General features: G+C 45.6%; 1 protein-coding gene across 2 annotated transcripts; it reads left to right on the forward strand.

Moving 5' to 3' along the window:
* The first annotated feature begins 21081 nt into the window (after nt 1-21081).
* Nucleotides 21082-120932, forward strand: RASA1 (RAS p21 protein activator 1). 2 transcript variants are annotated; one of them, XM_069751348.1, is made up of 25 exons: nt 21082-21529; nt 38359-38511; nt 42442-42577; nt 43790-43860; nt 44524-44641; nt 45449-45480; nt 47488-47540; nt 57508-57658; nt 58155-58233; nt 73083-73203; nt 75859-76015; nt 77906-77993; nt 84070-84147; nt 84637-84794; nt 86265-86341; nt 86431-86603; nt 88697-88856; nt 89042-89184; nt 89305-89420; nt 91209-91295; nt 91545-91612; nt 105757-105845; nt 109801-109878; nt 119551-119685; nt 120142-120932. In XM_069751348.1, exons 1-25 carry the CDS (start codon nt 21294-21296, stop codon nt 120223-120225), a joined length of 2841 nt encoding a protein of 946 aa, XP_069607449.1. In that variant the 5' UTR covers nt 21082-21293; the 3' UTR covers nt 120226-120932. The 2 variants fall into 2 exon arrangements, with proteins under 2 accessions (XP_069607449.1, XP_069607440.1); XM_069751339.1 differs by having other exon boundaries at nt 21154-21529; nt 42442-42581; nt 43794-43860; nt 120142-120369.
* Nucleotides 120933-126938: the final 6006 nt, after the last annotated feature.

Genomic DNA, 126938 nt, shown 5'->3' on the forward strand with positions numbered 1-126938 from the left:
ATGAGCATCCCCCTAATGCGTCTGCTGATGCAAAGTTTGACGCACATAAAGGAGCAGGCGTCTGCAGCAGAGGAAGAGGAAAGCCTTGATGACAGTCCGCCATTGTCTGGTCAGGGCAGTGTACAGGACGAGGTAGCGGGCGAACAGGAGGAGGAGGAGGACGAGGAGGATGATGGGGATGAGTATTTTTTTAATGAGGAAGCTTCTCCGGGGCCAATAGCAACTGGTGGTGTTGCAAGGCCGGGTTCAGGTTTTTGTTAGGGAGACAAGTGACGTAGATTTGCCTGAAACTGCCCCTCAACCCAGCACGACCGCAGATTTGACAACTGGAACTTTGGCCCACATGGCGGATTATGCCTTACGTATCCTCAAAAGGGACCCACGCATTATTAAAATGATGACTGATGACGATTACTGGTTGGCCTGCCTCCTTGATCCTCGCTATAAAGGCAAATTGCAAAATATTATGCCACATGAGAAACTGGAACAAATATTAGCAACCAAACAATCAACTCTTGTTGACCGTTTGATTCAGGCATTCCCAGCACACAGCGACGGTGAGCGTTATCACACGAGCTGCAGGGGGCAGCAGGCCAGAGGTGTTAGAGGTGCACAAATCAGAAGTGGAGTTGGACAGAGGGGTTTTCTGACCAGGTTGTGGAGTGATTTTGCTATGACCGCAGACAGGACAGGTACTGCAGCATCAATTCAAAGTGACAGGAGACAACATTTGTCCAGTATGGTTACTAACTATTTTTCATCCCTTATCGACGTTCTCCCTCAACCGTCATTCCCATTTGATTACTGGGAATCCAAATTAGACACCTGGCCAGAATTGGCAGAATATGCATTGCAGGAGCTTGCTTGCCCAGCAGCTAGTGTCCTATCAGAAAGAGTATTCAGTGCTGCAGGTTCAATATTAACCGAAAAAAGGACTCATCTGGCTACCCAAAATGTTGATGATCTAACCTTCATTAAAATGAACCACAACTGGATTTCTAATTCTTTTGCCCCACCTTTCCCGGCTGGCACCTAGCTTTCCTATGAAAAGGTCTTGCTTGTGGACTGCTCTGACTGACTTTTCCAATCTCGTAATTTGCAGCAGCTGTTTGTCCAGCATTTGACATGTTTACACCTCCCAAAATGGCCAAACTCCCCCCACGGGGCCGTGGTCTCGCCACTTGGCGCAAGCACCCGTGAGAGTGCCGTTTGTCTGAAGAGGTGGGTGTGCATGCTTTTGGTCGACGGCACTGCCACTGGGTCCCTCATAGTACAATAAAGTGTCTCTGGCGGTTGTGGTGCGCACCCAACGTCAGACACACCATTGTAACATGAGGGGCCCTGGGCCTGTACCGCCGGCCACAAGAGAGTTCCCCCCCAGCTCAAACAGTGCTCTACCAGTTGCAAAATTCTCTCTCACAGCTCCACCAATGTTTAGTCTATGCGCTGACATCCTTCAATGCCTGGCACTGACAATACCAATGTGTTGACATGTATGATGCTACTTAAAATAGTCAGGGGCAGTAACCTATATTTACACCAGTAAATACTTTGCGCCAAATTACTAGGTCTGAAACTCAGCAGAGGAGCCCACCCCTGTACCTAAGTATGCCACCCTTTTGTCTTTTGGTTTTGTTGTATTGCGAGACATTAACATCTATTTATTTTTGGTGAGTACTAACTGTCAGACACTCATTACAATCGGCCTCTGCTGACAACACCAATGCTGCCTGTCTACCCCTGCAAGATAATTCCAAGTGTCTATAGTCTACTTTTGTTATGTTAGGCAAACTAAGCCTGTCTGCGGTCCCTCCTTCCACTAGTCCTCCAATGACCACACCACTGCTGCCCGTGTACCCCTGGAAGCTATTTTAAAGTGCCTACAGCCTACTTTTGTTATGTTAGGCCTACTAAGCCTGTCTGCGGTCGATTATAGAAATTGTCCTTCACTGACCACACCACTGCTGCCCGTGTACCCCTGGAAGCTATTTTAAAGTGCCTACAGCCCACTCTTGTTATGTTAGGCCTACTAAGCCTGTCTGCGGTCCCTCCTTCCACTAGTTCTCCACTGACCAGACCACTGCTGCCCGTGTACCCCTGGAACCTTTTTTAAAGTGCCTACAGCCTACTTTTGTTATGTTAGGCCTACTAAGCCTGTCTGCGGTCCCTCCTTCCACTAGTCCTCCACTGACCAGACCACTGCTGCCCGTGTACCCCTGGAACCTTTTTTAAAGTGCCTACAGCCTACTTTTGTTATGTTAGGCCTACTAAGCCTGTCTGCGGTCCCTCCTTCCACTAGTCCTCCACTGACCAGACCACTGCTGCCCGTGTACCCCTGGAACCTTTTTTAAAGTGCCTACAGCCTACTTTTGTTATGTTAGGCCTACTAAGCCTGTCTGCGGTCCCTCCTTCCACTAGTCCTCCACTGACCTGTTGTGAATTCTGTGGCAGAGCTCCCTCCTGTGGTCACAAGTTGTACTTCGGCTGATTCTCTCTGTGAGCTTCTGTTGGTGGAGGGAAGTGGTACTGCGGCTTCTGAGTTTCCTCCCTCAGGTGATCTGGTGAGGTCGTTAGGTGCTTCTCTACTTAACTCCACCTAATGCTTTGATCCTGGCTTCCTGTCAATGTTCCAGTGTTGGACTTGCTTTTCCCTGGATCATTCCTGTGGCCTGCTGCTCTGCATAGCTAAGTTCTTCTTTGCTATTTGTTTGCTATTTTTTCTGTCCAGCTTGTCTAATTTGTTGCTGGAAGCTCTGGGACGCAAAGGGTGTACCTCCGTGCCGTTAGTTCGGTACGGAGGGTCTTTTTGCCCTCTTTGCGTGGTTTTCTTTAGGGTTTTGTGTAGACCGCAAAGTTACCTTTTCTATCCTCGATCTGTTAAGAAAGTCGGGCCTCACTTTGCTGAATCTATTTCATCCCTACGTTTGTCTTTTCATCTTAACTCACAGTCATTATATGTGGGGGGCTGCCTTTTCCTTTGGGGTATTTCTCTGAGGCAAGGTAGGCTTATTTGCTATCTTCAGGCTAGTTAGTTTCTCAGGCTGTGCCGAGTTGCATAGGCAGAGTTAGGCGCAATCCACGGCTGCCTCTAGTGTTGTTTGGAGAGGATTAGGGATTGCGGTCTGCAGAGTTCCCACGTCTCAGAGCTCGTTCTATGATTTTGGGTTATTGTCAGATCACTGTATGTGCCCTGACCGCTATGTCCATTGTAGTACTGAATTGCCTTTCATAACAGTACAGGAAGCCAAAAGTACTAATGATTCTCAATAGAGGGAAAAAAGAAGTTCTGAGACCATTTTTTTTTCTTTGCACTGAGTTTTGCCTTTTTTTTCCCCTTGACATTTGGGTGGTTCAGTACACAGGTGTAGCGATGGACATTAGAAGTCTGTCTTCATTTGTGGATCAGCTCTCGGCAAGAGTACAAAAGATTCTAGACACTATTGATCAGAAAGCTATGTTGGAACCAAGAATTCCTATTCCTGATTTGTTTTTTGGAGATAGAACTAAGTTTCTGAGTTTCAAAAATAATTGTAAATTATTTCTGGCCTTGAAACCTCGCTCCTCTGGTGATCCAGTTCAACAGGTTTTGATTGTTATTTCTTTTTTGCGCGGCGACCCTCAGGACTGGGCATTTTCTCTTGCGCCAGGAGATCCTGCATTGAGTAATATTGATGCGTTTTTCCTGGCGCTCGGATTGCTGTACGACGAACCTAATTCAGTGGATCAGGCAGAGAAAAATTTGCTGGCTCTTTGTCAGGGTCAGGATGAGATAGAGGTATATTGTCAGAAATTTAGAAAGTGGTCCGTGCTCACTCAATGGAATGAATCTGCGCTGGCAGCTATGTTCAGAAAGGGTCTCTCTGAAGCCCTTAAGGATGTCATGGTGGGATTTCCTATGCCTGCTGGTTTGAATGAGTCTATGTCTTTGGCCATTCAGATCAGTCGACACTTGCGTGAGCGTAAATCTGTGCACCATTTGGCGGTATTACCTGAGCTTAAACCTGAGCCTATGCAGTGCGATAGGACTTTGACCAGAGTTAAACGGCAAGAACACAGACGTCTGAATGGGCTGTGTTTCTACTGTGGTGATTCCACTCATGCTATCTCTGATTGTCCTAAGCGCACTAAGCGGTTCGCTAGGTCTGCCACCATTGGTACGGTACAATCAAAATTTCTTCTGTCCGTTACCTTGATCTGCTCTTTGTCATCGTATTCTGTCATGGCATTTGTGGATTCAGGCGCTGCCCTGAATTTGATGGACTTGGAGTATGCTAAGCGTTGTGGGTTTCTCTTAGAGCCCTTGTAGTGTCCTATTCCATTGAGAGGAATTGATGCCACGCCTTTGGCCAAGAATAAGCCTCAATACTGGACCCAGCTGACCATGTGCATGGCTCCTGCACATCAGGAGGTTATTCGCTTTCTGGTGTTGCATAATCTGCATGATGTGGTCGTGTTGGGGTTGCCATGGCTACAAGCCCATAATCCAGTATTAGATTGGAAATCCATGTCGGTGTCCAGCTGGGGTTGTCAGGGGGTACATGGTGATGTTCCATTTCTGTCAATTTCATCATCCACCCCTTCTGAGGTTCCAGAGTTCTTGTCTGATTACAGGGATGTATTTGATGAGCCTAAGTCCGATGCCCTACCTCCGCATAGGGATTGTGATTGTGCTATCAATTTGATTCCTGGTAGTAAATTCCCAAAAGGTCGACTGTTTAATTTATCCATGCCTGAGCACGCCGCTATGCGCAGTTATGTGAAGGAATCCCTGGAGAAGGGGCATATTCGCCAGTCATCGTCACCATTAGGAGCAGGGTTCTTTTTTGTAGCCAAGAAGGATGGTTCGCTGAGACCTTGTATAGATTACCGCCTTCTAAATAAGATCACGGTTAAATTTCAGTACCCCTTGCCATTGTTATTTGATTTGTTTGCTCAGATTAAGGGGGCTAATTGGTTCACCAAGATAGATCTTCGTGGTGCGTATAATCTGGTGCGAATCAGGCGAGGAGATGAATGGAAAACTGCATTTAATACGCCCGAGGGTCATTTTGAGTATCTAGTGATGCCATTCGGACTTGCCAATGCTCCATCAGTGTTTCAGTCCTTTATGCATGACATCTTCCGAGAGTACCTGGATAAATTCCTGATTGTGTACTTGGATGACATTTTGATCTTCTCGGATGATTGGGAGTCTCATGTGAAGCAGGTCAGAACAGTTTTTCAGGTCCTGCGTGCTAATTCTTTGTTTGTGAAGGGATCAAAGTGTCTCTTTGGTGTGCAGAAGGTTTCATTTTTGGGGTTCATCTTTTCCCCTTCTACTATCGAGATGGATCCTGTTAAGGTCCAAGCCATCCATGATTGGACTCAGCCGACATCTCTGAAAAGTCTGCAAAAGTTCCTGGGCTTTGCTAATTTTTATCGTCGCTTCATCTGCAATTTTTCTAGTATTGCCAAACCATTGACCGATTTGACCAAGAAGGGTGCTGATTTGGTCAATTGGTCTTCTGCTGCTGTGGAAGCTTTTCAAGACTTGAAGCGTCGTTTTTCTTCTGCCCCTGTGTTGTGTCAACCAGATGTTTCTCTTCCGTTCCAGGTCGAGGTTGATGCTTCTGAGATTGGAGCAGGGGCTGTTTTGTCGCAGAGAGGTTCTGATTGCTCAGTGATGAAGCCATGCGCTTTTTTTTCCAGGAAGTTTTCGCCTGCTGAGCGAAATTATGATGTGGGCAACCGAGAGTTGCTGGCCATGAAGTGGGCACTCGAGGAGTGGCGTCATTGGCTTGAAGGAGCTAAGCATCGCGTGGTGGTATTGACTGATCATAAGAACTTGACTTATCTTGAGTCTGCTAAGCGGTTGAATCCTAGACAGGCTCGTTGGTCGCTGTTTTTTGCCCGTTTTGACTTTGTGATTTCGTACCTTCCGGGCTCTAAAAATGTGAAGGCGGATGCTCTGTCTAGGAGTTTTGTGCCCGACTCTCCGGGTTTGTCTGAGCCGGCGGGTATCCTCAAGGAAGGAGTAATTGTGTCTGCCATCTCCCCTGATTTGCGGCGGGTGCTGCAAAAATTTCAGGCTAATAAACCTGATCGTTGTCCAGCGGAGAGACTGTTTGTCCCTGATAGGTGGACCAATAAAGTTATCTCTGAGGTTCATTGTTCGGTGTTGGCTGGTCATCCTGGAATCTTTGGTACCAGAGGGTTGGTGGCTAGATCCTTTTGGTGGCCGTCTCTGTCGCGGGATGTGCGTGTTTTTGTGCAGTCCTGTGGGATTTGTGCCCGGGCTAAGCCCTGCTGTTCTCGTGCCAGTGGGTTGCTTTTGCCCTTGCCGGTCCCGAAGAGGCCTTGGACACATATCTCTATGGATTTTATTTCTGATCCTCCCGTTTCTCAAAAGATGTCAGTCATTTGGGTGGTCTGTGATCGCTTTTCTAAGATGGTCCATCTGGTACCCTTGTCTAAATTGCCTTCCTCCTCTGATTTGGTGCCATTGTTCTTCCAGCATGTGGTTCGTTTACATGGCATTCCAGAGAATATCGTTTCTGACAGAGGTTAGCAGTTTGTTTCAAGGTTTTGGCGAGCCTTTTGTGGTAGGATGGGCATTGACTTGTCTTTTTCCTCGGCTTTCCATCCTCAGACTAATGGCCAGACCGAACGAACCAATCAGACCTTGGAAACATATCTGAGATGCTTTGTTTCTGCCGATAAGGATGACTGGGGGTCCTTTTTGCCTTTGGCTGGGTTCGCCCTTAATAATCGGGCCAGCTCGGCTACCTTGGTTTCGCCATTTTTCTGAAATTCTGGGTTCCATCCTCGTTTCTCTTCAGGACAGGTTGAGTCTTCGGACTGTCCTGGTGTGGATACTGTGGTGGACAGGTTGCAGCAGATTTGGACTCATGTAGTGGACAATTTGACCTTGTCCCAGGAGAAGGCTCAACGTTTCGCTAATCGCAGACGCCGTGTGGGTCCCCGACTTCGTGTTGGGGATCTGGTTTGGTTATCTTCTCGTCATATTCCTATGAAGGTTTCCTCTCCTAAGTTTAAACCTCGTTTCATTGGTCCGTATAGGATTTCTGAGGTTCTTAATCCTGTGTCTTTTCGTCTGACCCTTCCAGATTCTTTTTCCATACATAACGTATTCCATAGGTCATTGTTGTGGAGATACGTGGCACCTATGGTTCCATCTGTTGATCCTCCTGCCCCGATTTTGGTGGAGGGGGAATTGGAGTATATTGTGGAGAAGATTTTGGATTCTCGTGTTTCTAGACGGAAACTCCAGTATCTGGTTAAATGGAAGGGTTATGATCAGGAAGATAATTCCTGGGTTTTTGCCTCTGATGTCCATGCTCCCGATCTTGTTTGTGCCTTTCATGTGGCTCATCCTGGTCGGCCTGGGGGCTCTGGTGAGGGTTCGGTGACCCCTCCTCAAGGGGGGGGTACTGTTGTGAATTCTGTGGCAGAGCTCCCTCCTGTGGTCACAAGTGGTACTTCGGCTGATTCTCTCTGTGAGCTTCTGTTGGTGGAGGGAAGTGGTACTGCGGCTTCTGAGTTTCCTCCCTCAGGTGATCTGGTGAGGTCGTTAGGTGCTTCTCTACTTAACTCCACCTAATGCTTTGATCCTGGCTTCCTGTCAATGTTCCATTGTTGGACTTGCTTTTCCCTGGATCATTCCTGTGGCCTGCTGCTCTGCATAGCTAAGTTCTTCTTTGCTATTTGTTTGCTATTTTTTCTGTCCAGCTTGTCTAATTTGTTGCTGGAAGCTCTGGGACGCAAAGGGTGTACCTCCGTGCCGTTAGTTCGGTACGGAGGGTCTTTTTGCCCCCTTTGCGTGGTTTTCTTTAGGGTTTTGTGTAGACCGCAAAGTTACCTTTTCTATCCTCGATCTGTTAAGAAAGTCGGGCCTCACTTTGCTGAATCTATTTCATCTCTACGTTTGTCTTTTCATCTTAACTCACAGTCATTATATGTGGGGGGCTGCCTTTTCCTTTGGGGTATTTCTCTGAGGCAAGGTAGGCTTATTTTCTATCTTCAGGCTAGTTAGTTTCTCAGGCTGTGCCGAGTTGCATAGGCAGAGTTAGGCGCAATCCACGGCTGCCTCTAGTGTTGTTTGGAGAGGATTAGGGATTGCGGTCTGCAGAGTTCCCACGTCTCAGAGCTCGTTCTATGATTTTGGGTTATTGTCAGATCACTGTATGTGCCCTGACCGCTATGTCCATTGTAGTACTGAATTGCCTTTCATAACACTGACCAGACCACTGCTGCCCGTGTACCCCTGGAACCTTTTTTTAAAGTGCCTACAGCCTACTTTTGTTATGTTAGGCCTACTAAGCCTGTCTGCGGTCGATTATAGAAATTGTCCTTCACTGACCACACCACTGCTGCCCGTGTACCCCTGGAAGCTATTTTAAAGTGCCTACAGCCCACTTTTGTTATGTTAGGCCTACTAAGCCTGTCTGCGGTCCCTCCTTCCACTAGTCCTCCACTGACCACACCACTGCTGCCCTTGTACCCCTGGAACCTATTTTAAATTGCATAGAGCATCCTTTTTTTTATTGTAGGCGTACTAAGTCTGTCTGCGGTCGATAATTGAAATTGTCATCCACTGACCAGAGCAATGCTGCCTGTGTACCCCTGTAACCTTTTTTAAACTGCATTGAGCCAAATTTTTGGTTTAAGGCCTACTACCTGTGTCTGTCTGCACCACTCAATACAGCTGTCCTCCTCTGAAAAAAGCCGAGCGTCAATAGTCTGGTTTTCAGCCTATAGGAATTTGAAAACTGCATTGGGGCTACTACTTCGGTAGGGGCCTACTAAAGGTGTCTGCCGCTCCAAGGTGTTCTCCAGGTTGCCTTTCCATAGCTTCAATCTTCATGCTCGTGTTAAGTAGTTGTTGAAACCACACTACTTTAGGCCTACAAGTTGGGTCTGGGTCGTAGAGATGGTGTCTGCCGCTCCAAGGTGTTCTCCAGGTTGCCTCTCCATAGCTTCGATCTTCTAGCTCTCGTTTAGTAGTTGTTGAAACAACACTGCATTAGGCCTACAAGTTGGGTCTGGGTTGTAGAGACGTTGTGTCTTCCAATCCAAGGTCTTCTCCAGGTTGCCTCTCCATAGCTTCGATCTTCTAGCTCTCGTTTAGTAGTTGTTGAAACACTGCATTAGGCCTACAAGTTGGGTCTGGGTCGTAGAGATGGTGTCTGTTATGACCTGGTGGTGAGGACAATAATGGACCTGGTGGTTAAAAGCACACGGAATGACCTGATAGTTACTAATAATACAGGACAAGCTCTGAGACGTGGGAACTCTGCTGACCGCAATCCCTAATCCTATCACACACACTAGAAATAGCCGTGGATTGCTCCTAACGCTCCCTATGCAACTCGTCACAGCCTAAGGAACTAGCTAGCCCTAAAGATAGAAAAATAAAGCCTACCTTGCCTCAGAGAAATTCCCCAAAGGAACAGGCAGCCCCCCACATATAATGACTGTGAGTTAAGAAGAAAATTACAAACACAGAGATGAAATAGATTTAGCAAAGTGAGGCCCGACTTACTGAACAGACAGAGGATAGGAAAGGTAACTTTGCGGTCAGCACAAAAACTACAAAAAGACCACGCCGAGGGCGCAAAAAGACCCTCCGCACCGACTCACGGTGCGGAGGCGCTCCCTCTGCGTCCTAGAGCTTCCAGCAAGCAAGGCAAAAATCAAAATAGCAAGCTGGACAGAAAAAATAGCAAACAGAGAAAAACAAGCAGGAACTTAGCTTCTGCTGGGAAGACAGGTCACAAGAACGATCCAGGAGCGAACTAGACCAATACTGGAACATTGACAGGTGGCATGGAGCAATGACCTAGGTGGAGTTAAATAGAGCAGCCAGCTAATGAATTAACCTCGTCACCTGTGGAAGGAACCTCAGAAGCCGCAGCCCCACTCACAACCACCAGAGGAAGCCCATGGACAGAACCAGCCGAAGTACCATTCATGACCACAGGAGGGAGCTTAACAACAGAATTCACAACAGGTGTCTGCCGCTCCAAGGTGTTTTCCAGGTTGCCTCTCCATAGCTTCGATCTTCTAGCTCTCGTTTAGTAGTTGTTGAAACAACACTGCATTAGGCCTACAAGTTGGGTCTGGGTTGTAGAGACGGTGTCTTCCACTCCAAGGTGTTCTCCAGGTTGCCTCTCCATTGCTTCAATTTTCATGCTCTTGTTAAGTAGTTGTTGAAACAACACTGCATTAGGCCTACAAGTTGGGTCTGGGTTGTAGAGACGGTGTCTTCCACTCCAAGGTGTTCTCCAGGTTGCCTCTCCATAGCTTCGATCTTCTAGCTCTCGTTTAGTAGTTGTTGAAACAACACTGCATTAGGCCTACAAGTTGGATCTGGGTTGTAGAGACGGTGTCTGCCTCTCCAAGGTGTTCTCCAGGTTGCCTCTCCATAGATTCGATCTTTTAGCTCTCGTTTAGTAGTTGTTGAAAACAACACTGCATTAGGCCTACAAGTTGGGTCTGGGTTGTAGAGACGATGTCTTCCGCTCCAAGGTGTTCTCCAGGTTGCCTCTCCATTGCTTCAATCTTCATGCTCGTGTTAAGTAGTTGTTGAAACAACACTACATTAGGCCTACAAGTTGGGTCTGGGTCGTAGAGATGGTGTCTGCCGCTCCAAGGTGTTCTCCAGGTTGCCTCTCCATAGCTTTGATCTTCTAGCTCTCGTTTAGTAGTTGTTGAAAACAACACTGCATTAGGCCTACAAGTTGGGTCTGGGTTGTAGAGACGGTGTCTTCCGCTCCAAGGTGTTCTCCAGGTTGCCTCTCGATTGCTTCAATCTTCATGCTCGTGTTAAGTAGTTGTTGAAACAACACTACATTAGGCCTACAAGTTGGGTCTGGGTCGTAGAGACGGTGTCTGCCGCTCCAAGGTGTTCTCCAGGTTACCTCTCCATAGCTTCGATATTCTAGCTCTCGTTTAGTAGTTGTTGAAACAACACTGCATTAGGCCTACAAGTTGGGTCTGGGTTGTAGAGACGGTGTCTTCCGCTCCAAGGTGTTCTCCAGGTTGCCTCTCCATAGCTTCGATCTTCTAGCTCTCGTTTAGTAGTTGTTGAAACAACACTGCATTAGGCCTACAAGTTGGGTCTGGGATGTAGAGACGGTGTCTTCCACTCCAAGGTGTTCTCCAGGTTGCCTCTCCATAGCTTCGATCTTCTAGCTCTCGTTTAGTAGTTGTTGAAACAACACTGCATTAGGCCTACAAGTTGGGTCTGGGTTGTAGAGATGGTGTCTTCCGCTCCAAGGTGTTCTCCAGGTTGCCTCTCCATAGCTTCGATCTTCTAGCTCTCGTTTAGTAGTTGTTGAAACAACACTGCATTAGGCCTACAAGTTGGGTCTGGGTTGTAGAGACGGTGTCTGCCGCTCCAAGGTGTTCTCCAGGTTGCCTCTCCATTGCTTTAATCTTCATGCTCGTGTTAAGTAGTTGTTGAAACAACACTACATTAGGCCTACAAGTTGGGTCTGGGTCGTAGAGACGGTGTCTGCCGCTCCAAGGTGTTCTCCAGGTTACCTCTCCATAGCTTCGATCTTCTAGCTCTCGTTTAGTAGTTGTTGAAACAACACTGCATTAGGCCTACAAGTTGGGTCTGGGTTGTAGAGACGGTGTCTTCCGCTCCAAGGTGTTCTCCAGGTTGCCTCTCCATAGCTTCGATCTTCTAGCTCTCGTTTAGTAGTTGTTGAAACAACACTGCATTAGGCCTACAAGTTGGGTCTGGGATGTAGAGACGGTGTCTTCCACTCCAAGGTGTTCTCCAGGTTGCCTCTCCATAGCTTCGATCTTCTAGCTCTCGTTTAGTAGTTGTTGAAACAACACTGCATTAGGCCTACAAGTTGGGTCTGGGTTGTAGAGATGGTGTCTTCCGCTCCAAGGTGTTCTCCAGGTTGCCTCTCCATAGCTTCGATCTTCTAGCTCTCGTTTAGTAGTTGTTGAAACAACACTGCATTAGGCCTACAAGTTGGGTCTGGGTTGTAGAGACGGTGTCTGCCGCTCCAAGGTGTTCTCCAGGTTGCCTCTCCATTGCTTTAATCTTCATGCTCGTGTTAAGTAGTTGTTGAAACAACACTACATTAGGCCTACAAGTTGGGTCTGGGTCGTAGAGACGGTGTCTGCCGCTCCAAGGTGTTCTCCAGGTTGCCACATAATCGAAGCTGAATAGAGCCTATTTTGTTATTTTACGCCTACTAAGTCTTTCTGCGGTCCCTCCTTCCAATTGTCCTCCACTGAGTACACCAATGCAGACCGTGTACCCATGTAACTTTTTTTAAACCTGCGTCGAGCCAACTTTGTGGTGTAAGGCCTACTTGTAGTGTCTGGCTGCGCCACTCAATACAGCTGTCCTCTTTACAAAAAATGACCTACAATTATCTGGTTTTCAGCCTATCGGAATTGTAAAACTGCAGTGGGCCTACTAGTTGGGTTGGGGCCTTCTATCGGTGTCTGCCGCTCCTTGCTGTTATCCTCTAGTGAACAAAGCTGTGCCGCCTGTTTACTACTGTTGCCAATTTTGAACTGCATTTAGACTACTTACTGATTTGGGCCTACTCTCTGTGGCAGCCTCTCATTCCAGTTGTCCTCCACTGAACAAAGCAATGCCCCCTGGTTAGTCCTGTTACCAATTTTGAACTGCATTTAGCCCACTTTATTCTTTGGGCCCATATCTGTTTCCCCCTCATCCTGCCCATTGCCCAGCCAGTGATAGATGAGTCTGCTGGTACATTGACCCATAACGCAACATTCCCCGTGCACGCTACACTGCAAGATTGTGACCCTGCTGAAAGTCAGGTTCCCCTTCTCGCATACCATACCACCTTACACGGGGACAAAGAGGGAGGTGCAGATGAAGGTGCAGGTTCCTTCATCAGGTGGGGGGAGGAATACTCGTTGGCGACGTCACTGGCACAGGGCCCCTCATAGTACGCAAAAGTGTCGCTGCCGGTGGGAGGCGCCCCCGCCGTGCAAACACACCGCCGTACTTTGAGGGGCCCTGTGCCAGTGCCAATGCCAACGAGTGGGCCCCCCCTGCTTGCTCAGGATCACAGCACTTGCAAAGTTGAAATACTTACCTCTCCCTGCTCCACTGCCGTGACGTGGTCCAGATTTCCTGGGCCCACTAATTACTTGAACCAGCCCTACCCCCCACAACTTTAGCCAAATGACCCCCAATTTCCAATGCCTTACTATTATTATAAGGTAAATTTAGATTGACAAGCTTCAGTAACAAGAATGTATGTTTTTTGCCATTAAAATGGGCAGTGTAGGTGTTTTCCTGGCCTCCACTCACTGCCGACTATGCTCCCCCATTGACTTGCATTGGGTTTCGTGTTTCGGTCGATCCCCGACTTTTCGCAATAATCGGCCGATTCCACTCGACTCGACTTTTGAGATAGTCGGGTTTCGCGAAACCCGTCTCGACTCTAAAAAAGTCAAGGTCGCTCAACCCTAGTGAGGACCCTGCCCGCGAAGTCTCACAATCTACAAGGGATGGGTGAGGATACAGTAGGTGAGGATAGAGCTGGTCATGCAGCGGTTTGGTCGATCGGTGGTTACTGCAGGTTGTAGGCTTGTCGGAAGAGGTGGGTCTTCAGGTTCATTTTGAAGGTTTCGATGGTAGGCGAGAGTCTGATGTGTTGTGGTAGAGGGTTCCAGAGTAGGGGTGATGCGCGAGAGAAATCTTGTATGCGATTGTGGGAAGAGGAGATAAGAGGGGAGTAGAGAAGGAGATCTTGTGAGGATCGGAGGTTGCGTGTAGGTAAGTACCGGGAGACGAGGTCACAGATGTATGGAGGGGACAGGTTGTGGATGGCTTTGTATGTCATGATTAGGCTTTTGTACTGGAGTCTCTGGGTAATGGGGAGCCAGTGAAGGGATTGACAGAGGGGAGAGGCCGGGGAATAGCGGGGGGACAGGTGGATTAGTCGGGCAGCAGAGTTTAGAATAGATTGGAGGGGTGCGAGAGTGTTAGAGGGGAGGCCACAGGGCAGGAGGTTACAGTAGTCAAGGCGGGAGATGATGAGGGCATGGACTAGGGTTTTTGCAGATTCTTGGTTGAGGAATGAACGGATTCGTGAAATATTTTTGAGTTGAAGTTGGCAGGAAGTGGAAAGGGCTTGGATATGTGGTTTGAAGGAGAGATCAGCGTCAAGGAGTACCCCGAGGCAGCGAGCATGTGGGACTGGGGAGAGTGGGCAGCCATTTACTGTAATGGATAGGTTCATTGGGAGGGTCGCGTGATATGGGGGAAAGATGATGAATTCTGTTTTGGCCATGTTAAGTTTCAGAAATCTAGCAGAAAACAAGGATGAAATAGTGGACAGACATTGAGGGATTCTGGTTAGTAGGGAGGTGATATCTGGTCCAGAGATGTAGATCTGTGTGTCATCAGCATAGAGTTGATACTGAAAGCCATGAGATTCTATGAGCTGTCCCAGGCCAAAGGTGTAAATGGAGAAGAGCAGGGGCCCAAGGACTGAACCTTGTGGGACTCCGACAGATAGGGGGCGCGGTGAGGAGGTGGTGTGTGAGTGGGAGACGCTGAATGTCCGGTCTGTTAGGTATGATGAGATCCAGGATAGGGCCAAGTCTGTGATGCCAAGGGATGAGAGGGTCTGTAATAATAGGGAATGGCCCACTGTGTCAAAGGCAGCCGACAGGTCGAGGAGGAGGAGGACTGAGTAGTGTTGCTTGCTCTTGGCGGTTAAGAGGTCATTGGTGACCTATAAGTTAGGGCAGTTTCAGTGGAATGGTGTGACCGGAAGCCAGATTGTAAGCGGTCAAAGAGGGAACAAGAAGAGAGATGGGAGGACAGTTCAAGGTAAACGTGTTGTTCCAGTAGTTTGGAGGCATGAGGGAGAAGTGATATAGGGCGATAGCTAGATACAGAGCATGGGTCAAGAGAGGGCTTTTTGAGGATAGGTGTGATGGAGGCATGTTTAAAGCTTGAGGGGAAAACACCAGTTGTTAGTGATAGGTTGAAGAGATGGGTTAGGGTTGGGATGAAGACTGTGGTGAGGTTTGGGATGAGGTGGGATGGGAGCAGGTCAAGTGCACAGGTGGTGAGATGCGATCTTGAGTGTAGAGTGGAGAGTTGATCTTCTGTAATGGTGGAGAAGTTGGTTTTGGAGGTGGAGGGCTGGGATGTCGGGAGGAAGGGCTCTGGGGGTTGTTGACCAAAACTGTCTCTGATGTTATCAATCTTCTGCTTGAAAAAATGAGGCAAAGTCTTCAGCGGAGATAAGTGGGGAGGGAGGAGGTGCTGGGGGACGGAGGAGAAAATTGAAGGTGTTGAATAACTGTTTAGGGTTGTGAGACAGGGAGGATATGAGAGATGAGAAGTAGGTTTGTTTAGCTGTGGCGAGTGTGGTCTTGAAAGTAGTGAGGGACTGAATGCGATGAAGTGCTCGTTGGAGTGGGATCTTTTCCATCTGCACTCAGCAACCTTGGAAGCTCGCCTCAGTTCTTTGGTCAGGCTGGTGTACGAGGGCTGTCTGTTTATTTTGCGAGCTTTGATATGTGTAAGTGGGGCAGCAGATTCCAAATCTACAGCTATTGTGGTGTTATATAGAGCGGCAGCGTCATCTGCATTGTGTATGGAACTTATGTCTGTGAGAGGGAGGAGGGATTCAGAGAATGAATGTAGGTCAAGATGTTTAAGATTTCTGCGAGGGTGTGCAAGTTTGTGGGGTGGGGATTGTAGACATGGAGTGGAGAGTGATGAAAATGTGAGAAGGCTGTGGTCAGAGAGTGGAAGAGGTGAGTTAGAGAGGTTAGATAGGGAGGTTAGATAGGTGAAGATGAGGTCCAGTGTGTGACCATCTTTGTGAGTGGCTGCAGAAGACCATTGAGTGAGGCCGAAGCATTACACAAAATGGAGGTCTGTGGTGCACATTATAGTATATGGAGGATTATTGGGTGTGAATTTTACAATATGGAGGACTGTGGTGCACATTATAGTAAATGGAGGACTATGGGGTGTATTATACTAAACAAACAAAATGCAGCCTATTCATCGAGGGATTGTTTATGCGGGAACAGAAATCATTGTTCTCAGCAGCACATCGCCGATGTAAACTGTGCTGCTGATAACATGACACAGTATGGGGACAGATTGATTTAATTGTGATTGTTCTGTTCCAATCATTATTCCTCAGCCGGTGGAAAGAGGTCGGGAAACAGGCGTCGAACTACTTCAATATTGTCGATCAAACTCGTTTAGCGGCCTGAAGTGCAAGTAAATACAACCAAAATGCTTCTGTGTGGTGTGCAATATGTTAGCATTTGGGGCCCCATTTTAAACTTTTGCCTTGGGACCCACTTTGCCTAAAACCGGCCCTGATTAGCGCTGTGACCCTTTTATTCTCAGGATCGGTGAGGATCCTAAAGTTCAGTGCCCTGCCAATCATAAAGTAATGACATGGCCTTGTCATCTGCCATTAGTTTATGAAATAGAAAGAATTCTTCAAAGGGAAGTGAACATATGCAAGCCGTTAAGAATCAGCTGGAATGTCTGTGTACAGGGGCAATAACACTACATCAGGCAAGTCTAAGACTTCTATGAGCAGATGAGCAGATTTAGGAAGTTGTATATCAGATTGTCAGGTTTTCTTTTTTTTCATTTATGGAGTGGTCCGAGACTATTTGCTTTTATGTCTCCCATACTGTGCACAAAATAGAGGAGCTTCGGCCCCTTCAACTGTCTCTACCACACTCTGAAGTTGCAACGCCATGCAATAATAATAATATTATTTATATAGCGCCAACATATTCCGCAGCGCTTTACAAATTAATACATTATCTAACAGTGAGGCCTCAGGCCGGCGTCACACTTGCGAGTTTTACGGACGTAAGAGCGCAGAAACCACGTCCGTAAAACTCGCAAAAAATACGGCACAATTATTCTCTATGCCCCTGCTCCTATCTGCCGTATTAAACTGATCAGTATTATACGGCTTTCTACGGCCGTAGAAAATCGCAGCATGCTGCGTTTGTCACCATATTGCGCAAATAAAACGTCAATGAAAGTCTATGGAAGCCCCAAAAATACGGATTACACACGGACCAGCAGTGTGACTTGCAAGGAATACGCAGCGGTGTTAGAGAGAAAAGCCGGTAATTCAATTACCGGCTTTTGCTTTCTCCTTCCTAAACCCGACATGATATGAGACCTGGTTTACATACAGTAAACCATCTCATATCACCATTTTTTTGCATATTCCACACTACTAATGTTAGTAGTGTGTATGTGCAAAATTTGGCCGTTCTAGCTAGTAAAATAAGGGGTTAAATGGCGGAAAAAATTGGCGTGGGCTCCCGCACAATTTTCTCCGCCAGAGTAGTAAAGCCAGTGACTGAGGGCAGATATTGATAGCCCTCAGTCCATGGTTATTGCCCCCCCTCCCCTGGCTAAAAACATCTGCCCCCAGCCACCCCAGAAAAGACACATCTGGAAGATGCGCCTATTCTGGCACTTGGCCACTCTCTTCCCATTCCCGTGTAGCGGTGGGATATGGGGTAATGAAGGGTTAATGCCACCTTGCTATTGTAAGGTGACATTAAGCCTAATTAATAATGAAGAGGCGTCAATTATGACACCTGTCCATTATTAATCCAATACTAGTAAAGGGTTAAAAAAAACACACACACATTATTAAAAATTAATTTATTGAAAAAATCACAAAGGCTGTTGTATTAATTTATTCTACTCTCAATCCACTCACTGAAGACCCTCGATCTGTAAATTAAAAAAAAATAATAAACCAACAATATACATACCTTCCGAGGATTTTGCAGACACCAGCTCCGCTAATGCAGCTGCTTATTTCTGCAAAACCCCGGCGAATGAAGCTAAATATAGGTCAATGACCTATATTTAGCTTCATTTGCGGTGAGGCGCCCTCTGCTGGCTGTTCCTAGATCGTGGGAACTTTCCTAGAAAGCTCCCTGGCTCGAGTTCATATGAGGACAACCAGCAGAGGGCGCCTCACCGCAAATGAAGCTAAATATAGGTCATTGACCTATATTTAGCTTCATTCGCCGGGGTTTTGCAGAAATGAGCAGCTGCATTAGCGGAGCTCGTGTCTGCAAAATATTTTAACCCCTTCAGATGGATCTACATCGTTGGAGCTTACAGATCCTCGGAAGGTATGTATATTGTTGGTTTATTATTTTTTTTTAATTTACAGATCGAGGGTCTTCAGTGAGTGGATTGAGAGTAGAATAAATTAATACAACAGCCTTTGTGATTTTTTCAATAAATAAATTTTTAATAATGTGTGTGTGTTTTTTTTAACCCTTTACTAGTATTGGATTAATAATGGATAGGTGTCATAATTGACACCTCTCCATTATTAATTTGGCTTAATGTCACCTTTCAATAGCAAGGTGGCATTAACCCTTCATTACCCCATATCCCACCGCTACACGGGAATGGGAAGAGAGTGGCCAAGTGCCAGAATAGGCGCATCTTCCAGATGTGCCTTTTCTGGGGTGGTTGGATGCAGATGTTTTTAGCCAGGGGGGGGGGGCAATAACCATGGACCCTCTCCAGGCTATTAATATCTGCCCTCAGTCACTGGCTTTACTACTCTGGCAGAGAAAATTGCGCGGGAGCCCATGCCAATTTTTTCCGCCATTTAACCCTTTAATTTACTAGCTAGAACAGCCAAATTTTGCATATACACACTACTGACATTAGTAGTGTGGAATATGCAAAAAAATGGGGATATGAGATGGTTTACTGTATGTAAACCAGGTCTCATATCATGTCGGGTTTAGGAAGGAGAAAGCAAAAGCCGGCAATTGAATTAACGGCTTTCTGCTATCTCGTGCTGTATGAAGTAATAATATATATACATATATGTGTCTTCCTGACATATATAGAGAGAGAGAGAGAGAGAGAGAGACAGTATATATGTTTTTTTTTTTAACACATGGATCCCTTGTATAGCCGTATGTCGGTTTTGCAAGCCTGCGATAAAAACACGCATTACGGCTGCCATACGGATTACATACGGAGGATGCCATGCGCAAAATACGGTGACACACCCTGCCTACGGAGACCACTATTTTCGGGACTTTTCAGCGTATTACGGCCGTAATATACGTATTTTCATACGCTGTGTGTGACGCCAGCCTCATTCAGATGTCAGTTTTTCTGGTATGAGTGTCATCCATGTTTTCCAATGATAGAACTCATACCTATAATAATCTATAGGGCTGTTCATGTATTATTTGTTTCCTCGGAACAAGTGATCCCTGCAAAATCACAGAGACATATCAAAATCGGCACTGCAACTTTATGGGTTTGTGAAAAAAATTGGATGGCACTCGGATACCGTCTTTGTGTTGTCCATTTTTAATGGACTTACAGTAGAAGCTGGAAAAACTTTTTTCCTCATCAGAGAAAATATGATGAAATGATCAAATTCTGATGAAAATCTGATGGACCAGAGATGACACTGATGAAAATCACTGATGAAAATCGGACTGTTTTTCTTGTACTTGAAAAAAACTGACATCTGAATGAGGCCTAATGAGCAACAACAAGAAAGGAGAACACTAAGGCTTCTTTCACACTTCAGTTGTTTGGCGTCAGTCAGTTCCGACATAGTGACGGATTCGTCACAATTGTTGAGAACAGTTCTAACGGATCCGTTTTTTTGACGGATCCGTTACTTGGGGGTTGGCTGGGAAAAGTATCTACTTTTTGGAGCATGCACAATTGAAAAAACGGATTGGGGCGACGGATCCGTCGCCCATAGGCGGCCATTCTATGGAATGGCGGACGCGACGGATCCGTCGCGATCCGCCATTTCGGCGTTGACAAAAAAACGTTTCAATGTCCGTCTATGTCCAGAAAATGTCAGCCAAATTTCGACGGATCTGTCGCATGGCGGATGGAACGGACAACCATCCGTCACAATCCGTCGCTAATACAAGTCTATGGGAAAATAACGGATCCGTCAAAAAAAAATGACGGATCCGTTATTTGAGGAAAATGGCGGTTTTAGACTGACGCCAAACAACTGAAGTGTGAAAGCGGCCTAACTAGAAACAGCAGCAAGATCGCTCTGTCTTCACCTGCTCCTTCCTCTTCTCCTCTCCATAGACTTCTGAGCTACCAAGTGATATACATACAGTGCCTTGCAAAAGAATTCGGCCCCCCGGAACTTTTCAACCTTTTCCCACATATCATGCTTCAAACATAAAGATACCAAATGTAAATTTTTGGTGAAGAATCAACAACAAGTGGAACACAATTGTGAAGTTGAACGAAATTTATTGGTTATTTTAAATTTTTGTGAAAAATCAAAAACTGAAAAGTGGGGCGTGCAATATTATTCGGTCCCTTTAGGCTATGTGCACACATTGCGGATTAGCCTTAGGAATTTCTGATGCGGATTCTGCATGTCTTGGCAGAAAACGCAGCTGCGGATTTGTCGCCTTTTTGTGCGGATTCGCAGCATTTATTGTGCGGTTTTGCTGCGGATTTTCAGTGTTTTTTACCCCTGCGAATTTCTATAATGGAATGGGTACAAAAACGCTGCAGATCCGCAAAAAAGAAGTGACGCTACTTTTTTTTAATCCGCAGCGTTTCGGCACCGTGTGCACAGTGGTTTATATTTGCTCATTGATTTACATTGTACTGTAAATCAATTGCGGATCTGCAGCGTTTCTGTACCGCAAAAAACGCTGAGTATCTGCAGAGAATCCGCAACGTGTGCACATAGCCTTTCATTGCAGCAAACTCACTCCAGAGGTTCACTGTGGATCTCTGAATGATCCAATGTTGTCCTAAATGCCTAATGATGATAAATATAACTGTGACTGATGTGTGACAGCAGCAGCCTCGCCCACGGGCCAGTGTGCAGGACTAGTGGCGAGTATGGCGTGCCTGACCACGGGACCTGTACACTGGGAGCGCGCACCAGCCGCACAGGTCACACTCCCGAGTCCCGACTGCTCGGCCTGGGTACTGTCATTATCTAGCTTTAAATAAAGTTCTTGTTGAAAAAAGCTCTGGTTGTCTGCGACTGCGCGCTTCTGACATGTGGGGAGCGTCCCTGTGCTGGGGGCGGAGCTACAGAGGCGCCCCCTCCTCCACGGTCAGTGTGGTTTGTGGCGCCCCCTCTGTCGCCGACGGTCGGACAGTGACAGGGAGGCGCCGGAGTGCAGACGCAGGGTGTGCGGCCACCGGGCTGACAGGCCGCGGCTCCCTCCCGTAGGAGGCGGACAGGGGCACACCTGCTACACTGGTGCTCGGGATGGCAGCCACTTACGGCTCGCTGGGGCTGCTGACAGCAGGCGGGGAAGCGGCGACGCTGCCCACAAGTGCCCCGCTGCTGGCACAGCCCCAGGAGAGCTTCCCCCCGCTGCCGCCGCTGCCATTAGCCTTCGAGGGCCTGGGGCTGGGCCCTGTGGAAGAAGCGGACTCGCTGGACGGCCCGGAGTATGAGGAGGAGGAGGTGGAGATTCCCCTGAGTGCGCCCCCTACCAACCAGTAAGTGCCCGCCACAGTGCTGCCAGCCTGCGGGCTGTTTGTGTGTCTGCTCCAGGCACTGCCTCCTCCACACCCTGCCTGTGCTCCAGTCCAGCCTGTGCATTCCTGAGTGTGGGGAGGGAATGCTGGGGCTTGTAGTCTTCCACCACTGCAGATCAGCTACAGTGCCATTGTCTGCGGGCACGCTGTGTGTGACGGAGGGCATCGTCTGCGGGCACGCTGCGTGTGACGGAGGGCATCGTCTGCGGGCACGCTGCGTGTGACGGATGGCATCGTCTGCGGGTGCGCTGCGTGTGACAGAGGGCATCGTCTGCGGGGCGCCCTGCGTGTGACGGATGGCATCGTCTGCGGGCGCGCTGCGTGTGACGGAGGGCATCGTCTGCGGGGCGCCCTGCGCGTGACGGAAGGGCATCGTCTGCGGGGCGCCCTGCGCGTGACGGAAGGGCATCGTCTGCGGGGCGCCCTGCGCGTGACGGAAGGGCATCGTCTGCGGGCGTGACGGAGGGCACGTCTGGATAAGAAGCTGCACATCATAGATGTTTTTTTTTTTTTAGCGGGATGCTCATCCAGACATGTCTATTAGAGATACATGATCAGAGGGGATCTGATTGATTACTGGAACAAAGCCTCCACCTTTGTCCAATTAAGGACAGCTTTAGGCTATGTGCACACGTTGCGGATTCCATTGCGGATTTTTTCACGCGGATTCTGCAGAATCTGCAGGTAAGATGACCTGCGTTTTACCTGCAGATTTTATGCATTTTTTTGTGCGGATTTCACCTGCGTTTTTACACCTGCAGACTCCTATTATGTAGCAGGTGTAAAAACGCTGCGGATTCCACACAAAGAATTGGCATGCTGCGGAAAATAAACTGCTGCGTTTCTGTGTGGAATTTTCCGCAGCATGTGCACTGCGGACTTGGTTTTCCATAGGTTTACATGGTACTGTACACCGCATGGAAAACTACTGCGGATCCACAGCCAAATCCGCAACGTGTGCACATACCCTTAGATACTCATTAAAGGGGTTGTCTGAGTTGTTTTTTTTTTTTTAAAACTGGCTGTATGTAGAAAATGTTTTTAATAATAAAATTGCTGTTACTTTCCACTACAGCGGTCCCTGCCTGTCCTGCAGGGATTTGTTATGTCCATTATTAGCATGACCTCAGCATTCACTGCTCTGCAAGAAAATGATGCAGTGATAACGTGACATCATCGCTGCGGGTTCTCCTGGGGCCGCTGGAGCGGGGAGTATCGAAGAGGGGAGTAATGAGTATGATTTAAAACCTTTCCTGCTCTTAGTAGATTTTTCAAAATTCCGCAGAACCCAAAGAGCCACATACAGTAGTGACAGTCTGACTTCATTGGTCTATGTGCCGGCTGTGTTGTATTCGAGGATTGTACATTTTTATATATCTGCTCTCACTTTCTAGCCACTGCGCAGAGTATAGCGAGCCAGCTGTCAATCAGTGAGAATGAGGGGACCTTGCCCACCGACCTCAAGAACAGGACTCTGTTCCCCTCTGAAGTAGAGCTGTGGTTGAGCATGCATGCTGTGGCTCTGCTCATTGTCTATTGTACTCGCCCCATAGTCTCATAGATAATGAATGTTCCTTCCTGTTCCCCGGCTGCAGTTTAAAAGAAAAAAACAAACATTTTTGCCTTACTCATTCTGCCTGGGTCCATCACTGAACCTCCGCTGCTGCCCTTGTCTTTTACTGTCTGCAGCGCTACCTTCACATCAACCTAGCTGCAAGGAATAACTGAGCTCACTGACTGGCTGCAGTGCTGTTTATAATGGGGAATACTTTACGCCGGACCCAAGGAGAATGAGTAAATTACCGCAGTCTCCAGCTGTTTTCTGAATATGGAAAACCCCATAAGGGTAAGTACACACTAGGTACGTCTTCAGGTTTTTTTTCTGCAGCAAAATCTGCAGTGCGTTTTACCTGCGGATTTTTCAAAAACGGAGTGGAAAAATCCGCACAGAAATCTGCAACGTGGGCATATAGCCCTATTCAATCCACTATATTGTTCCAGAGATGAGGACTTTTTTATTTAGTGCCAGTGTTTATGGTTTTTTGGCCAATGGGCGAGTCTTAAGGTACCGTCACATTAAGCGACGCTGCAGCGATATAGACAACGATGCCGATCGCTGCAGCGTTGCTGTTAAGTCGTTGTGTGGTCGCTGGAGAGCTGTCACACAGACGGCTCTCCAGCGACCAACGATGCCGAAGTCCCCAGGTAACCATCGGGTTACTAAGCGCAGGGCCGCGCTTAGTAACCCGATGTTTACCCTGGTTACCATTGTAAATGTAAAAAAAAAAAAACTACATAATTACATTCCGGTGTCTGTCGCGTCCCCCGGCGACAGCTTCCCTGCACTGTGTAAGCGCCGACCGTAAAGCAGAGCGGTGACGTCACCGCTGTGCTCTGCTTTACGGCCAGCGCTGACACAGTGCAGGGAAGCTGACGCCGGGGGACGCGACAGACACCAGAATGTAATTATGTAGTGGTTTTTTTTTTTTTTTACATTTACAATGGTAACCAGGGTAAACATCGGGTTACTAAGCGCGGCCCTGCGCTTAGTAACCCGATGTTTACCCTGGTTACAAGTGAAGACATCGCTGGATCGGTGTCACACACGCCGATTCAGCGATGTCAGCGGGTGATCCAGCGACGAAATAAAGTGCTGGCCTTCTAGCTCCGACCAGCGATGTCACAGCAGGATCCTGATCGCTTCTGCCTGTCAAACTGAACGATATCGCTATCCAGGACGCTGCAACGTCACGGATCGCTATCGTTATCATTCTAAAGTTGCTCAGTGTGAAGGTACCTTTAGTGTTTTCTGGGGGTGAGTCTTAAGACTGCTCTGTATTATTACTCTGTGAGCCCCACCCAATTGTTAAAGGCTGATAATTCTGGGACTGTATGGTGTATGGCTAATACTCAGGAGATCAGCGGGAATAAAATGAGATCAGTCTCTGGCCTCTTAGTGTGCGGCAATGTCGGAGAGAGGTAGGTGAGCAGGCTGAGCAGTCACAACATCCCTCCAGTACAGGCTAGGAGCACTCTGGGGACGGCCACGCTTATCTCCCAGCATATAGATAGGCGGGCGGACCATCCCCACAGACCCCCTATCGGACATCTATGATGTTTTTTTAAAATTAGGTCACTTTAGAACCTCGTTCTTGGCATTGGTGGGGTCCTCCGCACATGGCGACTTATTGCCTTTTTTATTGGAGCTTTGCGTTACGCCGGTCCTCTGGTATTATTGACAGCTGGGCATTACCTGTTGGAGGTGTACCCCCCCATAGAGCCTGATTCTGCCCAATTAATGATGACCTTATCAGACTGTAGGGAGACGCATCTCTCTGACAGGTGGAATGCGAACTCCCAGTTGTCAGGAAGAATAGCACAACTGCTAGAAAACATGTTCCCTATGTGCCCACGTTCCAGATTTTTAGCGTTTTTGCGGCGGTTTTCCGCTTAAAAAACGCTTACATTAAGCATCCCATTATTTTAATGCATTCCACAATTTTTGTGCCCATGCTGCGTTTTTTTCCGCCAAAAAAAAAAAACGCATTGCGGAAAAAACGCAGCATGTTCATTAATTTTGCCGCTATATTATTGTATTCGGACGCGCCGGAAAAAACGCAAGTGGATTTTCTGCGAAGGGAGTCCGGATTTCTTTTGGAAAATTCTGCATACTTTCAGCTACGTGGGCACATAGCCCGACTGTTATTTTATGGGGAGCACCATCCGTTGCCAAACCAGACATGTCAGAAGTGACTGGTCCAATGTCATTTAAAGGGCATATTTCTCAATACTCTTTCATTCTTGGTGCAGACTTTCACTAGACAGTTTCACCATGCGCCAGATTTATCACACTGGTTAATACTGCTGGTTAAATCCTCTGTAGGATGATACTCCCTGTAGACGGCCACCAGCTTCTCATACGCTTCTCTCTTCATGTAGCGGTTGCTATAATCTTTAGATTTTATCTTCCACTAACAGGGCAGGGAGCGGTACATCTCTATGAGTGCCCGAACACAGTCCTGCTCATTTGTAGACATCTGTAAAAAAGAAAAAAATAAAAGTTAAGAAACAGCAAAAATAAAAAGTTTGATGGGCCGTATGCCGTTCCTATTGTTATCAGTCATTTATTGTATGGGATGGTCCGTGGGACTATTTCCACCATTTAGGGGATGGGATGGGGGCCGTTTGTGTGTTTCCCCATAGCCACCATTTGGGGATGGGATGGGGGCCATGTGCTTTACCCTATTATTTTCATCCATTTTGAGCGTTAAAAAATTTGTAAATTCTATTGGTTGCTTTTTTGTCAATGGCCAATTTCATGTTGGTGAAACACACCATACTACAAAATCGTTAGAATTACCACTAAAAGGGAAATACTACAGCGCTAAAGGGTATTTGGTTATAAACTTGAAAGCTTTTAAAAAATCACTGCTGAGATGTAGTACACATCTATTTTCTATAAACATAAATTAGTATTGCTGCATGGCAAATGAATACAGCACAAGAATATACTCACCGTAGATGTACTAATTGAGAACGCTGCAGAGTTGAAGATCTACAAACAGGTCGCTCAAAAGTTACAGCCAAGACGCCCACGAGATGGAGAAGGAACACGATGGATTTCGAACCAGGACGCACACGAGATGCTCGTGGATGGCAGAGTACGCACAAGTGATTGAAAAGTTGTAAAGTCGCGGTTTATATTTCGGAACACAGGTACAGATGACCCCGATGTGACCAATCAGCGTTCTCAGAGAGACGTAACAGAGCCATTTGAAATCTATAACGTTATGGCGTCACCTTTTGTAATGTAATAATGATTTAAAGGGGTCTTCTTTTGTAATAGTGATGCATTGTAAATACACCCTTATGTAAAGCTCACACCTACCTCCTTGGCTGTCGTGACAGTTGGCGTCACCTTTTGTAATGTAATGTAAAGGGGTGCCTTTTTTAATGTAATGTAGGCGTCACCTTTTGTCTTTGGAATGCATTAGGGAGTATGGTGATAATTACATTACTATAATAATGTTCACACCACCTTCCAGGCTATTATGACAGATGGCATCTCCTTTTCTAATAGAATGTAATATAATGGGGTCTCCGAAATGTAACATAATTGCGTATCTATCTACGAGCGACATTGCTAAATTTAAAGGCGTCTCCTTTTGTAATGTATAACGCCTACCTGGCCACAACAAGACGCTGCGACGGCCCCTTTCCTCGTTGCTGGCGTCGTTGCTTTTCATGTCAAACACAACGATTCAGGCTGATCTAACGACCAAATAAAGTTCTGAACTTTCACCAACGACCAGCGATGTCACAGCAGGATCCAGATCGCTGCTGCGTGTCAAACACAACGAGATCGCTAACCAGGACGCTACAACGTCACAGATCGTTGTCGTTCTCGTTGCAATATCGCTCAGTGTGAAGGTACCTTTAGACTGTCTTGGCTAAGTTTCCACCATCTTAATTGACTTTGTGCCAGAAATTTGCTCCCACAAATTTAGTACAAAGTGTGACATATTAGTCAACTGCACAATTGTGGTCATAAGTGAAATTCTTTTTTTCGGTTTCAGCTCTGCCTTTCATGACTGGGGTTTGTGAGGCTCGAGTCGCACCTGCATTTTTTTTAAAGCCAAAGACAGAAGTGGTCAAAGGGATCGAGATGTATAAAGATCGGCTTCTGGATTTGACTGTTAAAAGTTCCCCTGTGACACCAGCCCCATAGTCATAGGAGCGAGTATTAGTATTTAATATTCTAAATAATTGTATGACCAAGATGCTGAGGTTTGCCCGGTGTGTAGGGCTCATGGTGTGCTCTATTTGATGCATGTTTTGGCAAGATATTTCCTTCTGCGGCATACTCCTTGCTGGGCCAGGATAAGACCCTGAAGCCACAAGGGCAGTAATTTTGTTTGTGCTCCATATTCTGCTGTAAATTTCACTTATTTTATTTTCTGGGCATATTCACGTTTGTTTTTTTTTTTTTTTTGTTTTTTTTGCATGGATTTTTGTGTGTGCAGAAATGTTAAAGTTTGACCTGACTTCTAATGTTTCCAGGGTTCTTTTAAAGGGGTCATATTGATGATCTATCTTAGGCTAGGTCGTCCATATCAGATTGGTGGTGGATCTGGCACTTCCACCGATCATATGATATCCGCTGCATCGGTGGCTGTAGGTAACGGCACAGCTCCTGAGTAGTGGCCGTTTCTGTATACTGTAGCTCAGCTCATATTCACTTCCATAAAGGGTGAATTGTCTTACCTGAGAGCTGCCACTACAGTGTACGGCGCTGTGCTGTTCCAGCTCCTTACACTGGTTACCACAGGCCTCGTCTGCCGATGATTCATGATAGTGGGAGTGCTGGGTGTCTGATCACCACCAATCTGATGGTAATGACTAAAGCATCAATATCACAGTCCTGGACAACACAATTAATATTAGATTTGTTTTTTCAGCACCAAGGGTAGTAGAAATGCTTGGCGGTAATTAGACCATGGGTTTTGGCCTGAGGTGTCTGACACTGACATGTTGTGGTATTTAGGCAGTGTGTTCCTCGCAACAAGCCTGTAATGGTGTGAACAGCAATAAGGCAGAAGTTAATCCACATAATTCCCCAGCATTGCCTCTTTGGTGTCCATTAGGTTTATAGAGGCCTATGAACGTCTTCATTGTATATAATTCAGAACTTTCAATAATGGATATGCAGCGTTTCCATCAAATCACTCAGACACATACTCACCTTCCAAAAGGATTCAATAACCACAAGTGGAGATTCTTGGCACAGACAATGTACTGCAAAAAATGTAATTATACAGAGAATATCCATTTCTTTATTTTGGTGTCACACTCTCTTCTATTAGGTCAGTGAATTTGATCACGTCTCGGTACGCCAGGTCGCAGTGTAGCACCATCTGGTCCTAGACTCCTGTGCAGTAGGGGATGTTTGCCATTCTGGAGTTTTCTGATAGTTGGCATTCCCTGTTCAATGAGGGTAACAGCGATATGGCATAGTGTGGCTGCTCGCTCTATGATTATGTACAGCAAGTTTTTTTTGTTTCCACCCTCTCAAAGTTTGTACAGGCACTCGACATGGTGGGCCAAACAGTCCAGTTCACCTTCCCATCTGCTTGGTTTCCCTCAATCTTCACCCTCCCCTCTTCTTTGATTGACAGCTCTGGCTTCTTGGAGCTAGAGAAGAGCGGAGACAGATTGGAAGGTGCACTTAAATGTGTGGCCATAGCTTTATGATTGTGCTTGGTTTGACCAGTCATTTGGGACTGACGGTCCCTTTTAAAAGGGTGTCAGTCAGCATAAAATGATTGATCGAACCAAGCACAGGAGGAGCTTGGTGCACCAATGGCATGGCGGACGTTCAGAGCATCCTCCTACCTACTTGTTTTCCATCCATCTCCCCTTTCCTTTTCCTTTGACAGCTCGGAACCAGAGGGCAGCAGAGATAAGTGGAACGCTGCACTGTGCTTTATGCAGCAGGCGCCTGTGCTTGGTTTGTACAGTCATAAAATTAAACTGATGTGTAGATAACCTAAACAGAGCCAATAAGTCACCTAACCAACATTAGGCCACATACCATTATAGCTCGGCAACACTGAGATGAACTAAAGAAAAGAGAGAGCTTGTTTTTTAAGGGGTTAACCCATAAATAATTGCTTGTAGCCTCTGAAAGCCACTTATGTTGGAGATATGTGCAGACATGATGCGGTTTTCTACAGTTATAACTGAGACACTGCACAAAAATGTATTGCATGAAATTCCACCATTGGAAGATGTGGTCACATGTTTTGTAGAGGGATTCATCTTAAAAAGCATCGTGTTGTGTGCATTGCACGGTCTGCCGCGTGTTGGCGCTCAGAATCGTCACTTTTTATGCTGTTGGTGCTCCTGCAGGAAATGTGGCTTCTATATTGCTGCCAGCAGGATGTGGTTTCTACCTCAAATTACCATCAGAAGTTGTCTTATGCGCTCGTCTCTTGGCTTCCTAGCCCACAGCGACATGCTCCTGCTCCCCTGGAGCCATTCTAGCTTCACGGGAAAATATAAGCTTCCTAGCTAGTAGGGAATGGGAAGTTGTTACTCCCCATATACACTCCCTGACAGAAGTTATGTGGCTTATCCATGTTATGTAAATAAAAGCTTATAACCGGACGTTAAATTCATCCATTGGTTGTATAAATTATTCTTTTGAAAGCTGAACCCCTCTGAAATGTGGTTTAGGTTAAGAAAATAAATTGGCATCAATGCAGAAATATTGATCAGTTAATGGACACAGAATGGTCAGATTTTGGCAAGACAAAAGTTTTGTCGCCCACAGAAAGTAATGTGATATTCAAGGAATTAACTTAAAATACAAATATATGTTGCATAAAATTGGTGAATGAAGTTGTGGTGCTGTTAGTCATATTTAATATTTTGTGTGACTTCCATGAGCTTGAAGGACTGCATCCATGCTGTTCAACAATGATTCATACAATGTATTAATGAAGTAATCAGGAATAGCAAATAATACTCTTACATGCCTCCCAGTGTTCATCTAGATTCTTTGGTTTTGTCTTCCAAGCTTCCTCTTTCATCCTACCCCAAACATGCTCAATGATGTTCAGGTCTGGTGACTGGGCTGGCCAGTCCTTGAGCACCTTGATCTTTTTTTGTCTGGAGGAACTTTGTTGTAGAGATGGATAGATGAGATGGAGCACCATCCTGCTGCAGAATTTTACCCCTTTTATGATTTGGAATATAAGAGGTAGCTAATGCTTCTTGATATTTTAGGCTATTGATATTGCCTTCCACCTTGCAAACGTTTTGCACACCCCCATACTGAATGTAAGCCCAGACCCTGATCTTTCCACCACCAAATGTAACTGTTTTCTGGTTGAATTTTGGATCCATACGGGCTCCAGTAGGTCTCCTGCAGTATTTGCGGCAGCTGTGGAGTAATTCTACTGAAGATTCATCAGAGAAATCCACCTTCTGCCACTTTTCCAGCTACATTGTTATATGTGTGTAATGAACAAAGGAAAAAAGTGATATTATAGGGTGGATGACTGTGGCAAAACACCCATTATACACTATCTGTTATGATTCAACGCACATATTTATGGTCGGTTGGGACATAGGTATTACATACTATAGGCCAGTGTACGGCCTGCGGTACATATAAAATTGGGCGTGCCTTATACAGACAGCACGAGCGTAGTTGGATGAATCACGGCCAAAAGATACTCGTCATGGCAAAGTGATCCAATAGTACTGTCAGTTATTTGTTTTAAATACCCCTCTTTTTTTCTTCCCTATTCTGTGTTTGTCAGGGTTCACTAAAGCACTAGGGTCTATCCTTCCCCAGGTCCTTTTTGCATGTTATGTCATTTTTTGTAATATTTTTTTACATATATACCTAATAAAGGTTGTTTTATCCAATAGCTATTTACTTCTCTTGGATTGGTTACCCAGCTGATACACACTTTTCCAGCTTCCAGAAGAACTTAAAGGGGTTTTCCCCACTAACAAAGTTGATTTTAATCAATACATCCTGGAATAATTATTTCCACAATTGGATGTGTTTAAAAAAAAAATATATCCCTGTGCTGAGATAATCTTATAAATGTGCCCCCATCTATGTGCTGTGTAATGTCTGTGTCTGACCATGCTGGAACATGTTCTGATCATACCACAGCTCCTGGGCAGGGGAGGAAGAAAGAGTATACAGACATTAAAGCATGGGAGCACTGATGATTCTTTTTGTGAGGTAATGCGCTTTTTTTTTTTTTTTTTTTTTTTTTTTTTAAATGTTTAACCTCAAAGAATTATTTGTGATCATGTGCTGTAATTTCTGCTTACTTGTTTGCGTCCTCCCCTGCCCAGGAGCTGTGGTCTGATCACACCATGTTCCTGCACGGTCAGACACGGCCATTACACAGTACACAGCAGGGCACATTTATAAGATTATCTCAGCACAGGAACATTTTTTTTTTTAATCACATCCAATTATGGAACTGATTATTATTCCAAGATCTATTGATTAAAATTAACTTTGTGTGTACACACACATTTTGCCACTTCCTCTGGGAACATTATCCACCACTGGTAATGCGAAGTGCGGGCGATCTGGGCTGTAGAGCCTCAGAGATGTGGCATTATAGCCTCAGTATAGGAGGGCATTTTCTGTGCACACTTCTTTGTATGATGATACGACTTAGAAACATGGAGCGGCCAATCTCACTTTTTAACATTTCTACTTCTACGTATATCCTGTTTTTTATGTGTACAGTGAGGGGTTTCCTGAGGATATTGAGTTCATGCTTTTCTTTCTCCTAATTGCTGAATCCTGCCCAAATGAACTACCATCCCTGAAATTAATCTGGCTAAACCTCATTGTTCCAGATCCGTGTTTTCTTTTAGGCTATGTGCACACGTTGCGGATTCCATTGCGGAATTTTCCGCAGCGGATTTGCAAAATCCGCCGTGAAAAACCGCTGCGGTTTTTACAGCGGATTTACCGCGATTTTTAATGTGGATTCTGCTGCGGTTTTCCATCTGCAGTTTTCTATTGGATATATATAGATCTCAAGGCAGGGATATTATTTCTTATTTTTAGTGACTCTATAGCGACAGGGTCTGTTCCGCAGGACTGGCGCATAGCAAATGTGGTGCCAATATTCAAAAAGGGCTCTAAAAGTGAACCTGGAAATTATAGGCCAGTAAGTCTAACCTCTATTGTTGGTAAAATATTTGAAGGGTTTCTGAGGGATGTTATTCTGGATTATCTCAATGAGAATAACTGTTTAACTCCATATCAGCATGGGTTTATGAGAAATCGCTCCTGTCAAACCAATCTAATCAGTTTTTATGAAGAGGTAAGCTATAGACTGGACCACGGTGAGTCATTGGACGTGGTATATCTCGATTTTTCCAAAGCGTTTGATACCGTGCCGCACAAGAGGTTGGTACACAAAATGAGAATGCTTGGTCTGGGGGAAAATGTGTGTAAATGGGTTAGTAACTGGCTTAGTGATAGAAAGCAGAGGGTGGTTATAAATGGTATAGTCTCTAACTGGGTCGCTGTGACCAGTGGGGTACCGCAGGGGTCGGTATTGGGACCTGTTCTCTTCAACATATTCATTAATGATCTGGTAGAAGGTTTACACAGTAAAATATCGATATTTGCAGATGATACAAAACTATGTAAAGCAGTTAATACAAGAGAAGATAGTATTCTGCTACAGATGGATCTGGATAAGTTGGAAACTTGGGCTGAAAGGTGGCAGATGAGGTTTAACAATGATAAATGTAAGGTTATACACATGGGAAGAGGGAATCAATATCACCATTACACACTGAACGGGAAACCACTGGGTAAATCTGACAGGGAGAAGGACTTGGGGATCCTAGTTAATGATAAACTTACCTGGAGCAGCCAGTGCCAGGCAGCAGCTGCCAAGGCAAACAGGATCATGGGGTGCATTAAAAGAGGTCTGGATACACATGATGAGAGCATTATACTGCCTCTGTACAAATCCCTAGTTAGACCGCACATGGAGTACTGTGTCCAGTTTTGGGCACCGGTGCTCAGGAAAGATATAATGGAACTAGAGAGAGTACAAAGGAGGGCAACAAAATTAATAAAGGGGATGGGAGAACTACAATACCCAGATAGATTAGCGAAATTAGGATTATTTAGTCTAGAAAAAAGACGACTGAGGGGCGATCTAATAACCATCTATAAGTATATAAGGGGACAATACAAATATCTCGCTGAGGATCTGTTTATACCAAGGAAGGTGACGGGCACAAGGGGGCATTCTTTGCGTCTGGAAGAGAGAAGGTTTTTCCACCAACATAGAAGAGGATTCTTTACTGTTAGGGCAGTGAGAATCTGGAATTGCTTGCCTGAGGAGGTGGTGATGGCGAACTCAGTCGAGGGGTTCAAGAGAGGCTTGGATGTCTTCCTGGAGCAGAACAATATTGTATCATACAATTATTAGGTTCTGTAGAAGGACGTAGATCTGGGTATTTATTATGATGGAATATAGGCTGAACTGGATGGACAAATGTCTTTTTTCGGCCTTACTAACTATGTTACTATGTTACTATGATATACAATGCAAAAATAGAATAAAATATACAATTGTATGCACTACATGATTGTGCCTAACCTATATCCCATATGGACAAAATATTATGGACAATTCGGAAATATAAATACACGAAAAAACAAAGAAAACAAACCGAACTCAAGCCCAAATTAATAGATAAATATTTATTAAAGGGGTGGAATACACCATGTAGTAGGAGGAAAGAAACCAAAAAGGAGGCACTAAAACCAGGAGACGAAAATATTAAACAAAATCTGTACACTAATGGCTGCACAAAATAATAAAAACCAAAAAATTGTCAATTATGTGTGAATAAGTAATTGAAATATTATTACGTATATATTAATAAATAAATAAATATATAAATGTACACAATACAAGAATTATATATACAAAAAATGACATAAGTGAAAATATATGATTCGGTATACCAAATAATGTTCCCTAAATGCATGAATAGTACATTCACCCGAGCCACAAATACCTGTATGAGTAAGAAGTTGTCTCCTGGATGTGCCAGTCCCCGACGCGCGTTTCGGCGTCAGCCTTCCCCCTGACGAAGGCTGACGCCGAAACGCGAATCATATATTTTAGCGCATCTACCTGTATTTGACCATCTCCTTACCTCCAGTGGCTGCTCATTTGCACTCTTTTTGCCACCATATTCATAAACACATATGTCAACATGCAAGTACTATATGCACTTTAGTGTCTAGGTGGTTTCTCAATATATAATATATACTATTAATATATACTATTTTTTGCACATGCACTTTCACTTATGTCATTTTTTGTATATATAATTCTTGTATTGTGTACATTTATATATTTATTTATTAATATATACGTAATAATATTTCAATTACTTATTCACACATAATTGACAATTTTTTGGTTTTTATTATTTTGTGCAGCCATTAGCGTACAGATTTTGTTTAATATTTTCGTCTCCTGGTTTTAGTGCCTCCTTTTTGGTTTCTTTCCCCCTACTACATGGTGTATTCCACCCCTTTAATAAATATTTATCTATTAATTTGGGCTTGAGTTCGGTTTGTTTTCTTTGTTTTTTTTCGAGTTTTCTATTGGAGCAGATGGAAAACCGCTGCAGAATCCGCACAAAGAATTGACATGCTGCGGAATATAAACCACTGCGTTTCCGCGCGTTTTTTTTCTGCAGCATGTGCACAGTGGTTTTTGTTTTCCATAGGTTAGCATGGTACTGTACACCACATGGAAAACTGCTGCAGTAAAAACCGCAACATGTGCACATAGCCTCATACTAACGATTGGTCCCTTGCATTCTACAGGCCCAGTGGTATGGTGCCCAAGCCAAGGTGGTGCATACTTTGGCTAAAAGTCCATTTTGTGAAAGGTTCCTGGTTATCTTAGTTTCGGGTCATATTATTTCTGTCCTCAAAACTCATTTTGACGGCTGAAAGGGATTTTTCTGTGACCTGCATGTGTTGTAGGCAGGGTGCAGGTGAATGTGCTAAAAGGCTAGCACGCGACCAATGTAAGTGAATGGTACAGCTTGGTGAAGATGGGTCAAGGGTTTGTGTCGAAAAATAAAAATTGCAGCAATCATCAGCACAAGTCCGGTCAGTCGCCAGCGCCGCTCCGGATAGGAATTCAGACTGCGGATCACACTGCACTCTGTGTGATCCCCAAGTCTGTTCCTGTAGAAGCCTTCCCCATTATAGGCTTACATGGTGAGGGCTCACTCACACCACCGCATATGTATAACCTGGACCCGTCAGATAGCACAATGGCCCATGTTATTCAATGAGAGGGCAGAATCTGTCTGTCAAATCGCAGCATGTTGCAATTTGACTTGGAAATTGGACGAGTGTTGCCCTTTCAAGTCTATGGGTGCGGGAAAAATCGGATGCCACAGTATAGCATCAGATTTTTATGGATACTTTGAATTTGTGTTAGAAAACTGTAAATGCTCCTGATTAATAGCTGGCCAGAAAAAAAAGTCCCAATTTTCTGGATGAGAATGGCACCGATTCTTTTTTTTTTTTTTTTTTTTTTCTTCTTCTTTCTCAATATTGTGCGATTGTAGCCTAAAAAAAGACTTCCGCCTCCCCCACCGACTGCAGTGTGATCCAGAGAGCCACCATTGCCATCAGATGACGATCGGTGAGTAAGAATGAGCGGGAGCAACCCGCAGACTCCGCAGCAGCAAATTGGTAGAAAATGGTCATCACAGACTATTCAGAAAGATGCTGAACTTTACATTTAGGAAGTAAATGAATAAAATAAATCTTGGCAAAGGCTTTAATTATTTGCAGCCTCTTCGTGATGAAGGAGCGGTCCCCAGCGGCTGCAGTCTGTCCTGATGTTACTGGAGACCTCCCTGCAGCCGACGTGCAGGACACTGTGCCTCTCCTCGCACAGGCCAGTGTGTAGGCGTGCTGGGAAGGATTATTGTCAGGCTCTGAAAGGGCCTTGTTTGTTTTCTAGGCACAATCATGTGATTCTCATTAATGGGGGAAGATGGCACAGAAACCTCCATAAACACTGTAGTGATGCCCTCCTAGACCTGTTCACAACAGTTCTGCTATAAGTCACATGGACACTGAGTTGGGCTAAATGATTACATCCTGTCATCAGAAATACTGGATCAGAGTGTCTGAAAAGGAAAAAAATGCCCTGTTTTTTTTCTACGTTTAGTTGTGGGATTACATTTTTAGAAATGTCTTAATGTTTTTTTCTGTTTCCTGTTCAGAGCTGCGAACAGATGATGCTGCTGTAGTGCAGGAGTGAACATGCTTTACATAAAAAAAATATATATATATATATATAGATATATATAATATTTATATATATATACATATAGATATATATAGATATATATATACACACACACACACACACACACACACACACACACACACACACACGCGCTCTCACTCTCTCACGCTCTCTCACGCTCTCTCTCACTCTCTCTCACTCTCTCTCTCTCACTCTCTCTCACTCTCTCTCACTCTCTCTCACTCTCTCTCACTCTCTCTCACTCTCTCACACTCTCTCACACTCTCTCACACTCTCTCACACTCTCTCACACTCTCTCACACTCTCTCACACTCTCTCACACACTCACACACACACTCACACACACTCACACACACACACACAAAAACACACACACATACACACATACACACATATATGATGATGAGGAATTGCACTGTAAGCAGTTGTGCGTCAGTCCTGCCCATTCCCAGTGTTTGCTTTCTGGCTGTGGTCATGGTCTGACTGTGACTGTGACTTTTGGATCTGGCAGATGTGGTCAGCACGGCCTGTCACTTCCTGTCACATTCCTAGTAGTCACTGACATGGGGCTGCAGACAGCAGCTGGCATCGCATGTTGCATCTGTTCTTTACCCCATCGTACTGTGGGGGGATAATGGCTGCAAATATCAGAAACACTAATTAATGCCCCCAATCGCATTTCTCCGCAGTGTCTTCCTAGTAATGATGGATGAGGTGTAAGGATCAGTGTCTAAGCTCTGTGGAGGATACAGAGTCAGGGCGGCATACCGGGCAGTCAGAGCCAGGCTTGGTCTTGGCTTAGGTGTGCCCAGTGGCATTACCACATTAGTTTCTACACTGGCGCGCCATCTGTTGGAGGGTCCTGGGCATTGCATGAGAGAGCTTTATAAACACTTGTTTCTATGGTCTGTGCATACTGCTTATTCTGGTGGTCAGTAAGCGGCCCCCATACCGCTGTGCGTTTTGGAAGCCCTGTAGCAGATTTCCTCTCTGGGAGGCTTCGGTTTCGATCACGTTATTGATCTTTGTTGACTTGTTCATCAGGAAAGGCTCCCGACATGTACAGAGGTCCATATAACGAGCTCTATAGAGCCCCATTCTATGGAATACAATACTCACCCACGCCTAGGTATAAGCGGACCCTTATATAAGGACGCCATGAACACATTATAATAATGAATTCAAAGTGGAGAAATGCTTAAAGCCCGTGGCTACATTAGCGCTGTATGAAGAACAGGAATTGCCGTATTAGCGTGTAGGGCTCCGTTCACATGTCCAGCTGTCATCCATTTGTAACAGATGCAGCATTAAAAAAAATAAAATAAACATGGATTTGTTGCCAACGGACCAAAGCTGATGGAAAATGGAAATCAAATTTTCCATTTTTTTTTTTTTTTTTTAAAGACTGCACCATTGTTCCCCATTCATAACATGGATATTCAAATAATTTTTGCCTGTGTGATACATGAGCCTAATTTTTATGTAATTTTCATATCTTTTTTTTTTCTCTGCTGGTATGAGGTGGGTGGGGAGAGGGATGAGAATGTTTCCAGATTTCCTCCTAGCTGCAGTAATGCACTTTCCTACTAGACAAGCTCATAGTAGATTAATCTGAGATGGCGCTGGCCGGTTGCCTTTTGACCTCCGATGCTGACCTCCATGCGCACACACACACAATCTTTAAACATTGCGCAGTGGCTTTGTTACTCTTTCGTGGGCTTTATAGTATCTTTATAGTTTGGGCCGTCTACCCTGATGCTAATAACATCACAATCGTTAATGAGGGTGCTTGATAAAAAAAATTGCTATGAGCTGCTACATTGCATTGGGCAGCTGATCACTATTACGAACCAGTCGACGTGGAATTGATGCATTTTTACCCTGTTCACTGTGTCTTTTCAGGTGGTATCATGGCAAGCTGGACCGGACGATTGCAGAGGAGCGCCTTTACCAGGCTGGGCGGACTGGAAGCTACCTTATCAGGGAGAGTGATCGACGGCCGGGGTCCTTTGTGCTGTCTTTTCTCAGCAAAACAAATGTTGTCACCCATTTCAGGTAGGCAGGGAGACCCCATTATAACTAATAAATTAGGCTTTATGTTAGGGGTGTTTGCTTCTTTTTTTAATAATGTTGGGAAGTGCTTTCATGATTTTGATTTTTGTGTGAAAAAGGAAGGGAAATTAGAGACAACTTGGAAATCTCTGTTCACAATGGCTGTATGGCTTTCAGTTGTAGCTTAAGGGGGATCTGCAGCCAGATCTCTCTCTATATTCTGCATACAGGATTAAAAGGGGTTTCCAGATTCAGAAAATAAAGAAACTGAGCGTTACGTTACTCACTCTCCCCAGGTACAGCAGCGAGTCTCCCCTTCTGCTCCTGGTATTGGTTGTCTGCAGCTCTGATGTGACGTTGACAGCGCTGTCGCCAATCGGTGAAACTTGGCAGCTCTAAGCAGCTTGTGCCATCTAATTGATCCTAGCCACTGAGAACAGTTTTTGTCTGCAGTGCTGTCAGTGTGTCATCGGCTTTGCAGACGACAAACAACTGGAGTATTGGCTGAGACTCGGCGCTGGATCACAGGAGGGGTGAATAAAGCTCAGTTAAATATACCGTGTATATATATTTTTTTACTAAGTCTGTGGATATGTTTTTGGAAACTGGGAAACCCTTTCATATGAATCTTTTAGACCTGATGAGACTGGTATATTAATTTTATAAAATCCATATCGAAGGCTGTTCTAAATCCTCAAACTAAAATGAGCTTTATGAGCTCAGCTAGAGCTAGTCGTAAAATACTCCTTTTCGAAAATGGTTATACAATTGGTTTCAAAAATATATACACCAGCTTCATCAAGTCTATAAGATGTATGTAGTTTGTATTGTGAAATGTGGTGACAGATCTACCATATTTTTCGGACTATAAGACGCACTGGAACATAAGACACACCTAGGTTGCCGAGGAGGAACTTAAAGGGGAATCTTGTCATCTCATTTTTCGCATATAAGCTGCGGCCACCGCCATTAGGGGCTTATGTACAACATTCTGTAATGCTGTAGATAAGCCCCCGTGTAACCTGAAAGATAAGAAAAACAAGTTAGATTATACTCACCCAGGGGTAGTCCGGGACCGATGGGCGTCGCAGGTCCAGGTCCGGCGCCTCCATGCTTCATACAATGTCGTCATCCTCCTTGCTTTGTGTCGCGGCTCCTGCGCAGGTGTACGGATATGCCCTGTTAAGGGCAGAGTAAAATACTGCAGTACGCAGACGTTGGGCCTCTCTGAGCTTTCCCAGCGCCTGTGCACTGCAGTACTTCGATCTGCCCTCAACAGGGCAGACAAAGTACACCTGCGCAGGAGCCGCGACAGAAGCAAGGATGAGGACGTCATCGCATGAAGATAGGAGGCGCCGGACCTGCGACGCCCATCGGACCTGGACCGCTCCTGGGTGAGTATAATCTATCTTGTTTTTCTTATCTTTCAGGTTACATCGGGGGGAGGGATTATCTACAGCATTACAGAATGCTGTAGATAAGCCCCTACAGGCGGTGGCCGCAGCTTATATGTGAAAAATGCGGTGAAAGATTCCCTTAAAAAAAAAAAAAATACAGTAAAAAATATGATCAATTCTGTACTAATAGGGGATCCTGGTATACATGGTCGCCTCTTCCCATCTCTGTTATGGTATCCGTGGGCCCCATCCCCATCCTGGTATGAATGGACCCCACATCCTTATCCTGGTATGTATGACCCTCATTACATCCTGGTATACATGGCCCTCATCAGAATAAACATTAAAAAACATAAATCATTCTACCTACCTTCCCTGCGCTCCCTCGCAGCGTCCTGTTCTGATGCCAGCAAATAGTTTTTGCCTATAAGCAGCACAGGGCAGTGAGGTCATGCACTGCCTACAAGCAGAGGACAGCTGCTGGAATACTCACTGCACCCCATGTCGGGACTATTGGCGTGTGGAGCAGTGAATATTAGTTGATCTTTAATAGCGTGCACAGTGTTCGCTGCAGCTGCAGGCTTCCTGCATCTGCCAGTCGTTCATGTGTGCCTGAGACTAAAGGGAATGAATATTTCATTGGAGTGGAGAGCAGTGAATATTCATTCTCTTTAATAGCGGGCACACGAGATCGGCTAGCAGCTGCGCGACACCTGTGGCTGCTGTGATCAGTGAATATTCACTGCTCTCCACGCGTATGGGAGTGGAGAGCAGTAAATATTCCCCTAACCCCTTCATGAGCCCAGCTTTTTTCGGTTTTGCGTTTTCGTTTTTCGCTCCCCTCCTTCCCAGAGCCATAACTTTTTTTTTTTTTCCGTCACTATGGCCATGTGAGGTCTTATTTTTTGTGGGACAAGTTGTAATTTTGAACGACATCATTGGTTAGCATATTGTGTACTCGAAAATGGGAAAAAAATTCCAAGTGTGGTGAAATTGCAAAAATAAGTGCAATTCCACACTCGTTTCTTGTTTGGCTTTTTTGCTAGGTTCACTAAATGCTAAAACTGACCTTCTCAAGGTCATTACGAGTTCATAGACGCCAAACATCTCTAAGTTATTTTTTATCTAAGTGGTAAAAAAAAATTCCAAAGTTTTCAAATAAAATTGCGCAATTTTCCTATACCCGTAGCGTCTTCATTTTTTGGGATCTGGGGTTGGGTTAGGGCTTTTTCTTGCGTACCGAGCTGACATTTTTAATGATACCTTTTTGGTGCAGATGCCCATTAATGCATTTTAATACAATGTCGCGGCAACCAAAAAAAACATAACTCTGGCATTTTTAATTTTTTTAGCGCTACGCCGTTTAGCGAACAGGTTGATCCTTTTTTTTTTTTTCTTTAGATTGATCGGGCGATTCTGAACACGGCGATTCCAAATATGTATAGGTTTGATTTTTTTTTTTTTTTTTTTATTTTGAATCGGGCGAAAGGGGGGTGACTTTAACTTTTATTTATTTTTTCATATTTTTTAATACCTTTTTATTTTTACTTTTGCTATGCTTCAATAGCCTCCATTGGAGGCTTGAAGCTGCCATAGCCTGATCGGCTCTGCTACATAGAAGCGATGCTCAGATTGCTCCTATGTAGTAGATTTACTGCATTGTTATGAGCGCCGGCCACAGGGTGGCGCTCACAGCAATCCGGCACCAACAATCATAGAGGTCTTCAATAGACCTCTGGTTGTTATGCTGACGTATCGCTGACCCCCGATCACGTGACGGGGTTAGCGATGTGCTCAGTTCCGGTCCAATGGCCGGAAGCGCTAGATAAATGCCGCTGTCAGCGTTTGACAGTGGCATTTAACTAGTTAATAGCGTTGGGCGGATCGCGATTCCACCCGCTGCTATTGCGGGCACATGTCAGCTCTTCAAAACAGCTGACATGTCCTGGCTTTGATGCGGGCTCACCGCCGGAGCCCACATCAAGCTGGGGGTCTGACCTCAGACTATCCCATCCGAGCTCAGAAAGGGGTTAAGTAGCGGTCACACTTGAACACCCGACACTGGCTGGAAGTCGATGGCTGCGGCTAACAGCGTGTCTGCTATTAAAGAGAGAAGAATATTCAGCGCTCTCCGCACCCATGGACTTGGAGAGCAGTGAATATTCATTACTCTTCTGCCTCCTGTGACCCGCTGCTTCGCCGCTACCGCTCCTTCACCTCCCCATCCACAGCAGGTACATCCGGAATATAAGATGCACCCCTCATTTTCCTCCACATTTTTGGAGGTAAAAAGTGCGTCTTGTATTCCGAAAAATACTGTACTTCTTTAGCCATGACTTGTTGGCTATTGAACCCTGATTTTGTATTACTGGGGTCCATTGGGGTTTTCCAAGGTTTCTTTCGATGCTTGTTTTACTATTGGCGCTGTCAGACGATACCGCACCCTTCACAGGTTCTCCTAATGCCGATGTGGACATAACCAAAATATTTCTGCTGTCATTTATAATTCCGTCTTCATTTTTTCCTTTTCTTACAGGATTATAGCCATGTGTGGTGACTTCTATATCGGAGGGAGACGGTTTTCTTCACTTTCTGATCTCATAGGATACTACAGTCATGTCTCTTGCTTACTGAAAGAAGAAAAACTGCTTTTTCCTGTGGCTCCGCCAGAGGCAAGTCCATTATAATTTCTCCAAACCCAGCAGCCAAAATAGACTCTCGGGGGAATCACTGCTGTCAAGTGAAGCGTTGATTATTTACATGCTGCATTCATTCTTCAAAAAATGCTGCAAGAACTCCGCCAAAGCCAGGCCACACTGATATAAAGAACAGGGATCATGAGGACCCCATTGCAATAAAGGGATAGTTTGGTTTGGGAATGACAGGTGGCGGAGCAGCAGTGTGCACGCCCGACCACCACTCTTTTCAAGTGAGGGACTTGCCATTCCCTTTAATCAGAGAGGGTCCCAGCGATCAGCGGCCTGCCACATGTCCTGTGGATAGCTTTTATATTGAAGTCACACATTTTCTGAATTTTATATGTTAAATCTTCCATTGCAACTATTTGTGATGTCAAAAGTAAGACTGTAATTGATTTCCCCTTATCAAGGTTTGGCAATCAGGTGGGCTCTGTACACTTCTGCATTCTGGATGCTATTCTTCCCAAACTACGGCTCCGTGATGCTGTTCTAGTATATTCCACCCAAAAATGGATCCTGCCATGTCAAAAAAAGGAAACTTGTTTATACAAAGGGTATGAAAGCAGATGTAAAAATAAGGAAACTAATTCTTGACTTGAATTCACTGCAAGCACATTGTGACATTAAGACGATGCTGTGATTTCTCATCAAATGATCCAAAATAGTGTTTCCACACTCTCCAATCTGCTGGATCATGGATATAATGGTATCTCTTATATACCCTGAACACCACTGGAAATATATACTGACTCCTCTCACTTTCTTGAAATATTTGGGCTGTAAACTTTCCCAATAGATGTTAGAAAAATATTCCGTACCTCTGACACTTGTAGTCCAGGGCACCATTGCAGCGGCACTGAGGTCCATACGTTGTCACTATCGGTGGAGTGAATGGGACTCCCATACACTGCACATCGTCCCCTGTACACTCTGTTCCTGTCGTATAGACCTGACTGCTGCTGCCAGTCATTGGCTTTAGCGGTCATATGCCTGTCCTGACTAGACGTGGAACCGTTGCCATTCTTTCAGGTCAAGTCCTTTAGGTTGAGGATAGATAAGGTTTCCCCTCCCCCCACACACACCTTCTTGGAAATATGAGAGCAACCAAGTTGAGAGATTGCTTAAAAAGATTTTTGATGGTAAAAATGATCATCAGTCGTCCTAACATTCTTTATTCTCTTTTAGCCAGTGGAAGACAGGAGAAGAGTACGGGCCATCCTTCCTTACACTAAAGTCCCAGAGACTGATGAAATCAGGTGGGTAGATAGGAACACTTCATTTTTACATATAATATTATCAAGCTTTTCATTTCCAATGTTAAGTCTATTACCGGTAATAATTTTACCATTTGTGTGAGATATGAAAGGGGTCCCTTGTTTGCTTTATAATGGAGCAGAACCCCCTCTGGGGCAGGGGGAGTCGCACAACATTATGATAGTAATTGTGGCGCATAGCGGGGTGACCGTGGTGGAGATGTATCCTTGCCATATCGTATAACAAATGTGCAAACTGTACGGAGTGTTTTTTTATTAGTACCAGTTCTGTCTCGGGTTTAAGACCATCTTTTCTCTGTCATTTGCGAGTAAAGTTTATGTGTTGGTAGTCATTGTTCTGTACTGTACAGAATAAGGAAAATAAAGAGGTTTCATTATAGAAAGGATGTTGACACAAATGCCGCTTTTTGGCAGTTATCAGTGGTCCGGGGGTTCCTCACCCCTTTATAAGGCAGAGCAAAGAGAAGCTTTCCATCCCGAGGACTCTCCATCTGATTATATCAGTGGTTAGCGCATTGTGTCATTGGAACATACTGCGTTTCTTCCTATGTGACAGTCCTAAGTCTACCTCTTTTTCATGAATTGGTTGGCATATCTGCAGGTCTGCATTGACCATAACTTTCCCTGTGGTTTTTTTTTCTTCAGTTTTCTGAAAGGAGATATGTTTATAGTCCATAATGAGTTAGAAGATGGATGGATGTGGGTGACCAATCTTCGCACTAATGAACAAGGACTTATAGTTGTAGATTTGGTGAATGAAGTGGTAAGTATTTTGGTTTTTCCTCCTTTTTACAAGTCGTAAAGAAGAATTGTAGACTCATAACTACTCAGGAGGGATACAGGCTCTCTGAGTATTTCAGCCCTTATTTCTGGGTATGAAGAGACCCGGTTTAGTACGAAAAATTATTTTCAACGCAGTGCTCCAAGTTGGGAAATAAATTGCAGACTCTGGGTTTGGTATAAGCTTTGCAGACTCATAACTACAAATTGAGTTTTTTTGGGCTGAAGCATATTAAAGGGTTTGTACCATCTGGGACGTTTGTAGATGGGATAAGGACCATCTGCGTCTTATAGATGTGGTACCCAACAAGCGCGTTCCCAGAAGAATGGAGAATGGGGTGTATGCGCCTCTTCATGCCAGGGCCCATGTCTTGTGATAGATGCCTGACTCATACAGGGTCTTGCATCTTCTGGACATCTGACACATCCTATCAGTATGACATATAGATCTGAGATGGGATGAAATTGATGGGAAAACCATTCTTGTAGCTGTGAAGGACAATGCTGTGTTTGGTAGATATTGGAGTTGAGCAAAAGATTCACAGGACCCTGGCCTGACATCCATGTCAATACTCGGGCAGCCGAATTAGGGCAGTGCGAAATTCCTCCTTTGGCACTCAAGTCCTAACTTCCGTGTTGTGCACCACTTGTGATCACTAGGCCCCCACAATGTTATGTATTTTCTCAACTACGATATTATATTCATTATCACTATGTATGTAGATAAATTCTACCTATGGTTCTGTGTGCACAATTTCTACCTTTTTTTCTTTTTTCCTTTTTTTGTTAGGGCAGAGAAGAGGATCCACATGAAGGCAAGATGTAAGCATTATTACATGTTGTGTAGATTACAAGCCCTGAATTGTGTGCGATTTGCTGTATGTAGCCTGTGTTAAATTGGTACAGTGCCTTGCGAAAGTATTCGTCTCCCTCGAACTTTTCAACTTTTTCCCACATATAATGCTTCAAACATAAAGATACCAAATATTAATTTTTAGTGAAGAATCAACAACAAGTGGAACACAATTGTGAAGTTGAACGAAATTTATTGGTTATTTTAAATTTTTGTGGAAAATCAAAAACTGAAAACTGGGGCGTGCAATATTATTCGGCCCTTTTACTTTCAGTGCAGCAAACGCACTCCAGAAGTTTTGTGGATCTCTGAATGATCCAATGTTGTCCTAAATGCCTAATGATGATAAATATAATTCACCTGTGTGTAATTAGTTCTCCGTATAAATGCACCTGCTCTGTGATAGTCTCAGGGTTCTGTTTGAAGCACAGAGAGCATCATGAAGACCAAGGAACACAACAGGCAGGTCCGTGATACTGTTGTGGAGAAGTTTAAAGCCGGATTTGGATACAAAGTGATTTCCAAAACTTTAAACATCCCAAGGAGCACAGTGCAAACGATCATATTGAAATGGAAGGAGTATCATACCACTACAAATCTATGAAGACCCGGCCGTCCCTCTAAACTTTCATCTCAAACAAGGAGAAGACTGATCAGAGATGCAGCCAAGAGGTCCATGATCACTCTGGATGAACTGCAGAGATCTACAGCTGAGGTGGGACAGTCTGTCCATAGGACAACAATCAGTCGTACACTGCACAAATCTGGCCTTTATGGAAGAGTGGCAAGAAGAAAGCCATTTCTCAAAGATATCCATAAAAAGTGTCAGTTAAGGTTTGCAACAAGCCACCTGGGAAACACACCAAACATGTGGAAGAAGGTGCTCTGGTCAGATGAAACCAAAATCGAACTTTTTGGCAACAATGCCAAACGATATGTTTGGCATAAAGGCAACACAGCTCATAACCCTGAGCACACCATCCCCACTGTCAAACATGGTGGTGGCAGCATCATGGTTTGGGCCTGCTTTTCTTCAGCAGGGACAGGGAAAATTGATGGGAAGATGGATGGAGCCAAATACAGGACCATTCTTGAAGAAAACCTGTTGCAGTCTGCAAAAGACCTGAGACTGGGACGGAGATTTGTCTTCCAACAAGACAATGATCCCAAACATAAAGCAAATTCTACAATGGAATGGTTCACAAATAAACGTATCCAGGTGTTAGAATGGCCAAGTCAAAGTCCAGACCTCAATCCAATCGAGAATCTGTGGAAAGAGCTGACAACTGCTGTTCACAAACGATTTCCATCAAACCTCACTGAGCTCGAGCTGTTTGCCCAGGAAGAATGGGCAAGAATTTCAGTCGTTCGATGTGCAAAACTGATAGAGACATACCCCAAGTGACTTGTAGCTGTAATCGCAGCAAAAGGTGGTGCAACAAAGTATTAAGTTAAAGGGGACGAATAATATTGCACGCCCCACTTTTCAGTTTTTGATTTTCCACAAAAATTAAAAATAACCAATAAATTTTGTTCAACTTCACAATTGTGTTCCACTGTTGTTGATTCTTCACCAAACATTTATATTTGGTATCTTTGAAGCATGATATGTGGGAAAAGGTTGAAAAGTTCCAGGGGGCCGAATACTTTTGCAATGCACTGTACATTAATCGTAGAATATAACAGAGGAGTAATACTCGCCTTACTGATCTTCTGCCGATAAGTCATTGGTCCCATTGTCAGAATAGTAAATGAAATACCACTATTTTTACCATCAATAATGCCAAGACCTCTATGTAAATCAGGTTAAACCGGATCTGTTCAGAATTCGGCATAGCAGTCGTGCCCATCATGAGCAGATTCCGTGACTCCAATGTGAAGGGGGCCGTATTGATCAATGAATGCATTATTAATCAGCCGGCAGCCAATGGTTGGGTTCTGCACATATTTACTTCTCTTATTCTTCTTTTCTGTAGATGGTTCCATGGGAAAATCAACAAGCAGGAAGCCTATAATCTACTTATGACAGGTAAATGCTGATGTGAAGTTTACAGTCTCAAATTGGCCAGATAATGCCATGTGCATGTAAAGGCGTATGAAACCCTAAAACATCTAATTGCTTACCCAAAAATGCTTATTGAAGGCCCCCCATTGGCCATGAGTACCATATATAAACAAACTGACGCCCCTCTCCCCATAGCTAACCGACTGCCAGAGGTCGTATAATTTGTCCAGCATGCTGTATTGGCACACATGCAGGCAGCACCATCTCCTGTGTTTGCACCTAAACGCTTTGGGTCTGCACCGTAAAGGACGCAACTATGGACATAGTGGTCTGTCACATACCGTACCCATGGCCAGCCAGGCGGACAACTAGGTACAGATTGCTGTATGCATTATGGCTTTATTTTTTTTTAGCAATTTATATCTCAGCAAGTGACATTTTCCAGGAATTTTAGCAGGAATTTAACTCCTTTTCCAACTTTTACTGATTTATCCAGGGCCGTCATTTGATAGAATGGATGCTGATATAATTTCTTATCAACGTGTCCCTTTGGCCATACTGTTTTGCCAGGTTTAGAGGGACTCCACTGCCCTTTGGCTAGTATATTTTCCAAAGTAGCTTCCCTGCCTGATGAGTATCATGCACCAGTCCTGATAAGCCGAAGAGGACCTCTATGTAATATTTGCTGGGCTCCCTCATGGTTACTCCAACAACTATACCGCCTAGCTTCCAGTTGCGTCTCGCCACACCTAATGATGGCATGGAAGGATGAGTTAAATTGAAGGGACGCTTTAATTATTTCAATATTTACATTTTAGTTCTAAACAAGTTTTGTCTGTGTTCACATCCCCATTCTCTCCTACTTGGTTTCTTCTTCCTTTAACTCCTTTGTGTGCCACTTTTGTTTGGTGAGGGTATTTTATGATTATTTTTTATTTATCCCTGTCAGTCTTTCCTTGTTTGGTTATTGTTGTCCTATACACTTCGGCTTCCCACCTCCCTTGGTGGGGGTAGAGGACAGATTAGGGTTGATATAGGAGCATAGCAAGGCACATGAAACCGGCATCTCCACCTTCAGAAGTAATCTAAGGGACAGGGATAGACTAGGGCACTCCTAGTTGTAGGGACCTTCTAAGTGCCCACAGTCCCCAGGCATTACATGACAGACACCTTGCAACATAAAAGGTTTTTATACAATGTTGCAAATGCTCACACTTTTATATTTGTGAGATTGTTAGGCAAAATTATATACCATATTATCCCAACAAGACTACGATATTGCTATTTAGCACTTATAATTGCGATTGCTAGACACAGATCGTGTTACAATAGAAGATAATTAGCTGTATTACTCTGTATAATTAAGAGTCCACCCTAATTAAAATGATGCTCTCCTGTCACTGCGCTTGTCGAACATTGATTGTGGGAATCCCTCCCTGTACTTGGTCAGGACTACGTCCCAGCGCGCGTTTTGCCAGCTAGTCTGGCTTCTTTTAGGGATGGAGCCCGTGAGACATGCGATCCTTTACGCAGGTCAAATATTGATTGACAGGTCTCACAGCCAATCTGCATTATATCAAATGAACTAGACAATTAAATATATTGCTCTCTAATCAAATGAAAGATACATTGAATACAACTCCTATTTACACTATTGGCTAGAACATCATGGGAAGGAAATATGAAAGTTACAGGTTTTTGTTTTTATTCGAGTATTTCATGATGATTCATATATACTAATAATGGACATAGATTAATTATTATATACAGTTTGTTAGCGATTATAGTTCTCAATTTATTGAATTAATCTATAGATCAAGATGAATTATATATTTAGTCATTAACTATTTAAACATTGTTAGATCTCTGTCATACTTTAGTCCCATTAATAGAAATGTATGTGTGGCAAATGTGATGTTCTCTCCTATATTGATCCCACATTTAAATTTGTCTGTGGATAAAATGATTAGTATGAGCAGTCTTCCAATAATTATTCCTCCCGTGCATGGTCCAGGTGGTATGGTTACAGCATTCTTGCACTGTTTTGTCCCTAAATCCCAAAAGTATTAAAATATTATGAAGCACTTATCATATATTTTGTTGACAACTTGAAATAATTGAGGCTGCCTCATACAGACTCGTGGGTTCCCATGTTCAGACATCCTTGAGGTATAAGATATCATATAAAAATCATTTATAATAACCCAACGGTCCAGATTATCCAATAGAGAGATTTCCAATTCCCATAGCTTGAACTCTGATCATGGCGGCTGCCATGCCTGGAAAGATAATGATGTCGTGCTACAAAAATCCTCCAAAGTTCTAGTTCTCGTTTAGTCCCAGTGGGCTCACTCATTCTCGTGTTCCAATAAAAGTCAGGTGGTCTCCAAGTATTTGTTAGTGCTCGGAGATTTAGTTTTCGTCCCTCAGCTGCATGATTTACGGCTGCTGGACAGCCTGAATAAATGTGTGAATTCCCTAACAAACAAGCATTTCTCACATGTATTCAGGCTGTCTAGCAGCCGTAAATGATGCAGCTGTGGCAACGAAAGCTAAATCTCCGAGCAATGACTATACTCGCTCATCACTAATGAGGAACGTCTTGCCTTATGGCCATATCTCAGCCTGGCTCACGGCTACAGCACCTCAGCTTTAAAAATGAGACCGGTAAATGAAGGAATGAATGAAAGCAGCACTCACCCGTAATCTTCAATGATATAATAGTCCTTTATTGACCATGGCCCAACATTCCCAGCTAGGAAAAAGACAGGTTACGACATAAGGAGGGAGCGGTGAGGGAGGGTGCAGAGACGAGACAGACGACGGCCGTTTCACTGGACCCGTTGAAGCGATTGTTTGCGAAACGGCCGTCGTCTATCGCTTCAACGGGTCCAGTGAAACGGCCGTCGTCTGTCCTCCTTTGTAGAGGATGAAGATGGCACACCTAAGAATGAAGCAATACCAGCAAGCAAAAAAGAAAAGGGCACACAGCAACAAGTGACAGCAAAAAGTACAGCCAAGAAGCAACGAAGAGTGGTGGTGGTGGGAGACTCACTACTGAGAGGCACCGAAGCAGCCATCTGCAGACCGGACATAACTGCAAGAGAAGTATGCTGCCTTCCAGGTGCGATGATCAAGGATGTGACCGATAGGATACCAAAGCTCTTCAGCTCCAAGGACGTCCACCCATTTCTTCTGATACATGTTGGCACCAATGACACGGCAAGGAAGGACCTACCGACAATCTGCAAGGACTTTGAAGAGTTGGGGAAGAAAGTAAAGGAACTGGATGCACAGGTAGTTTTTTCTTCTATCCTTCCAGTAGACGGGCATGGCACCAGGAGATGGAACAGGATCCTTGATGCAAACAACTGGCTAAGACGATGGTGCAGACAACAAGGATTTGGATTCCTGGACCACGGTGTGAATTACTGGTATGATGGACTCCTCGCCAGAGACGGACTACACCTCAACAAACCTGGGAAACACACATTCGCCAGAAGACTCGCTACACTCATCAGGAGGGCGTTAAACTAGAAGAAGAGGGGACGGGAAGAAAAACATTAGACTCGAACAAAGACGACCCAGGAAAACATACTCAGAAGGGAGGTAAGAACATTTCTAAAACAATCCACAGTGAGGAGATTGGAACAAAACAAAATCCTCTAAACTGCATGCTCGCAAACGCCAGAAGCCTGACAAACAAGATGGAAGAACTAGAAGCAGAAATATCTACAGGTAACTTTGACATAGTGGGAATAACCGAGACATGGTTAGATGAAAGCTATGACTGGGCAGTTAACTTACAGGGTTACAGTCTGTTTAGAAAGGATCGTAAAAATCGGAGAGGAGGAGGGGTTTGTCTCTATGTAAAGTCTTGTCTAAAGTCCACTTTGAGGGAGGATATTAGCGAAGGGAATGAGGATGTCGAGTCCATATGGGTTGAAATTCATGGAGGGAAAAATGGTAACAAAATTCTCATTGGGGTCTGTTACAAACCCCCAAATATAACAGAAACCATGGAAAGTCTACTTCTAAAGCAGATAGATGAAGCTGCAACCCATAATGAGGTCCTGGTTATGGGGGACTTTAACTACCCGGATATTAACTGGGAAACAGAAACCTGTGAAACCCATAAAGGCAACAGGTTTCTGCTAATAACCAAGAAAAATTATCTTTCACAATTGGTGCAGAATCCAACCAGAGGAGCAGCACTTTTAGACCTAATACTATCTAATAGACCTGACAGAATAACAAATCTGCAGGTGGTTGGGCATTTAGGAAATAGCGACCACAATATTGTGCAGTTTCACCTGTCTTTCACTAGGGGGACTTGTCAGGGAGTCACAAAAACATTGAACTTTAGGAAGGCAAAGTTTGAACAGCTTAGAGATGCCCTTAATCTGGTAGACTGGGACAATATCCTCAGAAATGAGAATACAGATAATAAATGGGAAATGTTTAAGAACATCCTAAATAGGCAGTGTAAGCGGTTTATACCTTGTGGGAATAAAAGGACTAGAAATAGGAAAAACCCAATGTGGCTAAACAAAGAAGTAAGACAGGCAATTAACAGTAAAAAGAAAGCATTTGCACTACTAAAGCAGGATGGCACCATTGAAGCTCTAAAAAACTATAGGGAGAAAAATACTTTATCTAAAAAACTAATTAAAGCTGCCAAAAAGGAAACAGAGAAGCACATTGCTAAGGAGAGTAAAACTAATCCCAAACTGTTCTTCAACTATATCAATAGTAAAAGAATAAAAACTGAAAATGTAGGCCCCTTAAAAAATAGTGAGGAAAGAATGGTTGTAGATGACGAGGAAAAAGCTAACATATTAAACACCTTCTTCTCCACGGTATTCACGGTGGAAAATGAAATGCTAGGTGAAATCCCAAGAAACAATGAAAACCCTATATTAAGGGTCACCAATCTAACCCAAGAAGAGGTGCGAAACCGGCTAAATAAGATTAAAATAGATAAATCTCCGGGTCCGGATGGCATACACCCACGAGTACTAAGAGAACTAAGTAATGTAATAGATAAACCATTATTTCTTATTTTTAGTGACTCTATAGCAACAGGGTCTGTTCCGCAGGACTGGCGCATAGCAAATGTGGTGCCAATATTCAAAAAGGGCTCTAAAAGTGAACCTGGAAATTATAGGCCAGTAAGTCTAACCTCTATTGTTGGTAAAATATTTGAAGGGTTTCTGAGGGATGTTATTCTGGATTATCTCAATGAGAATAACTGTTTAACTCCATATCAGCATGGGTTTATGAGAAATCGCTCCTGTCAAACCAATCTAATCAGTTTTTATGAAGAGGTAAGCTATAGACTGGACCACGGTGAGTCATTGGACGTGGTATATCTCGATTTTTCCAAAGCGTTTGATACCGTGCCGCACAAGAGGTTGGTACACAAAATGAGAATGCTTGGTCTGGGGGAAAATGTGTGTAAATGGGTTAGTAACTGGCTTAGTGATAGAAAGCAGAGGGTGGTTATAAATGGTATAGTCTCTAACTGGGTCGAAGTGACCAGTGGGGTACCGCAGGGGTCAGTATTGGGACCTGTTCTCTTCAACATATTCATTAATGATCTGGTAGAAGGTTTACACAGTAAAATATCGATATTTGCAGATGATACAAAACTATGTAAAGCAGTTAATACAAGAGAAGATAGTATTCTGCTACAGATGGATCTGGATAAGTTGGAAACTTGGGCTGAAAGGTGGCAGATGAGGTTTAACAATGATAAATGTAAGGTTATACACATGGGAAGAGGGAATCAATATCACCATTACACACTGAACGGGAAACCACTGGGTAAATCTGACAGGGAGAAGGACTTGGGGATCCTAGTTAATGATAAACTTACCTGGAGCAGCCAGTGCCAGGCAGCAGCTGCCAAGGCAAACAGGATCATGGGGTGCATTAAAAGAGGTCTGGATACACATGATGAGAGCATTATACTGCCTCTGTACAAATCCCTAGTTAGACCGCACATGGAGTACTGTGTCCAGTTTTGGGCACCGGTGCTCAGGAAGGATATAATGGAACTAGAGAGAGTACAAAGGAGGGCAACAAAATTAATAAAGGGGATGAGAGAACTACAATACCCAGATAGATTAGCGAAATTAGGATTATTTAGTCTAGAAAAAAGACGACTGAGGGGCGATCTAATAACCATGTATAAGTATATAAGGGGACAATACAAATATCTCGCTGAGGATCTGTTTATACCAAGGAAGGTGACGGGCACAAGGGGGCATTCTTTGCGTCTGGAGGAGAGAAGGTTTTTCCACCAACATAGAAGAGGATTCTTTACTGTTAGGGCAGTGAGAATCTGGAATTGCTTGCCTGAGGAGGTGGTGATGGCGAACTCAGTCGAGGGGTTCAAGAGAGGCCTGGATGTCTTCCTGGAGCAGAACAATATTGTATCATACAATTATTAGGTTCTGTAGAAGGACGTAGATCTGGGTATTTATTATGATGGAATATAGGCTGAACTGGATGGACAAATGTCTTTTTTCGGCCTTACTAACTATGTTACTATGTTACTATGTCTCTGCACCCTCCCTCACCGCTCCCTCCTTATGTCGTAGCCGGTCTTGTTCCTAGCTGGAAATGTTGAGCCATGGTCAATAAAGGACTATTATATCATTGAAGATTACCGGTGAGTGCTGCTTTCATTCATTCCTTCATTTACCGGTGATTCAGCTGCTCCTAGTGCATGCACCTCCCCGTCTTCAGAAGAAGCTTGTTCCGTCTGGTCTCCAAGGAGAATATCGTCGGGGTCTAAGTTAGGGAGAGCTCGTTCAGTGCCGGTCGACTGACCTCTTGTGACTGTGTTAAAAATGAGACCGACTACAGAGTTGCTATCCTACAGGGACATATGAGAAGGGAAGGGTTAAACATTTTAATTTGAGCAGGTTAAGAAATGAAAGAAGAATAGGTTAGTTTGTCTAGATCAGTGTTTCCCAAACCCGTCCTCGGGGCCCCCAACTTGTCATGTTTTCAGGATTTCCTTAGTATTGCCCAGGTGGGAGAACCTGAGGCAACTTCTGATGCCTTAATAATTCCATCACCTGCACAATGATAAGGAAATCCTGAAAACATGATGTATTGGGGGGCAGTGAGGATGGGTTTGGGAAGCACTGGTCTAGACAAATATCACCTGTGGTTAGCTGGTAAAACCAGTAACAATACACAGGACTAACAGAGCGATTGTGGCTCAGCAATGCTCCGATATAAAAGTGTGAACACCAAGCATTCTCATACATTGGTTCTTGGCTTTATAAGTGTCTGAATGCTATGCGGCATCAGAATGTGAAATATTCATGTAGAGAGACTGTGATATGTGCCCATTAGATTTTAAAGGGTTAGAGAGTGCTGGTGAAAAAAAAGTTTGCAGCCTTCTTTGAGCTATTGACCCGTTTCTTTTGTAACACATTATCTAGGAGACCGACCACCACTGGACGAATATGTGCAGTGCTTACAAGTTCTTTTCTCTTGGGTTTGATTGTCCCGTTGGCTCCTATTCTGGTCAGATTGCACGCAGTGTTCATAAGTTAGGCCTCTTTCACACTTCCGTCTGCTGTCGAACGTCGTAATGCGTTGTTGTGATGTATCGACGGACGTCGTGAAAAACATGGGCAACACATCCATTATTTTGACTGATGCTTTGTTTGTGTTGTTGCCTGAATTTCAATGTAGAAATTTCGAGAGAGAGAGAAATATATCCTTCCGGGCTTGCTCAGAGTGAAAAAACGGGATGCGTCGCTGGATTCCAGTGTTTTACGGTCAGCGACGGATCCTGCGTCCATAGGCCTCCATTGTAGCCAGCGCAGGACCCGTCGCTGAGCGATTTTCCGACGTGCAGAGAAAATGTTCCTCTGAACGTTTCCTCTGCCAGACGGACCGATATTTTCCGACGGATCCGGATCCAGTGCATGACGGATGAAACAGATGGCCATCCGTCGCTAATACAAGTCCAAGGGAAAAAACAGGATCCTGCAAAAAAATTTGCAGGATCCTGTTTTTTCAAAACTCAACGGATTTTAACGGGAGGAAAAAGACGGAAGTGTGAAAGAGGCCTTAGGGTATGTTCACACGTTCAGGATTTCCATCCTTTTTTTTTCAGGACAGTTTTTTTAAAAAACTGCAGCTCTTGGCAGAAAACGCAGGTCCTTTTTTTGGTCCTTTTTTTGTCCTTTTTTGATGCGTTTTTTGATGCGTTTTTTTTATCCTTTTTTTTATGCAGTTTTCTATGCAGAGACTGTGTGTTTCCTAGGAAGCTTTTTAGGGCTAAAATGGCTGAAAATACCCTAACCCTACCCCTAACCCTACCCCTAACCCTGCCCCTAACCCTGCCCCTAACCCTACCCCTAACCCTACCCCTAACCCTACCCCTAACCCTACCCCTAACCCTACCCCTAACCCTACCCCTAACCCTACCCCTAACCCTACCCCTAACCCTACCCCTAACCCTACCCCTAACCCTAACCCTACCCCTAACCCTACCCCTACCCCTATTCTAACCTTAGTGAAAAAAAAAAAAAAAATTCTTAATTTTTTTTATTGTCCCTACCAATGGGGGTGACAAAGTGGGGGGGGGGTGTCATTTACTATTTTTTTTATTTTGATCACTGAGATAGGTTATATCTCAGTGATCAAAATGCACTTTGGAGCGAATCTGCCGGCCGGCAGATTCGGCGGGCGCACTGCGCATGCGCCCGCCATTTTGCAAGATGGCGGCGCCCAGGGAGAAGACGGCTGGACGGACACCGGGACGCCGGGTAAGTATAAGGGGGGGAGATTAGGGCACGGGGGGGGCATCGGAGCACTGGGGGGGGGGGGCATCGGAGCAGGGGGGGGGCATCGGAGCACGGGGGGGCGGGATCGGAGCACGGGGGGGCAGCCACACTCCGCCCACGCACTTCCGCCCGCTCCCCCGCACTTCCTGCTGCAGCGGTTCTGCACATCAAATCGCAGTAAAACCCGCAGATATATTTTTGATCTGCGGGTTTTACTGCGATTTTGACCTCACAATGGAGGTCTATGGGTGCAGAACCGCTGCGGTTCAGGAAAAAGAAGTGACATGCTCCTTCTTTTTTGCCGCAGCTATTCTGCGCGGCTTTTTAAACGAAATTACGGATCATGTGCACAGCAGTGACTGTTTTCCATAGGGTTACATTGTTATGTACCCTGCATGGAAAACAGCTGCGGAACCGCAGCGGCAAAACCGCTGCGGTTCCGCAGTAAAAAACGCACTGTGTGAACATGGCCTTAGACTGCAGCATTGGTCGGTCTCCTAGACAACAATCTGTAAACAAGTGTTACCATTTCAATAAAAGCTGGACTATATTATTTTTTTTTATTGTGGGCCTAAGCACGAACTGGAAAGTAGTTGCTAACTGCCTTGCCTGTTCTGCTCAGCACCAATCTCTGCCGGCACAGAGCCGTCACTGACCGCTCCTGCCAGCGATTCTGCGGCAGCTCTTCTGCTCTGCTCCGCTGACGGGGTGTGACTGCCGATGTCATTCTGATTGATTCATAACTGTGGGAAGACAGCTGTCAAGCAGCATGCCCAATCTGTTGAAAGTCGCTGCCAAGCAGTGTGTTTTTTTTTCTCCTCAGACTTCTATGGGGAGGGTGAAGTAACACTTGTAAAATAAAAAAGTCTGCTTTGAGGGTCAGAATTCCAATGTTTCTTCGCTAAAAATGCATAAAAAACCTCTTCAGGTCTGCACCAAAAATGCATCAGAAAAGGAGTACGGTAATCACAAAGCGAAAGCATCAAACGCGCAATGATTGGAGTAGACGACTGCTATTCTGCATTTATGTGCAGACTCCTGCAGAAAAAGCAGCTGAACGAGGGAACACGGCATACTAGAGATTTTCTGCTTATTATGTGAACGTTTGCTGTAATGTTTTACTGGCTTTTTCATTTATTCTGAACCTGAACTAATTGCACTTTTTGATATTTCAGTCGGACAAATCAGCAGCTTCTTGGTGAGGCCATCGGACAATACTCCTGGAGATTATTCGTTATATTTCCGCACAAATGAAAATATCCAGCGATTTAAGATCTGCCCAACACCGAACAATCAGTTTATGATGGGAGGTCGGTACTATTACAGGTAACAGATTTTCATGTTGGTTTTTGAGGTGCAAACTTTGTAATGTAATCGAAACAAACGGATTTACACGGTAAGCGGTTGTAATACGTGGCCAAACATCTTTGGGTTACATAGTATCATGGGTGTTCGACAAAGGAAGAAAAAAAGAGAAGCTGAATGGTGTGTGATGCACGCAGTGTCGGCCATCCACAAAATCCAAATCGCAGCTTTTATTGGCGCACACTGTAAACAGATTTGGTTACAAATTCCTGAAAATATGTAAGCATGACCATGCGACGGATCACGATGGTCCCTGCTGTGTCCTTTCATCTTGACGCATGATCTCACCAATCGCATGACAAGCTCTTCTTGGGCGTATGGGTGCTGTAAACGCACTGTGATGGTCGGCCCGTGTGTTATATGGCATGTATGGCTTGCCCAGGATGGGTAATTGCTGGAGAAAATGTTTAATTATGGACATTGGATACTTATGTTTGGCTTTTCTTGTTTTAAACAGAATTGATGATATCCTAGAACACTACAGGAATGAGCAGATTGTGGAAGGCTATTTTCTTAAAGATCCCGTTCCTGTGCAGGTAAAGAGTACCAAATATACATTTCACGCGTGACTAATTGGCAAACCACGCTCTAACATGAATGCACGCATTTTGAAGCCTGGCCATTATATTATACTATTGTACAGGTGGCAGCATCTAGAATATATGGTGGAGAATAGGATTCGCTTACAGTGCCTTGCGAAAATATTCGGCTCCCTGGAACTTTTCAACCTTTTCCCACATATCATGCTTCAAACATAAAGATACCAAATGTACATTTTTGGTGAAGACTCAACAACAAGTGGAACACAATTGTGAAGTTGAGCGAAATTTATTGGTTATTTTAAATTTTTGTGGAAATTCAAAAACTGAAAAGTGGGGTGTGCAATATTATTCGGTCCCTTTAACTTAATACTTTGTTGCGCCACCTTTTTCTGCGATTACAGCTGCAAGTCGCTTGGAGTACGTCTCTATCCGTTTTGTACATCGAGAGACTGAAATTCTTTCCCATTCTTCCTTGCAAACAGCTCGAGCTCAGTGAGGTTTGATGGAGATCGTTTGTGAACAGCAGTTTTCAACTCTTTCCACAGATTCTCGATTGGATTGAGGTCTGGACTTTGACTTGGCCATTCTAACACCTGGATACGTTTATTTGTGAACCATTCCATTGTAGATTTTGCTTTATGTTTGGGATCATTGTCTTGTTGGAAGACAAATCTCCGTCCCAGTCTCAGGTCTTTTGCAGACTGCAACAGGTTTTCTTCAAGAATGGTCCTGTAATTTGGCTCCATCCATCTTCCCATCAATTTTAACATGCTGAATAAAATCAGGCCCAAAAAATGATGCTGCCACCACCATGTTTGACAGTGGGGATGGTGTGTTCAGGGTGATGAGCTGTGTTGCCTTTACCCCAAACATATCGCTTGGCATTGTTGCCAAAAGGTTTGATTTTGGTTTCATCTGACCAGAGCACCTTCTTCCACATATTTGGTGTGTCTCCCAGGTGGCTTGTTGCAAACTTTAAATGACACTTTTTATGGATATCTTTCAGAAATGGCTTTCTTCTTGCCACTCTTCCATAAAGGCCAGATTTGTGCAGTGTATGACGGATTGTTGTCCTATGGACAGACTGTCCCACCTCAGCTGTAGATCTCTGCAGTTCATCCAGAGTGATCATGGACCTCTTGGCTGCATCTCTGATCAGTCCTCTCCTTGTTTGAGATGAAAGTTTAGAGGGACGGCCGGATCTTGGTGGATTTGCAGAGGTATGATACTCCTTCCATTTCAATGTGATCGCTTGCACAGTGCTCTTTGGGATGTTTAAAGTTTTGGAAATCATTTTGAATCCAAATCCGGCTTTAAACTTCTCCACAACAGTATCACGGACCTGTCTGTTGTGTTCCTTGGTCTTCATGATGCTCTCTGTGCTTCAAACAGAACCCTGAGACTATCACAGAGCAGGTGCATTTATATGGAGACTTGATTACACACAGGTGGATTATATTTATAATCATTAGGCATTTAGGACAACATTGGATCATTCAGAGATCCACAATGAACTTCTGGAGTGAGGTTGCTGCACTGAAAGTAAAGGGGCCGAATAATATTGCACGCCCCACTTTTCAGTTTTTGAATTTCCACAAAAATTTTAAATAACCAATAAATTTTGCTCAACCTCACAATTGTGTTCCACTTGTTGTTGATTCTTCACCAAAAATTTACATTTGGTATCTTTGTTTGAAGCATGATATGTGGGAAAAGGTTGAAAAGTTCCAGGGGGCCGAATACTTTCCACTATACAACCCTTATTGAGCAGAAACAAGCAATTTATAAGTTTATAGACCACTTTAAATAAATAGAATGCAGGAGAAGTTTAATATAGTTTGTAGTTTGTCTTTATTCACTTAAAGGGAACCTGTCAGCAGATTTCTTTCTCGCTTCATTGGGGGACACAGGTAACCATGGATGTATGCTGCTGTCGCTAGGAGGCTGACACTATGCAAATAAAGAAGTAGTAGCTCCTCCCCGGCAGTATACACCTCCCGACAGGCACCAGGCAACTCAGTTTTTGCTTAGTGTCTGTAGGAGGCGGACCTGGATCTAACCCCAGATCCACTCTGGTTTTTTCTTTCAGGGTTTGTGTGTGTATTAATCCTTTCCCTTTTTTATTTCAGATGCTTCTCTTGGGGTTACAGGGTGCAGTTCTCTCACCCTGATTCCCCACAGTAAGCGACCGAGAGAGCAGTGTGGTTTCACCCACATCGCACCCTCTCGGATCCGCTGGGCAGGACTTCGACTCATGTCACCCTGGGGTGTTCATGTCTCACTATCAGTGGCCAGTGCTTGCCCTTTTCCCCCCCTCATCCCTCTCCTCGGAGTGGGCTGAGAGGAAGATGGGGGTCTCTTCCAGTGACCTTCCCCCTCCTGTTTAGGGGTTGACGCCTTCTTCTGTGCCGGAGTTCATGGCGCGGGAAGGAGGACTTCATTCATAGGTAGGGGATCTTCAATCAACACGTGCAGAGCCCAGTCCCCCCCTCCCCATCGATCTCTCAGGAGGGCTCTCCTCTGCTTGCTATGTCTTTTAGTGGGCAGCTCAGATGGCGACACCTGTTAAACTTGCGCTGCTCCAGTCAGAGCCGATCTTGTCCTTTCGGCCACTAGCGCGGCAGGCATCTTTCGTTACCCCCCTCTTTCAAAATTCGCGCCCATTTTTCGGGCGCGCACGCGCCATTTTCTTTCTCCGGCACCTTTTTCGGCTCCTGGCTGGCCACACCCACCTGCGGCCTTGTCCTACCCTGCGTCCCCGCGGGCACGCCTTTGCCGGAGTCCAGCGCTCTCGGGGCGTCTTTTTTTTCTCTTGGGAGTCCCTCCCTCCCTTCTGCGCTTGGACACACCCACTTCCGGCGCGTTGTCCCGCGCTTACACAGGCCGACTTCTCCTCCTTCTGCGTCTCCATCGCATCGCGTGGGGCACGAGGATCCCTGGGGACACAGACTCCCGCGGCTGCCGCTGTTTTCGGTAGGCTTGCGCTATTGCTCTCTCGGGCTCTACTCCTCCCTGCAGTATCGTCTCTGCGCCTGCTGCACAAGGTAATACCTCTACCTATGTCCAACTACGCACCAGGCTATACCATTACTGTCATCCACTACGCCTGCGCTCACTGTAAGAAAAAGTGGGCTTCAGGTCAGCCTTCTCCTTTCTGCCCGTCCTGCGTTCTTCCCATCATGTCCGTCTCTCAGGAAGCTCCTAGGTCTCGGGATGAGTGCACCCCCCCCATCCCCCGGAGTGGGCTGTTGCAACGTATGTCAGTGTCGGACCTGACTAAGGTGTCTATCCCTGGTCCAGGCACTTGAACGTATCCCGCTTCTGTCTAATGCCACCAGTGCCACGAACACCTCACACGGCGATTCGCTTGCACCCATCCAAGTCCCTCACAGAGGCACCACACCTGGATACCCCTATCTGCCCGTTCCCCCTCCTCGCAGGCGGACGTCGGGTCTGGCGTAACCTCAGTCGGAATCTGACTCGGAGGCAGATCAAACTTCTTGACCACTGGATATGGTCGATAGCCTTATTTCGGCTATTATTCAGACGCTTGAACTTAAGGAGGATGAGGCAAGCTCTCAGGACGTCTCCGTTGCGTTTAAACGGATTAAACGTCCCTCTAGAGTTTTTCCCAATCACAGGGAGTTCGACAACACTACGTCTACACACTGGGAAAACCCTGGTAAACGTTTCCCTGGCAGGAAACGGATGGACAATTTATACCCTTTTCACTCCGACCTTGTCAGCAAATTGTCCGAGTCTCCTAAGGTATGATCCGCCTGTGTCTAGATTATCCTCACAGACGCTTTCTTTATCGCCTCTCATTGGGGGACACAGGAACCATGGGTGTATGCTGCTGCCACTAGGAGGCTGACACTATGCAAATAAAAAAGTTAGCTCCTCCTCTGCAGTGTACACCCCACCGACTGGCATTATACTCTTCAGTTTTAGCTTGGTGTCAGTAGGAGGTGGACACGGGTCTTTCATTAGACCCTTATCTACCTCAATGTGCGTCGTTTCCTTTTCAGGTTTCCCGGAGGGATACAGGGTGAGCAGTCACACCTGTAGTCCCACAAGGTGGACTATGAGTACGGCGTGTACTGCCACCCCGTATCTTCATAGATCCCTCACCAGGACCAAGATCCTAGCACACAAGCGTGCTTAGAAGTCCGGTCCTGGCTCCGTCACTCGCCCACCAGAGCCTGTCGGTTGAGGAGACGAGGACGTCCATCACCGCTCCCTGGACGTCTCATACCCTTCTTTTCAGGTTAGTATCGGCGTGGGATGTTTTAGGTGAGTATTTCCCCATCCCATCCCAGATCTTTGATAGGGAAGGGGGCTTCTTGTTAGGGGCTCCGATACGGTGACCCTCTCTTACCGGTCATCGCCTGTAGCGGTGGCCGGTATTGTATCGGTACATCCACAGGCGCGCTTTTACTTTCCCCCTTTTCTGAAAGGGCCCTCTGCTTCCTTTTCGGCGCGGGGCCCTTTTCTGGCTGCCGCACCGCGCTTTTATCCCCTGTGGCACCTTCTTACAAGACAGCTCTATGGCTGCCGTACGCTTCTTTCTGCGGCGCACTACCCGGTGCTGCAGTTTTTCATAGGGCACCATCCTCAGCGCGGCAGCCCTGCAGTTTTTCGCGCCGCTTCTCCCTGCGGCGCACTGCCCTGGCGCCGCAGGAGGGTGTTTTCTGCGGCGCCCTTCAGCGGCGCAGCCTACGGCGCCTGCGCCGCCAGCCTTCCTCACGCCGCATTGTTCCGGCGCTCTATTTCGGCGCCGCGGCTCTTTTTCTCGGCCGCCGGTTCCTAATTTAGGCCCCGGCTTCGGCCGGGGCCTACTTCCAGTTTTCGGCTCCCCCACTTCCGCTTCTGCGGGCGGGCTTTTTCCCACCCGACATACTGTGTCCTGCCCACCGGCGCCTCTGCGTCTGGCTCCGCCCCCTTCCTCGTGGGACTCTCGGCTGGTGTGCGCCGCTTCACACAGCAGCAGCAGCCCTCGCAGTGCCTCACGCAGCGCGCCACGCTCCTCGCATCTTCGGTGGGCTCAGCATTGAGGAATACAGCACCTCAGGGAAGTTCTGCACCGACAGTGGGACATCTTCCAGGACCTGGTCCGTGAGTAGCTGCACTGCAGACTGACAACCTCCTCTGCCCCACTGTCCCCTAACCAACTGGCATCTTCAGGGATCTCTCAAAATGTCTTCTAAAGGGGGCCGCTCTCGCCCCCTACCTCTTCATCTTCTGCCTTTAGTCACGTACTTTGCATGTTCGTCCTGTAACAGCAAACTTCCCTCAGGTCAGTCCTCCCCGCTGTGTCAGTCCTGTAGCAACCCGATTGTTCCCACCGCCCAGGATCCCCCGGCTGCTCCGCCTGAGTGTGATACCCCCATCCCAGGCTGGGCCTCCTCTCTGTCACAATCGGTGGCCGATTTAACACGGGTGTCTCAAACCCTGGTGTCCGCGCTGGATCGGTTACCCCTGCAGATCCCTGCCGTGGCCAGCGGGTCGCAGGAACCGCCGCCCGAGCCCTCCTTGATAAGCCACAAAAGGTCCAGACAGGAACGTCGGTCTGAGTCCTCTTTTCGTTCCATCTCGCCGCACGGCCCTCCCCCGCGGTTGGTGTCCCACCGATCCTCCTCCCCTGAGTCAGGCGAGGCATTATCTGATGCGCCCTCTGAGGATATTTCGGAGCTGGATCCTAAGACGGGCCAAACCACCTTCTAAATTTTTCGCTCCTCATCCTGAATTCGAGGAAATCTTGTCCAGAGAGAGAGAATCCGACCAGACGTTTTCAGAGGGGATAACGCCTGGGGGTGTTATATCCTTTTTCACCAGCACTTAACGCCAATTGGACGGTCTCTCCCTCGGTGGATCCCCCTGTTTCCAGGCTGTCCACCAACACGGTGCTTCCACTGTCCGGCGGAGCATCTCTGAAGGATTCTAACGATAGTTATAGAATCCTTCGCGAAATCTGCTTTTGAAGCGGCTTCAGCGGCTCTATGTCAAGCTTTTGCTTCCACTTGGGCCTCAAAATCCATCTCAAAATGGGCCAAGGATCTACGGCGAGGTATCCTGGACGGGGCGCCTCCCGCGCAATTAGCGGAACTTGCCAACCAGATTTCCCACGCTGGCGATTACCTGGTCTCCTCCTCCCTGGATGTCGAGTCTTGTGCGGCTCAGGCTTCCAGCAATGCCATTGCCATCCACCGGTCCGTTTTGCTCAAGGCCTGGCAGGCGGACTTGTCTTCCAAAAAGTCCCTCACTAGTCTGCCCTTCCAGGGCTCTCGTCTCTTTGGTTCCCAGTTGGACCAAATCATTAAGGACGCCACCGGGGGTACAAGTTCTCTTCTCCCCCAGGCTAAACCTCGTCGCCCTTCTCCTAGACGGCAGTTTCGCTCCTTTCGGCCTTTTCGTCGCTTCGCTGCATCAAACTCCTTTTCCCAGCAGCAACAGAGGCCACAGGCACGTCAAGAGAAGAAGGCGGTGTCCTTTAGGCCCACTCCGTCCTGGCGTCCTCACTACTCCCAGGGCAGATCCTCCAGGCCCAGGACTGGAAGATCCACCTCCGCATGACTCTCGGCAGGATTCCAGCCCAACTCCCAGATTGGGCGGCCGTCTTCTCCTTTTCAGGGACGTCTGGATTTCTGCAGTAGAGGACGCTTGGGTCAGGGAAGTTGTATCCTCGGGATATAAGATAGAGTTCGCTTCCCGACCCCGGGATCGTTTATTCCAATCCCGTCCTCCAAGAGATCCCGCTCTAGTTCCGGGCTTCTTCGCAGCCATCGCTTCTCTGCTCAAATCCGGGGTAATCGTTCCCGTCCCAGAAAAGGAACGGTTCACAGGTTTCTACTCGAATCTTTTTGTGGTAACGAAAAAAGACGACAAGGTTCAACCCATTCTGGACCTCAAATTGCTGAACCGGAGAGTTCGCCTGAGACACTTCAGGATGGAATCCCTTCGTTCAGTAATTGCTTCCATGGAGGCTCCGGAATTTCTATGCTCAATAGATATCCAGGACGCCTACCTCCATGTCCCGATATTTCCCGGACATCACCGTTTCCTGCGCTTTGCAGTGCAACGAGATCATTTTCAGTTCGTCACCCTGCCGTTCGGTCTCGCAACCGCGCCAAAGGTGTTCACGAAGATCATGGCGGCGCTGATGGCCATCTTGAGAGTCAGAGGCTTGGTCCTATTTTCATACCTCGACGACATCCTCATCAAGGCTCCGTCCTTTGCTCAGGCTCACGAAAGCCTGTCCATTGTTCTCGACACCTTAGCCCGTTTCGGGTGGCTGGTCAACCGGAAGAAGTCCTGCCTTATTCCTTCTCAGCGCATCATTTTTCTGGGCATGCTATTCGACACCCGTCAGACTAGAGTCTTCCTTCCCAAAGACAAGATATCCACTCTTTGTCGGGACATACGCTTGCTCCAAGGTCCTCGGCCTCCCTCCCTCCGATCGGCCATGAAGGTTCTGGGGAGGATGGTAGCTACATTGGAAGCGATTCCCTTTGCCCAATTCCATTCGCGACCCCTTCAGCAAGCCATTCTGTCTCAGTGGGACAGGTCTGTCTTCTCCCTGGATCAGCCGATCAGACTCTCTTCTCGTGTCAAGCGGTCCCTCAACTGGCGGCTGACGTCACCTCTCATCTCCCAGGGCAGGTCCTTCCTTCCAGTTCACTGGCAGGTAGTGACAACGGACGCCAGCCTGATCGGCTGGGGTGTGGTTTTTCGCCACTTGACGGTTCGGGGCTGTTGGTCGTCGCAGGAGTCATCTCTGCCAATCAATGTCCTCGATATTCGGGCCATCTTTCTGTCCCTCCGCCACTGGGAAAGGATCCTCAGGGGCCTTCCAGTCCGGATCCAGACGGACAACGCCACGGCTGTGGCATATGTCAACCATCAGGGGGGGACCCGGAGCTCCTTGGCCCTTGCCGAGGTATCCAAGATCCTCCTCTGGGCAGAGGCAACGGTTCCGGTGATATCCGCGGTGCATATCCCCGGCGTGGACAACTGGGCCGCCGACTTCCTTATCTGCGAGGGCCTCGCGGCAGGGGAATGGTCCCTGCATCCGGAGGTCTTCCATCAGATTTGTCTTCGATGGGGGACTCCGGATGTGGATCTCACGGCGTCTCGAATCAACAGGAAGGTTCCGCAGTTCGTCTCCAGGTCCCGCGATCCTCTCGCAGTTGGCGTCGATGCTCTGGCCATTCCTTGGTCACAGTTCGAGCTGCCCTACCTGTTCCCACCCCTTCCATTACTTCCCAAACTGTTGAAGAAGATCAAAGCGGAAGGGGTGCCGGTCATCCTGATCGCCCCGGATTGGCCCAGGAGAGCTTGGTTCGCGGAGCTCGTCAACCTTCTCGCGGACGCTCCCTGGCACCTTCCAGACAGGCCTGATCTGCTGTCCCAGGGTCCGATCTGCCACCCGAATTCTCGGTCGCTCAGTTTAACAGCGTGGCTGTTGAGACCGCGGTTCTAAGAGCGTCCGACCTTTCGGACCGGGTGATTCACACCGTGATTCAGGCTCGGAAGCCATCGTCTTCCAGGATCTACTACCGTACCTGGAAGGCTTACTTCCGTTGGTGCGAATCCAACAGAGTTCCGCGTATGGTTTTTTCCCTGCCTTCTCTTTTGGCCTTCCTTCAGGCAGGACTGGATTCAAGCCTGGCTCTTAGCTCCCTAAAGGGCCAGGTTTCTGCGCTTGCCATCCTCTTTCAGAAGAACTTGGCCTCTCGGCCACAGGTTAAGACCTTCTTTCAAGGAGTAGCCCACGCTGTCCCGCCGTACAGGGCCCCTGTGGACGCATGGGACTTAAACCTGGTACTGGACGTTCTGAGGGTTTCCCCCTTTGAACCTCTTAGGGAGATTCCTCTATCAGTTTTATCTTGGAAGGTGACCTTTCTTGTGGCCATCACGTCTATTCGCCGCGTTTCCGAGTTGGCGGCCCTGTCTTGCCGTCCTCCGTTTTTGGTCATTCACTAGGACAAGGTGGTCTTCCGGCCTCCACCTTCTTTTCTTCCTAAGGTGGTTTCCACCTTCCACCTCAACGAGGACATCGTTCTACCTTCCTTTTGTCCAGCTCCGACTCCTCCTCTGGAGCGATCGTTGAACAAGCTGGACCTCGTCAGGGCAGTGAAGATCTATCTGGACAGAACGTCCACTTTCCGGAAGACGGATTCGTCATTCCTGATGGCACGCGCAGAGGCCAACCGGCTTCTAAAGCGACTATTGCTCGCTGGATCAGAATGGCAATTTTGGAGGCTTACCGGGTCAAGAACAGAGTGCCCCCTCCTGGGATTAAGGCTCACTCTACCCGGGCAGTCGGCGCCTCCTGGGTGGTGCACCACAGGGCTTCCGCCCTACAGCTTTGCAAAGCGGCAACTTGGTCTTCCATCCACACGTTCGCCAAATTTTACAAGGTCCATACCTACGCTTCGGCGGACGCCGGCCTAGGCAGAAGGATCCTGCAGGCGGCAGTGGTGAGTCCTCTGACCTGATGGAAGTCTGTTTTTCCCGCCCTAGGGACTGCTTTGAGACGTCCCATGGTTCCTGTGTCCCCCAATGAGAGGCGATAAAGAAAACAGGATTTTTGGTTGCTTACCGTAAAATCTGTTTCTTGAAGCCTCCATTGGGGGACACAGCTCCCTCCCAATGTTTCTGTTGTTATCTGTTCTATGACTGTTCTCACGTTTACAGTTCTCAAGTTTGTGGTTATGGTTTTTCAACCTTGTTCTTTTCTCCTACTGCTTTCTCACTAACTGAAGAGTATTATGCCAGTCGGTGGGGTGTACACTACAGAGGAGGAGCTAACTTTTTTATTTGCATAGTGTCAGCCTCCTAGTGGCAGCAGCATACACCCATGGTTCCTGTGTCCCCCAATGGAGGCTTCAAGAAACAGATTTTACGGTAAGCAACCAAAAATCCTGTTTTTGTCTATTCCGGACGCAGCATCTCTTAAGGATCCCATGGACAGTAAATCGAGGCGTTATCCAAATCGGCGTTTGAGGCTTCTGGAGCCTCGCTCTGTCCTAGTTTCGCCTCTTCATGGGCAGCGAAAGCTGTGTCAGCCTGGGCCAAGACCCTGTGCAGAGGCATTTTGGCCTCTGCTCCTGCTGAGGTACTGTCTGATTTAGCGGATCAGATTTCTCTTGCAGGTAAATACCTCATGAATGCCTCCCTGGATGCGGCTGCTTGCTCGGCGAGGGCTAACAGTAACATTGTGGCCATTCACCGAATTCTTTGGCTTAAAGCGTGGAACGCAGATCCTGCTTCTAAAAAATCCCTCACTGGTCTGCCCTTCCAGGGCTCTAGACTCTTCGGCACACAGCTGGATCAAATGATCTCGGACGCTACGGGTGGTAAGAGTACCACTTTACCTCAGTCCAAGCCTAGGCGTTCCTTCAGCAAGAGGGGCCCCCAGTCCATTCGTCCCTTTCGGTCCTTTACCTCCTCAGGAAACTCCACTCAGGACCGCGCTTCCTCACAAGGAGACCGGAGGAAGCCTTCCTTCAGGCCTCCCCCGCGCTGGAGAGCTAAAAGCCACCCCTCAAAACCGTCTGGACCTTGTGGCCACAGATTTTCTAATAAATGACAGGTCTCCCCTACCTGGAAATCCTTCCAGCGTGGGAGGCCGGCTTCATCTGTTCTCAGAAGTTTGGCTATCTGTAGTCAACGATGCCTGGGTCAGGGACATCGTCACCTCAGGCTACAATACAGAATTTTTTTCGCCCCCAGGAAGATGTTTCCTTCTCTCTCGTCCTCCCAAACAGTCCTCCCATCTCCCAGGTCTTCTCCAGGCCGTCGATTCGCTCCTCGCCTCAGGAGTCGTAGTTCCGGTTCCTTATCGCGAGCGGTTTTCGGGTTTTTACTCAAACCTGTTCGTGGTTCCAAAGAAGGACGGCTCTCTCCGTCCAATTTTGGATCTCAAGCGGTTAAACCGCCATCTCTGGATTCGACACTTCAGAATGGAATCACAACGCTCGGTGGTCGCGTCCATGGAACTGAAAGAGTTTCTGTGTCCCGTGGACATTCGGGATGTGTACCTACACATCCCGATTTGCGTACAACATCAGAGGTTTCCCCGGTTCGCGATCCAAGAACATCATTACCAGTTCACAGCTCTCCCTTTCCGTCTGGCGTCTGCTCCCAGGGTCTTTACGAAGGTCATGGCCATTCTGCGTTCAAATGGGATTCTGGTAATCCCATACCTCGATGACCTCTTGATCAAGGGTTCGTCTCGTCGGGATTGCAGCCAGAGCCTCCAGCTTACTCTGGACACTCTTATTTGCCTCGGCTGGATAATCAACTATCAGAAGTCCTCCTTGATTCCAACCCAACGGCTGGGCATGGAATTCGACACCTCTCAGGCTCAGGTCGTCCTCCCCAAGGAGAAGTTCCTTTCTTTTCGTCGGGGTGTCAGAGCACTAAAGGGCCCGAACACTCTGCCTCGCCATGAGCGTTCTGGGGAAGATGGTCGCTTCCATGGAAGCGGTCCCCTACGCTCAGTTACACTCTCGTCCCCTCCAGCTGGCCCTTCCGTCTGCCTCGGACAGGAACCCACTTTCCCTGGACCGTCTGCTTTGCCTCTCTTCCAAGGTGAAGCAGTCTCTCTTGGTGGATGCTATCCACCTCCATTCTGCGTGGGAGGTCATTTCCCCCCCCTCTCCCCCCCCCTGCTGGCAGGTCATCACCGACACCAGCCTCCAGGGTTGGGGAGCGGTCTTTCTCCACCTCACGGCCCAGGGCCGCTGGACTGTTCAAGAGGCACGCCTTCCTATCAACCTTTTGGAAGTCAGAGCCATCTTCCTAGCCCTCATCCACTGGCAGTCCCTCCTCTCGGGAAAACCGGTCCGCATTGAGTCGGACAACGCCACGGCCGTGGCATAAATAAACCATCAGGGAGGGACTCTCAGCAGACAGGTCATGACGGAAGTGGCAAAAATTCTGCGTTGGGCGGAGAGCCACGTTCCCTCTATATCAGCTGTCCACATCCCAGGGGTGGACAATTGGGAAGCTGACTTTCTAAGCCGCCAAGGCCTCATGGTGGGCGAGTGGTCTCTCCTCCCCTTAATCTTCAGCCAGATTTGTCAGCGGTGGGGCGTTCCAGACGTCGACTTAATGGCCTCCCGGGCAAACCACAAGGTTCCCCAGTACGTTTCCAGATCTCGGGATCCGATGGCCGTCGGATGCGACGTTCTCGTGATCTCGTGGGCCCAGTTCCAGATTCCTTATCTGTTCCCACCCCTTCCCTTGATCCCAAGGGTCGTGAAAGAGATCAAGAAGACAGAAGGGGTCCCTGTACTCTTGGTAGCTCCAGATTGGCCTCGCAGGGCCTGGTATGCGGAACTAGTGAACATGCTATCGAACGTTTCATGGAGTCTTCCGGATCGTCCGGATCTTCTTTCGCAGGGGCCCCTCTTCCACCCGAATTCTCGGTCTCTGAATTTAATGGTATGGCCGTTGAGGCCGCGGTCCTGAAGGACACGGGTTTTTCTCACAGCGTCATCCAGACTATGATAAAAGCGAGAAAACCGGCTTCCTCACACATTTACCATAGATGTTGGAAGGCCTTTTTCCGATGGTGTGAGGACAACAGTCTTTTTCCTATGGTTTTTTTCCCTTCCATCTCTTCTCGGTTTCCTTCAAGCGGGTCTTGATTCGGGACTTTCCCTGAGCACCTTGAAGGGTCAGATTTCCGCTCTGTCCATCCTTTTTCAAAGAGACCTGGCCTCCCTTCCACAGGTGAGGATCTTTATTCAAGGGGTTGCTCATATAGCTCCCCCTTATCATCCTCCTATCGAGCCTTGGGATCTCTACCTCATGTTAGACGCCCTCCAGCGTGCGCCTTTTGAACCGATTCGGGACATTTCCTTCTCACTTCTATCTTGGAACATGGCCGCCTTGGTCACCATCACCTCAATTAGGAGAGTGTTGGAGCTGGCGGCATTGTCCTGTCGTTCTCCCTTTCTAATCCTGCACCAGGACAAGGTGGTTCTTCGACCGGTTCCTTCTTTCCTACCAAAGGTAGTTTCGGCCTTTCACACCAATGAGGACATCGTCCTCCCTTCCTTGTGCCCTTCCCCGGTTCATCCCTTGGAGAAATCTCTTCACAAGTTGGATGTGGTCAGGGCTATCCGGATTTATCTTTCCAGAACTGCTTCCTTTCGTCAGGCCGATCCTCTGTTCATCGTCTTGGAAGGGCGTCGAAAGAGGCTCCCTGCCTCCAAGTCGACAATTGCTCGTTGGATCCGTTCGGCGGTTCTGGAGGCATACCGTGTCCAAGACAAACTGCCTCCTTCGGGGGTGAAGGCTCACTCTACCCGGGCTGTGGGAGCTTCCTGGGCAGTTCGTCACCAAGCTTCGGCCTCGCAGGTTTGCAAGGCCGCAACGTGGTCATCCATTTACACCTTTGTAAAATTCTACAAGGTGCATACTCAGGCTTCTGCGGACTGCTTTTGGACGTCCCATGGTTACCTGTGTCCCCCAATGAAGCGAGAAAGAAAGAGGGATTTTTGGTTCTTACCGTAAAATCTCTTTCTTGGAGCCTTCATTGGGGGACACAGCACCCTCCCTTGAAGCTGTACCATGTTGGCCAACGTGCCGTTATTGTGGGTTGGTACATAGGTTGAGTTTAATTTTACTTGTTCCTACTACTGCTTTTGCACCAACTGCGTTGCCTGGTGCCTGTCGGGGGGTGTATACTGCCAGGGAGGAGCAACTTCTTTATTTGCATAGTGTCAGCCTCCTAGCGACAGCAGCATACACCCATGGTTACCTTTGTCCCCCAATGAAGGCTCCAAGAAAGATTTTACAGTGAAGAAAAATTAGTTTTGTTGTACTCGCCTGGGGGCGGATGGTCAGGTTCGATGGGTGTTGTAGGTCCGGCGCCTCCCATCTTCTTGCGATGCCGCTCTCCTGCTTCTTCATCGCTCCCCAGCATCGGTGCTCAGTTGCAGGCGTACTTCTCTGCCCTGTTGAGTGCAGAGTAGAGTACTGCAGTGCGCAGGTGCCGCGCCTCTCTGACCGTTCACGGCGCCTGCGCACTACAGCACTTTAACTCTTCCCTCATCAGGGTAGAGAAGTACACCTGCGCAGGAACGCAATGTCGGGGAGTGATGAAGAAGCAAGAGGACGTCGTCGCAAGAAGATGGAAGGACCCGGACCTGCGACACCCATCGGACCGGTCCGTCCACGCCCCACCGGGTGAGTATAATAAGTTATTTTTCTTCACTTGCAGGTCAGACAGGGGGCTTATCTACAGTATTATAGAATACTGTAGATAAGTCCTGAAAGGCAGTGGCGGCATCTTAATAGCGGCAAAATCTGCTGACAGGTTCCCTTTTTAATATTTTGTTTCCTTCTTGAGAAGCTGCAGGATAGTAGCGGATAATCACACTAGAAGTGAATAATTTCATCAAATTTTCCTTTATTGCCTTCAGAGTGAGAAAAGGATTATTCTTAGAATCCAAAGTTCTCGCCTAACCACAGGATAGAGAAAAACTACTGATCTCTGGGGGTCCAACCTCCTGAACTCTCACCGATCCCAATAATAGGGCCAGGGATCCTAGTAAGAGGCCTCTGCAGAGCCCTGTCTTGGAGCGAGCGCTCAACTTCTTGCTCTTTCCATTACCTGTGAGTGTGAGTAAGGGTGAAGCACTCTACTTGTGTGGGGGAGGTTCTTTGGTCTCATGGACGTTTATTGTGCGCTCCTCTGCTCCTTCAAGACTGTTTTTTGGGGACATTGTGTTGTCCATTAACCCATGGATTATTCCAAGAATAAAGAATTAGCCTTATTGCTAATATGAAGAGTTCCAGTTGATTTATTTTTTATGCTTCTTTCTCAGCATCAGGAGCAAGTGCTAAATGACCTTGTGGACGGGAAGGAAATCTACAACACAATCAGGCGAAAAACCAAGGATGCCTTTTACAAAAACATTGTGAAGAGAGGCCATCTGCTCAAGAAGAGTGAGTGTATTGGGCAGAATGGGTTTTTACAGTGCTGCTGCATGTGGCCAAAACCCTACCCTAATGTGGGGGCCAGCTCCTTACAGGCTATGCAATTTGTGTGACATTGCGGACTGTACCCGGTGCCGTGCATGGATTTTCTGCTATGGGGAGATCACAGACACTATGTAGTGGCATGCAGCTCCTAGCGCAGGGGTATACATACCGCTGTACATGGGCCATGTATACGGGTTTGCTGTGTGCTTTTGGGCAGCAGTCAGTCGGCCGCACAATTGTGATTTAAAGCCATTGTTTGCTTTCCCTGGTCTTAGACACTTTTATACTTGCTGCTGTTCTGGTTGGTACAGATGAGAACATGCTATGAGGAGCAAGCCTTGCACGGCCAGGCAATTAATGTGCTGCCGGTTCTGTCTTGCTGTAATTGCAGTAATCTAGTAGAATGGGTTTTAGATGTTTTTACATTGATCTCTTCTTACTACACTTTTTTTTAATACAAAACTAGTGTAGACATGAACTAGAAACCAGTCTCATTTCAACTTTTAGATTTTCTCAGCCGCTCTGAAATGAAAGCGTTAATCATGTTATTAGCTCTGTAATCTCCAATACCGCTGGATCCTCTGACAACAAAAGTCAGTGACACATTCAACTGCTGCTGTGTCAGTAAAGGTACCGTCACATTTAGCGACGCTCCAGCGATATAGACAACGATCCGACCTAAACTAGATCGCTGGAGCGTCGCTGTAGAGATGTCAAACACAGCAACTCCAGAACGATGCAGGAGCGATCCAGTGACGTACTTTATCGTTCTCCAGGTTGTTAGCTCCGTGAAAAAACATTGCAGGCATCGTTGCTTTTGCTGTCAAACATGACGAATCCCGCCGACCTGTCGACCAAATAAAGTTCTGGACTTTCAGCTCCGACCAGCGATGTCACAGCAGGATCCTGATCGCTGCTGCGCGTCAAACACAACGAGATCGCTATCCAGGACGCTGCAATGTCACGGATCGTTGTCGTTCTCGTTGTAAAGTTGCTCAGTGTGAAGGTACCTTAAGGTGTCAATTACGGATCGGATATTATCCCTTATCAGGATCTGTGGGGGTCCTTGGCAATTAGCAAGTCATCCTTTATCCTGTAGCTCAGTCAGCAGATACTCTATAGAGACAATGAAAGTCTCCTGGCTCCTCCACAAATAGGCAGATAGGAAGGACACCTCTATAGGTACCGTCACACTCAGCAACTTTGCAACGAGAACGACAACGATCCGTGACGTTGCAGCGTCCTGGATAGCGATCTCGTTGTGTTTGACACGCAGCAGCGATCTGGATCCCGTTGTGCCATCGCTGGTCGGAGCTAGAAGTCCATAACTTTATTTCGTCGTCAGGTCGGCGTGTATCGTCATGTTTGACATCAAAAGCAATGATGCCAGCAACATTTTACATGGAGCTAACAACCAGCGAGAACGATAAGCGAGTCGCCGTTACGTCACTGGATCGCTCCTGCATCGTTCTAGAGTTGCTGTGTTTGACGTCTCTACAGCGACCTAAACAGCGACGCTCCAGCGATCGGCTCGTTGTCTATATCGCTGCAGCGTCGCTGAGTGTGACGGTACCTTATGCCGTATATAAACTACTAGAATTTGTTCACTGGGGTATCATAAAAAAACGTATGCTCTGGGGTACAGCAAGAAGCGAGACAAGAGCAGAAAGGGTGGAGTAGCAAAAGCATTCCTATTGTCTGTAATCCCACAACAAATATGTATGGCTAACTCCAAAAATGTAGGGAGAAAAATACTCCCCTCGAACCCCGGTAACTTGGGTCAAAAAGAACCAAATTGGACTATCCAGTGTGATTGGGAAGCCCTGCTCCGGCTGGCAACATGGCTGTCAAACAACAAGAAGAGTTAGTGGTATCTCCCTGCTGGAGCGTAGCTTCACAATCAGAGGATAGGCCACTTTATTGTCCTGATTCTTCTGGTACCCCTTCGCACAAATTCTATCTAGTGGCTTATATAAAAACAACAAAAAACTGACTGGCACATCCAGGCTAGTCTGAATAGGTGCAAACCGGGAGTAACTAACGCCATATACAAAAAGAGGTTGCACTCTGTTGTGCTAATGCATGTCAATGTGAAATACATAATAGCAATATGGCTTTTGAATATTAGGAAAAAATGAATGAGATGCCTTGCACAAAATTTAGCTAAATAATGTCTGCCCATCAACCAATGTCAAGGTGGTCTCAAAGACTAATGGGTCCCTAACAAATGTGAACACCTCTCTTAGGCTGATGTCTGAATTCTTGGGTGAATGTGGACACCTTGAGACCACCTTGACGTTGGTTGATGGGCAGACATTATCTGGCCAAATTTTGTACAAAGCGACTCATTCATTTTTTTCCAAATATTCAAAAGCCATATTGCTATTCATATATTCATGCATTTCACATTGACATGCTTTAGCACGATAGAGTGCAACCTTTTTTGGTATAGTGATTTTATATAGTGATGCCTTATAGTCGTCTGTTGGGAATGGATGATTACCAAGCGCCAGGTACAGCCGATCACCAGGCCAATCCCTGGAGCAGAGTGCTTGACTGGTAATGTTCGAAGAATATCACAACTCGTTTCCTAATGTCTTGTGTGTTTTCTCTTTGCAGGTAAAGGCAAACGGTGGAAGAACTTGTATTTTATCTTAGAGGGTAATGATGCCCAGCTTATTTTTTTTGAAAGTGAAAAACGTGCAACAAAGCCCAAAGGATTAATTGATTTAAGTGTGTGTTCTGTCTATGTCGTCCATGACAGTCTGTTTGGCAGGTGAGCGCTTCCAATCCAATGTGTTTTTATGTTTTTATCCTACTCCTAGGATTTAGTTGGGTACAATTTGCTCTTGATTAGGTGTTGCCAATAGATCTGCCATACCAACAGACGTAATCGGAGAGTCTCCTGCTTCAGGGAATCTGTAAAGTCCTAAACCCAGTAATAATTGAGACTCACAAGCCCATGATACATCTCTCTGCAAGCTCCGAGCTGTAGGGAGACATAATATGGTACGCAGCTGTTTATGAGACCCTACTAGACTATATGCCTCCAACTTCAGCCAGTATTCCTGGCATGTTTCTTCAGTAGCTATATTACTGAAGTACAGGACAAAGCCACCATTACGGAACACAAGGAATATCCATGACTCTGCTGTACTTTGTTCCATTCACTTTGTCATTCTTAACATTTCGTTTGCATTATGAGAGCCTTTATCCTGTGGATAACTCATTTACAGAAACTATTAATTGGCAGTCAGACGTTTGACAGTCAATTAAGAGCTTCTATACTGATATGTTAGAAAATACCACAAACTCATGTCCTCAACACCAAGATACAGTGGCGATCTGCTCCATTTGAAAAGTTTAAATTAAAAAGGATCAGATCTAAAATAGACTTTCTGCACCAAACCTGAGCAGGAGACTACGCCAGAGGTAGGGCGACAGTTGTTTCACAGGTCACATCTGAGAACCCTTTTCACTGTTGTCCACATCTTTCATGAAACATATCACATCCATGAATGTATGTGTTTTCACTTTGGAGGGCATATGTCCCCATATAGATGCATTGTAGGGTGAGGTGGGGGGTCTCTGGTTTGGACTTGGCAACACTGCAAGAAAAGTAGAATTCTGTCGGTAGATGGTTGTGCAACGTGCTCAACATATAGATCCCAACCATGGTTTCCCTTTTTAAAGGGAACCTGTCACCCCCCACAACCCCCCCCAGGCATTTGTAACTAAAAGAGCCATCTTGTGCAGCACTAATGCTGCATTCTGACAAGGTGGCTCTTTTAGTTCTTGTTCCTGGCACTGCTGATATAATCGTTTTTGAAGTTTGTCCCTCATACCTTGAAATCACCAGTGGGGGGGGGCAGGTCTTAACCTTCCTAATCCAGACGCCTCACAGCTGTCACTCGGGGCTTCTGTGCGCCGGGCGCCGCCGCCTCCTCCTTCATTAGCGTTCCGGGCACCTGCACTGTTTTTTTTTTTTTTTTTTTCGGGCAGCATGTGCAGTTGCGCTGCCCTTCAAACTTACAGCGCAGGAGCGGGGGACGCTAATGAAGGAAGAGGAGGCTGCGGCCAGATGCCATGAGTGACAGCTGTGTTGTGTCTTGATTCGGGGGCAAAGACCTGCCCCCGTGGTGATTTCAAGGTATGAGGGACAAATTTCAAAAGCGATTTATTGCAGCTGTGCCAGGAACAAGAACTAAAAGCCACCTTGTCAGAATGCAGCATTAGTGCAGCACAAGGTGGCTCTTTTAGTTACAAACGCCTGGGGGGGGGGGGGTGACAGATTCCCTTTAAGCTAACACTATTATAGGGATCTATTATGCTGTTTGATAAGAACAGTAGTCTGACAACCAGTCTGAGACTTGGATGATAAAATATGACTTTGCTACATTGCCCAATACTTGCCTTACCGTACCACTGCGATGTCACCAAACGGCATCCATCATAAGCGGAGATGTGCCACAAGTCACTGCTAAAGCCAACACTGGAGCCGGGTATAAGGGGAATATGGAATCAACGCCACAGGAGAAAGCTGAAGGGAATATTACACTTTTTGCTATTTTATCTTATTTTTATCTGATTGTTAAAAAAAACAACTTGGGCTTAAAACCTGTCTTTAGTAATCGTCAAAACAATAAATGTCAGATTTTTCTTTCAGGCCAAACTGTTTCCAGATTGTAGTTCAGCACTTTAGTGAGGAGCATTATATATTCTACTTTGCTGGGGAGACCCCTGAACAAGCGGAGGTAACGTAATAGAAGTAATGTGTGTATATGGATAGGATTCAGGGCTTCTGTTATAGCTGTGGTCAACAATCTGGGGGCTGCTCCTGATGGGGGGGTGCAGATTCCTAGAACTACAGTTTGCTGACCACTGCAGCAAATAATTGTGTGCTTGTGCGCTAATCTGTCATCATTAATACTTGCCTTTCTTCCCTCTTTCTGCATACGTAATAAATGTATGGTACACAAGCTGTAAACCCACTGTACCCATTTGATGGTTGTACCATCTTTCAGCCCAGGTGCTCCTGTGTTGTCTATGAAGGATCCATGCCAGACATGTCTGGTGGTGGCTCATCTTTGAGAGACAACATGATCTGCAAGCCAAAGGTGGTAACCCCTGGTTTAAAGGTTCAAGTCCTGCTGCCTTGTGACAGGTTGAGACCCCCCAGATAAAATTTGTGTGAATAAAAAAAACAAGTGTCTCTTGCTGCAAAGATAGTAGATTGATGTTCTTATGTTGGACTGCGCGTTTCTACACTGTACTGGCATTTTTTTTTTTTTTAGTCAAAGATCTGATGTTTTTTTCTCCTTCGCCTCATTGGGGGACACAGCCCGTGGGTGTATGCTGCTGCCAATAGGAGGCTGACACTAAGTGATACAAAAAAAGCTAGCTCCTCCCCTGCAGCATACACCCCCCTTCTGGCTCTCAGCTAACCAGTTCTTGCTTAGTGTCTGTAGGAGGCACATGGGTCTGTTTCAGACCCCAACGTTTTTATTTTGTTTACTTTTCTGTAAATTTTTATTTTTTAATTAACGGAGTGAAGGGGGCGACGGATCCTTTCATGGTCCCGATCTCCCCCGAACCATCAACAGGCGAGCACGGCGAGTATACCTCCCCGTACCCTCTGCTGCGACGTGGGAAGCCATGCCTGAGCTCACCTCAGGGGCGACGGTTCCTTCATGGTCCCGATCTCCCCACACCAGCAGCAGGCGACCACATGGAGTGTCGCCTCCATGTATCCTCTCCTGGAGCCAGGCCTAATGCCGGACAACTGGCCCTGTCCACCCGGACTGAACTCCGTGGCTGTACAGAGGCCCCTCTCTATGGCGTCCGAGCAGCCCCCACTGTCCCACCACTGTGAAAGCGGATGGCACAAGGAGGCGGACGGGTCCTCTCCACCTCCCTAACAAAGGGATGATGGATTGAGGCTTATCCCTGCACCGTCCACGCTGCACAGAACAGCGCTGAAACCCACATCCGCGGCGGCTCCATGCCGGGACGCGCACCAATGGTGAGTGGATCCATCTTCAGTGGGATATTCACATGCTGACAGGCAGCCTCAGCCACTTCCCTGTGGCCCACCTCTCTGAGGTAACGCTCTGGATGGCTGCAAAAATTTAGTCCCCGGCTTCGGCCGATTTGTAGGCCGCATCCTGGAAGTCTTGCCTGGAACGACCCACTGGTGACGTCCGCCGGCTACAGAAATTTAGGCCCCGGCTTGGGCCTATTCAACATCGTGTCTGTGGCTCCGCCCCCCAAATTGGCGCTTCTCGCTCTCTGCGAGATTTTATCTACTCTGCAGCTCCCGGTGGCCATCTTGGTCCACCCGGCCAGCTCACACTGGGGTGACAGTATTTTTTTTTTTGTTTGTTTCCTGGTCTTAAAGTTGCATGACCAGTATTCTCTGGTCTTAAAGGTGCATGACCAGTATTCTCTGGTCTTAAAGGTGCATGACCAGTATTCTCTGGTCTTAAAGGTGCATGACCAGTATTCTCTGGTCTTAAAGGTGCATGACCAGTATTCTCTGGTCTTAAAGGTGCATGACCAGTATTCTCTGGTCTTAAAGGTGCATGACCAGTATTCCCTGGTCTTAAAGGTGCATGACCAGTATTCTCTGGTCTTAAAGGTGCATGACCAGTATTCTCTGGTCTTAAAGGTGCATGACCAGTATTCCCTGGTCTTAAAGGTGCAGGACCAGTATTCCCTGGTCTTAAAGGTGCAGGACCAGTATTCCCTGATCTTAAAGGCGCATGACCAAGTATTCTCTGGTCTTAAAGGCGCATGACCAGTATTCTCTGGTCTTAAAGGCGCATGACCAGTATTCCCTGGTCTTAAAGGCGTATGACCAGTATTTCCTGGTCTTAAAGGCGCTTGATCAGTCCGAGGAGTCCTCCGCTGCCGACCCCAGCTTTATCCTCTAGTTCCCCTCAATGGACTTCTTCACTGACCAATCCATGGTTCTCTGACCAAGAGACTGAATCCCTCTGTGTACCCTCTGTGTTTGGAGTGCTCGCAGGACCAATATACAGGGTCCCTATCCTACCTGGGAGCCGTCGGCTAGCAGGGGCCGCAAGTATTCTAGAAACGTGCAGGCATCCAGAAACATACAGGTATCTAGAAACATACTGGTATCTAGAAAACGGAAGTTTTTCGTTTCCTGCTCCCTCACCAATGATTTGATGACAACAAGGCTCTGAATATGGATTGGATATTGCCTGAGCTTGCCAGAGCTTCAGAGACTAAACTCCCTCGAGAGCATTTGCCATTCAATTCGGATAAGCGATTCACTGGACAGAAGCCTCTACGTGGGATGCCATGCCTGGCCTGTTTTTTAAGGGCGACGGGTCCTTTAAAGGGCACCGATCTCCCCACACCATCAACAGACGAGCACACGGAGTGTCGTCTCCATGTTTCCTCTTCTGCATCCAGGCCTAACGCCAGACAACCTGTCCTGTCCACCTGGAGACCTGTACTCTGTGGACATATAGAGGCACCCTTTTTGGCGTACGAGCTCCCCCCTCTGCATCACCACTATTTAGTGGATGATGCAAGAAGGTGGACAATTCCTCTCCACTTCCCTGTTAAGAGGTTGATGGATCGAGGGTTCCTAATTTTTATCTCTGCACCGTGAAAAGAGGAGATGGCAAGAGACTAAGACCTGCTGGATGCAGCCGCACAATCTGCCATGGGGCAGATTAACCGGGTAGAATCTCCTGTGGTATACCTACCAGTATCCCTACCTGATGGGTCATCAATTAAAAATACCACGGACTGTCAGATAGCAAATCTGGTTCGTTCCGTCTTGCGGCTTCGGGTCCAGCGCTCTATCCTCCCTAGCGGCCACATGAATTGCTAGAGCAATGGTCTCCTGGCTGGAGACCTTAACTACCCTGATTCACACCAGCAACAACTGGCCAATCAAATCCTTTGAGTGGGAGACTGACAAAGGATTGTATAAGGATTGTCCAGCACAGTCTAGCTCTAAGGGATCTTGGTTCCAAACAGGGGAACGAAAAGTAAGATCGACCCTGGACCTCAAACTTCTAACAACCTTTGACATGGTCCTCCTTCTTTGGATGGAGTTCCTCCGCTCAGCCATTACTTCAACAGAAAAAGGTGCAGTTTCCGGCATCCATCGACATTCGGGTTGCTTGCCCTCTGCAAAAATTCCTTCGCCTTTCCATTCGTCAGCAGCATTTTCAAGTCACAACCTTGTCCTTCGGCCTTGCTTCCGCACCCAGAGTGTTTTCACGGGTCATGGTAGATGTCATGTTTCTCTTGCACTCTAGAGGCGTGCTCGTCCTGCCCTGTTTGGTCTGTCTAGCCGCCCTTCCAGGACTACGCTGAGTCGTCTATATCTCTTGCGATACCTTCTCTCCTGGGCTGGCAGCTACACTTAGACAAGTTCTCCTCATTTCCAGCCCAGCAGATATCCTTTTTGAGGATGATCCTGCACACTTCTAGAAGGATGGTAATTCTTCCTCGAGACAAGGTCATGGCCCTTCAACAGGGAGCTCGCGCAAGGAGAGTTCTGAGGACTTGATTACTCACCCCCTCATTTCATTCGATTTGCTAAGAGAGTTCTGAGGAAAAATGGTGACGACAATGGAAGCGGTTTCCTTCGCTCCGCTCATTTTCAGCAAGTCAAACAGGCTCCTTCTTCATTCAGGGCCTTTCTCCCGGTTCAATGGTTATTAGTAACTACCAATGCCAGTCTTCTTCTCCCCATCATTGTTCTGGAGATCCGAACGGTAGTTATACAGCAGGTCCACTGCCTTCTGGCGGGTCTCCCTATCCGAATTCAATTGGATAATGCGACGGCGGTGCCTTACGTCAGTCATCTAGCAGGTACCCACGGTCAGGCGCCTTAGCCGAGATACCTCACTTTCTCTGATGGGCCGAAGTCTATTATTCAGTGATCTTGGCAGTATATATCCCAGAAGTAGAACTCTGAACGGCAAACAAATTCAGCCGTCAGGGTTCCGCCTCAAGTCAGTGGGAACTTCACCCAGAAGTCTTCCATCAGATCTGTCCTTACTGGAGCTCTCCAGTTGTAGGTGGGATGACATCCAGACTGAAGGCCAATGTACTCAAGTTCGTGGTTCGGCCTCGAGATCCAAGAGCCATCGCTCTCCATGCTCTGGTTCTGCCGTGGTACCAGTTTCCATAACTCCCCATCCACTGCTTCCGAAAGCCTTTCGGAAGCAGAAAGGGGCCCCAGTGATCCTCAGAGATCCGCACTGACCACGTCCGTTTTTTTGTTTGCGGAGCTAGTATCTTCTCGCCTTATCGCAGCACAACTGCAAGTAGGGACTTTCTCACAGGGAGTTTTCACACGTAGTTCTTCCCTATCGCATACCGTTAGATCATTGGGACCTTATTATTCCTAGGAGCCTTACAGTAGGCTCCTTTTTCATCCGGGCAGACTTTACTATCAGGGAAAGTCGTCCCGTTCTCCTCTGCGATATTCTCACTCTGACGAGTCTTCGGAGCTAGCTTCTCTGCTCTTTCAGATTTTTTTCCCTTATTACCTTCAAGGCAAGGTTGTCCTCAGGCCATCTCCATCCCTTGTTACCAAGGTGGGACTGTATTACCACTGTTATGAGGGCTTAGTTCTTCCCTCATCTCTTTTGGCTCCAGTCCACAAAATGGAATAAGATCCCCCATATTCTGGAAGAAGTGAGTGCTCTGAGTAGGTACGTCTTGACAACGGCGTCCTTCTGAAGGTTGGACATTTTATTTGGGCTTCCTGACGGTAGAGGAAGGCTTCCTGACATTTTCAGGAAGGGTTTAGCCGTTTCATCGACCATGATAACATGGTGAATTCTTTTCACCATCCAGGAGTCCTTCCGTGCTAGATGTCAGCGTATCTCCCTGTCTATCAAGTGTCCTAGGCACCAGGCGCCTGCAAGGCACGCCTGCAAGCTTGCGGATTCGTCCAGTCCGCATGCATTCTTGAAGCACTATAATTCCCACACTTCCACAGATGTGAGTCTGGGCAGGCGGACTCTGCAGGCCGCGGTGGCGCACTTGTAAGTAGCGGTTACACAGGGCCTGATCTATTGTTGTCCCCACCCAGGGACTGCTTTGGGACGTCCCACGGTCTGTGTCCCCCAATGAGGCGAAGGAGAAATAGGGATTTTTGTGTACTCACCGTAAAATCCTTTTCTCCGAGCCATTCATTGGGGGACACAGCTCCCACCCTGTTATTAGCTTATGCTTGTTTTTTTTTAGAATATGACATGCTATATGCTCATATATTGTTATTGATCTCCTACTGCTTTTGCACCAAACTGGTTAGCTGAGAGCCAGCAGGAGGGTGTATACTGCAGGGGAGGAGCTAACTTTTTTTGTATCACTTAGTGTCAGCCTCCTATTGGCAGCAGCATACACCCACGGTCTGTGTCCCCCAATGAATGGCTCGGAGAAAATCCCTATTTTTTTTCTTCTTGTAAAAACATGTTGTCCAATAAAGAACCTACCTACTATCTTTGCAGAAAAAGACGTTCTTCCAGCCATGCAGTCCATTTTAAAGTGTTTTTCCTCTCCTGGAGAATAAAGCGATATTGTTACATACCATGCCTCCATACGTTGTCCGTACAATGGAGACCTCTCCGTGTACGGTGCAGACGGCATTATTTCCTACACAGCGGAGTGCCCGCAATCCCAGCTAATCATGGCACTGTCGTTCTTGGCAGTGGGATCAGGCGGTTTTCTGCTCTGTAGTGTAGAGTTGTATCTGATTATGTAAAATCCACTCTACAATATGAATGTGCTATACGGATCTACTTGAAATCTGTTTTTTTTATATTTTATTAGGATTGGATGAAAAGTCTTCAGGCATTTTGCAGTCTACGGAAAACAACACAAGCCTCATCTAATAAACGGCTCAGACAGGTCTGTCTCTCTGTACCTAATATTGTCCTAAAGTAAATGTTCACAGCAGACTGGGACACTGATGGGGCAGAGGTTTAAACAGCTGCTATCACTGAAGAGCATCCTTTCCCCCTATAAAGCTTTTATTGTAGAAATCCCATATTCCAGTCATGTGAAATGAAGACTAGAAACCATATGTAAGTTAGTTTGGGACTGGACTGGCGGGTGTCGGTGTAATTGGACTGATGCGAGCGTCCAGCCTGATTTGCATATGGTTTTTACTCTTCATTTCTCATGACTGGCATATTGGATTTGAAAGAAAAAAAAATTTACTGGGTGACCAGCATTTATACAGCTATACCATTGCTTCATATGTAAAACGTGCTGATGGGTTCCCTTTAAGATGTGTGGTGCAGCGTGCCATTTTTTTTTTTTTTCTAACTATCATTTTTATAAAGCACATCTTTACACTGCGATATGTATATATATTTTTTTCCCCCTTATTTTTAGGTCAGCAGCCTTCATTTGCACATAGAAGAAGCTCATAAGCTCCCAGTCAAACATTTCACTAGTCCATATTGTAACATCTATCTGAACAGTGTACAGGTAGCAAAGACGCACGCCAGGGATGGCCAAAATCCTGTTTGGTCGGAAGAGTTTTTCTTTGAGTAAGTTTCTGTACCTCTTTTTTAATTTTTTTTTTATTTGTAGTTGACAGCACCATATAGATTCAGTACTGTTCAGAGCTGTCAGGAGCCCTTATCAGTGCCAGAGGGAACATTGGTGAAAGAAGACAAAGTTTTCCAGCTCTGGAGGTAAAATCAAAAACCTCTTTATTTTACAATGATAAAAAGAGAAAGAGGTTAGCTTCTGGACATAGACCAGTATTTACCAGAGGAGAGATGCCGTTGTATCATTGAACGTAGTGTAGTGTTACTGAGGACTAAGAACACTACACGTGTTCGAAACGCGTAGTGATACAACGGTATCTCTCCTCCGGTTAATACCGGTCTATGTCTAGCAGCTAATCTTTCTCTTTTTATCATTGTGAAATAAAGATTTTTTTTATTTTACCTCCGGAGCTGGAAAACTTGTCTTCTCTCACCAGTCTTCAGCGTCAAGCAGAAACGCCCTTCCGTGCTCTGATTTCTTTCATGGACTATGAAAGTACCTACAAGGGTGAGCTGAATTTTCTCTTTTTTACCAGAGGGAACATTACAGGAAGATTAACCGGAAAAGGCTCCTTATAATACCCGTGGTGCAATGTGGCCCCATAGTCTTCTGTGTGCACAGAGCCATAATACGGTTGTTTCCATGATCCCTTCTTTTCACACACCATATGGTGAATGGCTATTATAATTTATTTACTGCTGCATCGGCGCTCCATGCATCAGATGACACAAAGGCTCCATGTCCACATTGCCCAGCTCCTCTGGCTCCTTATCTGCATTGCCCAACTCCTCTGGCTCCTTATCCGCATTGCCCAGCTCCTCTGGCTCCTTATCCGCATTGCCCAGCTCCTCTGGCTCCATATCCGCATTGCCCAGCTCCTCTGGCTCCATATCCGCATTGCCCAGCTCCTCTGGCTCCATATCCGCATTGCCCAGCTCCTCTGGCTCCTTATCTGCATTGCCCAGCTTCTCTGTCTCCTTATCCGCATTGCTCAGCTCCTCTGGCTCCATATCCGCATTGCTCAGCTCCTCTGGCTCCATATCCGCATTGCCCAACTTCTCTGGCTCCATATCCGCATTGCCCAGCTCCTCTGGCTCCATATCCGCATTGCTCAGCTCCTCTGGCTCCATATCCGCATTGCCCAACTTCTCTGGCTCCATATCCGCATTGCCCAGGTCTTCTGGCTCCATATCCACATTGCCCAGGTCTTCTGGCTCCTTATCCGCATTGCCCAGCTCCTCTGGCTCCTATATTAGCGGCTAGGATTTTGATGGCTACTCCGGGTGTCTGTAAGGCACATCCTATTAACATTTTAGGAGACTTTTGCTAATATTTAGGTAATTGCATTTGCAGTAATTGACAGATTAAAAAAGGGAAAAACTTTTAATGTAAAGCTGAAATCTTTGACCAAAGTGAGTTTCTGAAATGATTCTTTTTTTTTTTTTTCTTTTCTTTTTTTTTTTAAGCGATTTATCAACTGATATAAACAGGTTTGAGATTAGCCTAAGTAACAAAACAAAGAAAAGCAAAGATCCTGACATATGTAAGTAGCGGTCTCCGCGTCAGTACTGATGTCTGCAGATTTTCTAGTAGGACTCATGGATGTGACCTTCCCGCGTTCATCTTCCTTAGTATTCATGCGCTGCCAGTTAACTCGACTGCAAAAAGGACACGCCATAGATGAATGGTTTCAGCTCAGTTCGCACATACCTCTAAAAGGTATAGAGCCAGGGTCCCTGCGTGTCCGGGCGAGGTACTCTATGGAGAAGATTATGCCAGAAGAAGAGTACAATGAGTTTAAAGAGGTACCAATAATTTTGTCAAATTTTTTTTGTGGACTTTGTTCATATTTCCAACTTATTGGTATAAAGTTCTTAGTACTTACAGTGAAGGAAATAATAATTTGATCCCTTACTGATTTTGTTAGTTTGCCCACCGACAAAGATATGACCAGTCTATAATTTTAAGGGTAGGTTAACTTTAACATTGAGAGATAGAATATCAAAAATAAAATCCAGAAAATCACATTGTATAAATTATATAAATGTGTTTGTATTTTGCAGTGAGAGATAAGTATTTGATCCCTCTGGCAAATAAGACTTAATACTTGTTGCCAAAACCCTTGTTGGCAAGTACAGCAGTCAGATATTTTTTGTAGTTGATGATCAGGTTTGCACACATATCAGGAGGAATTTTGGTCCACTCCTCTTTGCAGATCATCTCTAAATCATTAAGATTTTTAGGCTGTCGCTTGACAACTCGGAGCTTTAACTCCCTCCATAAGTTTTCTATGGGATTAAGGTCTGGAGACTGGCTAGGCCACTCCATGACCTTAATGTGCTTCTTTTTGAGCAACTCCTTTGTTGCCTTGGCTGTATGTTTTTGGGTCATTATCTTGCTGGAAGACCCAGTCACAACCCATTTTTAATGTCCTGGTGGAGGGAAGGACGTTGTCACTCAGGATTTTACGGTACATGGCTCTATCCATTCTACCATTGATGTGGTGAAATAGTCCTGTGCCCTTAGCACAGAAACACCCCCAAAACATAATATTTCCACTTCCATGCTTGAAAGTGGGGATGGTGTTCTTTGGGTCATAGGCAGCCTTTCTCTTCCTCCAACCACGGCGAGTTGACCATAGCACCTTCTGACCACAGCACCTTCTCCCAATCGCCCACAGAATCATCCAGGTGTTTACTGGCAAACTTCAGATGACCGATACATGTGCTTTCTTGAGCAGGGGGACCTTGCGGGCATTGCAAGATTTTAAACCTGCTTTGAGATCATTAACAAGTTCCCCTGTGTAGTTTTAGGCTGATCTCTCACCTTCCTCATGATCAAGGATACCCCACGAGGTGACATTATGCATGATGCCCCAGATCGATGTCAATTGACAGTGATTTTGTATTTCTTCCATTTTCTTACTATTGCACCAACAATTGTCTCCTTCTCACCCAGTGCCTTACTTATGGTTTTGTAGTCCATTCCAGCTTTGTGCAGGTCTAGGATCTCCCTGACATCTTTATAAAGCTCTTTGGTCTTTCCCATGTTGTAGATGTTAGTCTGACGGATTGAGTCTGTGGACAGGAGTCTTTTATAAAGGTGACTATGTAAGACAGCTGTCTTTAAAGGGAACCTGTCACCTGAATTTGGCGGGACCGGTTTTCGGTCATATGGGCGCAGGCATGTACTACGGAGGACAGAGAATGAACTTCAATCCAATATTGCGGCCAGCATGCAGCCAGCGGGTAAGGAAAGGGTGAATCAAACACCTGAAAACTCCACCCATATGACCGAAAACCGTTCCTGCCAAATACAGGTGACAGGTTCCCTTTAATGCAGGTAACGAGTTGGTTAGGAGCGTCTAACTGGTCTGTAGGAGACAAAACTCTTAATGGTTGGTAGGGGATCAACTACTTATTTCTCACTGCAAAATGCAAATAAATTTATATAATTTATACAATGTGATTTTCTGGATTTTATTTTTGATATCTATCTCTGTGATAAAATTAACCTATCCTTAAAATTATAGACTGTTGATGTCTTTGTCAGTGGGCAAACTTACAAAATCAGCAAGGGATCAAATACTTCTTCCATCATTGTACATTCTCACTTGAGCTTAAGTGTTGTAATGATATTCTATTGTCTAGTCGTTTCCTAAAGTTACTCGAAAATTCTCATGAAATATTATATTGGTTGTCTGTAAAGCGCTGCGGAATATGTCATGCAATTTAAGTAACAGAATGATCCATGTATCACATGCCATTCATATTGCTGACCGTGTAATGTGTCAGGCCAGAGTGAGTCGCCCCTACTTGCTGACCCCCTGCTTTTGATTGTACAGGGGGTGTCACAAAGCAAACCTTTGAATGTAATAGTTATTTTTTGTCTCTTGCAGCTTATACTCCAGAAGGAGCTGCACGTTGTAAATGCGCTGTCTCATGTATGTGGACAGGATCGAACACTACTTGCTAGCATTCTACTGCGGATTTTCCTACATGAAAAAATTGAATATTTGCTATTGCGAACACTTAATGACAAAGAAATCAGCGTGGAAGGTGCTAAAGGTTTTTTGTTATTCTGCACAGATTTTTCATGTCCTAACCTGTTTACAGTGAACGTTACACGCAATAGATTATTTCATGGTTTACACTGACCTGACCCTCCTTTGTCTGTATAATTTGTTTCAGTAGTTGTCTATATCCTGTGTTATTTGATAATGTTCTATTTCCCCATAATGCAGATGAAGCTACAACTCTTTTCCGAGCCACAACTTTAGCAAGCACACTCATGGAGCAATACATGAAAGCCACTGCGACTCCATTTGTCCATCACGCTCTGAAAGACACCATATTAAAAATAATGGAGAGCAAACAATCTTGTGAGGTAAGACGTTTCTCAGTAAATCATTTTATTTTCTGATGTACGGTCAGTCTGATCGGTTTCTACGTGTTTTATCCCATTGACTTTAACACCCATTATTTACTAGTGTTCTGTTTTACACAGCTGAACCCCTCAAAGCTGGAGAAGAATGAAGATGTGAACGCCAACTTGGCCCACCTCTTGGCTTTACTTTCAGAGTTGGTAGAAAAAATTTTCATGGCAGCAGAAATACTTCCTCCGTAAGTACAGAGATCTTGCTCGAATTTAACCCTTTTATGACCGATGACGTACAGCCTCAGATATTTAGCCTACAACCCAGCCCCAGATCCTGAAAAATGGAGACGTTACGGGTCTCAGAAAATGGCGCCAATTTTTCTTTTTTTTTTGCAAACTTTGCAAGTTTTTCCACAATCTAAAGAAAAAATGAATCTATACATGTTTGGTATCTGCAAACTCGTAATGACCTGGAGAATCATAATAGCTGGTTAGTTTTAGCATTCAGTGAACATGGAATTAAAAGAAACTATTGTGAAATTGAACTTTTTTTTTTGCAATGTCACCGCACTTAAAAAAAATTTTTTTCCATTTTCCAGTACACTATATGGTAAAATCAATGGCGGGTGTATAAAAGTACAACTCATCCCACAAAAAAAAACAAGCCCTCACACTGCCATATTGACGGAAAAATAAAAAAAACTTATGCCTCTGGGAAGAAGGGAAGAAAAAAAAGAAAACCCAAAAAACTGAAAATCCCAAGGTTGTGAAGGAGATAAGGCTACGTTCACATTTGCGTTGTTGGGCGCAGCGTCGTCGACGCATGCGTCAAGCGCCCCTATCTTTAACATGGGGGGCGCATGGACATGCGCTGGTATGCGTTGTATTGCGTTTTACGACGCATGCGTCAATATGACGCACCAGACACGGCGCGGAAGGCGCTACTTGTAGCGTTTCCCCTGCGCCAAAATTCAAGAACATTACTAGTTTATGGCAATGCATGTGTCAAAAAATGCAGCGTTGTGTTTTGCGTTGTTGGTTGCGTCGACGACGCTGCGCCCAACAACGCAAATGTGAACGTAGCCTAAGCGGTTGTCTTGTTGTGAAGTACAATAATACTGCTGCAAACTGATAATTTTATGTGGTCCGCATATGTAACCAAGCAACAACCTGCAATAGGTGTTGTCTGGCCTTGTGGCGAAGCTTTACAGTCACTCTCTGAGAGTACAGACTTCTGAATCCTTACAGTGCACACCACACACACTGTCAGGATTGTCCGGTGTTACTGCTGAGGCCAGGTATGTAATTTCCATAATTCGGCCACATTCCAACTAGACTTGTGCGGCCTCATTCATTTACTTGTATTGAGTGAGGCAGAGCACATCATGTTGTTGTTGTTGTTGTTATTATTTATTTATAAAGCACCATTAATTCCATGGTGCTGTACATCTTGTTAGCACATGACCGCACATATTCAGTTGTATACTTGTGCAATATGTTCATATACTTGCCCTATCTCGGCAGCAACACCGGAGAATCCTGACAGCGTGCGGTGCTTCCTGGATTCAGAAGTATGACTTGCACCACAAGACCAGACAACCTCTTCAATGTAGATGAATTTCCTATTGCTGGTTGTAGCTTGGTTACTTACACTGACGATGAATAATTATTAGCAGATTACAGCCATATCCCGCTGCTTATTCATCTACAGACGTGCTCGCATTGCATGGATGTCCGTTTATTAGAATAGTGAATGGCTATAAGCGGCAGCCGGACACTTCTGATAATCATATGATTTAAATAGGATAATTCATTCTCCTGTTAAGTGCCTGGCCCTGCTGGGAGATACCCTTAAGCAACAAAGGACTGAACTAGGTAAAATCCAAGTTTTCTGCTCCTCCTTTTCTCTTAGGACCCAGACATTTTAGGTATTTTGTAAAGAGATGCCTACAGATACTAATAGGATGCCTGTGTCTTTACTCTGTAATGGTAGCACATGTAATGATCATGCACATTTTACATCTTTTTACCAGAACTTTGAGGTATATCTATGGATGCTTACAGAGATCTGTGCAGCAAAAGTGGCCTTCTAATACAACGATGAGGACAAGAGTTGTTAGGTAAGTGGCAATAGGACAAGGCAAGAAAAAATAATTTCAGAAACTTCATTTTGTCACCATGTTTCACAAAATAAACTCTTTACTTTAGCAAATACAACTTAGACCTGATGAGGCCGGTGTACGTATTTTGAAAATCTATTTCTCAATCGATCTTGAATGTACTTATAATTCAAACAATATACAAAATGAGGAGTTGGGAAATTAATCATTACATTGAGTTAATTTTTTTTTTTTTAATCAAATTTTCAGTGGCTTTGTTTTCCTGCGATTAATCTGCCCAGCTATCCTGAACCCAAGAATGTTTAATATCATCTCAGGTATGTACTCACTGTTAGGATTCTGCTGTTTCTGACGTTCCGGGCGCTCTTCACGTGAACGATGTATATGCGATTTGCATTCAGCCGATCATGAGCTGACATTATCTGCATAAGAGGAGCCGGCCCTCAATGGCTGGCCCTGCTTGACGGCAGGTTTCCTATAGATATATACACAAATAGTGACTTGTTAGTAAAGTCAAGCGAATTGACACAAGTCGGAGGGAACCTACCCTGATGGTCTTCCCATACCCAGCTTCTTCTTAAAGTACATTTTCTCTGAAACGCACCATACAGGAGTAAAACCTAGATGCTTGCAATCAGGCTGCCTGTGCTCAATTCATTCTGCCTATCATTTGAGCTGCATGACTCAAGTGACTGGTGACTGCATGCCCTGTATAAAAGAGGCAAAACACTTAAGTAATGACACTACTGCTACATTAAATAATGCTTGAGATATCAAAATTATCATTTTAATCACAAAAACAGGTATGGAGTTTAAGATATGACTGCCAACAAAGGGTAGCATGGGACGACTAAATAGTTTAGTCGTCGGCAACGTGTCAATAAGGGCACATAAAGTGCAAGTACTGCGTCATGATTCATCCAATCATGTTGGCCAACAAGGAACAGGAATGATCTTCCCCATTATGTGTCCATTGTTCTCGCCTGCACCCCAACACACATGCATGTTTCGTATGTATGGTTTGAGCAAGCCTCGATAAGGATGATTCTGAAAAAGGCCATGAAACAGCCCAGAACTACATGAGAAGGCCTGATCAATGACTTGTGGAGAGATGGGACCACAGTCTCGAACATTACCATTATTAACCCCTTCCCGACCTGTGACACCACGTAGGCGTCATGAAAGTCGGTGTCAATCCGACCTGTGACGCCTATGTGGCGTCATGGCAGGATCGCATTCCTGCAGATCGGGTGAAAGGGTTAACTAAAATTTCACCCGACCTGCAGGGACAGGGGGAGTGGTATTTCAGCCCGGCTTTGCCCCCACGTGGCTACGATCACTCTGATTGGCTTTTTCACTTTCAACAGCCAATCAGAGCGATTTGTAATATTTCATCAATGAAACTTGGTGAAATATTACAATCCAGCCATGGCTGATGCTGCAATATCATCGGCCATGGCTGGAGACTGTGATTTGCCCCCTCCACCGACTGACAGTGGCGAACTGCCGCCGCTGTCTTTCCTCCCCTCCGTTTTGTACTCCGCTGCCCTCCTCTCCCCTCCACCCGGCCTCCCCTCCGTTCCTCCCCTACCGAACCTATCACAGTGATCAAAATAAAAAAAATAGTAAATAAAGCCCCCCCTTATCACACCCATAAGTAGGGAAAATAATGAAATAAGGAAAATATATTTTTATTTTTCCACTAGGGTTGCAATTAGGGTTAGGGTTACAATTAGGGTTCTGGTTAGGGTTGCAATTTGGGTTAGAATTAGGGTTAGGGTTGCAATTAGGGTTAAGGTTGCAATTAGGGTTAAGGTTGCAATTAGGGTTAAGGTTGCAATTAGGGTTAGAATTAGGGTTAGGCTATGTGCACACGGTGCGGATTGGCCGCTGCGGATTCGTGGCAGTTTTCCATCACGTTTACAGTACCATGTAAATCTATGGAAAACCAAATCCGCTGTGCCCATGGTGCGGAAAATACCGTGCGGAAACGCTTCGTTGTATTTTCAGCAGCATGTCAATTCAGTGTGCGGATTCTGCAGCGTTTTTCACCTGTTCCTCAATGGGAATCCGCAGGTGAAATCTACACTAGAAATCCGCGGTAAATCCGCAAGTAAAACGCAGTGCGTTTTACCTGCAGATTTTTCAAAAACTGTGCAGAAAAATCTACACACGAATCCGCAACGTCGGCACATAGGGTTAGGGTTGGAACTAGAGTTAGGGTTAGGGGTGTATTGGGGTTCGGCTTGGGCTTGTGGTTAGGGTTGGGATTAGGGTTGGTTGTGGGTTGGGGTTAGGGTTGTGGATAGGGGTGTGTTGGGGTTAGGGTTGTGATTACGGTTGAGGTTTCCACTGTTTTGGCACATCAGGTGGTCTCCAGTCGCGACATGACTCCACCATTGATTCCAGCCAATCTTGCATTCAAAAAGTCAAATGGTGCTCCCTCCGTTCCGAGCCCCAACGTGCGCCCAAACAGTGGTTTACCCAAACATATGTGGCATAAGCGTACTCAGGAAACCTTGTACAACAACTTTGGGGGTCTAATTTCTCCTGTTACCCTTGGAAAAATAAGAAAATGGGGCTAAAAATTTATTTGTGTGTGAAAAAAAAAAAAAAAAAGTTTTTATTTTCACGGCTCGGCTTTATAAAATTCTGTGAAGCACTTGGGGGTTCAAAGTGCTCATCACACAGCTAGATAAAGTTCCTTGGGGGGTCTAGTCTCCAAAATGGGGTCACTTGTGGGAGTTTCTACTGTTTAGGCACATCAGGGGCTCTGCAAACGTAACATGACGCCTGCAGACCATTCCATCAAAGTCTGCATTCCAAAACATCACTACTTCCCTTCCGAGCTCTGCCATGCTCCCAAACAGTGGTTTACCCCCACAAGTTGGGTATCGGCATACTCAGGACAAACTGGACAACAACTTTTGGGGTCCAATTTCTCCTGTTACCCTTGTAAAAATAAAAAATTGCGGGCTAAAAATTAATTTTTGAGGAAAGAAAAATGATTTTTTTTTATTTTCATGGCTCTGCGTTATAAACTTCTGTAAAGTACTTGGGGGTTCAAAGTGCTCACCACACATCTAGATAAGTTCCTTGCGGGGTCTAGTTTTCAAAAGGGGGTCATTTGTGGGGGAGCTCCAATGTTTAGGCACACATGGGCTCTCCAAACGTGACATGGTCTCCGCTAACGATTGGAGCTAATTTTTCATTCAAAAAGTCAAATGGCGCTCCTTCCCTTCCGAGCCTTGCCGTGTGCCCAAACAGTGGTTTACCCCCACGTATGGGGTATTGGTGTACTCAGGACAAATTGTACAACAACTTTCGGGGTCCTGTTTCTCCTTTTACCCTTGGGAAAAAAAATTGTTGCTAAAATTTCATTTTTGTGACTAAAAAGTTAAATGTTCATTTTTTTCCTTCCATGATGCTTCTGCTGCTGTGAAACACCTGAAGGGTTAATAAACTTCTTGAATGTGGTTTTGAGCACCTTGAGGGGTGCAGTTTTTAGAATGGTGTCACTTTTGGGTATTTTCAGCCATATAGACCCCTCAAGCTGACTTCAAATATGAGGTGGTCCCTTATAAAAAAAAAATAAAAATATTTTCTCCTTCGCCTCATTGGGGGACACAGACTGTGGGTGTATGCTGCTGCCACTAGGAGGCTGACACTAAGTGATGCAAAGACAATTAGCTCCTCTCCTGCAGTGTTCACCCTCCTGCTGGCTCTCAGCTAACCAGTTCTTGCTTAGTGCCCGTAGGAGGCACACGGACGGGTCTGCTATTCAGACCCAAAACTCTTTATTTTATTTTTACCTTTTACATTTTTGATTTAACTTTCTACAACGAAGGGGCAACGGATCCTTTCAAAGTTCCGATCTCCCCGAACCATCAACAGGCGAGCACAGAGAGTGTCGCTTCTCCGTATCCTCTCTTGCGATGTGGGATGCCATGTCTGAGCAGATTCTTAGGGGCGATGGGCCCCTTCAAGGGCACCGATCTCCCCACACCTTAAACGGACGAGCACATGGAGTGTCGCCTCCACGTATCCTCTTCCCCAGCAAGGCCGGACAACTGGCCCTGTCCACCCGGGGGCTGAACTCCGTGGATGTACAGAGGCCCCTGTCTTTGGCGTCCGAGCAGCCCCCACTGTCCCACCACTGTTTAAGCGGATGGTACAAGGAGGCGGACGGTTCCTCTCCACCTCCCTAACAAAGGGATGGTGGATTGAGGTTTATCCCTTTATCCCTGCACCGTCCACGATGTAATACCTGACCTGCAGCAGAACAGTAGAGTGCGCGCGCTTTCCTTGGCTGAAACAGTCATCCGTGGCGGCTCCATGCCGGGACGCTCACCGATGGTGAGTGGATCCAGTCAGCGATGGGCCTCTGCAGTGGGATATTCACATGGTGACAGGCAGCCTCAGCTTCCCTGTGGCCCACCTTCCTGAGGTAACGCTCCAGCCGGCTGCAAAAATGTAGCCCCCGGCTTCGGCTGATCTGTAGGCCGCATCCATCCCGGAAGTCGCGCCCGCACTATGGCGCGCTAAGGCGGCCTCTGCCCGCTTTTCTGGCGCTTCTCGCCTGGCATGGGAGTGTTCAATTTTCTCGACCACTACAACGCCATTCACTTCTACCGCTTGTATCACTCCCACCGGCTGCAGAAATTTAGGCCTCGCCTTGGGCCTATTCATGGAAGTATCGAGGCTCCGCCCACATAGTCTGTGGATTTTATCACCTCTGCAACTCCCGGTGGCCATCTTGGTCCACCCGGCCGCCTCACACAGGGGCGATGGTTTTTTGCATTGAAGGGGCACAACGACTCTGCAACATCAGTACCCGGGTAAGGAAGTACCTTACCAGTATTCCCTGGTCTTGAAATCACATGAGCAGTATGCCCTGGTCTTAAAGGCACATGACCAGTATGCCCTGGTCTTAAAGGCACATGACCAGTATGCCCTGGTCTTAAAGGCACATGGCCAGTATGCCCTGGTCTAAAAGGCACATGTTCAATCCGAAGCCAGTCACCCTAAATGAGCACAGGAGCCCTCCGCTGCTGATCCCAGTTGATCCCAGGGTACCTAGTTCCCCCTCAGTGGACTTCGTCACTGACCGCAATCCATGGTTTTCTCTGACCAAGAGATTGAATCCCTCCGTGAACCCTCTGTGGCTTGGATTGCTCGCAGGACCGATATGCATGGTCCCTCTCTTACATGGGAGCCGTCGGCTAGCAGGGACTGCAAGTATTCTAGAAACGTACAGGCGTCTAGAAACATACAGGCATCTAGAAAACGGAAGTTTTCATTTCCTGATCTCTCTTCCCAATGATTTGCTGAGAACAAGGCTCTGTATATGGATTGGATATTGCCTTGGATCTGGACTTACCAGAGCTTCAGAAAAGGATGGATTCACCTATTCATATCAACCAATCTCTGTACATTGATGAGGACTCCCGTTCTGCTCTACACTATGCAGTGTCCCTCATAAGGAGACTAAGCTCCATCGTAGAGCATTTGCCATTCAGTCCGGATAAGCGATTCACTGGACAGAAGCCTCTACATGGGATGCCATGCCTGGTCTGATTTTTAAGGGCGACTGGTCCTTTAAAGGGCACCGATCTCCCCACACCATCAACAGACGAGCCATTGGAGTGTCGCCTCCATGTATCCTCTTCCGCATCCAAGCCTAACGCCAGGCAACCTGCCCTGTCCACCCGGGAACCTGAACTCTGGATGTACAGAGGCACCCTTTTTGGCGTCTGAGCATCCCCCTCTGCATCACTACTATTTAGCAGATGATGCAAGAAGGCAGACGATCCCTTTCCACTTCCCTGTTAAGGGGATGGTGGACCGAGGGTTCCTAATTTTTAACTCTGCACTGTCAAGAGCGGTGATTGCAAGAGACGGCTTTTTCCCGAACTGCTGGATGCAGCCGCGCATTCTGCCACTTGGCAGATTAACCGGGTAGAATCTCCTGTGGTATACCTACCAGTATCCCTGCCCGATGTATCATCAATTAAAAATACCACGGACTGTCAGATAGCAAATCTGGTTCGTTTCGTCTTGCGGCTTCGGGTTCAGCGCTCTACCCTTCCTTAGCCGCCGCATGGGTTGCTAGAGCAATGGTCTCCTGGTCGGAGACCTTAACTACTTTGATTCACACCAGCAACCTTTTCCCGAAGACAGTACAGCTGACCAATCAAATCTTCTGAGCGGGAGTCTAACAAAGGATCGTATGTTTCCTACAGACCCAACCAGCAGTGGAAGGGTTGTCCAGGACAGTCTAGATCTAAGGGATCTTGGTTCCCAAAAGGGTAACGAAAAGTGAGACCGATCCTGGACCTCAAATTTCTAACCACCTTTGACAAGGTCCTCCTTTTTCGGATGGAGTTCCTCCGCTCAGCCATACACTTCAACAGAAAAAGGCGGCGTTTCTGGCATCCATCGACGTTCAGGATGCTTACTCTCACGTTCCTATTTTTCCCCTCTTCAAAAGTTACTTCGCTCTTCCATTCGCGAACAACATTTTCAAGTCACGACCTTGCCCTTCTGCCTTGCTACCGCACCCAGAGTGTTTGCAAGGGTCATGGTGGCTGTCATGTTCCTCTTGCACCCTAGAGGCGTGGACGTCCCGCCCTATTTGGTCGACTTTCTAGCCACTCTTCCAGGACTACGTTGAGTCATCTATATCACTTGCGATACCCTCTAACCTGGCAGCTAAACTTAGACAAGTTTTCCTCATTTCTAGCCCAGTAGATCCTTTTTGAGGATGCTCCTGCACACTTTCAGAAGGATGGTAATTCTCCCTCGAGACAAGGTTGTGGCCCTTCAACAGGGAGCTCGCGCACTTGATCACTCATCCCCTCATTTCATTTGATTTGCTAGGATGGTTCTGAGGAAAAATGGTGACAGCAATGAAAGCAGTTTCCTTCGCTGCGCTCGTTTTCAGCAAGTCAAATAGGCTTTCAGAGGGCAGTCTTTTTGCTCCTTCCTCATCCAGGGCCTTTCTTCCGGTTCAATGGTTATTGGTGACTACCAATGCCAGTCTTCTTCTCCCGATCATTGCTCTGGGGATCTGAACGGTACGACTAGTCCTACAGCAGGTCCACTGCCTTCTGGCGGGTCACCCCATCCAAATTCAATTGGATAATGCCACCACTGTGCCATACATCAATCATCTAGCAGGTACCCACGGTCAGGCGCCATGGCCGAGGTACCTCACATTCTCTGATGGGCTGAGATCTATCATTCGGTGATCTCAGCAGTACATATCCCAGGAGTAGAACTCTGGGCGGCACACATATTCAGCCGTCAGGGTTTCCCTCAAGTGAGTGGGATCTTCACCCGGAAGTCTGCCATCATATCTGCCTTCACTGGAGCTCTCCAGTTGTAGATCGGATGACGTCCAGACAGAACGCCAATGTACTCGAGTTCATGGTTCGGCCTCGAGATCCAAGAGCCATTGCAGTGCATGCTCTGGTTCTTCCATGGTACCAGTTTCCATAACCCCTCTTCCACTACTTCCGAAAGCCTTTCGGAAACAGGGCCCTAGTGATCCTCGGGGATCCACACTGACCATGTCAGTTTTTTGTTTGCAGCGCTAGTATCTTTCCGTCTTCTTGCAACAGGGAGTTTTCACATGTAGTTCTTCCCTATCGCATACCGTTAGATATTTGGGACCTTAATGGTCCTGGGAGTCTTACAGTTAAATTCTTTTTGATCCGGACTGACTTTTCTATCAGGGAAGGTGGCCCTTTTTTTTCCCTCTGCGATCTTGTCATCCTGATGAGTCTTCAGAGCTTGCCGCTCTGTTATTTCAGACTTTTTTCCTTATTACCATCAAGACAAGGTTGTCCTCGGGCCATCCCCATCCCTTCTTACCAAGGTGGTATTGTATTCCCACTGTTATGAGGGCATCGTTCATCCCTCATCTTTCGGCTCCAGTGTACAAAACGGAATGAGTTCCCCATAATCTCAACGAAGTGAGGGCTCTGAGTAGGTACGTATCGAGGATGGCGTCCTTCCGAAGGTCGGACACTTTATTTGGTTTATTTGGTTTATCTGACGATAAGGTTTCCTGATGGTTACAAGAAGGGTTTAACTGTTTCATCAGCCATGCTAGCCTTGTGGATTCGTTTCACCATGCAGAAGTCCTTCCGTGCTAGATGTCAGCCTTTCTCCCTGTCTATCGAGGGCTCTAGGCACCAGGCGTCGGCAAAGCACGCCTGCAAGCTTGTGGATTCATCCAGTCTGCATGCATTCTGGAAGCACTATAATTCCCACACTTCCACAAATGTGAGTCTGGGCAGGCGAACTCTGCAGGGCGCGGTGGCGCACTTGTAAGTAGCGGTTACACAGGGCCTGATCTGATGTTGTCCCCACCCAGGGACTGCTTTGGGACGTCCCACGGTCTGTGTCCCCCAATGAGGCGAAGGAGAAATAGGGATTTTTGTGTACTCACCGTAAAATCCTTTTTTCCGAGCCATTCATTGGGGGACACCTCTCCCACCCGGTTATTAGCTTGTGTTTGTTTTATAATTTGACATGCTATACTCTCATATATAATATGACATGCTATACGCTCATATGTTATTGATCTCCTACTGCTTTTGCACCGAACTGGTTAGCTGAGAGCCAGCAGGAGGTTGTATACTGCAAGGGAGGAGCTTACTTTCTTTGTATCACTTAGTGTCAGCCTCCAAGTGGCAGCAGCATACACCCACGGTCTGTGTCCCCCAATGAATGAAAAGGATTTGACGGTGAGTACACAAAAATTCCTATTTTGTTAATTTTGTTGTAAAAATGAGAAATTGCTGGTCAAATGTTAACCCTTATAACTCCCTAGCAAAAAAAATGTTTCCAAAATTGTGCTGATGTAAAGTAGACATGTGGGTAATGTTATTTATGAACTATTTCGTGTCACATAACTCTCTGGTTTAACAGAATAAAAATTCAAAATGTGAAAATTGCAAAATTTTCAAAATTTTTGCCAAATTTCTGTTTTTTTTTTTTTTAACAAATAAACACAAAAATTACCTACCTAAATTTACCACTAACATGAAGCTCAATATGTCACGAAAAAACAATCTCAGAATCGATAGGATCTGTTGAAACGTTCTTGCGTTATTACCTCATAAAGGGACACTGGTCAGAATTGCAAAAAAATGGCCAGGTCATTAAGGTCAAAATAGGCTGGGTCATGAAGGGCTTAATACCCTACGCCGTCATAGATAAAAAATCCTGCAGGGTAGTCGAGGTCCCCCTGCTCATACCAGCACATGTCCAGGCCCGTTTTGAAGTTTGCCAATGACCATCTGGATGGTCATGTGGTCAGATGAGACTAAAATAAAACTTTTTGGTATCAACTCCACACACCGTGTTTGGAAGAAGGAGGACGAGTACAACCCCAAGAACACCGTCCCAACTGTAAATGCAGAAACCTCATTGACATATTAAATGTCATAAAATAGGGCTATACGTGGCCCATCCAAATAAAGCAAAAACAAATACCTACTCCAAAGAATGTATAAATGAGGAGAAAAGGGAGCACTCGGGTATAAATAGTAACAAATATTTTATTAGTAATTAAACAAGAACATGTATATAACCAATATACCCATCAGGGATTGTGCACGATAAAACAGTAGCAGGATGGAGACAGAAAAACCAGAGGATCCATAATTGCAACTGCCCAAATAAACATTTATGTAAAGTGCCAGTGCAGTACTATCTTAAGGTGGTAAGGTAGCCCCTCAGACAAAGTATGAGGTAAAGGTGGAACATTAGAAAGTCACAGAGAGGACAAAACTTACCACGTGCAGGGAATAGAGGACCCTGGGCCAAGTGTAGGAGACCCCGATGCGCGTTTCGCGTGTCAAATGCACCGCTTTATCAAGTCCCAACTGTGAAGCATGGTAGGGGAAGCATCATACTTTGGGGGTGCTTTTCTGTAAAGGGGACAGGACAACTGCACAGTATTAAAGGGAGGATGGATGGGGTCATGTATCGTGAGATTTTGGCCAACAACCTAACATAGTAACATAGTTAGTAAGGCCGAAAAAAGACATTTGTCCATCCAGTTCAGCCTATATTCCATCATAATAAATCCCCAGATCTACGTCCTTCTACAGAACCTAATGATTGTATGATACAATATTGTTCTGCTCCAGGAAGACATCCAGGCCTCTCTTGAACCCCTCGACTGAGTTCGCCATCTCCACCTCCTCAGGCAAGCAATTCCAGATTCTCACTGCCCTAACAGTAAAGAATCCTCTTCTATGTTGGTGGAAAAACCTTCTCTCCTCCAGACGCAAAGAATGCCCCCTTGTGCCCGTCACCTTCCTTGGTATAAACAGATCCTCAGCGAGATATTTGTATTGTCCCCTTATATACTTATACATGGTTATTAGATCGCCCCTCAGTCGTCTTTTTTCTAGACTAAATAATCCTAATTTCGCTAATCTATCTGGGTATTGTAGTTCTCCCATCCCCTTTATTAATTTTGTTGCCCTCCTTTGTACTCCCTCTAGTTCCATTATATCCTTCCTGAGCACCGGTGCCCAAAACTGGACACAGTACTCCATGTGCGGTCTAACTAGGGATTTGTACAGAGGCAGTATAATGCTCTCATCATGTGTATCCAGACCTCTTTTAATGCACCCCATGATCCTGTTTGCCTTGGCAGCTGCTGCCTGGCACTGGCTGCTCCAGGTAAGTTTATCATTATCTAGGATCCCCAAGTCCTTCTCCCTGTCAGATTTACCCAGTGGTTTCCCATTCAGTGTGTAATGGTGATATTGATTCCTTCTTCCCATGTGTATAACCTTACATTTATCATTGTTAAACCTCATCTGCCACCTTTCAGCCCAAGTTTCCAACTTATCCAGATCCATCTGTAGCAGAATACTATCTTCTCTTGTATTAACTGCTTTACATAGTTTTGTATCATCTGCAAATATCGATATTTTACTGTGTAAACCTTCTACCAGATCATTAATGAATATGTTGAAGAGAACAGGTCCCAATTCTGACCCCTGCGGTACCCCACTGGTCACAGCGACCCAGTTAGACTATACCATTTATAACCACCCTCTGCTTTCTATCACTAAGCCAGTTACTAACCCATTTACACACATTTTCCCCCAGACCAAGCATTCTCATTTTGTGTACCAACCTCTTGTGTGGCACGGTATCAAACGCTTTGGAAAAATCGAGATATACCATGTCCAATGACTCACCGTGGTCCAGCCTATAGCTTACCTCTTCATAAAAACTGATTAGATTGGTTTGACAGGAGCGATTTCTCATAAACCCATGCTGATATGGAGTTAAACAGTTATTCTCATTGAGATAATCCAGAATAACATCCCTCAGAAACCCTTCAAATATTTTACCAACAATAGAGGTTAGACTTACTGGCCTATAATTTCCAGGTTCACTTTTAGAGCCCTTTTTGAATATTGGCACCACATTTGCTATGCGCCAGTCCTGCGGAACAGACCCTGTCGCTATAGAGTCCCTAAAAATAAGAAATAATGGTTTATCTATTACGTTACTTAGTTCTCTTAGTACTCGTGGGTGTATGCCATCCGGACCCGGAGATTTATCTATTTTAATCTTATTTAGCCGGTTTCGCACCTCTTCTTGGGTTAGATTGGTGACCCTTAATATAGGGTTTTCATTGTTTCTTGGGATTTCACCTAGCATTTCATTTTCCACCGTGAATACCGTGGAGAAGAAGGTGTTTAATATGTTAGCTTTTTCCTCGTCATCTACAACCATTCTTTCCTCACTATTTTTTAAGGGGCCTACATTTTCAGTTTTTATTCTTTTACTATTGATATAGTTGAAGAACAGTTTGGGATTAGTTTTACTCTCCTTAGCAATGTGCTTCTCTGTTTCCTTTTTGGCAGCTTTAATTAGTTTTTTAGATAAAGTATTTTTCTCCCTATAGTTTTTTAGAGCTTCAATGGTGCCATCCTGCTTTAGTAGTGCAAATGCTTTCTTTTTACTGTTAATTGCCTGTCTTACTTCTTTGTTTAGCCACATTGGGTTTTTCCTATTTCTAGTCCTTTTAGTCCCACAAGGTATAAACCTCTTACACTGCCTATTTAGGATGTTCTTAAACATTTTCCATTTAATATCTGTATTCTTATTTCTGAGGATATTGTCCCAGTCTACCAGATTAAGGGCATCTCTAAGCTGGTCAAACTTTGCCTTCCTAAAGTTCAGTGTTTTTGTGACTCCCTGACAAGTCCCCCTAGTGAAAGACAGGTGAAACTGCACAATATTGTGGTCGCTATTTCCTAGATGCCCAACCACCTGCAGATTTGTTATTCTGTCAGGTCTATTAGATAGTATTAGGTCTAAAAGTGCTGCTCCTCTGGTTGGATTCTGCACCAATTGTGAAAGATAATTTTTCTTGGTTATTAGCAGAAACCTGTTGCCTTTATGGGTTTCACAGGTTTCTGTTTCCCAGTTAATATCCGGGTAGTTAAAGTCCCCCATAACCAGGACCTCATTATGGGTTGCAGCTTCATCTATTTGCTTTAGAAGTAGACTTTCCATGGTTTCTGTTATATTTGGGGGTTTGTAACAGACCCCAATGAGAATTTTGTTACCATTTTTCCCTCCATGAATTTCGACCCATATGGACTCGACATCCTCATTTCCTTCGCTAATATCCTCCCTTAAAGTGGACTTTAGACAAGACTTTACATAGAGACAAACCCCTCCTCCTCTCCGATTTTTACGATCCTTTCTAAACAGACTGTAAGTTAACTGCCCAGTCATAGCTTTCATCTAACCATGTCTCCTTCCCTTAATAAGAGCATTGAAGATGGGTCATGGCTGGGTCTTTCAGCATGACAGTGACCCGAAACAAACAGCAGGGCAATTAATGAGTGGCTCCATAAGAAGCATTTCAGGGTCCCGGATTGGCCTAGCCAGTCTCCAGACCTACCTGAGCCCAATAGAAAATCTTTGAAGTGAGCTGAAACTCAGTGTTGCCCAGCAACAGCCCTGAAACCTGAAAAATCTGAAGAAGGAGGTGTGGGCCAAAATCCCTGCTGCAGTTTGTACAAACTTGGTCAAGAACTACAAGAAATGTCCGACCTCTGTAATTGCAAACAAAGGTTTCTGTACCAAATATTAAGTTTTATTTTTCTATTGTATCAAATATTTATTTCATGCAATAAAATGCAAATTAATTATTTCATAAAAATCATTCATATTTTCTGCCCCCCTCCAGTTTATGTATATGTTCAGGTGCTCCTTACAAAATTAGAATATCATCAAAAATTTAATTTATTTCAGTTCTTCAATACAAAAAGTGAAGCTCATATATTGTATAGAGTCATAACAAACAGAGTGATCGATTTCAAGTGTTTATTTCTGTTAATGTTGATGATTATGGCTTACAGCCAGTGAAAACCTAAAAGTCATTATCTCAATAAAACAGAATAATTAGCAAAAACACATGCAAAGGTTTCCTAAGTATATAAAAAGGCCCCATAGTCTGTTTCAGTAGGGTCCACAATCATGGGGAAGACTGCTGACATGACCGATGTCCAGAAGGGAGTCAGTGACACAATCCACAAGGAGGGTAAGCCACAAAAGGTCATTGCTAAAGAAGCTGCCTGTTCACAGAGCGCTGTATCCAAGCATATTAATGGAATGTTGAGTGGATGGAAAAAGTGTGGTAGAAGAAGGTGCACAAGCAACCGGGATAACTGCAGCCTTGAAAGGATTGTTAAGAAAAAGCCATTCAGAAATTTCGGGGAAATTCACAAGGAATGGACTGAAGCTGGAGTTATTGCTTCAAGAGCCACCACACACAGACATATCCAGGACATGGGATACAGGTGTCGCATTCCTTGTGTCAAGCCACTCATGACCAACAGACAACACCAGAAGAGTCTTACCTGGGCCAAAGAGAAAAAGAACTGGACTGTTGGTCAAAGGTGTTTTCAGATGAAAGTAAATGTTGCATTTCATTTGGAAATCAAGGTCCCAGACTCTGGAGGAAGAGTGGATCCATACTGCTTGAAGTCTAGTGTGAAGTTTCCACAATCAGTGATGGTTTGGGGAGCCATGTCATCTGCTGGTGTAGGTCCACTGTATGTAATCAAGACCAAAGTCAGCGCAGCCGTCTACAAAATTTTTTTAGAGCACTTCATGCTTCCCTCTGCGGACAAGCTTTATGGAGATGGAAATGTCATTCTCCAGCAGGGCTTGGCACCTGAACAAACACTTGAAATAGATCACTCTGTAATGACTCTATATAATATACAAGTTTCACTTTTTTGTATTGAAGAACTGAAATAACTTTTGTACACGTTATTTTGTTTTTTTTAATCATTTAGTGTAGTATAATTTACATAGATTTGTATTTCTAGTCCCTTATTAGGAAGACTTGCTAGAACATTCCGCTCATTTCTATTAATCTGTGTTTTCTCTCCCATGACAGACTCTCCATCACCCACTGCAGCAAGAACATTGACGCTGGTCGCCAAGTCTTTACAAAACTTAGCAAATTTGGTTGAATTTGGTGCCAAAGTAAGAAAAGTTTTGCACATTTCATATTTCTAGATATTACTTGCTAAGAACTGCGTTTTGTTCACTGAGCTGCCATTTCAGTGTACATGGGCGCAATCCTTGTAAGTCAGTGTCCCAAAACTCATAGCCAAACCAGAAATCAGAGGCTTCTCTAAATGGAAAATACATCTTTTCAGAGAAGTTTCAGATTTTGCTGAATATATTCTTAATTGTGTGTAAAGTCTCCTTAAAGTGTTGGCCACTGACTTATTGTGTAGCTTCCGCTAAGAGTTTTTTGTTGTCCTTTTTGATGTGCTATGCTATTTGGGGTGACGGGGGAGGTTCATGGGGGACTCTAGACGTGGCTCTTAATGTGGAGGATGGGGATTTGAAGAGTAAAAATTGCGGACAAACTCCCTTTTAAATTGGAAGTCTTGACCACAGGGCCAAAATTTACTCCAAAAATGCAGGAAACCATCAGAACTATGAATTTATCCGGACACCCAAGTTAAGAAAGAAAAAAAAACTTGTCTGACAGATTTTATTTTTTTGTAATTTAATGTTTGTTTTTATTTTAATTGTAAAATTATTCATTCATTATTAAGATTTGATAGATGAGTGTTCACCTTAAAGGGGGGTCCCATAAAATCAACCCTTGTCCTTATTGGCTAATGAGGCATATTGACATGAGCCGCTATTGGAGACTCTTGTATTCCATGTAATACCACTCTTGGAGGAAATTCCTGGCTTCTCCCTTTTAATAATAATAATAATAATAAAAAAAATTTGTTTGCTGGTGGACCCTGGTCAGGAGTGTGACCCTGATCATGGTTATTGCATTTGATGAGACAACCCTTTAAGGTACTTTCTCTTGCCACCTGACCCATCCTGTGCCATCACTGATGTACTGAGATGGTGGGTATGACGTATGCTACTTGGCTTGTATTTTCTGCACATCACCTAGCCACAGAATAGTTTTATAATCCGCTGATCTATGGCTGTCCCGCCGCTGACACCCACACCCCTTGGCAGAAAGGGGAATTTCTATCCTCTTTACAAAATGATGCTACAGGTCGGACGCCTGACAACCGTTCCATTGATTCCCTATGAGGCTGCCGTAACAATCTGAGCACCGCAGCCCCAAGGTAATGAAGTGGTTGTCAGGAGTCTGACTTGCAGCACCATTTTGTAAAGGGGATACATGCGCCCTACCAATCCAAGACTGATCGATGGATAGGTGATAACTTGTTTTCATCAGACAACCCCTATAGTTTGTGCATTGGTCATTTTTAATCCTGCTGTCTGAGTCCATGTGTCTCCTCTATAGGCAATCTATTGTGGTATTAACCGTTATTAATGTAACGTAGCCAGAAGTGAGACGTCCAGTAATGTCACACGAGCCGTCATCCTGAGACCATTCATTTCAGATTAATCTACTGGCTTACACTGTGTACCAATAACCCTGCTGCATTCTCCTATACATGCACGAAGTACAGAGCGCAATCTAATGACACTTCCTTTTGTTCTGGTTGGCACGGGAGGGACATGATGCTGCTGTGCCACAAAGCTGCGTTATTAACTCCGGAGCTGTAAGACAACAAGCTTTCTTTACTTTACTCTTGTAACTGGATCCGCTTCTGCACATGTCATTGCATGTCCTCCATCCCATTGTAAGTGTAGACCATCCTTCATCCGATTTTGCCACTCTCACTGTACTGTAGCCACAGAATCCATTTTCCTTATATATTATTTAGATTGGATGTTTATTTAACCTCAATGACTTATTTAATTGGAACTGCTCAAACTATGCTGTGCTTCATCTTACTGTGAGAGGGGTTTGAGTGTGTGTTCTCATCGCTGTCCAGTGCCTGGGATAACACGCCGCACACTGCGCTCACATCACGCACCCGCACCTACCCACATTAGAGCACGGCCTGTGCCCCAATCTGGGAGCCTCATGTCTGGGATCAGCTGTATTTCGGAAGTTTTCTGCAGAATAGGTGATGTGTGTGGCACATACATGGGATCCCCATAAGCCTTATTCTAAAATGAAAATTATTAACTTATTTTCCTAATCCACACATACAATCACATGTAGAGTGATATTAGATGTATGTGTGGGCCAGCTGCAGATTATCGGTAATTTCTGTGCTTCATCTTTACTTGCCGTGGTTTAATGTGGAAATGACAGACCATCATTGTCTAAAATGGCTCAGCTGTAACTGTGTAACTGCACCCTTCCCGAGGGCTAAACATTGTGGTTGTATAGCACCAACATCTCATGGTGCCATTTATAAGTGCACGACACGGCCAGATCATGGGTCTAGTGACCCCAAGTAACCGCATCCGAGGTCTACACTGTGTGCAACTACTAGTGAGTACTTCCAGCTAATTATCAATTTCATGCAGATTTTCCAACTCCAAGCTGTACAACCTTGAATGCTTATTGGATGAAGTAGATCATGTGATATGTATTTATGTAATGAGAGTGAGGCCTAAGGATACAACACCCTTTATCAGAGTGTGCAAAATTATTAGGCAGTTTGTTTTCCCTCAGGCAAAATGGGCCAAAAGAGCTTTATCTAACTCTGAAAAGTCGAAAAAAAAAAAGTCCAGCAGCAATAGTCTCATGTTGATAAAACAATAATTGTGTTGAAAGTACAGCAAACTGCTGAGCCTCACTTTTAGAACTTCAATAGCAGTGCAAATTCTGATGGAGTGCATGGATTACCTACGTTTCGGTTCTTTTTTTTTTCCCCCTTCATGTGACCAGCAATTCAATAGAAATATTTTACCGAGTGTAGAAATATATGTATTTTATAGTTCCTACAGCAGTGTTCAAATCCTAGACTCTCAATCACATGACCGTTCTTTTGTTGCATGTGAGCAATGTTCTTGTGTGGAGGGTAATATCAATGCTTGCACTATTAGACCCCATCCCAATGACAAAATCGTGCCTGATAAACTGCGAAACATGCCACAAAGGCTCCAGTCAAGTTTGGTTTCTGTGGACATAACCCTAGAATACTGCACTGTGTGCCTCAAAAATTGTGAGGTTTGATTTTGGGCCTCATGGTCAGTTGCATGGATGTTTGCTTTGGTCTTATTTTCCAATGGTCGGATCACAGACACCGCAGGAACACAAAGATGAACGATGTATATATCTCTATAGTCCAGGAATGCTCTTGTAAATGCAGTGGTCCCTAGTAGTTCTCAAAGGACATGTGGAGATGCCTTCAAGAAAATCTCCCCTCAAAACGTTGATGATCACGTTTGACTCTGCAATTGTAGACCTGGTAGCATTATATAGACATTCACCTTAGAAGCATCTCATAAACTACAGCAATCCCAAGACTTGTTCCCCCCACACTTTTTCCCCCAGAAGATTTGTGGTGTTTGGAGAGGACTCCAGAGCGTACACATGATGCAGAAGGCTCCAGAACTCGTTCATACACTGTGGGGAATGAGTCCTTTACACTAATGACTGTAGTTTGGGATGTTTCAGGGGTGAAAGACCCACCTTTATATGTAGGGGAGTAGAAGTTATAGCTTTGTCCATGAGGGTTCTAAGCACACAACCATGCCACGTACACTACAGCAGCTGAGACTAGCAGAGCCTGTATGTGGCTTGTCGCCATGTTGTACATTTGTGCAGTGCTGATGTAATTGCTTTGTGAGTGCACATTAACGTCCAGTAATCGGACGCTGTCGCCGCACGTTCACACTCTTACCATTTCTGCATCCTTTACAGTTGTCTTGTTGGCGCTTCTATAATGAAATGGGAGAGGTGGTCACATGTCTGTATTTCTGGGGTGTGCTGTAAATCATGACCCGTTGCTGAGAGCCAGAGTTGGCACTACTGGAGTCACATTTTCGTTGATTGCACTCTTTCTTCATTAATCATGCAGTAGAGTAAAATCTGACTTTTTATGCCAAGCCGCACTTACTGGTTTTATGTTTTTCTTTATCTTTTTAGGAACCTTACATGGAAGGTGTGAATCCATTCATAAAAAGTAACAAACACCGAATGATTATGTTCTTAGATGAACTTGGGGTGAGTTCTAAATTCGGGCTCCTTGGTATTTGGGTTCATTTTGTCCTGGTGCAGCACATCTCTTATCTCACCTGCACGATTCTGCAAGGGGTCACGACTAAGTTTCAGAATTCCTAAAGGGGGGCAGTATTTACTGAAGGTAGTTTGGGACAGCACAACTATGGGGTAGATACAGTTTTCATCTGTTAATAAGCCTAAAGTAAGCAATGATGTGACCAGTATTAGGCTATGTGCACACGCTGCGGACTGGTGTGCGGATTTTTACGCACTGATTTTGATAAATACTCAGGGCAAAAACACTGCGTTTTTCCTGCGGATTTATTGTGGATTTTCTGCGGATTTTCCGCAGTTTTTGTGCGGATTCTACTGCAGTTTTACACCTGCGTTTTTTTAATATGGAGCAGGTGTTAAACCGTTGCGGATTCCGCACAAAGAATTGACATGCTGCGGAAAATTAACCGCAGCGTTTCCACGCGTTTTTTTCCACAGCATGTGCACAGCGGTTTTTGTTTTCCATAGGTTAGCCTGGTACTGTACACCGCATGGAAAACTGCTGCGGATCCACAGCGTCAAAAACGCTGCGGATCCGCAGTAAAAACTGCAACGTGTGCACATACAGTACCTTTAGGGCTTATGCAAATGGGTTTATATTCAACCATACACTGTGTGCAGAATTATGCAAGTTGTGTTTAGAGGATTATTTTTATTATTGATCAACAACTATGTTCTCAATCAACCCAAAAGACTCATAAATATCAAAGCTTAATATTTTTGGAAGTTGGAGTGGGTTTTTTTTTTAGATTTGGCTATCTTAGGAGGATATCTGTTTGTGCAGGTAACTATTACTGTGCAGAATTATTAGGCAACTTAATAAAAACCAAATCTATTCCCATCTCACTTGTTTATTTTCACCAGGTAAACCAATATAACTGCACAAAATTTAGAAATAAACATTTCTGACATGCAAAAACAAAACCTCAAAAAATGAGTGACCAATATAGCCACCTTTCTTTATGATGACACTCAACAGCCTCCATCCATAGATTCTGTCAGGTGCTTGATCTGTTTATGATCAACATTGCATGCAGCAGCCACCACAGCCTCCCAGACACTGTTCCGAGAGGTGTACTGTTTTCTCTCCCTGTAGAGCTCACATTTTATGAGGGACCACAGGTTCTCTATGGGGTTCAGATCAGGTGAACAAGGGGGCCATGTCATTATTTTTTCTTCTTTGAGACCTTTACTAGCCAGCCACACTGTGGAGTAGTTGGAGGCATGTGATGGAGCATTGTCCTGCATGAAAATCATGTTTTTCTTGAACGATACCGACTTCTTCCTGTACCACTTCTTGAAGAAGTTGTCTTCCAGAAACTGGCAGTAGGTCTGGGAGTTGAGCTTCACTCCATCCCCAACCCGAAAAGGTCCCACAAGTCCATCTTTGTTGATGGCAGCCCATACCAGTACCCCACCTCCACCTTGCTGGCGTCTGATTGGAGCTATCTGCCCGTTACTGATCCAGCCTCTGGCCCATCAAGAGTCACTCTCACTTCATCAGTCCATAAAACCTTTGAAAAGTCAGTCTTAAGATATTTCTTGGCGCAGTTTTATCTTATGTTTCTTATTCGAAGGTGGTCGTTTTTCAACCTTTCTTACCTTGGCCATGTCCCTGAGTATCGCACACCTTGTGCTTTTTGTTACTCCAATAACGTTGCAGCTCTGAAATATGGCAAAACAGGTGGCAAGTTGCATCTTGGCAGCTTCTCGCTTGATTTTCCTCAGTTCATGGGCAGTAATTTTGCGCATTTTTTGCCCAACACGCTTCTTGCGACCCTGTTGGCTATTTGCCATGAAACGCTTGATTGTTCGGTGATCACGCTTCAAAAGTTTGGCAATTTCAAGACTGCTGCATCCCTCTGCAAGATATCTCACAATTTTGGACTTTTCAGAGCCCGTCAAATCTTTCTTCTGACCCATTTTGCCAAAGGAAAGGAAGTTGCCTAATTAAGCACACCTTATATAGTGTTTTGATGTCATTAGACAACACCCCTCCTCATTACAGAGATGCACATGACCTGATTTACTTAATTGGTAGTTGGCTCTCAAGCCTGAACAGCTTGGAGTAGGACAACATGTATAAAAAGTATCGTGATCAAAATACAACTTGCCTAATAATTCTGCATACAGTGTATGTTGTCAATGGTGCAAAACAAACTACACATGTACAGCACTCTGATCAACAAAAGTGAATTGGGTAGTTAACATATTTAAAAAAACACTGCTTCATTTTTTAGATCAGATTGATCCAATAAAGGGAACCGGTTAAGCAATTCATTCTGCCCAAACCACGGGCATCACGAGATAGTCTGTCTGCACGATTGCAGCCAAGTATGTTATTCTTTAAAACTCTCTGGCCTTTCAACAATCATGTACTTTGAAGATCTGACCGGAGACCAGACTAGTCCATCACCACCCTTGGCCAGGATTTCCAAGCGCTGCTAGAGGTGATTGGCCCGGCTTTCCATATGTACGCGTGAGAAAGAGACCTGACAATCACAAGCAGCAGCACTGGGAAGAGCCAGTGTTGTCCCTGGCCAGATTTTCAAAGTCTGTTTTCTCTGAAAATTCCTAGCAATTGTGTATCCAGGTTTTGATTCATTCTGCCTGCAGTTTAGGGGGCATGAGTTGCTCAAAAAATGTCCTTTTATAGGTAACCTTTAAATCATGCCTTTCTAGAGCAGAAGCTACAGAGAAAAAAATGAGGTTGTATTCTCCCTGCAGCTGCTCGCAAATTGTAGGGGAGTGATTACAGCTTGCTCATTGTGTAGGGAGCTGTGGTTGCCCCTTTATTGGAAGTAAGCCCCTGCAGGGAAAACATTAACTGTTTTCTCCCCGTCATTTCGGCCAGGCATGTTTTAAGCATTATTTACCTGCAAACTACAACTATTCTGGAGGTGACTGTTTCTCTTTAAAGGGGTTGTCCACTACTTTCAATGTATCCCCCCCGGGCCCCTAATGAATTGTGTAAATACCTTCCATTGCCGTTTTCGCCTGTGACCGGCACTATGCCGGTGGCTGAGTCCAGGTCACGTTACCCCCAGGCTGCAGCCGCCGCTAATTTTCGCCGACGTCACGTCAATTTCCAGACTCTGGAAATTGACGTGACGTCATGAGCAGGCGTGACCCAGCCTCACAGTCAGCGTTCAGTCAAGAGTGACTGGGCTGCAGGGCTGTGCTGGGGGCGGGCGAGGCTAGGCAGGGATGTGTATAATCACGATGTGATGTGATGTGCGGGCGCGGGGGTTTGCGTGCCGGCGCGGTGGGGCTGTGCCGTGATGAGCCGGGCGGTGGGTCCTCTGGCCATGCTTTGGTATACTTCTGGCTGGCTGGCGGGGGGGTCATTGGTGTGTGTGTCTCTGTGTGCAGGCATCGTCCGATGGGACTACAAGTCCTATCGGGCTCTGCCTGCTACAGTGACAGTGAGTGACACATTAGCCAATAATGGGACAGTAGTAGTCCCATCATCCGGCTAATGTGTTAAAAAAAGAAAAAACATGCATTACATACATTCAGTACATACGACATACATACAACAGACATACAACACACACAGTGAATGGTGCATGTCGCTATGTGACGTGCGACATGAACCATGTGGCGTGCACCATATTATTATTATTTTATTATTATTATTTATTATTATAGCGCCATTTATTCCATGGCGCTTTACACGTGAGGAGGGGTATACATAATAAAAACAAGTACAATAATCTTGAACAATACAAGTCACAACTGGTACAGGAGGAGAGAGGACCCTGCCCGCGAGGTCTCACAATCTACAAGTGTGGCATAAAACATGCGACATGCACCATGCGAAATGCGACATGCACCATGCGAAATGCGACATGCACCATGTGACATGAACCATGCACCATGTGACATGAACCATGCACCATGTGACAAGAACCATGTGACATGAACCATGCACCATGTGACATGTGACATGAACCATGCAACATATAACATGCCACATACAGTACGTACATACAGTCATGGCCAACAGTATTGACACCCCTGCAATTCTGTCAGATAATACTCATTTTCTTCCTGAAAATGATTGCAAACACAAATTCTTTGGTACTATCTTCATTTAATTTGTCTTAAATGAAACAACACAAAAAGAATTGTCCTAAAGCCAAATTGGATATAATTCCACACCAAACATAAAAAGGGGGTAGACAAAAGTATTGGCACTGTTCGAAAAATCATGTGATGCTTCTCTAATTTGTGTAATTAACAGCACCTGTAACTTACCTGTGGCACCTAACAGGTGTTGGCAATAACTAAATCACACTTGCAGCCAGTTGACATGGATTAAAGTTGACTCAACCTCTGTCCTGTGTCCTTGTGTGTACCACATTGAGCATGGAGAAAAGAAAGAAGACCAAAGAACTGTCTGAGGACTTGAGAAACCAAATTGTGAGGAAGCATGAGCAATCTCAAGGCTACAAGTCCATCTCCAAAGACCTGAATGTCCCTGTGTCTACCGTGCGCAGTGTCATCAAGAAGTTTAAAGCCCATGGCACTGTGGCTAACCTCCCTAGATGTGGACGGAAAAGAAAAATTGACAAGAGATTTCAGCGCAAGATTGTGCGGATGTTGGATAAAGAACCTCGACTAACATCCAAACAAGTTCAAGCTGCCCTGCAGTCCGAGGGTACAACAGTGTCAACCCATACTATCCGTCGGCGTCTGAATGAATAAGGACTGTATGGTAGGAGACCCAGGAAGACCCCACTTCTTACCCTGAGACATAAAAAAGCCAGGCTGCAGTTTGCCAAAACTTACCTGAAAAAGCCTAAAACGTTTTGGAAGAACGTTCTCTGGTCAGATGAGACAAAAGTAGAGCTTTTTGGGCAAAGGCATCAACATAGAGTTTACAGGAGAGAAAAAAAGAGGCATTCAAAGAAAAGAACATGGTCCCTACAGTCAAACATGGCGGAGGTTCCCTGATGTTTTGGGGTTGCTTTGCTGCCTCTGGCACTGGACTGCTTGACCGTGTGCATGGCATTATGAAGTCTGAAGACTACCAACAAATTTTGCAGCATAATGTAGGGCCCAGTGTGAGAAAGCTGGGTCTCCCTCAGAGGTCATGGGTCTTCCAGCAGGACAATGACCCAAAACACACTTCAAAAAGCACTAGAAAATTGTTTGAGAGAAAGCACTGGAGACTTCCAAGGTGGCCAGCAATGAGTCCAGACCTGAATCCCATAGAACACCTCTGGAGAGATCTAAAAATGGCAGTTTGGAGAAGACACCCTTCAAATATCAGGGACCTGGAGCAGTTTGTCAAAGAAGAATGGTCTAAAATTCCAGCAGAGCATTGTAAGAAACTCATTGATGGTTACCGGAAGTGGTTGGTCGCAGTTATTTTGGCTAAAGGTTGTGCAACCAAGTATTAGGCTGAGGGTGCCAATACTTTTGTCTGGCCCATTTTTGGAGTTTTTGTGTGAAATGATCAATGTTTTGCTTTTTGCTTCATTCTCTTTTGTGTTTTTTCATTTAAGACAAATTAAATGAAGATAATAATACCAAATAATTTGTGTTTGCAATTTATTTTCAGGAAGAAAATGAGTATTATCTGACAGAATTACAGGGGTGTCAATACTTTTGGCCATGACTGTACATACAGTACATATAACATAGTACATACTCACCATCACTTGTCACTTTGTTCCCTGAAGCCAGTGTCATCTGTAAAAAATATTAAAATAATAAACAAACACTATACTCCCTGATCCGCAGAAATCTAATTTAAATGAGTGTCCCTCGACGATCTCCCGTGGAGAGCAGCAGCATCAACCGATGCGACCGCTCTCCAGGGGCTCCAGGAATATAATGATGGAAGGAATCTTTCCACAATGTATTCCCCACAATGTATTCCTACGCCCCTGTGAGAAAATAGTCCATAGTCTCAGTTCTGGCACTGCTGAGTGAGAAAGTTCCCACGCAGCTTTTGCCATAAAGTGAGACCATTGAACTATAGTAACCTCAGTGATGCAGTGCAGGAGTCTCCTGTCAGTGTGTCACTGAGGGTCCTATAGAGCAGTGACATCACCCGATGTCACTGTTCTGTAGGGGAGATCGTCGTGGGACACTTGTTATTAATTGGACTACGGCGGACAGGTAGTATATGGTTTATTTACATTTTTTGCAGGCGCTGAAGTATGGTAAGTATGGTTAAATTAAGAATCATAAAATACTTTTTTCTGGCTGTCTTTTTTTTTTTTTTTACTCTTTCACTACCATAGGATTAATAATGGATAAATGCATGGTTTGCGGCCCTCGAGGAATGCAGTATGACACCCCTGGTGTAGGGTGCGTGTCCACTGTCCGGATTACATCCAAATTAGCTGCAGATTGGATGCTGCGTACTTGTAGTCCCATCGGATGATGCCTGCACACACCCCCCAAAAGACCCCCCGAACAGCCCGCAGACCCCGCTGGCACACACAAACACGCACACAGTCACCGCCCACACACTTCCCTTCTCCCGAACTGCAGCGTTTCTCAGACCCTCATCCGCAGCAAAACTGCAGATCTTTTTTACATCTGCTGCGGATGTCCCGACTCAATGAAAGTCTAAGGGTGCTGAAACGCTGCAGTTCGGCACAAAAGAAGTGACATGCTGCGGAAACAAAAAAGCTGCGTTTCGGTGCAGCTTTTTCTGCAGCATGTGCACAACAAGTCTGCGGCTCCCATAGACTTATATTGGTTGTGCACTACACTGCGAATTTGATGCAATTCTGTGCAGCAAAAAAACCCTGCGGATCTGCAATCAAATCCGCCACGTGTGCACATAGCCTTGGCATTTAGTGAACCTAGCAAAAAAGCCAAGCAAAAAACAAGTGTGGGATTGCACTTTTTTTGCAATTTCATCGCACTTTGAATTTTTTTCACATTTTCTATTACACGACATGCTAAAACCAATGGTGTTGTTCAAAAGTGGAACTTGTCCCGCAAAAGATAAGCCCTCACATGGCCATATTGACGGAAAAATGATGGCTCTGGAAAGAAGGGGAGCGATAAATGAAAACGAAAAAAGCTCCAGGGGTGAAGGGGCTTAGAAACATGGATATGGACATACAGTGGGGCAAAAAAGTATTTAGTCAGTCAGCAATAGTGCAAGTTCCACCACTTAAAAAGATGAGAGGCGTCTGTAATTTACATCATAGGTAGACCTCAACTATGGGAGACAAACTGAGAAAAAAAAATCCAGAAAATCACATTGTCTGTTTTTTTATAATTTTATTTGCATATTACGGTGGAAAATAAGTATTTGGTCAGAAACAAACAATCAAGATTTCTGGCTCTCACAGACCTGTAACTTCTTCTTTAAGAGTCTCCTCTTTCCTCCACTCTTTACCTGTAGTAATGGCACCTGTTTAAACTTGTTATCAGTATAAAAAGACACCTGTGCACACCCTCAAACAGTCTGACTCCAAACTCCACTATGGTGAAGACCAAAGAGCTGTCAAAGGACACCAGAAACAAAATTGTAGCCCTGCACCAGGCTGGGAAGACTGAATCTGCAATAGCCAACCAGCTTGGAGTGAAGAAATCAACAGTGGGAGCAATAATTAGAAAATGGAAGACATACAAGACCACTGATAATCTCCCTCGATCTGGGGCTCCACGCAAAATCCCACCCCGTGGGGTCAGAATGATCGCAAGAACGGTGAGCAAAAATCCCAGAACCACGCGGGGGGACCTAGTGAATGAACTGCAGAGAGCTGGGACCAATGTAACAAGGCCTACCATAAGTAACACACTACGCAACCATGGACTCAGATCCTGCAGTGCCAGACGTGTCCCACTGCTTAAGCCAGTACATGTCGGGGCCCGTCTGAAGTTTGCTAGAGAGCATTTGGATGATCCAGAGGAGTTTTGGGAGAATGTCCTATGGTCTGATGAAACCAAACTGGAACTGTTTGGTAGAAACACAACTTGTCGTGTTTGGAGGAAAAAGAATACTGGGTTGCATCCATCAAACACCATACCTACTGTAAAGTATGGTGGTGGAAACATCATGCTTTGGGGCTGTTTCTCTGCAGAGGGGCCAGGACGACTGATCCGGGTACATGAAAGAATGAATGGGGCCATGTATCGTGATATTTTGAGTGCAAACCTCCTTCCATCAGCAAGGGCATTGAAGATGAAACGTGGCTGGGTCTTTCAACATGACAATGATCCAAAGCACACCGCCAGGGCAACGAAGGAGTGGCTTCGTAAGAAGCATTTCAAGGTCCTGGAGTGGCCTAGCCAGTCTCCAGATCTCAACCCTATAGAAAACCTTTGGAGGGAGTTGAAAGTCCGTGTTGCCAAGCGAAAAGCCAAAAACATCACTGCTCTAGAGGAGATCTGCATGGAGGAATGGGCCAACATACCAACAACAGTGTGTGGCAACCTTGTGAAGACTTACAGAAAACGTTTGACCTCTGTCATTGCCAACAAAGGATATATTACAAAGTATTGAGATGAAATTTTGTTTCTGACCAAATACTTATTTTCCACCATAATATGCAAATAAAATGTTAAAAAAACAGACAATGTGATTTTCTGGATTTTTTTTTCTCAGTTTGTCTCCCATAGTTGAGGTCTACCTATGATGTAAATTACAGACGCCTCTCATCTTTTTAAGTGGTGGAACTTGCACTATTGCTGACTGACTAAATACTTTTTTGCCCCACTGTATCTACAGTATCTATCTATCTATCTATCTATCTATCTATCTATCTGTAATGGAGTGTGGGTTGGACAGAAATGACATCACAAATCTTTTTGAAGAGTGAGGGGTTTGGGTGTGTATTGGAGTGGGTGTGGTAGGTTCGGGCTTAGTGGCCTGTGCAAGGCATCATGGAACTTGTAGTATTAGACCATAATAACTCAGGAGAACGGAAGTTGTCGATTAACACCATGAGAGCTGGATCCAGCACTGAAGATGTGCTGCTACAGCATGATAAAAGGCAACATTGCTAAAATAAACACAGTGGATGTTTTCAGTGGCACATAATAGCAAGATTTATTTAAAAAAAAAAAAAAAATATATATATATATATATATATATATATATATATATATATATATATATATATATATAATTAGAGTAGTGGACAACCTCTTTAAGCTCAGTGAGTATGTAAAAAAAAAAAAATACTAAAGTCATACAGACAGCTTTTATGGCATCAGTTTTTGAATGGTCCATTTTAATTCTGAACATGGGAAACTGTATTTGTTCCGGTATTTCTTTTTTTAATCTGCTGATGTGTGGAAACTGTTTCCATAACTAACTTTGATTTGAAATCCACAGCCGTAGCTATTGTAAAACAATGAGCAGCAGTTTGTTGGCCGATCCATGAGGAGTCTGTTTATTTACACAGAAAAAAATAAATGTGTGATTTATTTTCACACCGCTCAAAATGTATGCACAAAGGATGATAATCCGATCAGAACTCATGTACCTAGAATTGATACAAGGTGGAAATTGATCCCAAACTTGTGTCTGTGACCAAACCGTGTTAATGATAAAAATTAATTTGTGGGAATAGGCTAAAGATAAAAAAAAACCTAGCATGATGTAATTAATCTGTAATTGATACATTTTGACTATTCCAGAACGTACCAGAGCTACCGGATACTACTGAGCACTCGAGGACTGACCTTTGCCGCAACTTGGCAGCTTTACATGAGATGTGTGTTGCACATTCCGATGAACTCCGGACCATTAGTAATGAGCGAGGTGCACAGCAGGTATTGATTCAGCGCCTTCTAGTCTGTATCCTACTGTGCTTCTCCATTGTGTGGCTCCTCTTAATCTTGGGATGAGTTGCCACAACTATGGTTTTGTGCTGCCGCAAACTGTGCTGATGTGATTTTACTGTAATTGCGCATGGTAAAACTGATAAATACTAGGTATCAGCCAAACCATTCATAGGACCCAGGACCAGAATAATGCTTTTACGAGTATCAAGGTGTTGTACATAGCTGCTAATGAGCAAGACAGGGCTAGTCATACCTGCAGTTTGCGGATGTGACTGGCCTAATATTTACATTGGCCACAGGAACCTGGTCTTGCTTTGTCATCACTGATTGGAGAAAGTCTGTTTTTAGGAGCTAGTGCATGCATTTACAGGACAAAAGACAGCACAGATTGCACTATGTAGTGTTAATGCACATTACATAATATTTTCCATTCTCTTTCCCCAGCATGTGCTCAAAAAGCTTTTGGCAATCACAGAACTACTTCAACAGAAACAAATTCAGTATTCGGTAACAAACAACAGCAGGTAGCACCAACATCTGCCTTCTCTGCATGCAACACCTGGAAACTACATCACAATATCACTTCCTTTTTTGCGCTTTCCAAAAAAAAAAAAAAATAGCACATGATAGCCACATGTGATGTGTGAGACTATTCAGAAAAGTAAAGTTCTGCTGACGGACCGGTGCCAGCATGTTTGGGTATCAATCAATCAATCAATCTCTGGAAACCCTGTCGAGAGAGAAACTGCACGTTTCACACTTTGAACTGACTTCTACAAGTCTGAGCCTTTGTCTACTGAGCTCAAGAAGACCCCAGTTTAACGCATTATGCCAAAGTATACAATCCCAAAACGCGGCGGCTGACGGTAGACACTTCTGCTTCCTGACAGTCATTTATAACTGGATTACAAGCTATTTTTATACTGGTATTTTTAACTGGTATCTTTTTTTTTTTTTCCTCACGACTGTTATGCCAACCTGATGATGTATGTAGTTCTGACTTCCAAAACTGACAATGCAACAAGTGCTATTATTTTTATTTGCGTTCTGTCTTTCTGGGATAATGTTAAGTTTTTGAAAGATGTTTTATGCGTCACTGATTTATGGTAGATGTTTTCCATCAAAACCATGTATAATGAAAAGCTTTTGTAAAATGTTTACACCAGTAAATAATTTCATTAAATTTATTGATTGTTGTATCTGATGTGCATGCATTAAACCATTTTTGTAAAGTATTTCATGGTTCAGCTTTCTATTCATAACTGAAAAAAACTTTCACTCATTAAAAGACAATTATCGTATATACAAAATGGTAAAGTGATACTTTTGGGAAAGTCTTGTCCTTATTGCCACTGTAAAAACTGAAGTGCCTAGAAGGGCATTGTGATTTATGCAGCCTGCAATATTTCCCGGTTGTTTTTAAATTGAACCTGTCACCCAATTTTTCCCATATAAAGTAGGGCCAGTACCTGTAGACCCTTATATGCAGCATTTTAGAATGCAGTATACATGTCCCCAATGTGCTCTGCTTAATACAAAAAAATTTTTTTTTATTGTACTTGCCTACAGCACAGTCCAGTATGATGGGTGTCTCTGGTCTTGATCTGGTGCCTCCTCTCTTCTTGAGATCGCTGTCCTCCTAGCTTCATGTGGGTGATGCATCCCATGTCATGCACAGTGTCCTACGCTGAACTGCGCAGGCGTACTTCTGTGCCCTGCCAAGGGCAGAGCAATGTATTGTACGCCAGAACTCTTTTCCCTTTCCCTACTCATGCGCATGACAGTACTTGCCCGGGCAGAGAAGTGCCCCTGTGCATGAGCGTGATTGAGGACACTGGATAATGTAGGACTTGTCATCCACATGAAGCAAGGATGGGGAACACAAGTAGAGAGGAGGTGCTGTATCAAGACCAGCAACACCCATCGGACCGTCTGAGGGGAGTGTAATAAAATAGGGATTTTTGTGTACGCACCGTAAAATCCTTTTCTCCGACCCAATCATTGGGGGGGACAGGACTATGGATGTTATGCTGCTTCCACTAAGTGAACATACAAAAATTAGCTCCTCCTCTGCAGTATACACCCTCCTGCTGGCTCTAATTCAACCAGTTTAGTAACAAAGCTGCAGGACAGGGGGTCCCCAACCTGTAGCTCGGGAGCCACATGTCGCTCGCGGCTGTCTGTCAGCTTGGTGCATTAGCTCCAGATATAGCAAACAGGTATGAAGAGCACATCTGAAAATTGAGAATTTTGTGAGCAGCCCTGCACAGAAGAGCAGATCTGGATGCACATCAACTAGTCTTAGGGGTTTTGAGATGATTTCAGTATGGTACGCTGGAGACAAGATGACACCACCTGCCAGAGGAGGTGTTTGAAGCCGGATATGACAGTGTCTTGGGAGTACTTTATAGGAGAATACTGGGGAAGTATTGTAGGAACCCCTGGACTGGATCTTTGTATACTGCTTTGGGTTGGTTGATTTTTGTGGAAATGCTTTGGTTACCATTATGCCTGTAATGGGGGCTTTAGTTGCCACTACTGTGAGGGGGGCGGGAGCTGAAATGTGGCTCGCGACCCTCTCTCAAGGCTGGATGTGGCTCACAACCCTCTGTCAGAGCTGAATGTGGCTCTCAAGGTCAGAAACGTTGGGGACCTCTGCTGTAGGAGCTTGTAACCATTAACAAGAATAAACTATGTCAAAACTAAGGAACAAACAAGCCATTAGACTAACAGGGTGGGTGCTGTGTCCCCCAATGATTGGCTCGGAGAAAAGGATTTTACGGTGAGTACACAAAAATCCCTATTTCTCTTACACCTCATTGGGGGACACAGGACCATGGGACGTCCTAAAGCAGTCCCTGGGTGGGGAACAGCACAACTGCTATTACCCCATGTATCAACAAGTTACAGATGCGGTACTGCCGACTGCAGAATCCGCCTGCCGAGGGCCGTATCTGCAGAGGCCTGAGAATGAATACTGTAATGTTTTGTGAAAGTATGCAAGCTGGACTAGGTCGCAACTCTGCAGCATAGCAAAGGGAAGAGATAACTTCGCTCACGAAAATATACCTGAGACCGTCCGTGCCGGGAGATCAGTGGCTGACTACCACATCTGTGCATTTAGAAATAGAAGACTTCCGGTACAGGAATTCTTTTTCAGTAAAAAAAAAATTCTATCTTTATTTAAACATCTTCAGCGATTAAAAAAAAAAAAAAAATCATCATCGGCTCTGCAGACTTGTTCTGCTGACGCCTGGTGCCAAATGGCCCAAGAGGCGCCCACCGACCAAGTGGAGTGTGCCTTAATCCCTGCTGGGACAGGTTCGCCCCTGACACGGTAGGACTCCTGAATAGTCAAACGAATCCACTTGGCTATCGTGGCCTTTGAAGCCTCTAGGTCCTTCCTATGCCCCTCCGGAAGCACAAATAGGGCATCTGACTTGCGGAAAGATGCTGTCTGTGAGATGTACCTCCTAAGAGCCTTCTTGATACGATGTACTGGTGCCGGACAGAATGAGAGCAAAACAATATCCTCATTGAGATGGAAAGAAGACAACTTTCGGCAGAAAAGACGGGGACGTTCTCAGAACCACCTTGTCTTGATGGAAAATCTGGAAAGGAGCACGGCAGGACAGGGCCGCCAACTCCGAGACTCGCCTGATTGACGTGATCGCGACTAGGAAATCTACTTTCCAAGAAAGGAAAGTTAGTGATACATCCTGCAGCGGTTCGAAAGGGACCTCCTGTAAAACCCGAGGACCAAATTAAGATACCATGGTTTCAATGGCATTTTATAGGGAGGCACCACATGGGAAATTCCCTGAATGAATGTCTTCACCTGTAATCTGGTGGCAATCCTGTGCTGGAACAAAACTGATAAGGCTGAAATCTGTCCTTTTGAGTGAGCTAAGCGCAAGACCTGACTCCAAGCCGGACCAAGAATTCCAAAATGGAAGGAATGGAAAACACAGGAGAGAACGTCCACGGTCTTTGCACCATGAGAAGGTCTTCCAGGTGCGATGATAAATGCGTATAGATGTGGGTTTCCTAGCACTAATCATAGTGGAGATCACTTGATGAGAGAATCCTGCTTGAGCCAGAACCCAGGACTCAACAGCCACGCCGTTAAACACAGGGCCCCGGAGTTCTGATGGTAAATTGGTGATCCGGCAGTTGCCAGGGAACGTCGGCGACGAGTTGAACTAGCTCTGTGTACCATGCCTGGCCCGGCCGGCGCAACCAGGATCATTAGTACCCCCTCCGCTCTGATGGCTGAAATTGATGCCACAGAAGGACCAGTGTGTCTGCTCCGATGGCTACTGAGTCATGCGACCGAGCTATGAACTCAGGAACTTTGGTGTTTTAGCCTTGAGGACATCAGATCCACATCCTGAGTCCCCCAGCGATGACAAATCTGCTAAAAGACCTCTGGATGAAGACCACTCTCCCAGGGCGAGGCCCTGTCGGCTGAGGAAATCTGCCGCCCAATTCTCTATGCCCGGGATGTGAACCGCTGAGATAGCCGAACGGTTCCTCTCTCCCCAACGAAGAATGTGACCTACTTTGTGCATGGCCGTCCTGCGGGTGCCTCCTGACGGTTGATGTACGCCACAGCCGTGGCGTTGTCGGATTGGATCCTGAAGGGACGACCTGCCAGGAGATTATGAAAACACAGAAGAGCTAACTTGATTGCTCGTATCTCCAGGATATTGATCAAGAGATGCAACTCTTGAAAGGACCAACGTCCCTGTGCCGTGTGATGGCGGAAAACTGCACCCTAGCTAAGAAGACTGGCGTCGGTGGTGACCACCAGCCAACGTACTGGAAGAAAAAACTTCAGCATCCACCATCTGAGGGTCTGCCTGACCCGCTGAGACAGACTGAACCGAAGGTCGAGAGAGAACTGATTCCTGTCCCAAGCAGTCATGTTGCAAAGGGCAGAGGTGTAGCTGTGCAAATGGAACTGCCTCTATCGCTGCCCCCATCTTGCCGAGAATCCCTATACTGAATCATATGGAGAGAGGGGGAAAAAGCGGACGAGCATCTGTGTTCCCTGTTGTAAGGCTAAGACTAGTGATGAGCGAGTGTACTCGTTGCTCAGGTTTTCCCAAGCACGCTCGGGTGACCTCTGAGTATTTGACTGCTCAGAGATTGTTTTCATTGCGGCAGCTGAATGATTTACAGCTACTAGCCAGGCTGAGCACATGTGGGGGAGGGGGAAGGGTTGCTAGGGAGTCCCCACATGTAATTAAGCAGGCTAGTAGCTGTAAATCATTCAGCTGCCATGATAAAAACTAAATGTCCGAGCAGTCATAGATAGAGGTCACCCGAGCATGCTCGTAAAAACCTGAGCAACGAGAACACTCGCTCATCACTAGCTAAGACCTTTTCTGGAGGGAGAATTACCAACCCGTGGGAAGTGTCAAGGATCATTCCCAAGAAGGAAATTTGCTGAGCTGGTACTGGAGAAGACTTCTTTAAGTTTACCTTCCAGCCCAGGTGAGAAAGTGTATCCACCATGATACTCGCGCACTCCTCGCAGGCCCGATAAGACGATCCTTTGATCAACAGATTATCTAGATACGGAAGCACCACCACTCCCCGAGCGTATAGAATGGCCATGACAGCCGCCATGACCTTGGTGAAGACTCTGGGGGCATTGGTGAGACCGAAGGGCAAGGCTATGAACTGGAAGTGTTCCCTGCGAATCGTAGGAGGTTTTGGTGAGGAGCAACAGTTTCAGGTCTAGAATGGGTCGCATTCCGTCCTTCTTTGGAACCACAGATGGGTTTTTACTCAAACCTTTTGTCTGGAGGGACCTGAATAATGACTCCGTCCCTTTGGAGCACATGTAATGCTCTGAAAAACTGCTGTTGCCTTTGTTTTGGGAGGAGAAGACAGGAAAAAAAACGTGTTGGTGGGAGGGGAAGAAAACTGTATTTTGTATCTGGAAGACACCAGCTCTTTAACTCACTCATCGTGAATGATCGAGATCCAGGCTTGGTGGCACGAAAGTAGACGGCCGACCTTTTCGGTGCCCACCAGGTGCCGTAATGAGTCATTGTGTAGAGAATCTATGGAATCTGGCTCCCTTGGATCCAGACAGTTTTGGCCTGCTCTTCCAGGTACGATGAAGTCTGTGAGACCTGGGAACCTCTGTCCCTATGCGGGGACCGCCCTGATCCAGAAGAGAAAGTTGCAGAGGACCAGTTGGTATTGCTGCGAAAAGGCTGGGTCCGGACCTGTTGTTGGCTCCGAAACGGCCGAGTGGGCCTTTGCTGGGGAAGGAACTTACTCTTCCCTCCGGTAGCGTCGGAGATAAGTTGGTCCAGCTTTTCTCCAAATAAGCGACCGCCCTGGTATGGCAGAGGTTAAGGATCTTTTGGAAACAGAATCCGCTCGACATTCTCTGAGCCATAGCGCCCTCCTGATGGAGATGGCATTTGCTGCTGCCTGTGCAGTGCTATTAGCTGCATCTAAAGAAGCGCTAACTACGAAATCCCCGGCCTGAGATCTGACTAGGAAGGCTTGCTGCCTCTGGGGGAAGAACACTATCCTGAATGGCTGTGGTTAAAGTCTCTGCCCAAGCGACCATAGCCTTAGCCATCCAGGTCGCGGCAAAGGATGGAAAGAGCGCCACTCCAGAGGCCTCAAAGACTGACCGAGCAAGGTTGTCAATTTGATGGTCAGTGGGATTTTTGACTGAGGAACTATCAGACAAAGATAGGAGCGTTTTGGAAGCAAGATGCGATACAGGGGGGTCCACTGAAGGAGACAGTAGCCAATCCTTAAAGCAGGAGCGAAGGGATATCTCGACTCAATAGGCTTCTGCCCTGTGAACCGTTTATCTGGTCGATCCCTATGTCTCTGGACAATGGCAATCATCCTGAGTTTAAGGACAAACCCCCTGTGAGGACGTTTAGCCCTCTTAAGACACTACGTGATCTGGAGGAGATATAGACTCCTCGTCCAACCTCAGAGTCTTGTTAACTGACTCAGAGGGAATCAAGTGTCTCCTGATAGTTTGGCGAGTCCTGGACTAAGGATGCATCAGACTCGTATGCGAAATTCTGTTTGCTACAAACCTCAGGAGAATGGGAGCGAGAAAGTGATTTCACAGATGCCAGAGCACAAGCATGCTCAGGGGACGTGTCATGGGTCCTTTTTCTAGAAACCTGAGCACCCTTTGACAGAATACGACCCTTGCTGGTTGACTGTTCCTGACCGTCGCAAGGGACCTC

The sequence above is a fragment of the Ranitomeya imitator genome, chromosome 1, assembly GCF_032444005.1.
Source record: "Ranitomeya imitator isolate aRanImi1 chromosome 1, aRanImi1.pri, whole genome shotgun sequence".
NCBI classification, from domain to species: domain Eukaryota; kingdom Metazoa; phylum Chordata; class Amphibia; order Anura; family Dendrobatidae; genus Ranitomeya; species Ranitomeya imitator.

Excerpts from the sequence above, each read along its gene's own strand:
- RASA1 (XM_069751348.1), top strand. The coding sequence starts at position 21,294 with ATGGCAGCCACTTACGGCTCGCTGGGGCTGCTGACAGCAGGCGGGGAA. Across the intron at positions 21,530-38,358 it reads AGTGCGCCCCCTACCAACCA|GTGGTATCATGGCAAGCTGG; the intron begins GTAAGTGCCCGC and ends GTGTCTTTTCAG. Across the intron at positions 45,481-47,487 it reads GATCCACATGAAGGCAAGAT|ATGGTTCCATGGGAAAATCA; the intron begins GTAAGCATTATT and ends TCTTTTCTGTAG.